The following is a 105,901-nucleotide window of genomic DNA, read 5'->3' on the forward strand; positions in this document are numbered from 1 at the left end:
GCTCTAAACTCCACTCGCCGTGTTTGGAGGAATAGAAGGATGAGTACAACCCCAAGAACACCATCCCAACCGTGAAGCATGGAGGTGGAAACATCATTCTTTGGGGATGCTTTTCTGCAAAGGGGACAGGACGACTGCACCGTATTGAAGGGAGGATGGATGGGGCCATGTATCGCGAGATCTTGACCAACAACCTCCTTCCCTCAGTAAGAGCATTGAAGATGGGTCGTGGCTGGGTCTTCCAGCATGACAACGACCCGAAACACACAGCCAGGGCAACTAAGGAGTGGCTCCGTAAGAAGCATCTCAAGGTCCTGGAGTGGCCTAGCCAGTCTCCAGACCTGAACCCAATAGAAAATCTTTGGAGGGAGCCGAAAGTCCGTATTGCCCAGCGACAGCCCCGAAACCTGAAGGATCTGGAGAAGGTCTGTATGGAGGAGTGGGCCAAAATCCCTGCTGCAGTGTGTGCAAACCTGGTCAAGAACTACAGGAAACGTATGATCTCTGTAATTGCAAACTAAGGTTTCTGTACCAAATATTCAGTTCTGCTTTTCTGATGTATCAAATACTTATGTCATGCAATAAAATGCAAATTAATTAATTAAAAATCATACAATGTGATTTTCTGGATTTTTGTTTTAGATTCCTTCTCTCACAGTTGAAGTGTACCTATGATAAAAATTACAGACCTCTACATGCTTTGTAAGTAGGAAAACCTGCAAAATTGTCAGTGTATCAAATACTTGTTCTCCCCACTGTATATATATTTTTTTAAATAAATCGGCATCTGCTTTTTTTGTCCTCCAATAATCGGTATCGGTATAGGCGTTGAAAAATCATAATCGGTCAACCTCTAGTTAAAACCCTTTACAATGAAGATCTGTGAAGTTATTTAGTTTAGAATTTAGTTTAGAATCACCTATGGCAGTGATTACAGCTGTGAGTCTTTCTGGGTAAGTCTCTAAGAGCTTTGCACATCTGGATTGTACAATATAAAAATGATTCAAACTCTGTGAAGTTGTTCACCATTGCTAGACAGCCATTTTCAAGTCTTACCATACATTTTCAAGACGATTTAAGTCAAAACTGTAACTAGGCCACTCAGGAACATTCAATGTAGTCTTGGTAAGCAATTCCAGTGTATATTTGGCCATGGGTTTTAGGTTATTGTCCTGCTGAAAGGTGAATTTGTCTCCTAGAGTCTGTTAGAAAGCAAACCAAACCAGGTGCCTGTGTTTAGCTCTATCCAGTTTATTTTTATTCTAAAAAACTCCCTAGTCATTGCCGAAGACATTATACAGCCACCACCATGCTTGAAAATATGAAGAGTGGTACTCAGTGGTGTTGGACTTGCCCAAACATGATGCTTTATTATTTAGACATACAGTTAATTTCTTTATTTGGAATGTGTCCAGGGTGTCTGGGATGATGATGTGAGCCATGACCAGCCTTTCAAATGGGGCGATAGTCATTTAGACAGGTTACCTTCACGTTCTTGGGAAATGGGACTATGGTGGTCTGCTTGAAATATGTAGATATTACAGACGGTATCAGGGAGAGGTTACAAATGTCAGTGAAGACACTTGCCAGTTGGTCAGTGCATGTGCAAAGTACGGGTCCTGGTAATCTGTCTGGCCCCGCGGCCTTGTGAATGTTAACCTGTTTAAAGGTCTTACTAACATCGGCTATGGAGAGCGAACTAACACAGTCATCCGGAACAGTTGGTGCTCTCATGGATGGTTCAGTGTTACTTGCCTTAAAGCGAGCATAGAAGGCATTAAGCTCGTCTGGTAAGCTTGTGTCACTGGGCAGTTCGCAGCCTGGTTTCCTTTGTAATCCATTATAGTTTGCAAGCCCTGGTTCATTTGCCGAGCATCAGAACCGGCATAGTAGGGTTCGATCTTAGTCCTGTATTGAAGGTTTGCCTGTTTGATGACTCGTCGGAGGTTGTAGCGGGATTTCTTATAAGTGTCCGGGTTAGCGTCCCGCTCCTTGAAACCGGCAACTCCAACCTTTATCTCAGTGAGGATGTTGCTTGTAATCCATGGCTTCTGGTTGGGATATGTACGCATGGTCACTGTGGGGGCTACGTTGATGCACTTGGTAATGAAGCCGGTGACTGATGTGGTAAACTCCTCATTGTTATCGGATTAATCCCAGAACATATTCCAGTGCTAGTGAAACAGTCCTGTAGCTTAGAAACCGCTTCATCGGACCACTTTCGTAATTGTTTCTTCCTGTTTGAGAAAGCAGGAATCAGGAGGATAGAGTTATGGTCAGATTTGCCAAAGGGACGGCGAGGGAGAGCCTTGCATGTGCTTCTGTTTGTGAAGTAAAGGTGATATAAATGTTGTTGCTTCTAGTTGCACAGGGTGACATCCTGGGGAAAAAATTGGGTAAATCGTATTTTAGTTTCTCTGCATTAAAATCACCGGCCACAACAAGCATTGACTCTGGGTGCGCATTTTCTTGTTTGCCTATGGCCCTATACAGCTCGTTGAGTTAGCGCCAGCATCTATGAAAATTATAGATGAAAACTCCCTTGGTAAATAGTATGGTCTGCAGCTTATCATGAGTTATTCTAACTCAGGTGAGCAAAAACTCGAGACCTCCTTAATATTAGAAATCGCACACCATCTGTTGTTAACAAAGACACACCCCTCCCCCCTCATTTTAACCAAGGCTGCCAAGAAGTCTTGACGATGCATGGAAAAGCCAGCAAGATTTATATTATCCATATCCTTGTTCAGCCACGACTCCGTGAAACATGGAATATTACAGTTCTTCAGGTCCTGTTGATAAGATAGTTTTGAACAGAGTTCGTCCAGTTTGTTCTCTAGTGGATGTATGTTTGCAAACTGAACGGAGGGTAGAGGCGGTTTATTTGCACACCATTGAGGTTTAGTCAGGATGCCTGCTCTTTTGCCTCTGCGCCGTCACTTCCTTTTTTGAGGATTAGGGCCTTGTAACGATCGTCCTGGGAAGAAGGTGACCAAAACGCAGAGTGGTAAGTGTTCATGTTAAAATGTAATCAAAACTGAACACTAAACAAAATAACAACGAGGAAGAACGAAAACGAAACAGTTCTGTCAGGTAACACACACAAAACAGAAAACAACTACCCACAAACACAGGTGGGAAAAGGCTACCTAAGTATGGTTCTCAATCAGAGACAACGATAGACAGCTGCCTCTGACTGAGAACCACACCCGGCCAAACACATAGAACTAGACAACATAGAACACAACATAGAATGCCCACCCCAACTCACGCCCTGACCAACCAAAATAGAGACATAAAAAGGATCTCTAAGGTCAGGGCGTGACAGGCCTGGTCCGTGCCGACTAGTTGAAGTAGAAATTGTCATCCAAATCGTGGTTAGTGATCGCTGTTTTGACCTCCAGAAGCTGGTTTTGGTCATAGGAAATGATAGTGGAGACATTATGTAAAACAAAATTGAAATCAGCATAAAAAAATAAATAAAACATCTGCTATCCCCTGCAATGCCATCTTAGATCAATTGAGTTTGATTTTACCACTAAACTACTGTCTGTTTGCCTGTTTAATGATGTGTGACAACATGTGCGCAATGATGTGTCCAATATGTGATTTAGTGCATTATTACTGGGTAAGCATAATAAGCCACCTCAATTGCCTATTTTCAGCCATAGGTGGTTTTTTAAACATTGTCATCTTAGTTACATTGATATGTCTTAGTTGTAGTGACATTCTAAATCCACCCTTCCAGTGGGATCAAGATAATCCAGATTTTCGGCATCAGAAAATGACATTTAATTATTATTAAAGGTCAGATTGGATTACCAAATCCGAATCCCTATCCAGAGGATCAGAATCAGTTCGCCACTAAGTGTGTTGTTGACGAAACCTGTTCTACTAGCCTGAGTTATTATACTCGACACTGCCATAAATGTTTCAAATCGTGAACTCTAATTATTTGTGTGATTGGTGTAGCCTTACCGTGGCCTTTTTTTGATAGCCGTGTGGTTCTCTCTTGGACAAGTTGTGGGTTACCTGTCAAGAGGAGACACACGGACGCCCGGCTGGCTTAGCTAGTCTAGCTAGCCTGGAGCCTCAAATGGAGGATGCTATCAAACATTTTCAACGCTGCAGGAGCTGTGTTTATTTTTGCTTTATTCCGGGACAATATTGACCGCCCGGACTTTCAATGTAACAACTGTTTGCTTGCAGAGGACTACAGGGGTGAAGTGGCAAACAAGTAGCGAACCTGGACAAGCTACTGGGGAAATCACGGACGCCTACTTTTTCTTTCACTTCTAGCCCAGTAGCCGGACGCCGCTCTGGTCTGGTGGAAGTGTCGCCGCTGTGTCGGCTCTCCACAGCCGACTGGCTGGTACTCTGCAGGGATCCCTCCCTAATGGGTCTCCCCCTTCCCTAGAGAATGGAGCTAGAAGGATAATCCTGGATGACTTGGTGGATGTTCCTGTTCTCGATCCTACCAACCAGCCATGGAGATATGTCACTCGACGTGGAAGTCAAAGACAGCGTCCTCTGGCAACGGCACCTCCTTGGAGATGTTAAGCTTGGACCGGACACAGACCAGAAACATTCCATTGATCAGGGACTGGGAGACTATTCAGGATCGAGGCAAAGATGAATGGAGCAAAGTATAGAGAGATCCTTGATGAAAACCTGTTCCAGAGTGCTCAGGACCTCAGACTGGGGCGAAGGTTCACCTTCCAACAGGACAACGACCCTAAGCACACAGCCAAGACAATGCAGGAGTGGCTTCCGGACTTGAACCAGATCGAACATCTCTGGAGAGACCTGCAAATAGCTGTGCAGCAACGCTCCCCATCCAACATGACAGAGCTTGAGAGGATCTGCTGAGAAGAATGGGAGATACTCCCCAGATAAAGGTGTCCCAAGCTTGTAGCATCATACCCAAGAAGACTTGAGGCTGTAATCCCTGCCAAAGGTGCTTCAACAAATTACTGAGTAAAAGGTCTGAATATTTATGTAAATGTGATATTTCAGTTTTTATTTGTAATAAATTAAGAAACATTTCTAAAAACCTGTTTTTGCTTTGTCAATATGAGGTATTGTGTGTAGATTGATGAGGAAAAAACAAATTAATCAATTTTAGAATACGGCTGTAACTTAACAAAATGTGGAAAAAGTCAAGGGGTCTGAATACTTTCCAAAGGCACTGTAATCCAAGTAGTATCAGGAATTCCACATGACAGCTGTCTAGGCCTCTTACTTTTTAAATCTTTACTAATGACATGCCACTAACTTTAAGTAAAGCCAGTGTGTCTATCTATGCGGATAACTCAACACTAAACACGTCAGCTACTACAGCGACTGAAATGACTGCAACACTTAACAAAGAGTTGCAGTTAGTTTCAGAGTGGGTGGCAAAGAATAAGTTAGTCCTACATATTTCAAAAACTAAAATAATTATATTTGGGACAAATCATTCACTAAACCCTAAACCTCAACTAAATATTTTAATGAATAATGTGGAAATTGAGCAAGTTGAGGTGACTAAACTGCTTGGAGTAACCCTGGATTGTAAACTGTCATGGTCAAAACATGTTGATACAACAGTAGCTAAGATTGGGAGAAGTCTGTCCATAATAAAGCTCTGCTCTGCCTTCTTAACATCACTATCAACAAGGCATGTCCTACAGGCCCTAGTTTTGTCACACTTGGACTGCTGTTCAGTCGTGTGGTCAGGTGCCACAAAGAGGGACTTAGGAAAATTACAATTGGCTCAGAACAGCACGGCTGGCCCTTAAATGTACATGGAGAGCTAACCAACATTCCTGAATAATATGCATGTCAATCTCTCATGGCTCAAAGTGGAGGAGAGATTGACTTCATCACTACTTGTTTTTGTAAGAAGTATTGACATGCTGAATGCACCGAGGTGTCTGTTTTAAACTACTAGCACACAGTGCAGACACCCCATGCATACCCTACAAGACATGCCACCAGAGGTCTCTTCACATTCCCTAAGTCCAGAACAGACTATGGGAGAGGCACAGTACTACATAGAGCCATGACTACATGGAACTCTATTCCACATCAGGTAACTGATACAAGCAGTAGAATCAGATTTAAAAAACAGATAAAAATACACCTTATGGAACAGGGGGGATTGTGAAGACACACATACACAGGTACAGACACAGGCATACACATGCTAGCACACGCACTCACACAGGCATACACACACGTACATTGAAATATTGTTGTATGGTAGTATTATACATTTTGTATTGTAGATATGTAGTGGTGTAATGTTATATGATGTACTGTTTTATCTTTTGTTTTATGTGTGATGTAAGTGCCATAATGTGTTTGGACCCCAGGAAGAGTAGCTCCTGCCTTAGCAGCAGCTAATGGGAATCCCTAATAAATACAAATAAATACAAATCGTAAATCAAACTTCATAAAAGTGCTAGGTGGATAGTAGTATTACAGAGAAACAACAACAAAACTACCAAAAAAATGTAATACGTTTTTCTTATTATATATATATATATATATTTTTTTTTAAACAGGACAAATCTGTGGGGGCACGTACCCGTCTGACCCCTATGGGGATGACACCTCTGGTGTCCTGAGCCAATGGATAACAACAGGGTGGTAAGGTTGGGCAGAACTGCACCCTGGTATCGAAGAAGTGGCCCAACTAGCCTGTCTGGCTAAAGAGTGGGAGGGGCTTTCACCTGCAGTGAAAAGGTGTACTCTAACCTGAGCAAGGACAGAGAGGAGCAAACATACTTAGGGCCAGCAGTGACAATCCAGATAGTCAGTGACAGAGGACAGAGAGGGAGAGAGACAGTCACCAAGATTGATCAAAGCTCAAGATTTGAAAAGCATCCAGCTCCAAGATGCCAGCTCTGTGGCGCTACACTTTCGTCCTGGTGATGGTACTGCTTGCCATTAGTAGGCCCAGCCTGGCATCTCAGGCCGCAGGAAATGGAACAGAACATACTATCACCACCCTGCCCATCGTTATTTGGAAGTGGGAGGAAATTCAGTTCCCATACCTGGTGGCACTCTGGATCCTGGTCAGCTGGCTCTGCAAACTCGGTGAGTTCCATACATGTACATCAGTGGAAGCTGGTGACTTGAAAAATTAAGGAGGATGGGAGACTCACGGTATATGCTCGGAACACACAGAGACGACAAATGAGGGTATGAGGCATGAGTTGGGGTGTTCAGAGGCTTGACGTCAGTGCAGGACAGGGGTTGAGGTGTTCATAGGCTTCAGTGCAGGACAGGCTCATCATGGATGGATGGTGTTGGAGAAGAGCTAAACTCTTCCACTAAGGGCAGGACAGGATTTGACAGGGAAGACAAAAAACAATAACCCAATAAACTACACAGTTACACAAAAGATCTGAGAATGAGTTAGTCCGAGCTAGTAAAATCATTGATGTGTAATAATGTGATTGTGTTTGTGTGTGTGATTGACTCTACATACAGTAATGAGAGAAAATTGATAGGGGTACTCACAGTGCTTGGAGAGGAAACATTCAATGTGCAAGTAGATGAGCAGGCACATGAGAAGTGGCATCAGTTCATGTCAGGAGAGAGTTGACAATAGTTGACAGGAGGCGACTTAGCTGTAAATACAAATAGCAGATACATTCTATTACAGCTGCGCCAGCGTAGGTTTGGGCAACGAGTTTCTCCACGAAGTTAAACTCAGACATATCAGAATTCACAAAGTCAAACACAGACTGCACATCTCGCCCACTTGACACATCAAAGTAGCCCAAGAAACGTTCCTGAATAAAGCCCTGATCATCCACATACCTGACAATAACTGACAACTGCAAGTGGACCGCTTGCACCATAGGTCCCAGCCTACGAAGGGATCCCTTTTTTCTAATCAGGTGACATGGTTAAAAAAAAACTCCTGAAAAAAACTCCTGGCCCTGGGGGGATGAAAATGAATTATATTTAGACTAGATTAAGAGAGGGATTTCCTCTACCCAGACGCAGAGATAGCAACTGATAGCGAATAAAACTCACAGGGCTGAGCTTGCTTCATGCATGTTTGCATCACCCAGGCCTATGCAACTGTAGACCTGTCATCACTAGTATGTTGATTAATTCCAGTTAATTATTTTGGATTGAAAACGTATAGGCAGCCTAGCCAAGTTGGAATATAAACCAAATTTGATGACATTCACATTTTCTCCTCACACAAATGGACTATAAATACATAACGTTACCAATTTGTTGACCATGAGCAGATGGACAGGGTGCATAGGCTGTATGCAGCTGCTCTTAATAGTAGTCAACAGTTGATCAGACTGAAAAATCGTCTCGTTTTCATCCCATACAGTATGTCAGATCTCTAATGCAGGGGATCTTAAACATTTTCAGCCTGGGACCCAAATTAGAAATTATGTGTTTTCCTGGGACCCAAGCTTAAGAAAATATGCAACTATACATAAATATCGGTACATTTCATTCCCCTTATGCCTAAAACAAATGCAATATAGACAAAAACAAATAACATTTAAATTAAATAGCCATATAAATATGTATTCATGTTTATTTCCCCCCATTAAAAACACTCTTACATATCTGTCTAGGTTGGAACTGTTGCTGCTAAAATACAATACATCATTTTCATTCTGAACTGGAATAAACCGATTGATCCCATCACACAGATGAAAAACAGAACACACACAAGCTTTTTGATTTTGCAACCCTAACTAACAGTACAGATGAAAAATGATCAGGCTTACTGTACATCTTACTGTAGAAATTATTGTTGAAAGAAAGTCTAGGTTGGAACTGCTGCTGTTAAAATACAATGCATATTTTTTTATTCTGAACTGGAATAATTGGTCACATCACACAGATGTAGACCATAAAACACACACACAGTCCTAATGAGAGCATATCTATTCTGGGTTCCATTTTTGACAGTGCAACACAGGTCGTGCTCAGCCTTGAAACTGTTTCTGTACTTGTTTATTAAGTATGTCAGAGTTGAGAACCCCGACTCGCATAGGTATGTGGTGCCAAACTGGACCAGAACATCTACTGCTTTCTCAGTCAGGCAGGAGACTGCTTCCTGCTGTAGATGAGCAACCCAGAACTGTACGAGTATGTTTGCCTCAAAAAGCATCTTGTTTCAATCAGTTTATTCCAGTTAAGAATACAACATTTTATTGCATTTTAACAGCAACAGTTCCAACCTAGACTAGTTTTCAACAATAATTTCTACAGTAAGATGTACAGTAGGCCTGATAATTGTTCATCTTCATCTGTACTGTTACTAGGGTAGCACTATCAGTAGCTAGCTGGCTTTGACGAATGTTAGCTATTAGCTGTGTACAAGGCCAAGGGATTGTTTGAAAGAGAAACACATCTAATGTTACTACTATGAGAGTTAGTTAGTAACGTTACTCCCTTGTTTCTGCTGATCATCACCTGTTATAAAATGACAACAATGTCTTGCTAGCTGACTTACTTTTCCACTGTCGAAGCACTGTTTCCTGAAGCATTCTGCCCTGTTCTGAAAGAACTCCCTGGGTTTACCGTCATGCTGTGGATGTTTGGTCTGGACGTGTCGTTTTATTAATGTGTTCGTTATGAGACTCATTACTAAGCACTTCCCCGCACAAAACACATTGTGGGCGCTCCTCGTTTTTTAATGAAAGAGAGAGAAACTCATCGCTGTATATGCGTTTCATGACAATTGAACTCAGTCAGAACTTGTGGCTAGCATGAGTCCATTCCATGAGTGGTGGCGAGTAGGAATAACATGTTAGTGGCTTGAACTACAGCGCTGCATCTTGTGTGTCGCGGAGTAATCTTCAAGAAAACTGCAGAAAAAGGATCCGGTAAACCACGAAGTACACTGTTCCCTCTCACTCGCGCAGCTGCCAAACTGAGCAGAGACTGCTGCTAAGCAGAAAGCGCACTCAACAGTTTGCGCAGATGCACTTGGCCAAATCAATTCCAGCAATTAATGAAATAATTATACATTTACTCTGACACGTCGTGACCCACACTTTAAGAAAGGTTGCTCTAATGTTTAGGTGTAGCCTAGGCTGCTGCAACATTTATGTAATGAGTGTTTGCTTGTCTGTCCGGAGTGATTGTGTTATCACCTTTGCTAAATAAATACAAAAGGAAAGTGGAAAGCCTACTTGAGCGGCACAAAAAAAGGGCTGCGTCGACCTCTCTTTAATCTCACTTTTAATGGATGATGTGATGGAAGCTATCAAATCATTCTGAATTGCTTTCGACATCCCAGAAAAGACAGTCGAAAGTTCCATATGTTCAGCAAGTAAAGCATCTTAACGTGCAATTACCTCTGCAAGCTCCATGTAGTTTCCCTCCTTGTAGTTGCCCTTGCATGCCCCAAAATGCAGTGGTGTCGACAAGGCGCTTGAGAACATCCCTGTTTCTTCTTACTTGCTCATTGTGTTGGTCAGTTTGAATACGCAGACCTTCGTCCATTACATGATCGATGCCGCTTTTTCAGAGAATCTTGAATCTGATGTGGGCATTTATATGCTCTCTTCTTTTGTTATGCTGTTTACCTTAATGATCGATGTTCTTCAGGTCACTGTACCCTCCTTTCACCCAAGGCTTTCCAAAAAGCAGGCAAGGCCAGCAATACAGGCAGCTTGATGGAAGGCTCCCTCTTAGCCAGCCATACTTTTGATACCAATTCGTATTGAACGCCCTCAGCTTTTCATCCTTCTTCATCAAACTGATCTCAGGCAGAGGTCGACCCTCGGTTTCCATGTACACCTGAGAATGAAAGGGGTACTTCAACAAAAAGTCCACAGCATTTTTGGTAGCATTTGCCATTCTGCCAACCTGGCGGCAAAAATTACATGCTCGCACTGGTAGCTAGCTACTGCTACCAGTGCTATGGCAAATGAAAATATAATTCACTATCTGGACACAAAAATAAAGTTAAAAAACCAAGAAAACATTTAATAATATACCTCCTCTGACTCCTGTAATTTGAAGAAACTAATTTGAATAATATCAAAAAAATGCTCAACTATCACTTTTCACTCTCAATCTCTAACCAATAATGTCAACGATTTACCAAGCTTCTCAACACATAGAACCCCCCCATAATGCTCTGCCGCACAACCCCAATACAACACACTAGGTTCATTCTCTGATCCTAATCTTATAATTGGATGGACAACATGTCAGTTCATACTGCAAAAGCTTTGATTGGTTGGAGGTCATCCTCCGGAAGTGGTCATATTTACCATGTAGGTCTATGGAAGGGGGTGAGGCCTACGAGCCTCCTAGGTTTTGTATTGAAGTTAATGTACCCAGAGGAAAATGGAAGCTAGCTGTCAACCGGCTACACCATAATACTACCCCAGAGAGTGCTGTTAAAATTACTATAGACCTTAATTGAAAAACAGTGTGTTTAAATAAATTATTTAGTGAAATATTAATATATTTAGTGTAGTTTTATCTATAAAGGATAACTTTTGTTTCACTATTTTTATTTTTATGAAATTTCATTGAGGAGGACAGTCCTACCCTTCCTTCTCTGAGGAGCCTCCACTGATTTACATCCCCTTCCCCAGGCTACTCATCTTTATAGTATTTCATCGTACCATAGATTGCCACCCTCTATTCACGCTCTGAGAGTTTGTTTGCTTACACTTTACTTTACCCTGAGTCATAAGAACCAACATTAAACTGTCATAATCAATACATAACAGATGTTATAAACTAAGCTGGTGTCAGCTTAAGACAATGACTTTACACTGTCATGACACAGCAAATTAACTGTGTGTTAGTGTAAAATTGTTCTTTGCAGATTTGGATGTCAGGTGACCATTTAATTGATGCCGGACTTATTTATGTGTTTCGACAGAAAATAGATAATGTAATTTGTGCTAATGTATATGCGTATGTACAGATATGAGTTATGGAGTGTCATCTTTTGAACGTTAATTGTTAAAGGTAATGGAGCGTCTACCGTGTTGTGTTATGTTTAGGTCTTGTTTGTTGTGGTGACATGGTGGTCAATAGCAATGTGAGTGTACACAACAGACACAATTGAGATGTGACATTGATTACACTTTTTGTGTGTTTGTGTAAATGTGCATACACTGTGCATAGATAGGTACAGTGCCTTCACAAAGTATTCACACCCCTTGAATTTTTACACATTTTGTTATTACAAAGTGGGATTAAAATGGATTTAATTGTATTTTTTTCCCAATGATCTACACAGAATACAACAAAAAAAGTGGAAGAAAAATCTAACATTAGTAAAAATAAATATATACAGTATATATGAAAAACACACTAATATACTGTATCCTGAAAAGATAAGTATTCAACTCCCTGAGTCAATACATGTTGGAATCACCTTTGTCAGCGATTAAAGCTGTGAGTCTTTCTTTCTTTTCTTTCTCTAAGAGTTTTGCGAACCTGTATTGTACAATAGTTGCACATTATTCTTTAAAAAAATCTTCAAACTCAGTCAATATAATTGTTGATCATTGCTAGACAGCCATTTTCAAGTCTTGCCATAGATTTTCAAGCCGATTTAAGTCAAAACTAGAGGTGTGCCGAGTACTCGTATTTTTTTGTAATTATCCGTGATGGGAAACATTATTTTCAGCAGCCAGCACGCATCTCTCTTTCACTCAAATAGTGTGAAGCGCTGTGTGCTCTAAACAACTATTTGCTAGTTTTCTGTCTGTAAAGAAATGGGCAGGGTATTGTTGTAGCCTGCTGCAACGATTGGTTTAGAACAAGTCGCTCTCCCTCTGCGCTCATTTCCCCAGAGACTCACGCGCGGCTTTAATTCACTCACTCATCTCAGGGCACACGTCTCCCCTTTTCCAAACATTGTGTATTAATCAGAATCCGTATCTAGTCATTGTTGTTCAATCTACTTATTTCTTGTCGACTTTGCTGAGGCCATATGGTTGTTTTTGTCTGTCTACTTGGTATTGTTTAGTAGGCCTACTTTGTCTGTCATTATAATTAGTCCATTGCTGACAACGTCTGTGTTATGTCGTGATCCAAGCCCATGCTTGCTTGCTATTATTATTTATTTGAATGCGCACAGGCATGTTCACCGAGAGACATATCATTAGAAAATAAAATGCCAAATGTATATGGTTCATTTTTATTCCACATTTTTAAAGGGGTAGATTGTTTATTTTTATAATACAAAAGTTTTGCTCCTCTCAAATGTGAAACAATATATGGGGTAAACAAATTAGCCTACCTTCATCTAAATCTGTGTCTAGAATAAATGCAGGCAGTAGTAGCCAGCCATGCATTAGGCTATTTATGTTCATTTTTATCTGTCAAGGTCGTTTAACAATGTGTGTGAATGAGTGAAAGAACAACGATGCGCTCTGAGATGCACTCTTGAGTGATAGCGCTGTAATGCACACTTGAGGTATAGGCTTTACCGGCATTTAAAGCTTTTGGGTTTTCCAATCACGAGTAAATCCGATTACGAGTATCAAGTGTGATAAAATGGATATGATTCTGAATACGAGTATGACGAATCAGTACACCCCTAGTCAAAACTGTAACTAGGACATTCAGGAACATTCAATGTTGTCTTGGTAAGCAACTCCAGTGGATATTTGGCCTTGTGTTTTAGGTTATTGTCCTACTGAAAGGTGAATGTGTCTCCCAGTGGCTGTTGGAAAGCAGACTGAACCATGTTTTCCTCTAGGAATTTGCCTGTGATTAGCTCTATTCTGTTTCTTTTCATCATAAAAACTCCCTAGTTATTGCCAATGACAAGCATACCCATAACATGATGCAGCCATCACCATGCTTAAAAATAAATATGAAGCGTGGTACTCAGTGATTGTTGTGTTGGATTTGCACCAAACATAACACTTCGTATTCAGGACATAAAGTACATTTCTTGCCAAATTTTTTGCAGTTTTACTTAATACCTTATTGCAAACAGGATACATGTTTTGGAATGTATTTATTCTGTACAGGCTTCCTTCTTTTCACTCTGTTAGGTTAGTATTGTGGAGTAACAATGTTGTTGCTCCATCCTCAGTTTTCTCCTATCACAGCCATTAAAATCTGTAACTGTTTTAAAGTCACCATTGGCCTCATGGTGAAATCCCTGAGTGGTTTCCTTCCTCTCCGGCAACTTAGCTAGGACGGACGCATGTATCTTTGTGGTGACTAGGTGTATTGATACACCACCCAAAGTGTAATTAATAACTTCACTGTGCTCAAAGGGATATTCACTGTCTGCTTCTTCTTTGCGAGGCATTGGAAAACCTCCCTGGTCTTTCTGGTTAAATCTGTGTTTGAAATTCACTGCTCGACTGAGGGACCTTAAAATTGTTGTATGTTTGGGGTACAGAGAAGAGATAGTCATTCAAAAATCATGTTAAACACTATTATTGCACACAGAGTGAGTGTGACTTGTTGTGACGTATGTGACTTGTTAAGCAAATTTTTACTCCTGAACTTATTTAGGCTTGCCATAACAAAGGGGTTGAATACTTATTTACTCAAGACATTTTAGCTTTTAATTTGTGATGAATTTGTAAACATTTTGAAAAACATAATTCCACTTTGGCATTATGTGTCACGCCCTGACCTTAGAGAGCCGTTTTATTTCTCTATTTGGTTAGGTCAGAGTGTGATGTGGGGTGGGCATTCTATGTTTTGTTTTCTATGTTTCTTTATTTCTATGTTTTGGCCGGGTATGGTTCTCAATCAGGGACAGCTGTCTATCGTTGTCTCTGATTGGGAATCATACTTAGGTAGCCCTTTTTCCCTCCTTTCAGGGTGGGTAATTATCTTTGTTAGTGGCACTATAGCCCTGTAAGCTTCACGGTTGGTTTTTCGTTTGTTGTTTTGTTGGCGACATTTTAAATAAAAAGAGAAATGTACGCTCACCACGCTGCACTTTGGTCCACTTCTTTCATCGGCCGTGACATTATGGGGTATTGTGTGTAGGCCAGTGACATTTTTTTTTCAATTGAATCCATTTTAAATTCAGGCTGTAACACACAAAATGTGGAAAAAGTAAAGGGGTATGAATAGTTTCTGAAGACGCTGTACATAAAGATACAGTACATGTGGGGAGTGTGTTTGCCAACGTAACCACAGTATTTACACTGGTGACTCTGAGGAGCACTTATCAAACAGCTTCAAGAATACAACACAAGCTCATACTTATTTGACGCCATTAACATTAGCATTGTTTTACAGAACTAATAGAAAAATGTAACTACATAAGCACAGTTGAGTATAACACCGTGAAGGTTATGAAATCAGTACCTTGCGTGTCCGCGGTTATAAAGGAATACACAGAATGCATTATGCTCCATACATAAATACGGTGTGTTACAGTAGAAATGACATAACACGATATACAGAAATATTATTATAATAAGATAATAAGGCACTTACATTGATAGAAATGCACACAGTAATTATTAGTAAGGAAAACAACAATGAAGGCAATGCGCCGGGGCTAAAAGTTCTGTCAGGTTCTGTTTTGACTGGAGATGCGCAAATGTCTGCATACTTGACCTGAGGAAACAATGGTAGAGTGCTTGGGCTTCATCAAAGAGAGGAGTTTGTCCGACTCATCTAGCTTATCCTTGCCCAACATTAGCATAGAATTCCTCCGCCACAGTGAAATGGGCTACTTTCTATGTGAAATAATGAGGAGGCGGAACACACCTACCTCACTGTTACAAAATCATGTAAAATTGACAAGTTGAAACATTTTCTATAGATAATTAGCAAGCAGCGTGCCTTGGTTTGAGGGCAGCTATGGTTAAATATTCTTTATTTGTCAAAAAGCAGTCAAGCATCGATCATCAAGTGACCAGAATCAGACCTTCAATATTTATTTGAAAGGAGCTTCAAGATCACTGTGCACTTTCACCACCCTGTGAAGTTCATCATAAGTTATTTCATCGGTAGCTTAATAAACTGCATGGTTTCCCAAGTGGGATGACCACACACCATATCATCGAGTGACTCCAAGTTTACTTCGACATGATGGTTTTTATATCAATATATTTGCACATAAATGCATTTCCACCGCCATTTCTACCATAATTAATTTTACCAGCACAAAAAGATCCCACCATGTCGAAGGAACCAATTATCTGTCAGCATTTATATTTTACTCGCATAAAAAACTGTAGACAGAAATGTGGTTAATGAGTGAATTCTGACATCACATGTATAAGAAAACTTACTCAGGGGGGACCGTTAGAGATATTTGGAACTCATGCGTGAAAAGGTTAATCTTTAATATCCATAATATTTATGATTATTTATTTGAATTGCGCGCGCTCCAGTTTCACCGGAAGTTGTCCCGCTAGCGGGATGCCTAGCCCTATTAACTGAGCTTCAGGCTGACAGAGGCAACACTTAAAACACCTAAGCAAAAGATATAGCCCTGAGTCCTCTGGTTGGATGACAAATCCAGAGGTTACTGTTCAGTTAGTGAAAATGTTCACCTTGAGATAGAAGCCAGCTGGCTTGGTAGGAATTGAGCCTGTGGACGAAGTTAAAGAAGGAGGGATAGCATGGAAACTTGCCTCTCTCCACTAATCCAGACTGAGTGAGTGATGAGAACATTTATAACGGCACTTTGCTGGTTAATCATACTCCAGGGACAGAAAAAATTACACTTTCTCAGTCTTCTGAAATATTTTTATCCTTTTGCTTTACCGTTTAGTTCCGGCTTTGAGTTTCAACACCTGCCTTTGTGTAAAGCCCAACAATGTTGCCAGGTAGAAACAGATGTCAATGTCAGACTCCCTAGTATCCTGTGGACATCTTGATCCCGTTATTGATCAACAATCAAAAAAGTGTAAGGAGGCCGCAGCCTGTAGGCCTATTCATAAAGTGTCTTAGAGTAGGAAAGCTGATCTATGATCAGGTCCTCCCAGTCCATGAGATATGCAGTAGGATCTTTAAGCCACAACAGAGCATATAGTAGATCAGCACTCCTACTCTAAGATTCTTTATGAATACAACTCCAGGGATCAAGAAGGTGTAAGGAGGCCTGACTAATTAGCTAACTACGCTAAAATGTTGCCATTATCTTGGCTGTGAAAAATGTATGTTTACTTCAAAGATTTATCAGGCAGTGAGCAGCATTTTTGAGACCACAGCCCAGATTCACAAAACCATCTTAAGAAGACATTTCTCCCTAAGTGCCATTTTTTTCCTTAACTTTATTCTTAAGAAGAAACTTACAAAAAGTTGCTATTACTCAATAAAGTTATTGAAAATGTTCTTAAGTTTCTTCCCATGTTTCTTCTTAAGGACGTAGTTAAGAAAACATTTTATTCTTAAAGTTAAACATTTGATTCAATAAAGTTATTGGATTTCTTAATGTTCTTAAGATAGCTAAACCCTTAGCTTATTCTCATGAACGTGAGAAAATAAGCTAATGAAAGAAATTGAACATGTTTAATTGAAAAAAATCAGTATTGATTGTTTGAAACACCCCCCTCCCCAAAAGAAATTGACCAGTAATATCAGTAAGAAATATGCAAGTTTGTAGGCTAACTCGGTTGCATAGCAACAATCATCTTAAGATAGTTAAGAAGTTCGTAAGAAAACTTTGAGAAGTTTTAAGAAAATCATAAATTCTTAAGAAATGTTTGCACCTAAACTTTCTTATGAACTTCTTTTTTTTTGTTTAAGAAGCTTCTTATGTTTTTGCATAAGAAGTGTTTTGTGAATCTGGGCCCGGGGCCTGGTTTTGCAAAAGCATTTTCAGGCTAAGTTGATTGTTAGAACCTTTGTAGGAGCATCATTAAATCTCTGAGCTGTTTCCCAAAACCATTGTTTCTAAAGTTTCTCTTGAAAAAGCTTGTTATTTAATGACTCAGACCACTCGTAGAACAGCTAAGGTTGTCGTTAGATGCTTTTGCGCCCTTCCGCGTCACTTTATACTCAGAAGATATCCCCTAAACATAAAATAAAGATATTTATCTGTCTTCCTGTGACCACCGATATCTTCAGAACAAATGTGACTACACATACAAAGTTACCAATTTCTTTGCATTGTTACTAACAAATGAAAAAGAAAAATTTGATTAAATGAAAACCGAGATGACTGTATTAGAAATATAAATACAGTGTAGGCTACATACTGTAGATCTGTTATTTCAATGACATTACAATCAATTTCATGCTCATTCAGTTGAGTTTAATTGAGCTATTTGTATGTTACTGTCTGTAATTTTTGCGTCAATATATTTCAGTATGTTTAACATGTGCACAATAATGTGCCAAGTCTTGATTTTGTGCATTATTATAGGGTAAGCATTATAATAAGCCGCCTCAATATTTGTAGCCATAGGTGATAATATCTCTCTAGGATCTGATCCCTTGTCAGTATTGTGGATTAATTATAATGTTCGGTAAGATATGAAAAGTAGAATGCTGATCCGAGAGCAGTGCTGCCTTTCTTTCAATCCACGACGCACTTAGTGAACGTTTTCTCTGCATGATGTTTTGGGAAATGCGTGTTACATCTTCGGCCATTGTAGGAAAGATGCATCATTAAAACATTCTTAAGCCTATGTACACTCGCTATGGGGAAACCGGGCTCAGGTCTGTTTGACTTGGCTCCACCTGAATCTACCAAATTATGAACTTTTGTCTTTCATTCACTCTGCGTATCTCTGAATTTGTCTCTTTTGTCCTTGTCTTGCTCTGTTCACCAACAGTATTTCAGCTGAACCCCTGGCTGACCAGAGTGATCCCGGAGAGCGGCCTCCTCATTTGCATCGGTTGGGTCCTGGGCGGCATCATCTATGGGGCAGACAAGGTGCAGACCTTCAGGCTGCAGCCCTTCACCTTCTTCTTCTACCTGCTGCCCCAGATCGTCCTGGACGCGGGCTACTCCATGCCCAACAAGCTGTTCTTCGGCAACTTGGGCGCCATCCTGGTTTACGCTGTTATTGGCACCTGCTGGAACGCTGCCACTTTGGGACTCGCCCTTTGGGGGTGCTGGTTGGGCGGGGCCATGGGTAAGGCAGGCACACCTATGCGTCCCGAATAGCACCCGATTTCCTATGCTAGTGCATTACTTTTGACCAGATGATCCTGGTCAATAGCAGTGCACTATATAGGGAATAGGGTGCCATTTGGGACAGGCCCAACCAAAGCCTGAACTGACCACCATAGAGCAGATCAACATAAAAGACAGGTTCTTCTATAGTTTTCCGATGACTGAAACTGGCATTTGTGAGGTCCTCAGAGTTAATGTGTAAGATAGATCAAAGGTCTGAGATCATAACACCTTTTACCCTGGGCCTCTGTAGGTAATATCGACACTGGTCTCCTGCAGTTGTTGTTGTTTGGGAGTCTGATTGCTGCTGTGGATCCCGTGGCTGTGATTGCTGTGTTTGAGGAGGTCCATGTCAACGAGGTCCTGTACATCCTGGTGTTTGGGGAGTCCCTTCTCAACGACGGCGTCACAGTGGTCAGTCTCACAAACTTGATCATCCTCATTCATCATTATTAGGTTGCGTCCCAAATTGCACACTTTTCCCTATATCAGCCATACTCAATAGGCGGTGTCAATGCGGACTGTGGGCCTCAAGCTGCAATGTCGTTATTTGGCAAGGCATCAGCAGTTTTACTTTTTTATTGTCAGTCATTGCTTACCTTAGAGAGCTATTTATTACAGTTAATCAACTAGCCCATGTCAGCAAAAAAATTTAGCTAGGTTTTTCAGCCCATTGATTTTGTTGTAATGTTCGAATTGCTCAGATATCACATGAACACACATAAGAAAACATGGAAAAATCTATTTAATTGCAGGATATTAGCTTTAAAACTGCACAAATGTATTTTTTTTCACTACGCCCATTATGACAATCCGATAATGACAATATCCATCTGGACCTTTCCCATCCTAGGAAATATGCGAGGTTTTACCTTCTGAAATAGTATTTGAATACCCCTGTCCTAAATAGTGCACTACTTTTGATCAGGGCCTATTTGCCATTTTGATTAGCTTCCTTTCAGTTGGTAGCCTACTGTTCGTATCGTTCCATTTTCTTCCTCTGAAAACGCTTTCACGTCCGTGTTGTTGTTGCTGAGGATCATTAGCCATAGTTGATCATACTTCATGTAAGAAATTTGACATGTAGGCTAATTAAATCATTATGGAGAGAAGACCAAGCTGTAACAGTTTGAACCTGACGCATGGCACAATAGTTGGGCCTGTCATCCCACTGGGCACACCACGTCATTTCAATGTGGACATTTAGGTAATATTTGCTTGAGATGTTGATCAATGAGATTTCAACCGTTATTCACCCACTCAAAAAGGCAGACAGAGTTTGTTGAATTCCCAATGTGTTATAACACTTCTTTCAACCATCTAAAAGCACAAGCACATACCAATGGATAAACAATGTCTTATTTTTGGTTTAGTTGTCATCTAAATGTGTTTCAACCAATTTAAATGCACAGAAAAGTTCAAGTGTCTTTATTTATACCACAACGTAATGTGTTATCACTGTGCTTCATCTAGAAACACAATCAAATTACCTGAATTGCAGTTGAGATTACATTAAAAGTACATAGTGCAAGTAATCAATGCTGTTCGAGATTCTGCGCAGATTTTTATAGCAATTGTGAAGAGCTCTAAAAAAAGACCTGCATCCTTTTCATGCTACAGTGTCTTCAGAAAGTATTCATACCTCTTGACTTATTCAACAAACAAAAAAAGTGTTACAGCCTGAGTTCAAAATTGATTAAATATGCACTACCATTCAAAAGTTTGGGGTCACTTAGAAATGTCCTTGTTTTTTAAAGAAAAGCTCATTTTTTGTCCATTAAAGTAACATACAATTGATCAGAAATACAGTTTAGACATTGTTAATGTTGTAAATGACTATTGTAGCTGGAGGCCCAGCTTACAGAGGCCCATTTTCAGCAACCATCACTCCTGTGTTCCAATGGCACGTCGTGTCTAGCTAATCCAAGTTTATCATTTTAAAAGGCTAATTGATCATTAGAAAACCGTTTTGCAATTATGTTAGCACAGCTGAAAACTGTTGTCCTGATTAAAGAAGCAATAAAACGGGCCTTCTTTAGAGTATCTGGAGCATCAGCATTTGTGGGTTCGATTACTTCTGAAACTCGTCAGTCTGTTCTTGTTCGGAGAAATGAAGGCTATTCCATGCGATAAATTGCCAAGAATCTGAAGATCTCGTACAACGGTGTGTACTACTCCCTTCACAGAACAGCGCAAACTGGCTCTAACTAGAATAGAAAGAGGAGTGGGAGGCCCCGGTGCACAACTGAGCAAGAGGACAAGTACATTAGCATGTATAGTTTGAGAAACAGACGCCTCACAAGTCTTCAACTGGCAGCTTCATTAAATAGTACCCACAAAACACCAGTCTCAACGTCAACAGTGAAGAGGCGACTCCGGGATGCTGACCTTCTAAGCAGAGCTCCTCTGTCCTGTGTCTGTGTTCTTTTGCCCATCTTAATCTTTTCTTTTTATTGGCCAGTCTGAGATATGGCTTTTTCTTTGCAACTGCCTAGAAGGACAACCATCTCTGCAGCACTCCACCAATCAGGCCTTTTTGGTGGAGTGCCCAGATGGAAGCCACTTCTCAGCAAAAGGCACCTAAAGGACTCTCAGACCATGAGAAACAAGATTGGAGAGAGATCCATGATGAAAACCCGCTCCATAGTGCTCTGGACCTCAGACTGGGGCGAAGGTTCACCTTCCCACAGGACAGCGACCCTAACCACAGAGCCAAGACAATGCAGGAGAGACTTTGGGACAAGTCACTGAATGTCGTTGAGTAGCCTAGCCAGAGCCAGGACTTGAACCAGATCGAACATCTCTGGAGAGACCTGAAAATATCTGTGCAGCGACGCTCCCCATCCAACATGACAGAGCTTAAGAGGATCTGCAGAGAAGAATGGGAGAAACCCTCCAAATACAGGTGTGCCAAGCTTGTAGCATCATACCCAAGAAGACTCGAGGCTGTAATCGATGCCAAAGGTGCTTTAACAAAGTACTGAGTAAAGGGTCTGACAACTTATGTAAATATTATATTTCAGTTTTGTATTTGTAATAAATGTGCAAACATTTCTAAAAACCTGTTTTTGCTATGTCATTATGGGGTATTGTGTGTAGATTGATGAGCATTTGTTTTATCAATTTAAAATAAGGCTGTAGGGTAACAGAAATGTGGAAAAAGTCAAGTGTTCTGAATGCTTACCAAATGCACTGTATAACTATCCAAGCAGAGCATACATCTCCTTCAAATCTTGATATTTGGTTGCGTCGACAAACAAAAACAATTTAATATCCATTTTGTCTTCAATTTAATAACTTGTATGTGGGATTCACATATCCATCTCAACCAAAAATCTAAGTCAAATCAAATCAAACTTGAAATATACTTAACTTAGATTTTTAGGGGGATTGAGATGAAGGCGTTTATAAAACATATTAAAACATACACTACATGACCAAAAGTTTGTGGACCCCTGCTCATCGAACATCTCATTCCAAAATCATGGGCATTAATATGGAGTTGTTCCCTCCTTTGCTGCTATAAACAGCCTCCACTGTACTGGGAAGGTATTCCACTAGATGTTGGAACATTGCTGCGGGGACTTGCTTCTATTCAGCCACAAGAGCATTCGTGAGGTTGGGCACTGATGTTGGGCGATTGATTAATTATTAACTTGTAGACTAAACTTGAAATCAACCAAAGCTTGAAAACCCAGGCATACAGTATATGTATTGTCAAATTTTTGTTGGATCCTGGGTTGAAACACACTATATATACAAAAGTATGTGGACACCCCTACAAATTCTGGATACGGCTTTTTCAGCAATACCCGTTGCTGACAGGTGTATAAAATCAAGCACACAGCCATGCAATCTCCAGTAAACAAACATTGGCAGTAGAAAAGCCTTACTGAAGAGCTCAGTGACTTTCAACGTGGTACCGTCATAGGACGCCACCTTTCCAAATATTTTATTTTTATTTTTTATTTCACCTTTATTTAACCAGGTAGGCTAGTTGAGAACAAGTTCTCATTTACAACTGCGACCTGGCCAAGATAAAGCATAGCAGTGTGAACAGACAACAACACAGAGTTACACATGGAGTAAATAATAAACAAGCCAATAACACAGTAGGGGGGAAAAATGAGTCTATATACATTGTGTGCAAAAGGCATGAGGAGGTAGGCAATAAATAGGCCATAGGAGCGAATAATTACAATTTAGCAGATTAACACTGGAGTGATAAATCATCAGATGATCATGTGCAAGTAGAGATACTGGTGTGCAAAAGAGCAGAAAAGTAAATAAATAAAAACAGTAAGGGGATGAGGTAGGTCAATTGGGTGGGCTGTTTACAGATGGACTATGTACAGCTGCAGCGATCGGTTAGCTGCTCAGATAGCAGATGTTTAAAGTTGGTGAGGGAAATAAAAGTCTCCAACTTCAGCGATTTTTGCAATTCGTTCCAGTCACAGGCAGCAGAGAACTGGAAGGAAAGGCAGCCAAATGAGGTGTTGGCTTTTGGGATGATCAGTGAGATATACCTGCTGGAGCGCGTGCTACGGGTGGGTGTTGTTATCGTGACCAGTGAACTGAGATAAGGCGGAGCTTTACCTAGCATGGACTTATAGATGACCTGGAGCCAGTGGGTCTGGCGACGAATATGTAGCGAGAGCCAGCCGACTAGAGCATACAGGTCGCAGTGGTGGGTGGTATAAGGTGTTTTAGTAACAAAACGAATGGCACTATGATAAACTGGATCTAGTTTGCTGAGTAGAGTATTGGAAGCTATTTTGTAGATGACATCGCCGAAGTCGAGGATCGGTAGGATAGTCAGTTTTACTAGGGTACGTTTGGCGGCGTGAGTGAAGGAGGCTTTGTTGCGAAATAGAAAGCCGATTCTTGATTTGATTTTGGATTGGAGATGTTTAATATGAGTCTGGAAGGAGAGTTTACAGTCTAGCCAGACACCTAGGTATTTATAGATGTCCACATATTCTAGGTCGGAACCGTCCAGGGTGGTGATGCTAGTCGGGCGGGCGGGTGCAGGCAGCGAACGGTTGAAAAGCATGCATTTGGTTTTACTAGCGTTTAAGAGCAGTTGGAGGCCACGGAAGGAGTGTTGTATGGCATTGAAGCTCGTTTGGAGGTTAGATAGCACAGTGTCCAAGGAAGGGCCAGAAGTATACAGAATGGTGTCGTTAGCGTAGAGGTGGATCAGGGAATCGCCCGCAGCAAGAGCAACATCATTGATACAGTGGGGAGAACAAGTATTTGATACACTGACAATTTTGCAGGTTTTCCTACTTACAAAGCATGTAGAGGTCTGTAATTTTTATCATAGGTACACTTCAACTGTGAGAGAAGGAATCTAAAACAAAAATCCAGAAAATCACATTGTATGATTTTTAATTAATTAATTTGCATTTTATTGCATGACATAAGTATTTGATACATCAGAAAAGCAGAACTGAATATTTGGTACAGAAACCTTAGTTTGCAATTACAGAGATCATACGTTTCCTGTAGTTCTTGACCAGGTTTGCACACACTGCAGCAGGGATTTTGGCCCACTCCTCCATACAGACCTTCTCCAGATCCTTCAGGTTTCGGGGCTCTCGCTGGGCAATACGGACTTTCGGCTCCCTCCAAAGATGTTCTATTGGGTTCAGGTCTGGAGACTGGCTAGGCCACTCCAGGACCTTGAGATGCTTCTTACGGAGCCACTCCTTAGTTGCCCTGGCTGTGTGTTTCGGGTCGTTGTCATGCTGGAAGACCCAGCCACGACCCATCTTCAATGCTCTTACTGAGGGAAGGAGGTTGTTGGTCAAGATCTCGCGATACATGGCCCCATCCATCCTCCCTTCAATACGGTGCAGTCGTCCTGTCCCCTTTGCAGAAAAGCATCCCCAAAGAATGATGTTTCCACCTCCATGCTTCACGGTTGGGATGGTGTTCTTGGGGTTGTACTCATCCTTCTATTCCTCCAAACACGGCGAGTGGAGTTTAGAGCAAAAAGCTCTATTTTTGTCTCATCAGACCACATGACCTTCTCCCATTCCTCCTCTGGATCATCCAGATGGTCATTGGCAAACTTCAGACGGGCCTGGACATGCGCTGGCTTGAGCAGGGGGACCTTGCGTGCGCTGCAGGATTTTAATCCATGACGGCGTAGTGTGTTACTAATGGTTTTCTTTGAGACTGTGGTCCCAGCTCTCTTCAGGTCATTGACCAGGTCCTGCCGTGTAGTTCTGGGCTGATCCCTCACATTCCTCATGATCATTGATGCCCCACGAGGTGAGATCTTGCATGGAGCCCCAGACCGAGGGTGATTGACCGTCATCTTGAACTTCTTCCATTTTCTAATAATTGTGCCAACAGTTGTTGCCTTCTCACCAAGCTGCTTGGCTATTGTCCTGTAGCCCATCCCAGCCTTGTACAGGTCTACAATTTATCCCTGATGTCCTTATACAGCTCTCTGGTCTTGGCCATTGTGGAGAGGTTGGAGTCTGTTTGATTGAGTGTGTGGACAGGTGTCTTTTATACAGGTAACGAGTTCAAACAGGTGCAGTTAATACAGGTAATGAGTGGAGAACAGGAGGGCTTCTTAAAGAAAAACTAACAGGTCTGTGAGAGCCGGAATTCTTACTGGTTGGTAGGTGATCAAATACTTATGTCATGCAATAAAATGCTAATTAATTACTTAAAAATCATACAATGTGATTTTCTGGATTTTTGTTTTAGATTCCGTCTCTCACAGTTGAAGTGTACCTATGATAAAAATGACAGACCTCTACATGCTTTGTAAGTAGGAAAACCTGCAAAATCGGCAGTGTATCAAATACTTGTTCTCCCCACTGTATATACAGAGAAAAGAGTCGGGCCCGAGAATTGAACCCTGTGGTACCCCCATAGAGACTGCCAGAGGACCGGACAACATGCCCTCCGATTTGACACACTGAACTCTGTCTGCAAAGTAGTTGGTGAACCAGGCAAGGCAGTCATCAGAAAAACCGAGGCTACTGAGTCTGCCGATAAGAATATGGTGATTGACAGAGTCGAAAGCCTTGGCCAGGTCGATGAAGACGGCTGCACAGTACTGTCTTTTATTGATGGCGGTTATGATATAATTTAGTACTTTGAGCGTGGCTGAGGTGCACCCGTGACCGGCTCGGAAACCGGATTGCACAGCGGAGAAGGTACGGTGGGATTCGAGATGGTCAGTGATCTGTTTATTAACTTGGCTTTCGAAGACCTTAGATAGGCAGGGCAGGATGGATATAGGTCTGTAACAGTTTGGGTCCAGGGTGTCTCCCCCTTTGAAGAGGGGGATGACCGCGGCAGCTTTCCAATCCTTGGGGATCTCAGACGATATGAAAGAGAGATTGAACAGGCTGGTAATAGGGGTTGCGACAATGGCGGCGGATAGTTTCAGAAATAGAGGGTCTAGATTGTCAAGCCCAGCTGATTTGTATGGGTCCAGGTTTTGCAGCTCTTTCAGAACATCAGCTATCTGGATTTGGGTAAAGGAGAAGCTGGGGACGCTTGGGCGAGTAGCTGCGGGGGGGGGCGGAGCTGTTGGCCGAGGTTGGAGTCAGTTCATCAAATTTCTGCCCTACTAGAGCTGCCCCTGGCAACTGGAAGTGATGTTATTGTGATGTGGAAACTGAAATTATATAAAAAAATGTAGATATGAACACACTAGTAATAGATCATTTGTTGTATCGCTGAGAAAAGGGGACACAGTCTTCCAGCCTTGGAAATCATCCACTGCTCTACACACATGAACTGAAATTAGGCTAACTATTACAAGTTTAGCAACCATAGCTGTAGATAGATCAACTTTCCAGTAGGAGGTGCTGCCTGGCATATACTTTTTTCTGATAGTGGATATAATGTTGAAGATCTGACTTTGTTTCAGGTACAAATTCGACATATTTTATACAAGGTTTATCTATGTTGAAAATGGGTTACCATGATGACATAATCCTGGGGTAGAAATGTCACCCTCAAAACAACAGTTGCTGACTTTTTACAAATCCAATGTATTTTCCACGTAGATTCCACATCACAATTTGTTGACAAATTACATTGAACATTAATTCAATCTTTTTTTGCCCAGTGGGATTGTATTTAAAACCTGTTTGGGCTGCAATCCCCACACAGGTACACCTATGACAACTGCCATTTCAAGTGCATGGCGCGAAATTCAAAATCTAGTTTGTTAAAATATTTAACTTTCACACATTAACAAGTCCAATACAGCATATGAAAGGTAGACATCTTGTGAATCAAGCCAACATGTCCGATTTTTTAAATGTTTTGTCAGCAAAAGAGAGCACTTTTCTAACTCCATCAGTTTTTTACTCCGTCACTAGCTATCACTAATTCGACCAAATAAAGATATACAGTGGGGAGAACAAGTATTTGATACACTGTCGATTTTGAAGGTTTTCCTACTTACAAAGCATGTAGAGGTCTGTAATTTTTATCATAGGTACACTTCAACTGTGAGAGACGGAATCTAAAACAAAAATCCAGAAAATCACATTGTATGATTTTTAAGTAATTAATTTGCATTTTATTGCGTGACATAAGTATTTGATAACCTACCAACCAGTAAGAATTCCGGCTCTCACAGACCTGTTAGTTTTTCTTTTAGAAGCCCTCCTGTTCTCCACTCATTACCTGTATTAACTGCACCTGTTTGAACTTGTTACCTGTATAAAAGACACCTGTACACACACTCAATCAAACAGACTCCAATCTCTCCACAATGGCCAAGACCAGAGAGCTGTGTAAGGACATCAGGGATAAAATTGTAGACCTGCACAAGGCTGGGATGGGCTACAGGACAATAGGCAAGCAGCTTGGTGAGAAGGCAACAACTGTTGGCGCAATTATTAGAAAATGGAAGATGTTCAAGATGACGGTCAATCACCCTCGGTCTGGGGCTCCATGCAAGATCTCACCTCGTGGGGCATCAATGATCATAAGGAAGGTGAGGGATCAGCCCAGAACTACACGGCAGGACCTGGTCAATGACATGAAGAGAGCTGGGACCACAGTCTCAAAGAAAACCATTAGTAACACACTACGCTGTCATGGATTGAAATCCTGCAGCGCACGCAAGGTCCCCCTACTCAAGCCAGCGCATGTCCAGGCCCGTCTGAAGTTTGCCAATGACCATCTGGATGATCCAGAGGAGGAATGGGAGAAGGTCATGTGGTCTGATGAGACAAAAATAGAGCTTTTTGGTCTAAACTCCACTCGCCGTGTTTGGAGGAAGAAGAAGGTTGAGTACAACCCCAAGAACACCCTCCCAACCGTGAAGCATGGAGGTGGAAACATCATTCTTTGGGGATGCTTTTCTGCAAAGGGGACAGGACGACTGCACCGTATTGAGGGGAGGATGGATGGGGCCATGTATCGCGAGATCTTGGCCAAAAACCTCCTTCCCTCAGTAAGAGCATTGAAGATGGGTCGTGGCTGGATCTTCCAGCATGACAACGACCCGAAACACACAGCCAGGGAAACTAAGGAGTGGCTCCGTAAGAAGCATCTCAAGGTCCTGGAGTGGCCTAGCCAGTCTCCAGACCTGAACCCAATAGAAAATCTTTGGAGGGAGCTGAACGTCCGTATTGCCCAGCGACAGCCCCGAAACCTGAAGGATCTGGAGAAGGTATGTATGGAGGAGTGGGCCAAAATCCCTGCTGCAGTGTGTGCAAACCTGGTCAATAACTACAGGAAACGTATGATCTTTGTAATTGCAAACAAAGGTTTCTGTACCAAATATTAAGTTCTGCTTTTCTGATGTATCAAATACTTATGTCACGCAATAAAATGCAAATGAATTACTTAAAAATCATACAATGTGATTTTCTGGATTTTTGTTTTAGATTCCGTCTCTCACAGTTGAAGTGTACCTATGATAAAAATTACAGACCTCTACATGCTTTGTAAGTAGGAAAACCTTCAAAATCGGCAGTGTATCAAATACTTGTTCTCCCCACTGTATATAGCCACTAACCAAGAAACAACTTCATAAGATGACAGTCTGATAACATATTTATTGTATAGCATATGTTTTTTTTGAAAAATGTGCATATTTATGGTATAAATCATAAATTACATTTCAGCTACAATCAGAAATTGCACCGAAAGCAGCCATAACATTTACAGACACCAACGTCAAATAACTAATTACTCATCATAAAACATATCTGAGAAATACATACATTGCAGCAATTGAAAGACAGGATTCTTGTGATTCCAGACAATATTTCCGATTATTTAAATGTTTTACAGCGAAAACAAAATGTAGCGCTATGTTAGCATAGCCACAATAGCCAGACACACTTGGGCGCGCACGACCAGTTGACATGCACGACAGATATATGAAATAACATTATAAATTGGGTCTTACTTTGGCTGATCTTTCATCAGAATGTTGATCAGGGTGTCCTTTGTCCAGATGAGTCGTTGTTTTGAGTCAGGATGGCAACTTTCCCTTCTCACTTAGCATTGGCACTGGTCGACTGGCACGGATTTGTCCAACGTTAAAAAAATCAGAGACCGAAACAGGGCAAAACTCCCGAAAAAAATTCAAATAATCTGATTAAACTATATTGAAAAAACATACATTACGATGATATGGTCTCATTTATCAAATAAAAACCCAGCCGGAGATTGTTCCCGTCCAAAACAGCAGCAAAACAGAACACAATATCACTCCCAAGACGCGCGCTTCTGACTTCCGGAAGTGGTCGGTCACGTCAAAGAAATAGCTCTTATTCAACCTCTGAACAAGATATTCACTAAATTTCTTCTCTCATACCCTCTTGACACCCAGAGCAAGGCGTACGGAGTATACGTAGGGTCTTACGTATAATGACCATGTATAGGCATAACGTTGAAGCGAGCATAGATTTCTGACATTCTACTTCTTGGTCAGGGAAAGTGCTGCCAAATGACTTCTGTACCACTCAGAGAAAAAATTAGAACGGTTTTAGAAACTAGAGATTGTTTTCTATCCAATATTAATATTAATATGCATATTGTAAGAGCAAAAATTGATTAAGAGGCCGTTTGAAAATTGGCACATATTTTCCAGTTTTTCCAATACGCCCCCTGCAGCCATAACAGGTTTTAAGTAAAAGTTTTACCCTCAATTCAATCTTTGCAACGCTGGTTGAAATTAGATCAACCAGTACTGTTTTCATAACTTTTGCAAATCTAAATGTGTTTTATGCTCATATTCCATATCACAATACGTTGATAAATTACATTGAAACAATATTGATTCAGACTTTTTTTAAATTTTGTGCGTAAGGCGCTCTAACCGTGTTTGTCCCATGATGCAGCCTAAGGTTGATAAAAAAATTATATATACATATATATATATATATATATATATATATTTCACTCTAAGTGTTTTTAAATCTACACATGGGTTTTGAAACAGAGATAAATATGCAGATGCATCTTTCATTCATCTCCATTCTGAACACCTTCTCCATAAGCTACATACTAATGTTGTGCCAAACAAATTCAGTATTTAAAGGGATTGCTTTAGATAAATGAACCGAAAAACTCCTTGATCAAATTGGTAGGCCACCCAGTGGGTGTGTTTTCTGGCATGTAATTAAATGTATTCAGTGCACAAGGGTGCCACACACACCAACCTCGTTACACACGTGCATAGGGTAAGTCTGAATACGCCCCTTGGTAAGGAATAGGGTGCCATTTGGGACACACTTAATGTCTATACTACAGTTTTTTGCAAAACACATTTACTTAACTTTTTGTAATGTGTTAAATAAAAAGTATGTGGACATCCAAGTGTAATGACATTCATCATTGGAAACATTAACCCAACAAATGAAGTACAAAGGCAATACACAAGACAAGGCATGTTGACTTAACTGCACCGGTCAGTCACACGCTTTACTTCAGAGAATGCTGTCTGTTTGTAGGCCTACATAACATAAATCATATACAAATGGTCCAAGAATACCATTTTAATCTAATGGATTATATTACACAATTGATTCAATTAATTGAAACACATTAAATCATGTAATGTTAAATTTATTTGGTTGCTTAACCTCCCCAACTCCTCAGTGACCGGTCATCTTTATTTCCATGCTCCCTCAGGTGCTGTTCAATGTGTTTGATGCATTTGTGTCGCTTGGAGGGGGACAAATCGACGCTGTAGAGATCATCAAAGGCATAAGTAAGTAAGAGCGCCACACCTTGGCTACGTCCAAAATTGCACCCTATTCCTTATATATTGCAATTATTTTACATAGTCATTTAGTCAAAATTAGTCATTTTAGGAGACACTCTTATCCAGAGCAACTTACAGTAGTGAGTGCATACATTTTTCCCAACTTCCTTATATAGTGCACTCATCTGTACTTTGTAAGGAATAAGGTGCCAGTGTTTGATTCTCAGGCCAACAAATAGAGCCCTGTCAGATAGTCAATAGGTACAGCGTATTGTGCCATCTTTAAGCAAACTGTAAGGGTAATGCAACAAGCAATAGAGTATGTAATCTGTCTAACCCAGGGGTAGGCAACCCTGGTCCTGGAGAGTGTTTTTTTATTTAACCGACCTGGAAGACCAGGTATGTTAAATTTAGGCAATCACTGAACTGATAAATTAGCTCAGTTGGTCAGGTGGGGTATCTAGTTGGGAAAAAGTCCTACATTACCTGCGGCTCTCCAGGAACAGAGTTGCATACCCCTGGTCTAACCAACGTTTTATGTATTCACGAAATAATTACTTACTTTGTTCCCTGTTTGCCCCTATATGTCCTTCTGACTGTCTTCTTCTTCCTCCTCCTCTCTCTTTTATCGCCTTCCTCTCTTCCTCCTCTGCTCTGTGTAGTCTCATTCTTCGTGGTGGCGGTTGGAGGCTCCCTGGTTGGTGTCGTCTTTGCTCTGCTGATCTCGCTCCTGACCAGATGCACCAAGAACATCCAGATTATCGAGCCAGGCTTCATCTTCGTCCTGGGCTACCTGTCTTACCTCACAGCCGAGATGCTCTCCCTATCCGCTATCCTGTCGTAAGTCTTTCTGACTCTTATGTTGATTTATTAGGCCATTTACTGTATACCCTTTCTGTTAGGTTTTCAGTGGAACACCCCTTAACATGATATTTCCACTTACCTTGGCTTAGGTTTTAGATAGGTATTTCAGTTGCTTAGTACACTCTTAGAAAAAAGGAGCTATTGTAGGGAAGTCGGCTGACTAAAACCAGGCCAATTCCAAATGCCTGGCAGTTGGCAGACCATACCCAATACACATCTACAACGGTAGAGATGAAAAGACGTGACACTACCCAGCCAATCTTTTCCCCCATTCCCAATGCACTCTGGATTAAGGCGTCTGCATGCTTCCCAGACGAAACAGTTTGGAAGAGTTTGTGCATATATTATGATAACATTTTGTGACGTTATTGTTTGTTTTGGACTTTTTGGCTATTCGGTCACACCAATTTTTGACCGAAGTCGGTAGCCATAGTCTATGCACCTTCGTTGGTGATTGGTCAAGAGTAGGGATTCTTCAATAAAGTCTTTGTTGTCATTCAACGAGAGATGACTCGTTTTCATGCACATTTTTTCATTGAGAAACACTGCACCAAACATCTTAGGTGTAAAATTGCGCAACTAAGATCTACTTGGCAAAAAGGTCAAAATGAATGACAGATTTCTTGAGATATCTTAGATTAATTCTGACTATTTTGAGGGTGGTTATGGCATCTCAAAATGGACAAACAGTGTTATTGTCAATTTTTTCTCGTTTTTCAAGCGAAGGTCTTTTAAGGGAGTATGCAAGCTCATGGTTCATGTGAAGCTGACTGAAGTATGCTGATGCCTTTACAAGATAACACTCCAGAGGGCCATTACATGGCAGAACATCCACTTCACACGTTCTATCCAAGATAGGGTGACACAGTAATAGCAGGGGCCCGCCAAATGGTTTGCCCTGCTCTAAAAGGACAGAATCCAGACCATTCAGGAATCCGGAAAACATTGCTTTTTGGGAGAAATCATTACATAAGGATCCAGGCTGGGAGGCAAGAAGTGTACTGATGCATGCTATGATCATTGTGCGCTGTAGAAATGCAAAATTATATTGTGTATTCTAAACTTTGTGAATAACTTCTATTTCAAAGAGAGCAGGAACATTATGCCCTGAACAATCACCCACCTTTCCCGGTTGTAAAAAGGATTTATCCATCAATAATGGAACAATATTAAATTCCCTAATGAAAGGAACTCTGCTCCCTGTGGCTGGGTGCACCTCCTGCTAAGCAGGACCACGGAATGTTTCAGCCAATCAGGCAAGGAGCCTCAGCACCTAGCCTCGCCCTCACTGTCCATTCGACCTGAACAATAAAAGCGTGGCTCGAATAATAGCCACAGCCGACCAAAACCCTTCTGCTGCCCGGACATCAGCGTAGTTGGTAACTGGAAAGCGCCCCTTGCTTATTGATCCCCCCGATCTCAATGAGTGGAGGCCAAACACCAATATTGGATTTTTAATGTCACAATGGCTCTCACAATAAAGATTGCAGATTACGCACCTGTTTTTAGGGTAATGTAATGTACTTTTGACTCAAATCCAATTGCCTTTTACTTCCCTTGAGGCGCCTTTGTAATGTAACATATGAGGATGACTCACCAGTATGTGGAATAGTAAGAAATGAAAGTTCCGGCCTTATAAACAAACTATTTCATGCAGAAAGCACACTAATCAACATTAAAAAATTAAACTTCAAACACTTCTTAATGCTATTCATTAAACTCTAACATCCAGTAATGTCTCCATTATCAAAATAATATATTATGCCCACATCTAGAGATGAACAACAATGCAAGAAGTTGTAACAGCCCATAGAATTTACAGAAGGGAGGGAGAGGGGAGGAAAGTCATGCATGGCGGCCTAAGGCATGAGAGAAAGAGTTCTCGTTAAAATGTTCTTGTTAACAAAAACATCACTGTACTCTGAGAAATGAACCAGACTTTAGCATCCTCACACGGGCTTCACCATAATGTAGCGGAGTGGCCTAACATTATTATAATGTCTAATTAATTGGGTAATTAATTATGGAATATAAAATATGTATTGAATAAAAAATATGATTTGAATGGATTGCCAAGAGTGTGCAAAGCTGTCATCAAGGCAAAGTGTGGCTACTTTGAAGAATCTCAAATATAAAATATATTTTGATTTGTTTAACACTTTTTTGGTTACTGGGTCAAAGACGTATAAGGTTTTCAAAGTAGCAAAAAAATAAAACAGCAATTACAATTCCCTAAAATACTTTTTTAAATATTAATTGGAGTGTCACCTATGCCCTTATTTGAGTTATATTCAACAATAAAGCCAATAATTAACTTTTATTGTGATTCATATGAATGTACCTGTCACGTTCTGACCTTTATTTCCTTTGTTTTTGTCTTTATTTCGTATGGTCAGGGCGTGAGTTGGGGTGGGCAGTCTATGTTTGTTTATCTATGTTTTTCTATTTCTGTGCTTGACCTGATATGGTTCTCAATCAGAGGCAGGTGTTAGTCATTGTCTCTGATTGGGAACCATATTTAGGTAGCCTGTTTTGTGTTGGGTTTTGTTGGTGATTATTTTCAGTCTTTGTGTGTCTGCACCAGACAGAACTGTTTCGTTTCGTGTTATTCTCGTTTATCGTTATTTTGTTTGTTTGTTTAACGTATTCTATTAAAATGGATACTTTTCATGCTGCGCCTTGGTCCTCCTCTCTTCCTCCATACGACGAACGTTACAGAACCACCCACTACAAAAATCGGACCAAGCAGCGTGAAAGAGAGGAACAGCGCGTTGTGGAAAAATGGACTTGGGAGGAGATTCTGAACGGTAAGGGACCATGGGCACAGGATGGTGAATATCGCCGCCCTAAAGCTGAGCTGGAGGCAGCGAAAGCGGAGAGGCGGCGGTATGAGGAGGCTGCACGTAAGCGCGGCTGGAAGCCAGAGAGGCAGCACCAAAAATTTCTTGGGGGGGGTACACGGGGAGTGGTGTTAAGCCAGGTAGGAGACCTGAGCCAACTCACCGTGCTTACCGTGGAGAGCGTCGTATCGGGCAGGCACCGTGTTATGCGGTGGAGCGCACGGTGTCCCCGGTGCGTGTGCATAGCCCGGTGAGGTACATTCCAGCACCTCGTATCGGCCGGGCTAGAGTGGGCATCGAGCCAGGTGCCATGAAACCGGCTCTACGCATCTGGTCACCAGTGCGTCTCCTTGGGCCGGGGTACATGGCACCAGCCCTACGCATGGTGTCCCCGGTTCGCCAGCACAGCCCAGTGCGGGCAATTCCACCTCGCCGCACTGGCCTGGCTAAGGGGAGCGTTCAGCCAGGTAGGGTTGGGCAGGCTCGGTGCTCGAGACCTGAAGTGCGTCTCCACGGTCCGGTTTATCCGGTGCCTTCTCCACGCACCAGTCTGCCTGTGACAGCTCCTCGCACCAGCCCAGTACCACCGGTGCCTACACCACGCACCAGGCTTCCTGTGCGTTTCCAGAGCCTTGTACGCCCTGTTTCTCCTCCCCGCACTCGCCCGGAGGTGCGTGTCCCCAGCCCGGTACCACCAGTTCCGGCACCACGCACCAGGCTTATAGTGCGCCTCCACAGCCCAGTACATCCTGTTCCTTCTCCCCACACTAGCCTTGAGGTGCGTATCCCCAGCCCGGTACCACCAGTTCCCGGCAGCACGCACCAGGCCTACTGTGCGCCTCCAGGGTCCAGTATGCCCTGTTCCTGCTCTCCGCACTAGCCTTGATGTGCGTGTCCCCAGCCCGGTACCACCAGTTCCGGCACCACGCACCAGGCCTACAGTGCGCCTCGGCAAGCCTGAGCTGCCCGTCTGTACAGCGCCGCCTGAGCTGCCCGTCTGTACAGCGCCGCCTGAGCTGCCCGTCTGTCCAGTGCCGCTTGAGCTGCCCGTCTGTCCAGCGCCGCCTGAGCTGCCCGTCTGTCCAGCGCCGCCTGAGCTGCCCGTCTGTCCAGCGCCGCCTGAGCCGCCTGTCTGTCCAGCGCCGCCTGAGCCGCCCGTCTGTCCAGCGCCGCCTGAGCCGCCCGTCTGTCCAGCGCCGTCAGAGCCGCCCGTCTGTCCTGAGCCGTCAGAGCCGCCCGTCTGTCCTGAGCCGTCAGAGCCGCCCGTCTGTCCTGAGCCGTCAGATCCGCCCGTCTGTCCTGAGCCGTCAGAGCCGCCCGTCTGTCCTGAGCCGTCAGAGCCGCCCGTCTGTCCTGAGCCGTCAGAGCCGCCCGTCTGTCCGGAGCTGCCCCTCAGTCCGGAGCTGCCCCTCAGTCCAGAGGCGCCCCTCAGTCCAGAGGCGCCCCTCAGTCCAGTGGGGCCATTTAGTAGGGTTGCCAATCCTAGGTCGGCGGCGAGGGTCGTCGTTCCTAGGAGGACACTAAAGCGGACAAAGACTATGGTGGAGTGGGGTCCACGTCCTGCGCCAGAGCCGCCACAGCGGACAGATGCCCACCCAGACCCTCCGCTATAGGTTCAGGTTTTGCTGTCACGTTCTGACCTTTATTTCCTTTGTTTTTGTCTTTATTTAGTATGGTCAGGGCGTGAGTTGGGGTGGGCAGTCTATGTTTGTTTATCTATGTTTTTCTATTTCTGTGCTTGGCCTGATATGGTTCTCAATCAGAGGCAGGTGTTAGTCATTGTCTCTGATTGGGAACCATATTTAGGTAGCCTGTTTTGTGTTGGGTTTTGTGTGTGGTTATTTTCAGTCTTTGTGTGTCTGCACCAGACAGAACTGTTTCGTTTCGTGTTATTCTCGTTTATCGTTATTTTGTTTGTTTGTTTAACGTATTCTATTAAAATGGATACTTTTCACGCTGCACCTTGGTCCTCCTCTCTTCCTCCATACGACGAACGTTACAGTACCCTAGTAAAATGTCATTCAGTATCCCACTAAGTGTTAATAAAAAATATAATAATTTTAGCCCCATTTTTCACAATCACAAGGTTATACCATGCTTAGACCGGCAGAAATATAACTACCCAGAAAGAAATGACATTTTATTTTGAATACCACATATTTGATGTGTCACAGGTACAACTCAATTTTTTTTACAAAAACTTCCTGCCTTACTGAAAGAAAATCTAAAATCTCTGAAAATATCTTTCACTTCATCCTTTGAGATTTGTTTTTGTCTCTTGAGTCAACAAAACAAAGTTATTGTATTTTAATATAAAATACTTGTGTTATACTGTATGACAATATTCTGTTACCCTGAATGACACATATCACTACGGCCCACAAATATTGATTAAATGTGATTCCTTCAGAAATAACAATAATGATCCTGTGGACTATTATTAGTAGCAGCAATAGTATATTTCAAGGACTCACTATGGTTGCTCCATCTCCGGAGGTGCAGGTTCATGTTGTACTTGTACAAGTTGTCCAGGGGGCTGCTCAAAAGAGTTTCCTTCAGTAGATACTGTAGTTAAGTTCATCACCAGATTCATTTGTTAGATTTTTTTTCACGGCGCCTCCTCTGATTTAATCTCCATTTCCCCTCTCTTTTTTCAGCATCAGATTGTGTCATTGTATGGATTGGTGGATGATCAGGATTGACATCCTTCTTTCTTCTCTGATAGCTAAAAAATGAACATTTTATAGTTTTGACACTGGCACAGAATAGGATTCACATCCATTAAATGTTAGTAGTCTATTAATAGTAGGCTATGCAATGATAACACTTAATCAAAATGTTAAAGTTAAATCAACTCCCTCTCCCTTTCTCCCTCAAACATGTTTTGTTACTATTTCATTGCTAATGTTAACAATAATCACTTACTATAATTTGAGCCTGCGGCAACACTTTACATTACATTAAGTTGCATTATTACACATTTATTACATGATGTAATTATACATTGTTACACCTTAACTGGTACATTTCTATTCAATGCAATTTCAAGATATCTACACAAAATAGCTACATAAAATGCCCATCAAACTTCAATTCAAACTTGAACAGTCTCGTTTTTTCATAAAGTGCTCCAAATGTGAAGCAGCTGTTAACTAATATAATTCATAATCCATTTTTAATCCGTAATTGTTTGTGTGTGTAATATTATATTAACTAATATAATCCATCAGTTATACCTTAACTGCAGTGCAATAAAACAATATCTAGTGTAATAGTGAAAATTTATGTTAACCACCCAGCTTTCTATCCTATTTTATCCTATTCTGTTGCTGACACTAGCATGAAACCATGAAAACAATACCATGCTTTTCTTCTGGCTAGTCTTTCCTCCCTAGCAACTGGATCTGCGTTAATCTTTTGTCTGTGCTGTGCAGCCCTCTTCTTATTAGACAATGGCATCTACAGTATAAAGATAATATGCCTTGAAATAACTTAAAATGCCATGAAATAGTTTAAAGTGATAATATTCAGTATTCATACAACAAGTAAATATGAATTGTGAACTATTGAAAACATGGGATAACAAAGCTACTATCATTCAGCAGAACGGCTGACATTGTGGTATAACATGAAACCTTTGTTGTGCTGAAGGACAAAAGCGTCATACTGAAGGACGGATTTCATACGTAAACATATTTAACAGGCAGTTCCTTGGCCACCTATATAAAGTAATGACCTTGACCTATAAAAATGATCCTTTTCATATTTAATACAGCTTTTTATAAAATAATAACATTAAAAGTATATTTTCTGTGTTGTTCTGAAGGACATGTGTTTTTGTTACAAAGGTTACTAGAGGGTGAAAAGATGAAATCATCAAATATTTCAGAGAGATTTACTCACCTCATCACATTGATAGAAGGTCTTCAATGGTTCTTCTTTGTGATGTCACACACTGTCACATGATTACCATTGTTATACTGAATGACATTGATGAAGTGCAAAAGTCTGGACAAAATTAATTAAAGTTTTAAAATATTTTTTAGATACAGTATGTCACCCATTATTCTATATATTGTTGCAAACGCTAACACAATTATGCCATGGGTGTTCATTTATATTTTTAGGATGAATTAAAAGAACACTTGTCATTAGAATTTTAACTTATACTTGGTACTCATCCCGGATCCGGGAGCACCCTCATCAGTAAAAAAGCTGACTAGCATAGCCTAGCATAGCGCCACAAGTAAATACTAGCATCTAAATATCATGAAATCACAAGTCCAAGACACCAGATGAAAGATACACATCTTGTGAATCCAGCCATCATTTCTGATTTTTAAAATGTTTTACAGGGAAGACACAATATGTATTTCTATTAGCTAACCACGATAGCAAAAGACCCAACTTTTTTTTCTCCACCATTTTTTTACTGCATAGGTAGCTATCACAAATTCGACCAAATAAAGATATAAATAGTCACTAACCAAGAAACAACTTCATCAGATGACAGTCTGATAACATATTTATTGTATAGCGTATGTTTTGTTCGAAAAATTTGCATATTTCAGGTATAAATCACAGTTTCACATTGCAGCCACCATCACAAAATCTCACCAAAGCAGCTAGAATAACTACAGTGACCAACGTGAATTACCTAAATACTCATCATAAAACATTTATGAAAAATACACAGCGTACAGCAAATGAAAGACAAATATCTTGTGAATCTAGCCAATATTTCTGATTTTTTTAAGTGTTTTACAGCGAAAACACAATATAGCATTATATTAGCTTACTACAATAGCCAACCACACAGCAGCATTGATTCATGCACGTTAGCGATAGCGAATAAACCAGCAAAAGATATTAAATTTTTCACTAACCTTCTCAAAACTTCATCAGATGACAGTCCTATAACATCATATTACACAATACATATATGGTTTGTTCGAAAATGTGCATATTTAGCGGCACAAATTGTGGTTATACAATGAGAATAGTAGCCAAACTGCAAACAAAATGTCGGGAGAAATCTTGGGAGAGGCACCTAATCTAATCAATAACTAATCATAAACTTGACTAAAAAATACAGGTTGGACAGCAAATGAAAGATACATTAGTTCTTAATGCAACCGCTGTGTTAGATTTTTAAAATTAACGTTAATACGACATACAGCGTGCGTTAAAGCGAGACCGCACCGAAATTAATGGCGGAATAATAGTTTAACTTTTTTGACAGAAATTACGAATTAACATCATAAATAGTTCTTACTTTTTGATGAGCTTCCATCAGAATCTTGTACAAGTTGTCATTTGTCCAGAATAATCGTTGCTCGGTTGTAGAAGGTCGTCTTCAACTGTGGAATTAGCAGCAAACGTTAGCCATGTGGTGCAAACGTGTCCAACTCAGCATAACGCAGAACAAAGAAAATCCCGAAAATCGCAATATACTGATATAAACTGATATAACTCGGTTTAAAATAACTACATTATGATGTTTTTAACATGTATATCGAATAAAATCAGAGCCGGATATATCTAGCGCCTATAACAACAGCTTTTCAGGACGCAATCCTGAGGTCTGTCTCGCGTCATAACGAACGTAGAAAAGACTGCACACCCGGTTCCAAGAGCTCTTGTTCGGCCTCAGATCTACCTAGACACCCCATTCCAATTCTCACTGCTTACTGACATCTAGGGGAAGGTGTATGCAGTGCATGTAGACCCATAGATTACATGCAAATTAATAAACTGACCCTGGAACAGAGCCCCCGATTTCAGATTTCTCACTTCCTGACAGGAAGTTTGCTGCAAAATGAGTTCTGTTTTACTGACAGATATAATTCAAACGGTTTTAGAAACTAGAGAGTGTTTTCTATCCAATAGTAATAATAATATGCATATTGTACGAGCAAGAATTGAGTACGAGGCAGTTTAATTTGGGAACAAATTTTTACAAAGTCAAAATGGCGCCCCCCTATTGAGAAAAGGGCAAACGCTAACACAATTATGCCATGGGTGTTCATTTATATTTTTAGGATGAATTAAAAAAACACTTGTCATTAGAATTTTAACCTGGACAGTTACACTGAAGGACATTTTGACGCTTTAGAGCTCAATAACTCCCTTCATTTAATAGTTTGCGACACAAATATTTCTGGGTTAAAAGAAGGGTAAGAGTTTAAGAGTGATTTAATATGATATTCATACGTATTTATCTTTTTATGTTAAATGAATGGCCTTCGGTCACCAAATTTACACGTCTCGTCTTTGACCCTACTACATGATTCTATATGTGTTATTTCATCATTTTGATGTCTTCACGATTATTCCACAATGTAGAAAATAACAAAAATAAAGGAAAAACCCTTGAATGAGTAGGTGTGTCCAAACTACAGTAAACGGGGCCACACCTATCATTTAAGTCAATGGGAAACTTTCTTAGCAAGTAGGGATAAACCACAGGTGTCAAAATTATAATCTGAAGGTTCTGTAGACTTCTTTTAATGACAAGTCGGATTCGAAATCTCAGAGACAGTGATATTTTTTGTTGATGATTTTTATTGATCATTATTATTGATCTACCTACAGTGAAGCCGCTCAACATTTACATTATATTCAGTTATCTAACAGACTCCCATCCAAAGCAAACCACAGGAGCAGCCAGGGTCAAGCATCCCGCCCAAGAGCATGTCGACAGATCTCCCGTCAAATCAAAATGGGGATCTGAACCAGCGCACTATTGGCCACCGGCCCAAGCTCCCAACCGCCAGGCCACCAACTATCCAAGATCCCCCAACAGTTACCCGAGAGCTGCCCCTCAACCATCCTTGACCATTGTAGCTCAATTCCATTGTAGTTCAATCTCTCGGGTCCCTGTTGAAACAGTTCCGGGTTGGCGCCTTCGTCCAACTGAGATCGAAGCGAAAGCAAATGACAATCTGGCTCCCTGTGGTGTAAAACCCTTTTGGTTCCCTTGGAAGTGAGTAGCAGTAAAGGAGCAACCTCCCAAATTCTATTGTCACACATTAACTTCTCTGGGATAGGTGGCAGTATTTTCACGTCCGGATGAAAAGCGTGTCCAAAGTAAACTGCTTGCTACTCAGGCCCAGAAGCTAAGATATGCATATTATTAGTAGATTTGGATAGAAAACACTCTGAAGTTTCTAAAACAGTTTGAATTATGTCTGTGAGTATAACAGAACTTATTTGGCAGGCGAAACCCCGAGGACAAACCATTCAGATTTGTTTTGAGGTCACTCTCTTTTCAATGACGATTCATTGGGAATCCAGATTTCTAAGGGACCTTCTTGCAGTTCCTATCGCTTTCACTGGATGTCAACAGTCTTTAGAAATTGGTTGAAGTTTTTCCTTTGAGAAATGAAGAAGTAGCACTGTTCAGAATGAGGCTCGAGGGAAGTGTACTCTTTGTTAGAGGCGAATGACCAGAAAGCTAGCTACACTTTGTTTTCCTCCAGTATTGAACACAGATCATCCCGTCTTCAATTTGATCGATTATTTATGTAAAAAAATACCTAAAGTTGAATTACAAAAGTAGTTTGGAATGTTTGGACAAAGCTTACAGGTAACTTATGAGATATTTTGTAGTCACGTTGCGCAAGTTGGAACCAGTGTTTTTCTGGATCAAACGGTCCAAATAAATTGACATTTTGGATATACAGTGGGGAGAACAAGTATTTGATACACTGCCAATTTTGCAGGTTTTCCTACTTACAAAGCATGTAGAGGTCTGTAATTCTTATCATAGGTACACTTCAACTGTGGAAGACGGAATCTAAAACAAAAATCCAGAAAATCACATTGTATGATTTTTAAGTAATTAATTTGCATTTTATTGCATGACATAAGTATTTGATCACCTACCAACCAGTAAGAATTCCGGCTCTCACAGACCTGTTAGTTTTTCTTTAAGAAGCCCTCCTGTTCTCCACTCATTACCTGTATTAACTGCACCTGTTTGAACTCGTTACCTGTATAAAAGACACCTGTCCACACACTCAATCAAACAGACTCCAACCTCTCCACAATGGCCAAGACCAGAGAGCTGTATAAGGACATCAGAGATAAAAGTGTAGACCTGCACAAGGCTGGGATGGGCTACAGGACAATAGGCAAGCAGCTTGGTGAAAAGGCAACAACTGTTGGCGCAATTATTAGAAAATGGAAGAAGTTCAAGATGACGGTCAATCACCCTCGGTCTGGGGCTCCATGCAAGATCTCACCTCGTGGGGCATCAATGTTCATGAGGAAGGTGAGGGATCAGCCCAGAACTACACGGCAGGACCTGGTCAATGACCTGAAGAGAACTGGGACCACAGTCTCAAAGAAAACCATTAGTAACACACTACGCCGTCATGGATTAAAATCCTGCAGCGCACGCAAGGTACCCCTGCTCAAGCCAGCGCATGTCCAGGCCCGTCTGAAGTTTGCCAATGACCATCTGGATGATCCAGAGGAGGAATGGGAGAAGGTCATGTGGTCTGATGAGACAAAAATAGAGCTTTTTGGTCTAAACTCCACTCGCCGTGTTTGGAGGATGAAGAAGGATGAGTACAACCCCAAGAACACCATCCCAACCGTGAAGCATGGAGGTGGAAACATCATTCTTTGGGGATGCTTTTCTGCAAAGGGGACAGGACGACTGCACCGTATTGAGGGGAGGATGGATGGGGCCATGTATCGCGAGATCTTGGCCAACAACCTCCTTCCCTCAGTAAGAGCATTGAAGATGGGTCGTGGCTGGGTCTTCCAGCATGACAACGACCCGAAACACACAGCCAGGGCAACTAAGGAGTGGCTCCGTAAGAAGCATCTCAAGGTCCTGGAGTGGCCTAGCCAGTCTCCAGACCTGAACCCAATAGAAAATCTTTGGAGGGAGCTGAAAGTCCGTATTGCCCAGCGACAGCCCCGAAACCTGAAGGATCCGGAGAAGGTCTGTATGGAGGAGTGGGCCAAAATCCCTGTTGCAGTGTGTGCAAACCTGGTCAAGAACTACAGGAAACGTATGATCTCTGTAATTGCAAACAAAGGTTTCTGTGCCAAATTTTAAGTTCTGCTTTTCTGATGTATCAAATACTTATGTCATGCAATAAAATGCAAATTAATTACTTAAAAATCATACAATGTGATTTTCAGGATTTTTGTTTTAGATTCCGTCTCTCACAGTTGAAGTATACCTATGATAAAAATGACAGACCTCTACATGCTTTGTAAGTAGGAAAACCTGCAAAATTGTCAGTGTATCAAATACTTGTTCTCCCCACTGTATATCGACGGAATTAATTGAACAAAAGGACCATTTGTGATGTTTATGGGACATATTGGAGTGCCAACAAAAGAATTTCGTCAAAGGTAAGGCATGATTTATATTTTATTTCTGCGTTTTGTGTCGTGCTTGCAGTGTTGAAATATGCTACTCTGTTTGTTTACTGTTGTGCTGTCATCAGATAATAGCATCTTATGCTTTCGCCGAAAAGCCTTTTTGAAATCTGACATGTTGGCTGGATTCACAACGAGTGTAGCTTTAATTTGGTGTATTGCATGTGTGATTTCATGAAAGTGTGATTTTTATATCATGTTATTTGAATATGGCGCGCTGTATTTTCCCTGGCTATTGGCCGGTGGGACGTTTGCGTGGGGCAGGTGGGACGTTTGCGTCCCACCTGCCCCAGAGAGGTTAATAAATAAACGAACATGGAACAAAACAAGAAACACGAGTAGCGTACAGACATGAAACACAGAAACAGAGTAAATAACACCTGAGGAAAGAACCAAGGGGAGTGACAGATATAGTGGAGGTAATCAGGAAGGTGATGGAGTCCAGGTGAGTGTCATTAGGGGCAGGTGCATGTAACGATGGTCGCAGGTGGCTGTAATAATAAGAACTGGCCACAACGAGCGCCAGAGAGGAGGAGCGGGAGTAGATGTGACATTACCCTCTCCCTGACGCACGGCTCCAGCTGCAGGATGCCAACAGAGGGACGGTTCCGAGGACCAGGAACGGGCCGATCGCTTCTGCTGAGGCGCGGGACCTTGCAGAGCCAGTTGAGGCACGGGAACCTGTAGAGCCAACTAAGGCGCGTGAACCAGTCGAATCGGCTGAGGCTTGGGAACCTGTCGAACCGGCTTTGGCATGGGATCCCGACGAGCCAGCCGAGGCTTGAGAACCTGTCGAGCCAGCTGAGGCATGGAACCCTGACGAGCTAGCTCAGCCATCCCTGGTAGCTTCGGTAATGGAAGCCTTACGAGCCAACCCAGGCTTGAGAACCTGTCAAGCCAGCTGAGGCATGGAAGCCTGATGAGCCAGCTGAGGCATCCCGGTTGCTTCGGCAGCCACTCTTGGACCCGACGTCACCAGTAAAAAAGCAAAAACAATCCCTGTTGCTTCCCTTTGGTGAGGCGTTATTCTGTAACGTGAACATTGGGAGTCATGAAGCAGGTACAAGGAGTGAATTTAAAAAATAAATGATCATGGAACAAAACAATAAACATGAGTAGTGTACAGACATGAAACACAGAAACAGAGTCAATAACAACTGAGGAAAGAACCAAGGGGAGTGACATATACAGGGGAGGTAATCATGAAGGCGATGGAGTCCAGGTGAGATTGAATAGCTGCTAGTTTGGCAAGACCTACTGAACAGGTTGGCCCCACTAATTGACTGAAGCCGAAATCAATTGTGGGCTCAAGTCAGAGATCCTGATATCATGACACCACATGACCTCCAGGGCGTACACTGTGATGTGGTTAAGGCAGCCAACACTGCTAACCACTCCGGCGATGCAGGTCTTTACATGGCAGAATAGCTATGGGAATCTGGTGGCACCCACTAGCAACACTCAAACCCATACAGATAGCCTAAGCTATCCTCGACGCCAGATCAGAACTGACCCACCACCAAATGCTTTGGGGAAAGAGAAACATTCCTCTGTGCTTTAGAACAACCTAAATCTAAGTTTTACTGCCCACGTGTTGTAAATGGGGTACAAATAGAGGGACAATTGACGTGATAATGACACTGTGGTCAGAGAAATCGTCTATCAGTAAATCACTGTATGATTCTTTATGATTCAATTCCTCTGGCACAAAACAACCACAGACTCCATCTTGCCATCACCCCATAAGCTGTTTCCACAGCAACAAGAGTGTGTGCCATAAAACTCAAACTTCACAAAAGGAGTTTAAACACTACATGCTTGTTGTGCCAAACCTGACCCACTCTGTTTACATTGGTGCAGACATACTAGTGCGATTAGGGGCCCAGCTAGACACAGTAAACAACGTTCTGTGCTCCCAAGCAGCTGTGGACAAGATTGCTCTTTTGATCTTCAGAGCATGCGCTCCAGTCTAACAATTCCTCAAGTCATGAAGTAATGGGAATCTGTCATTCATGCGAAAACACTGGGAGTCCCACTCACACCGAATCTAAAATTAGGTCAATCACTCAACGGTTCACAAGCCTTCTTTCAACCATCTCACAAGTTCTATGACTTAGGTATAACAGTATGCGGATATCCCTTGCTTGAAATAAACAACTGTGTTATGTACCTTCTGGTACAAAACCTCCAAGAGACAAACATCTGCATATCCTTGCGAACTGCTTTGATTATCAGCTCTTTCCATGACTTTGAGCTGATAATTCCATTAATAGGGGAACTCCCTCCCTCCCACCTTTTGATTTAATTTATTAGGATCCCCATTAGCTGACGCCAATGGCGACAGCTAGTCTTACTGGGGTCCGACTCATAATGAAAAAGACACTGCAGACAAAAAAATACATGAACCTCTAATTCCTCCCAAACCCGGATCCGGGAGCACCCCCATCAGTAAAAAAGCTGACTAGCATAGCCTAGCATAGCGTCACAAGTAAATACTAGCATCTAAATATCATTAAATCACAAGTCCAAGACACCAGATGAAAGATACACATCTTGTGAATCCAGCCATCATTTCTGATTTTTTAAATGTTTTACAGGGAAGACACAATATGTAAATCTATTAGCTAACCACGTTAGCAAAAGACACCACTTTTTTTACTCCACCAGTTTTTTCCTCCATCAGTAGCTATCACAAATTCGACCAAATAAAGATATAAATAGCCACTAACCAAGAAACAACTTCATCAAATGACAGTCTGATAACATATTTATTGTATAGCATATGTTTTGTTAGAAACATTTGCATATTTCAGGTATAAATCACAGTTCTACATTGCAGCTGCAATCTGAAATAGCGTCGATGCAGCCAGAATAATTACAGAGACCAACGTCAAATACCTAATTACTCATCATAAATCATTTCTGAAAAATACACAGCGTACAGCAAATGAAAGCCCAACATCTTGTGAATCCAGCCAATATGTCAGATTTTTTAAGTGTTTTACAGCGAAAACACAATTTAGCATTATATTAGTTTACCACAATAGCCAGAAACACAACCGCATTTACCAGCAGCAAATGTTAGCGATCGTAACAATCCAGCAAAAGATATACAGTGGGGAGAACAAGTATTTGATACACTGACAATTTTGCAAGTTTTCCTACTTACAAAGCATGTAGAGGTCTGTAATTTTTAAATCCAGAAAAATCCAGAAAATCACATTGTATGATTTTTAATTAATTAATTTGCATTTTATTGCATGACATAAGTATTTGATACATCAGAAAAGCAGAACTGAATATTTGGTACAGAAACCTTAGTTTGCAATTACAGAGATCATACGTTTCCTGTAGTTCTTGACCAGGTTTGCACACACTGCAGCAGGGATTTTGGCCCACTCCTCCATACAGACCTTCTCCAGATCCTTCAGGTTTCGGGGCTGTCGCTGGGCAATACGGACTTTCGGCTCCCTCCAAAGATGTTCTATTGGGTTCAGGTCTGGAGACTGGCTAGGCCACTCCAGGACCTTGAGATGCTTCTTACGGAGCCACTCCTTAGTTGCCCTGGCTGTGTGTTTCGGGTCGTTGTCATGCTGGAAGACCCAGCCACGACCCATCTTCAATGCTCTTACTGAGGGAAGGAGGTTGTTGGTCAAGATCTCGCGATACATGGCCCCATCCATCCTCCCTTCAATACGGTGCAGTCGTCCTGTCCCCTTTGCAGAAAAGCATCCCCAAAGAATGATGTTTCCACCTCCATGCTTCACGGTTGGGATGGTGTTCTTGGGGTTGTACTCATCCTTCTATTCCTCCAAACACGGCGAGTGGAGTTTAGAGCAAAAAGCTCTATTTTTGTCTCATCAGACCACATGACCTTCTCCCATTCCTCCTCTGGATCATCCAGATGGTCATTGGCAAACTTCAGACGGGCCTGGACATGCGCTGGCTTGAGCAGGGGGACCTTGCGTGCGCTGCAGGATTTTAATCCATGACGGCGTAGTGTGTTACTAATGGTTTTCTTTGAGACTGTGGTCCCAGCTCTCTTCAGGTCATTGACCAGGTCCTGCCGTGTAGTTCTGGGCTGATCCCTCACATTCCTCATGATCATTGATGCCCCACGAGGTGAGATCTTGCATGGAGCCCCAGACCGAGGGTGATTGACCGTCATCTTGAACTTCTTCCATTTTCTAATAATTGTGCCAACAGTTGTTGCCTTCTCACCAAGCTGCTTGGCTATTGTCCTGTAGCCCATCCCAGCCTTGTACAGGTCTACAATTTATCCCTGATGTCCTTATACAGCTCTCTGGTCTTGGCCATTGTGGAGAGGTTGGAGTCTGTTTGATTGAGTGTGTGGACAGGTGTCTTTTATACAGGTAACGAGTTCAAACAGGTGCAGTTAATACAGGTAATGAGTGGAGAACAGGAGGGCTTCTTAAAGAAAAACTAACAGGTCTGTGAGAGCCGGAATTCTTACTGGTTGGTAGGTGATCAAATACTTATGTCATGCAATAAAATGCAAATGAATTACTTAAAAATCATACAATGTGATTTTCTGGATTTTTGTTTTAGATTCCGTCTCTCACAGTTGAAGTGTACCTATGATAAAAATGACAGACCTCTACATGCTTTGTAAGTAGGAAAACCTGCAAAATCGGCAGTGTATCAAATACTTGTTCTCCCCACTGTATAATTGGACTAACCTTGATAAACTTCATCAGATGACAGTCCTGTAACATCATATTACACAATGCATATAGGTTTTGTTCGAAAATGTGCATATTTAGCGGCACAAATCGTGGTTATACAATGTGAACAGTAGCAGCATTTCATGCATTCTGGCCGGCGCCATCTTGGAGAGGCACCTAATCTAATCGATAAATAATCGTAAACTTGACTAAAAAATACAGGTTGGACAGCAATTGAAAGATGCATTAGTTATTAATGCAACCGCTGTGTTAGATTTTTTAAATTAACGTTACTAGACATACAGTGTGCGTTACAGCCAGACCAGTGCCGCAATAATGGCGGACAAATCCTTTTACATTTTTCCACATAAATACGGAATAACATCATAAATAGCTCTTACTTTTGGACGAGCTTCCATCAGAATCTTGGGCAAGTGGTCCTTTGTCCAGAATCATCGTTGCTCGGTTGTAGATTGCCGTCTTCAACTTAGGAATTAGCAGCAAACATTAGCCATATGGCGAAGACGTGCCCAAATGTTCAAAACGCAATACTAAGGAAATTCCGAAAATTGCAATATACTCGCATAAACTGATATAACTCGGTTTAAAATAACTTCGTTATCATGTTTCTAACACCTATATCGAATTAAATTACAGACGGATATATCTAAGGCCGATAACTGAGCGTTTCAAAATGCCATCCTGAGGTCTTGCTTTGCGTCATGACGAACGTCAAAAAGAGAGCTCCCTCCGTTCCTTGCGGCTTTATAAGGTCTGAGATCTACGTAGAAACTCCATTCCAATTCTCATTGGTTACTGACATCCAGGGGAAGGCGGGTGCAGTTCATGTCGACCCATAGGATACATAGAGAGCTTTAAACTGATCTGAGAACAGAGCCTCGTTTTCAGACCTTCGCAGTTCCTGTCATGAATTTCGCTGCAGAAAGAGTTCTGTTTCACCCACAGACATAATTCAAACGGTTTTAGAAACTAGAGATTGTTTTCTATCCAATAGTAATAATAATATGCATATTGTACAAGCAAGAATTGAGTACGAGGCAGTTTAATTTGGGAACGATAAATGTCCAAGTTGAAACAGCACCCCCTATAGTGACAAGAGGTTTTAACATGTATTGTGTGTGCGTGTGTGTGTGTCTGTGTGCATCTATCAGTTACACATGCAGTACATACACTCAACAAGTAGGTCGCATTGGAGAGAGGCGTTGTGCCGTGAGATGTTGCTTTATTTGATTTTTGAAACCAGGTTTGCTGTTCACTTATGCTGTATAAGATGGAAGGGAGTTCCATGCAGTCATGGCTCTGTATAATACTGTACGTTTCCTTGAATTTGTTGTGGACCTGGGGATTGTTAAAAGACCCCTGGTGGCATGTCTGGTGGGGTAAGTGTGTGTGTCAGTGCTGGGTATAATTTGACTATGCAAACAATTTGGAATTTCCAACACGCAGTCAGTCTTTCCTCAACTCTCAGCCAAGAGATACTGGCATACATAGTATTAATATTAGCACTCTAATTACAACGAAGAGCAAGACGTGCCGCTCTGTTCTGGGCAAGTTGCAGCTTAACTAGATCTTTCTTTTCTGCACTTGACCATATGACGGAACAATAATCAGGATAAGATCAAACTAGAGCCTGCAGGACTTGCTTTGTGGAGTGTGGTGTCAAAAAAGCAGAGCATCTCTTTATTACGGACAGACCTCTCCCCATCTTTACAACCATTGAATCTATATGTTTTGACCATGACAGTTTACAATCTAAGGTTACACCAAGTAATTTCGTTTCCTCAGCTTGTTCAACAGCCACACCATTCATTACCAGATTCAGCTGAGGTCTAGAACTTAGGGAATGTTTTAGTTTTAAAGATGTTCAGGACCCGTTTGTTACTGGTCACCCATTCCAAAACAGACTGCAACTCTTTGTTAAAGGTTTCAGTGACTTCATTAGCTGTGGTTGCTGATGCGTAAATGGTTGAATTCTCAGCATACATGGACCAACATGCTTTGTTTAATGCCAGTGACAGGTCATTGGTGAAAATAGTAGAGTGCCTAGAGTGCTGCCCTGCAGTACACCACACTACATGTTTGACATTGGAGAAGCTTCCATTAAAGAAATCCCTCTAAGTTCTATTAGATACGTAGATAGTTTTGAATTCAGGTTATGGCAGAGGTTGAAAAGCCATAACACATACAGTAAGTTCTCTCAACAACAGGCTATGGTCAATAATATCAAAGGCTGCATTGAAATCTAACAGTACAGCTCCCACAATCTTCTTATTTTCAATTCCTTTCAACCAATCATGCGTCATTTGTGACAGTGCAGTACATGTTGGGTGCCCTGCTCTATAAGCATGCTGAAAGTCTGTTGTTAATTTGTTTACAGAGAAATAGCATTGACCAAATACAAACACATTTTTCTCCAACAATTTGCTAAGAGCTGGTAGAAAGCTGATAAGTCTGCTGTTAGAACCAGTAAAGGCCGCTTTACCACTCTTGGGTAGCTTCCCACCAGGCCTGAGGACAAAGACTTTCCTCTAGGCTCAGATTAAAGATATGACAGATAGGAGTGGCTATATAAATGATCAATGCTAGGAGGTTTGTCATTATTGATTGATAACAATCATTTTACCACCTCTCCCCTAGTAATTTTACAATTTCTTTAAAATTTTTTATGCATGAGTACGATGGCTCACTGTTCGTTGTTGGCATTTCCTGCCTAAGTTTTCCCACTTTCCCAATGAAGTAATCATTAAAATAATTGGAAACATCAAATGGTTTTGTAATGAATATGCCATCTGATTCGATGAAAGTTAGAGTTGAATTTGTCTTTCTGCCCATAATTTCATTTAAAGTACTAATTTAAAGTATTTTTTCCATAATTCTTTATATCATTGAGCTTGGCTTCATAATACAGTTTCTTCTTCTTTTTGTTGAGTTTAGTCACATAATTTCTCAATTTGCATTAAGTCAGCCAGTCAGATGTGCAGCCAGACTTATTAGCCACTCCTTTTGCCCCATCTCTTACAACCATACAGTTTTTCAAATCCTCATCAATCCATGGAGCCTTAACAGTTCTAACAGTCAGTTTCAGGTGCATGTTTACCATTAATTGGAAGAAGCAATTTCGTAAATGTATCAAGTACAACCTCTGGATCCTCCTTATTAATCACATCAGACTGACAAATATTTTTAACATCATCCACATAAGAGTCACAGCTAAATATTTTGGATGATCTCATGCACCATTTTAGGCGCTGCTTTTGGAACTTTGGCTTTCCTGGATATAGACACTATATTGTGATCACTGCATCCAATGGGTATGGATACAGCTTTAGAACAAAGTTCTACAGTATTAGTAAAAATGTGATCAATACATGTGGATTATCTTGTTCCTGTAGTGTTTGTAAACACCCTGCTAGGTTAATTAATAACCTGAATCAGATTACAGGCACTGGTTACAGTGAGAAGCTTCATCTTGAGGGGACAGCTTTATGAAAACCAGACAATATTCAGGTCCCCAAGAAAGTAGACCTCTATGTTTACATCACATACACTATCTGTCACGTCTGCTCCCGCTCTTCCCCCCCTGGCGCTTGAGGGTGCCAGATTACCCTGCATCACGCACTCCTGCCATCCATCATGCACACCTGCCTTCCCTCGTCACGCGCATCAGCGTTATTGGACTCACTTATCTCCTGTTTATTTCCTCCCCTATATTTGTCAGTTCCCCAGCTCTGTTCCCCGCTGCAGCATTGATTGTTTTTTGTCTTAGTTTCTGTTTTGCTGATGCTGTGCCTGTCTCGTTAGATACCGACTTTTAGCACATGGTATCATATAGCAACACCCCAAAAGAAAAGGCTTTAGATGTGCCAGGTGAACCTGCAACCACAACACAACAATAACATTTGAAATAAGATCTTCTCTAAGCATTACAGGGATATGGCACTGAATATATACAGTTGAAGTCGGAAGTTTACATACACTTAGGTTGGAGGCGTTAAAACTTGTTTTTCAACCACTCCACACATTTCTTGTTAAAAACTATAGTTTTGGCAAGTCAGTTAGGACTACTTTGTGCATGACACAAGTCATTTTTCCAACAATTGTTTACAGACAGATTATTTCACTTATAACTCACTGTATCACAATTCCAGTGGGTCAGAAGTTTACATACACTAAGGTGACTGTGCCTTTAAACAGCTTGGAAAATTCCAGAAAATGATGTCATGACTTTAGAAGCTTCTGATAGGCTAATTGACATCATTTGAGTCAATTGGAGGTGTACTTTTGGACGTATTTCAAGGCCTACCTTCAAGCTCAGTGCCTCTTTGCTTGACATCATGGGAAAATCAAAAGAAATCAGCCAAGACCTACACAAGTCTGGTTCATCTTTGGGAGCAATTTCCAAACGCCTGAAGGTACCACGTTCATCTGTACAAACAATAGCACGCAAGTATAAACACCATGGGACCACGCAGCCGCCATACCGCTCAGGAAGGAGACACGTTCTGTCTCCTAGAGATGAACGTACTTTGGTGCGAAAAGTGCAAATTAATCCCAGAACAAGAGCAAAGGACCTTGTGAAGATGCTGGAGGAAACAGGTACAAAAGCATCTATATCCACAGTAAAACTAGTCCTATATCGACATAACCTGAAAGGCCGCTCAGCGAGGAAGAAGACACTGCTCCAAAACCACCATAAAAAAGCCAGACTACGGTTTGCAACTGCACACGGGGACAAATATCGTACTTTTTGGAGAAATGTCCTCTGGTCTGATGAAACAAATATAGAACTGTTTGGCCATAATGACCATCGTTATATCTGGAGGAAAAAGGGGTAGGCTTGCAAGGAGAAGAACACCATCCCAACCGTGAAGCACGGGGGTGGCAGCATCATGCTGTGGGGGTGCTTTGCTGCAGGAGGGGCTGGTGCACTTTACAAACGAAGGAAAATTATGTGGATGTATTAAAAAAACATCTCAAGACATCAGTCAGGAAGTTAAAGCTTGGTCGCAAATGGGTCTTCCAAATGGACAATGACCCCAAGCATACTTCCAAAGTTGTGGCAAAATGGCTTAAGGACAACAAAGTCAAGGTATTGGAGTGGCCATCACAAAGCCCTGACCCCAATCCTATAGAAAATTAGTGGGCAGAACTGAAAAAGCGTGTGCGAGCAAGTAGGCCTACAAACCTGACTCAGTTACACCAGCTCTGTCAGTAGGAATGGGTCAAAATTCACCCAACTTATTGTGGGAAGCTTGTGGAAGGCTACCCGCAATGTTTGACCCAAGTTAAACAATTTAAAGGCAATGCTACTAAATACTAATTGAGTGTATGTAAACTTCTGACCCACTGGGAATGTGATGAAAGAAATACAAGCTGAAATAAATCATTCTCTCTACTATTATTCTGACATTTCACATTCTTAAAAGAAAATGGTGATCCTAACTGACTGACTAGGGACTTTTTACTAGGATTAAATGTCAGGAATTGTGAAAATCTGAGTTTAAATGTAGCTAAGGTGTATGTAAACTTCCAATTTCAACTGTATACAGCAATACATCCCCAATAAGCATTCTTGTCTCTTCAATAGATGTTATATCCTTATATTGCTACTGATATCAAATTAATTATCTAAGTGAGTCTCAGAAATACAGTTGAAGTCAGAAGTTTACATACACCTTAGCCAGGAAGCCCTAAGAAGTTTTATTTTAATAACAAACTTGTATGCCATCTGTAAATACAAATAAAATTGTTAAATTACGAGCCTAGTTGATTTAGCCACAGAAAAAGTCAGGAACCTTCCCGCTAGCCATGATTGCCTAATTAAATAACGGTTAAATAAAAATAAATAAATACAATTTTGATGAGATAATGGGTGGACTGGACATGCCGAGAGATGAGTTTTGGATTGTTCTGCCATGTAGCAGGCTTCTGTCTATAACATGAGCTGGTCAGTATGTGCAGGTAATCCTTTCTAATGTGGCTTTTTTTTTTAAGATATCACGTACTGTAATAGAACTGCAAAGGTGTTGCAAAAGGGTTGCTCTCCACTTTCTGGAGGACCGAGTTTTGATATCTGTGGAATGCACGGTGGAAATAGAGTATGATAGCTCAATTTGTAAGTCGCTCTGGATAAGAGCGTCTGCTAAATGACTTAAATGTAAATGTAAATAGCTAAGGAGATGGAGGAAATTCTGGCGTTTGATTGCAAATATGCAGACGTAGTCGAAAAGAGAACATACAAAAGGCAGCTGTATAAAACACCTGTCTCCAGATTACATGGCAACCATCGCATCTGTGAAAGAGAGGGAGAAGCGTCCATCTGAATTTAAATTTTCAGATATTACACGTTGCTAATTTTGTCAGAAAGTTATTTTCATTTCAAGTTAAAGTTTACTGTTACTTAGCTAGCTAAAGTTAGCTGGCTGGCTTGCTAGCTAACGTTACATGTATGATCTGTGTAGTAATATTATTCGTATCTTAGAGCCATTTGCATTGCTGTTTATAGCCTAACGTTAGCTAGCTAGCTAACATTGAACCTGGTTGGTTAGCTACCTGCAGATTCATGCAAGGTAGTAACGTTATGAGTTGGGATTATGGTTCATTGTTTAGCTAGCTATCTACATGTCTAAACAGGTTTGCAATGAATGACTATGCAAGTAACCATTTCAATAGAATGTTCATAATGTCACTACGACAACTGTCGATAGACGTAGCTGGTAAATTTGCTCTGGCTATCTACTCCAATTTCAGAGCACTCGTCTGAGTGTGCCAAAGCTCATAACAACTGATGAATTTATGAACGCTCAACACCCGCTGAATATGGCCGGTGTCAGTAAACGGTGGCAAAATAGCGTAATTAAATTGTTGGCAGCAGCACAGTTGCAGTCACCAATGCTATGGGTATCATAAAAACAGCCTAACCAGCTCTGCTAGGGCGAGTAAAATGGTCAGAGTGAGCTGGTCCCTCATTTGTGTCTGAAAGTTTCTAGCAAGCTAGACAACGTTAGCCAGTTAGCTTGGGTGTTTGACTGCTGTTGTTAGGTCAAAATGCTCAGATCAACCCTACTCCTTGTTCAGTGTTCAATGTGCGCTCTGAGCGCTTCGAGAGCGAAACACTCAGAATTTACAATCAGAGCTCACTCTGGCACTACAGATTGAATTTACGAACACACCGTAGTATAAACAAGCCTTTAGTCTTGAAATCTTTGGTTGTTTGGTACATGGCCTCACATGTGAATCCTTAAAGAGCTGGGTTGGGCTAAAACTTAAGAGGGGGTGAACGAACGATGCAGAATGGGTGTAGGCAAAGAAGAGCTCTCCAGTAGGTGTACCAAAACATTCAAGGGACATTTTCTCAAAAGTGAGGTACAAGATTATCAACTTTCAAACTGCTTTCAAAGCAGTTCTTCAACTGTAGTGTATGATATACAATTTTCTAGCTCGAGTCTCTACTTTTATCCAATGTAAAAACCATTTCATATTTTGCTACATAAGACCGAATTGAGCTGGTCGGTCACATATATGAATGTTATCTGATGTTAGCAAGTTATTGATTTCACAAACCTTATTTCTAAGGCTACATATATTAATATGGGCTATTTCAGCCCTTCCTGAGTAGCTTTTCAAAGATAGACATAATGTGGAAAAGAGCAAACAAAGCAAAATAAAAAATAGAAATGTCCTTGTTTTTTAAAGAAAAGTACATTTTTTGTCCATTAAAATACCACCACATTGATCAGAAACATAGTGTAGACATTGTTAATGTTGTAAATGACTACTGTAGCTAGAAACTGCATATTTTTATAGGATATCTACATAGGCGTACAGAGGCCCATTATCAGCAACCATCACTCCAGTGTTCCAATGGCATGTTGTGTTAGCTAATCCAAGTTTATAATTTTAAAAGGCTAATTGATCATTAGACAATAATTTTGCAATTATGTTAGCACAGCTGAAAACTGTCGTCCTGATTAAAGAAGCAATAAAACTGGCCTTCTTTAGACTAGTTGAGTATCTGGAGCATCATCATTTGTGGGTTCGATTACAGGCTCAAAATGGCCAGAAACAAAGCCCTTTCTTCTGAAGCTCGTCAGTCTATTCTTGTTCTGAGAAATGAAGGCTATTCCATGAAAGAAATTGCCAAGAAACTGAAGATCTCATACAACTCTGTGTACAACTCTGTGTACTACTCCCTTCACAGAACAGCGCAAACTGTCTCTAACCAGAATAGAAAGAGGAGTGGGAGGTGCACAACTGAACAAGAGCACAAGTACATTGGAGTGTCTAGTTTGAGAAACAGATGCCTCACAAGTCCTCAACTGGCAGCTTCATTAAATAGTACCTGCAAAACACCAGTTTCAACGTCAACAGTGAAGAGGTGACTCCGGGATGCTGGCCTTTAGGTAAAGTTGCAAAGAAAAAGCCATATCTCAGACTGGCCAATAAAAATAAAATATGAAGATGTGCAAAAGAACACAGACACTGGACAGAGGAACTCTGCCATCCACAACAATGTTGCTCTGTCTTGATTGTCCCTCGAGATAATCTGATTTCTCTGTCGTTGTTGTCATGGATTCACAAACAGAACTGATGTCCTCTCTCAATGACTTACAAATTGCTGTCATCTTGCAGTTCTCTTGTTTAAACTCACCGAGCTGACCCTGGGAGAACTGCAAACTGTTATTCAGGTCCTGGACCTCTATGGTCAGGTCGTCTATTATTTTATTTGTTGACTCCACCAGTATTTGGACACAAAACTTAAAGATATTATCTTGTTGTAACAACTGCTTTTAGAACTATTTTTGTTAGTTTAAAATATCGTTTACCTGTGATAGAGAGATGTCGCGACTTGACCTCGTATCATATCATCATTCTGAACAGTCGTAACCTTGCATCTGCAAAAACCCGAGCCTTACTTATGATTCAGTACTACACAAATTGGTTTAATTATTTATGTACTAGCTATCTAAATGGTAACACAGGATAAAAATACACACGTAATATGTTAAAAACAGTTCCCTATTGGACTGACAACAATATGGCTGCTTGTTACAAAAGACATGGAGAGAGCGAGAGGGACAGAGACACTTAATGTTGGTCCATTTAGAAACTACTCTCACTCTTATACTTTGCACATGAACTGCCGCCTGCTTGGAGTAAGAAATCATGAGTGTATTTACGTGAAATTCCTTGGTTCGCCGTGTATCTCTCGGAACCGTGCTTTGGAAAGAGGGTTGAGCCTTTCCGCGTCACGCTTGTAAGGCTCTGATTGTCCGAAATGGTTCCGACAAGTCTGCTACTGTTGTTCTCCTTTGTAATTGTCCGGTATCCGGTGACTTGTCGTGTAGTCCTGAACAGAACTACAGAGTTTATTCTACTTCCATTCGCTCTGGAAGACGCTTCTTTGAAGGATAGCCAGACGTTCCCAGTGGGGTGATGAGAGTAGCGTAATACAATGGTTTCAGCAGAGTAATAGAATGGTCCCACTTAAATTCGCTTTTCTAGTTACTTTACTTAGGAAAGCTAATCATCCGTACCAGTGACTGGTCAGGAGGTGAGTTTATCGTCTCTACCTCGTGTTGAGATTTAGGGTTAGGGTTAGGGTTAGGGTTGAGAGTTAAAACCACTTTAAACGTGAGCTGCAGGTCTACGTCACTCTGGTCTGATATGTTCATTCTTAACCCATCATGTTATACAGTTTGTTAGAAAGGGGTGGTTCCGTCAGGCTGACACGCTCTCTGACCTCACTCAAGGGGGTGGTGACTACTTTCTGTGCAAAGTTATAGAAACAATTTCTTCTTATAGTTTCTCAAATCACATCCCTCTCTTAACAAAAACACTCCAATAATTTTTCATATTTCATTCATAACGCATAGAATGGAAACTTTGTACATGTAGTGGGTATACTTTCCAAGTTACAGTATTTCCTTTAAAAAAAAAAATTATGACATCACAAAATAGCAACCAAAACAACATTCCCCACGTTCTATGCTAGAAAAATTGTTACACTATTCGCTTTTGAACATGTTAGAGTTTCGGCAGGAAAAGTATCTTGAAACAAAGGCACATTCCTTGGGTGAATTTGGAGAGGGAGAATTGAATCTTCTCGGTTTGATTTACAACAGGACGTGAGTTGTTAACCCCCACCAGCCCCCACCCCCCTGCGGGTGAGAGAGGGTCTGGTTGAAGTCATTCATTGCAATCCTGATCTGACCTATTTGGATCCTCACAGGACAGTCATGACAGAGACAATCAGGAACAGGATCATGCCCTATTTCATGGTTCAAACAAAAACATTGCGGTGGTACCTAGACACACAGACTGCTTAAATTGGCAGCTCATTTTCCAAGCCAAGTTCCCAAACAGACAAGGATGGAAACTTCAATGGGGAGATTTCATCACTTACTGTACAGTATGATACACATAATGCATCTTTCCAGCTGGTGAAAAAGGTGGCTGTGCTTAAGGATGCTAGGCTAACACTAAGCGTTATTGAATAAAGAAATATATTTATGTGGGTTGTAAGCAGCTGCTCACCTAGGTACTGGGGTGGTCCTGTATGCCTGGCATCTGATTAGGACCAGTGTCCTGACTTTTGGTTAGGAGATTTGTCTTTTCCTATGCCGATGTGGGTTGTTCGACTGTTCAGCACTGTGATGTTTCTTAACAGAGATAAATCCATCATGCCACACCTCATTGGCGAGGTTTCTTAGTTCATGGGGTGACATTGTATCATCATACTCGCGTATGATCACGAATGATCTGAGGGATCTCTGCATGTTATCTAGGAATAAGGTTTTTAAATGATCCTCTTCCTATGCACTGGGTGTATACGCCCTTGGAAAGAGGGCCCATTTCATCCTATCATAGTAAGTTCTAGGGTCCTCGTGGTATCCTGGTTTTCCCTGAATGCTTTCAAGAAAGATTCTGTGAAGTCATATTTAAAACTTCTTCAGGATTGGTGGATCCCCTGCGGGACGGTTGAGCTAACGTAGGCTAATGCAATTAGCATGAGGTTGTAAGTAACAAGAACATTTCCCAGGACATAGACATATCTGATATTGGCAGAAAGCTTAAATTCGTGTTAATCTAACTGCACTGTCCAATTTACAGTAGCTATTACTGTGAAATAATACCATGCTATTGTTTGAGGAGAGTGCACAGTTTTGAACATGAAAAGTTATTAATAAACAAATTAGGCTCATTTGGGCAGTCTTGATACAACATTTTGAACAGAAATGCAATGATTCATTGGATCAGACTAAAACTTTGCACATACACTGCTGCCATCTAGTGGCCAGTATCTAAATTGCACCTGGGCTGGAATAATACATTATGGCCTTTCTCTTGCATTTCAAAGATGGGTGGTACAAAAAAAATACAAAAGATTTTTTTTTGTGTTATCTTTTACCAGATGTAATGTGTTGTATTCTCCTACATTCCTTTCACATCTCCACAAACTTCAAAGTGTTTCCTTTCAAATGGTACCAAGAAAATGCATATCCTTGCTTCAGGGCCTGAGCTACAGGCAGTTAGATTTGGGTATGTCATTTTAGCCGATCTTTAACCGTAATATTAAGTTAAGTTCCACACCCATCCTATGGTTGATTACCCAGAGAGTAATCCTGACCTGTATCTGACCCCAAATCTAATCATGTGTCCCTGTAAACCCTTAATCCGAGATAATGCAGATTGTCTGTGAGGCCTTAAGCTGTTTTCTGAGGATGAACGATGTCAAGCTGCGGTGTCCGCTAAGGATGACATAACAGCCACGCAGGTTGAGATAGCTGGCAATTTGTGGTTCGTCAGTACCCCGGCCAGCCACGTCATTGTCACATATGATCGTCATGACACTGTCCCTAAGCTGCCCCTCCCAAATCATACTAGAAGGAGATATAGTACACCTAGGTGATGTCGCATTGTACTACTTAGACTCAGATAGACATGATACCGCCATTGAAATTCCTGATGCTTTTGCGGGACACCCTCTTGACCTAGGTATACCCATTCAAAATTAGATTCTCTATGAAGGTACTAAACTCCTTGACTTTAAGCTGACTACTCAGGGACTGCACATCGCCCCAGTTAAACCTAAATCCCTTAGGACATCCCTCACCCATTCGTAGAGTCCATCAGACACCATCCTATGTGTTTCCATCTTGATAGGTAGGATCATCACAGGATGTCTGGCCTGTGTACTCTACCTGCGCTTAGGAGTAGTATGACTGCCAACCATAGTCTCATGAACCGAGAAACCTTCCAACTGAAGCCTTGTTCTCCTCAACGCCTACCGGGATCCCGACAGGCCAAGGAGAGAAGGATGACCCAGAACACTCCAGAGGACCATTAAATAGCAGAACATCCACTTCAAACGTTCTATCCAGGGCTGGACTGCACCCAGACTTAGTGACCCTAACCCCAACCCTGATTTAAATCCGTTTTATAGTAAAGACATGCAATTTAACTGTAAACGTTTTTATTTTATAATGTGCCATGAACACAACGAGTCTTGATGTTTCCATCTGATTGTCAAACAATTCACTTCAAAAAGTTGGTTACCTTCACATGTTCATCCAAAATAATTCCAGCATCTCAACAGTGCACTGTGCACCAGCCAACTTTCCTTCAATTCACAAGTGGCTAAAACAATCTCACTGGAGAAAGCATCAGAGCGAGCTAAACACCCCTTCTGTCTTACTATATGTAGCCCATGTATCTGATGCTGTCTGGCCAACAAGAGTATGACATGCCATATTATTTTTGGCCATACAGCATCAGATACATGGACTACACATTAGAGGTCTTCATGTTTCCAAAAAGTTGGACCTGTTCCGAAATGGACCTCGTGCTTTCCTACCCAGACCTAATATGCATAGATAAAAAAAATTGAATATAGAGACCGGTTCCGAACGGACCCAAGGACAACTACACCCGTTCCAAATAGACCTGATCGGATTCAGACCCAGTCCGATTCGAGTGAGGGAAGCAGCAGAAAAGTATATTTTTAAGCTTTAACTTTATTAACCTGAAGTGATAAAGTGCGAGGGAGAGAAGGGAGAGAGGTGTTTACCTTTTACCTTTGCAATGCACAATGCACTGAACCGTTAAAGGCAGCAATACGCAACAAAATGTTTAGTCTACTGGAAAACCACACGAAGAAGAAGAAAAAGGAGAGTAAGTTGCCACTCATAGGCTGGACAATAGAATGAGTCAAAATTCACCCAATGCTGAAAATGGCAAAAGAATGTTGGCTAAGCTGGAACACTTGCGCAAGCCCATAGCAAATGAATGGAATGGAACGTTCACAGAGGCTGTTTTGACTGGAGTGATGCTTAGAATTCCATTTCGCCTAAATGGCATCAAAAAAATGTATCCCTTTTTATTTTACCACTACAATCTGTTCTTAGGACGAAACTGAAAATTAACAACTTGTGTAGAAAGTTAACATCCGCACCTCGATGGTGCCAAGTGTGCTTATGTCTGCATAACGAGGAAGTTGCAACTTCCTCGTTAAAAAAATTGCAACTTCTGACTGTTTCTGGTCTAGCGTTTGATGACAACGAGATACACTGCCCAGCCTTACATAATTCAAGAGAGGAGATTCTCATTATTAAAATGGTGTCTGAATTGAAAAAATCTAAATATACGCATTGCAAGATATTTGGCGAAATATACCAACATGCTTCTCCATAGGAAAACAATGGGGAGAGCTCAGCTTTCCAAGGGCAAAAGGTATTTCGGGGCTAGCGTTTGATGACAATGAGAAACACTGCCCAGCCTTACATAATTAGAAAGAGGAGATTCTCATGATTAAAATGGTGTACAATTTTAAATTATCTAAATATACACATTGCGAGATATTTGCCGAAATAGACAGACATACCTATATTTCCCAATAGTAAACAATGAGACGACATCAGAGTTCCATGAGTAATTTTTTGTTGTTTACATTTGAACTATAAACAATGTGAGCAGGTCTCCATTTCCAACAATAGCAAAGCAGGAATTGTGACATAGTACAATAATCTTGGATTAGAACGTTCGGAAGGCGAGTTGGTGCCACAGTGTTCAATAGAACTAATAGGAGCTGGCAGGGTGAAAATGTCTGGCAGACATATCAGTGTGGATGACGGATCACCACCTCAAGCTGAACCTCGGCAAGACGGAGCTGCTCTTCCTCCCGGGGAAGGACTGCCCGTTCCATGATCTCGCCATCACGGTTGACAACTCCATTGTGTCCTCCTCCCAGAGTGCTAAGAACCTTGGCGTGATCCTGGACAACACCCTGTCGTTCTCAACTAACATCAAGGCGGTGACCCGTTCCTGTAGGTTCATGCTCTACAACATTCGCAGAGTACGACCCTGCCTCACGCAGGAAGCGGCGCAGGTCCTAATCCAGGCACTTGTCATCTCCCGTCTGGATTACTGCAACTCGCTGTTGGCTGGGCTCCCTGCCTGTGCCATTAAACCCCTACAACTCATCCAGAACGCCGCAGCCCGTCTGGTGTTCAACTTTCCCAAGTTCTCTCACGTCACCCCGCTCCTCCGCTCTCTCCACTGGCTTCCAGTTGAAGCTCGCATCCGCTACAAGACCATGGTGCTTGCCTACGGAGCTGTGAGGGGAACGGCACCTCCGTACCTTCAGGCTCTGATCAGGCCCTACACCCAAACAAGGGCACTGCGTTCATCCACCTCTGGCCTGCTCGCCTCCCTACCTCTGAGGAAGTACAGTTCCCGCTCAGCCCAGTCAAAACTGTTCGCTGCTCTGGCACCCCAATGGTGGAACAAACTCCCTCACGACGCCAGGTCAGCGGAGTCAATCACCACCTTCCGGAGACACCTGAAACCCCACCTCTTTAAGGAATACCTAGGATAGGATAAAGTAATCCTTCTAACCCCCCCCCCCTTAAAAGAGTTAGATGCACTATTGTAAAGTGGTTGTTCCACTGGATATCATAAGGTGAATGCACCAATTTGTAAGTCGCTCTGGATAAGAGCGTCTGCTAAATGACTTAAATGTAAATGTAAATGAAAAATGCCCTAAAATAAGGCCTGTTTTTTCGTGATTACTTCAAAACTACGTCAGGCAGCTGGGATATATGGTAATATTATGAAACTAAACTCCACCGCGGATGCAATGAACTAGTTTTTATTAGAAAAAAGCATTGTTAAAAATGTATTGTGTCCAGCCGACCACTCAGCAGGCGGGGGAGGGGCTGTGCTACTGCTGTGAACGAGTAACACAGGGAGCAGGGAGGGAGGAGGGAGAGATGATAAACAGCTACCAACCAAGCCGACTCGCGCTATAGTTGAATAATAGCTGCCATAGGTAGGTTATTTATCATCCAATAGGAGTATGTAGTACCTGTCTTGACTGCATCAAATTGGGAGATGCTAGTTAAGCTAGCTAGATAGGAAGGCTAATTGAAACTGCATGTGCTTTCTTGTCCTACAGTTACAAATAACAACTCATTCAGAATATTACATAGCAGCCTACCTGTTGGCTCTTGGTCGTTGTAGCCTATCCTTCTCCTTTAACTTTTAATTCCGTAATTTTAATTAAATATTTTATTGATTAGATATCTCCTAACTTTTGCCACACACTGAGGCTCCATGACTGTAGCCTATTGCCACTTTGATGACTTGTGATTGGCCAACAAGAAGCTACACGCGCCACTCTCGTGAAAAGACAAAGGGAACTCTGTCAGGGGGGAATAGTAAATTATTATGAACCAGTCCACTTGTTTCTAATATGGGTTGGATTATATTAATATTGATATGAAATATATGTGTATGTCGTTAGGGGGGGACCTCGAGGGTCCTCAAGAGGATAATAAAAAATATTACTATTATTTTTTATTTTTTTATTATTCCCAGCTCCTTGATAACGTGAGGCCTGAGGCAATTATAACTCCACCAGTAACAGCACCGTAACAGCAGGGGCACGCCAAATGGTTTGCCCTGCTTTTAATGGACAGAATCCAGACCGTTCATATGGAATCAGGAGAACATCCTTGCTTTTTTACATAAGGATCTAGGCTGGGAGGCAAGAAGGAAACTGATACTCTGAACAATGACTCACCTTTCCTGGTGGGCAAAGGATGTATCCATCAATAATGGAACAATATTCAATTCCCTAAGGAATTCCCTAAGGGATTCTTCTCCCTGGGGCTGGGTGCACCTCCTGCTACCACGTAACATGCTACCACAGAACATTTCAGCCAATCAAGCAAGGAGCCTCAGCACTTAGCCCCGACCTCACTTACCTCACTGCCCATTCGAACTGAACTATCAAAGCGAGGTGCGAATAATAGCCATGGCCGACTGAAATCCTTCTGCTGCTCAGACATCAGCGTAGTTGGTAACTGGAAAGTTGCCCTTGCTTATTGATCCCCCCCGATCTCAATGAGTGGGGGCCAAACACCAATATTGGAATTTTAACGATTGTCCTCTGCTCCCGCTACGATCTCAGTTGGACGAAGACACCAACCTGGAACTGTTTGAACAGGAACCTTTCGCACTGAAAGGATGTTTGTGAATCCGAGAGATTGAGCTATTACGGAATTGCACGTTCGCACATTCAATGCAGCCTTTTCCCACTCCTTTAATCCCTATTGGTATGAGCGTGTAACTTTCTTTCACTTAAATTCCCTGATTGTCTCGTTTAGAATCATCGTGACTTTAGTTTTTCTATCCTTGTGAGTTAAAAGAAACCATCCTCGTATCCCTACTTGCTAAGAAAGTTTCCTCAGGACTTAAATGATAAGTGGTGCCCCATTTACTGTAGAATATGGATACATTCATATTTTATATTCCATAATTAATTACCAAATTAATTAGACATTATCATAAGAACCTAAAAAGGTTATTCGGTTGTCCCTATAGGATAACCCTTTGATGAACACTTTTTGGTCCCAGTGTGGTGGCATTTTTCTGCTTTACCAAATGAGGAGAGTTACAAACTACACACCAGTCAGAGTTATACTTAAATTACATCTTTAATAATAATAAGAGCTTTGCAATGACTTTCAATGATGCACTATCTCTAATGAACCATTGAAAAGTATCAACAGAAAAGTACAAAGATCTTTTATAGCCAAGATACACCCCTCTCAACTTACATGACGGATCACAGATCTTAGGAACAGTTCACAAAGGTTACGATTTGTATGAAAGATATCTATAAAACATAGCAGACAGTTACTGCTGTGTCAACAGTTCTCATTGTAAAGACCAGTGTCTGGCCCCCTCACTCCAAAAGGGAACCGTCTCTCCCTGATACGGCATAGAACAGAACCATTAGCTCATGTTATCTGGAATGCTCTTTAGGCTTTATTACCCAAAGACATCGTAAATCTCCTGTCAGTGCTATCTCATAGAGGTCCATCATCAGTGGAACACACACACAATACTCTATTCTGTCGAATGTAACAACTATTATAATGTAATACAAACATTATAACATAATCTTACAATTTTCCACGACACCAGGTAGAACCCTTTTTGTTCCAGGTAGAACCATTTTGGGTTCCATGTAGGACCCTTTCCACAGAGGGTTCTACATGGAACCCAAAAGGGTTCTCCCTGAAACCAAAAATGGTTCTCCTATGGGGACAGCCGAAGAACCCTTTTGGAACCCTTTTTTCTGAGAGTGTATGTGTGAGCCATTTATGACCCTTGAGGTCAACTATGTCAGAGCTCTCTATTTACCATCATATACAGTACCTACTGCATTTTAGTATATGTTCTAAGTGACATGACCCTTTTCTTGCTGTTCCATAGGTGTACATTCTGTGGGGTCTGCTGTCAGAAGTATATCAATGCCAACATGGACGAGAGGTCGGTCAGCACGGTACGATACACAATGAAGGTGTTCGCAAATGGCTCAGAGACCATCATCTTTGTCTTCCTCGGCATCTCGGCCATAGATCCGTCTTTATGGGTGTGGAACACAGCCTTTATCCTCCTCACACTCCTCTTCATCTTTGTGTTCAGGTTCATAGGTGAGTTTGGGTCATAATCTTTAGTATGATTTTGTGAGAGGGGGAATCAATGGAGATTCTATTTCGCTCAATCTCTATAGGATGAACAATGTTGTAGTTTGGAAGTTTAGGCAATTGCCAACTTGCAATCCCTGTGTGTGTAGTTCAATATTATACACAAGCATTGTCATTGAAGGCTTCACATTACCAGCACTGACACGATGTGTGTGTATGCAGAGATTGGAAAAAGATGTATCTAAAAATAGCTTGTTTCAAATACGAAATACCCGACAGACCAATGCATCAGAATAAAATAAAAGAATAGTTTTGTATAGTATTGTATCTAGATTAAGGCATTACAGGCATTTTAATATATATATATATATATATTCTCCCCAATTTCGATCTGGTCTCATCACTGCAACTCCCCAACTGGCTCGGGAGAGGCGAAGTCATATATTTTCCAAAACATGACCCACCTAACCGCACTCCTTATCACCCGCCAGCTTAACCTGGAAGCCAGCCGCACCAATGTGTCAGAGGAAACACAAGTTCACCTGGTGACCGGGGTCAGCCTGCAGGCACACGTCCTGCCACAAGGAATCACTACAGCGCGATGAGCCAAGTAAAGCCTCCCCAGCAAAACCCTCTCCTACCCCGGGCCGGCGCTGGGCCAATTGTGCACCATCCTATGGGACTACCGGTTGCAGCACAGCCTGGGAATGAACCCGGGTCTTTCGGAACGCCTCTAGCACTGCGATGCTTTAGACCACTGCGTCACTCGGGAGGCCCCAAATACAGTCATTTAGGTATTTTTGTATTTTCAAAATACAAAATAAAACTACAACAATTTTCTCAGTAACGATAATCATTTTACTTGCTATGACTTTGATGTGTGTTGTTTTTTTACAACTTTATTTGATGAAGACTGTTAGTTGCTATGGATAAGAGAGTCTGCTAAATGACCAAAATATTCATAAAAACATTTACAATAGTAAAGCACACTGGATATTATTATTGGTCTCATTTCGGGGCAGTAGTTAAATAGAATAATAACGAGCATGCTTTGCGAGTGTTCATTTGAACATTTACATTTTGGTAATTTAGCTGATGCTCTCATCACACCAGTGCAATCAGACTTCTAATACCAATGCACGGTAAAAGGGATCACAAAATTGTGAAGGGGACAACAAAATTGTGAACTGCTATAAAAAAAATGGTATGGAAAAGTATTTAGAATTTTTTAAATGCAAATTACAGCTCTCGAAAGTATCTTGTTACAAAGTTATTCAAAATTAATAGAATACATATTTGAAATACTGTCGCTAGTGAAAGTCTACACACCCCACATGAAATTACTATACTATACTATTATTCACTGTAGTGTTTTCACATTAGTATAGTAAGTACTACACTTGAGCAAGGGATACTACATTGTGGAGTATAGTATTCTACAGTATACTATACGATCCTATAGTAAGCACTACACAATCGAGGGATACTACAGTGTAGAGTATAGTCGTCTAGAGTATATTACTGTTAGTACAGAATTCTATAGTAAGTACTATAATATTCTGTAGTAAACTGTAGTATTCTCCTTTAACTTTACTCCTTTCATATTTTATTTGATCCTGACAAACTCCCAAGTCCCTGCCAGTGTCAATCATGGCCATAACATGATGCTGCCATCACAATATTTGAAAATGATCAACAACATTACATTCACTCCACATTACTTGCCTGTGTAAAATAATCCACTCCAAATCATCCATTCTGTTTGCAACAAGGTCGTTAAGTAATGCTGCAAGACAACACAGCAAAGAAAATGTATAGTAACTTTTTAAAAACGGATTAAAAACTGCGGGTTTGGGTCCAATACTACACATGGATAAAGGCGGGATACCTAGTCAGTTGTACAACTGAATGCATTCAACTGAAATGTGTCTGTTGCATTTAACCCAACCCCTCTGAATCAGAGAGGTGCGGAGGGCTGCCTTAATCGACGTCCACATCTTCAGCATCTGGGGAACAGTGAGTTAACTGCCTTGCTCAGGGGCAGAATGAAAGAGTTTTACCTTGTCAGCTCGGGAATGCAATCCAGCAACTAGGCTACCATAGTGAAATTCTAGGTTATTTACATAATAACAGAGAACTGGGGTTATAAGTGAAATATTTCACAATAGGATTTTGTTTCGGAATTCCCATAACTTGAAGAACCAAATCACAAATGTATGGTGGAAACAGACCGGGAGAACATCAAAAAGGGTGTGCCTTCACCCTGCATAAAAGAGCTCTCCCACTCACTGAAAATATCAGAAAACCAGGATTATGTAAATAACTTTGAGTTCTATATTTCAAATACTCGTTCAGTATTTCACAATGGGATATATATGTCGTGTCTTTGGCATCATTAAGCTGAAGATTAATCTTTATCAAATAACTCTCTGTAATTATTATTACGCGATTAAACTGATTAATCATGTAACTGTAATTAACTAGGAAGTCTGGGCACCAAGGAAAATATTCAGATTATAAAGTTATAATTTTCCTAATATAACTTTCAGATATTTGAATATCTGATCACTTAGTCTTCGAATTAATGAATTATTATTTACCTCATATTAGTCTCATTCCAAACATCGTCAATTGTTGGTTATCTGCACAAACCCAGTCTTCACTATGAGTCATCCATACATCAATTGTCTTAAATCATTTATTTACTAACTAAGTAATTCACAGAAATGCATAAACAAACAGTAGATAGTTACAAGGAAATGATAACGGAGTTTCCCTAGTGGGATAAACCGGTATCGCTACTTGGTGGACACAAACGGAAGGGGTCGTCAACTGAGATGAGACACTACAAAGTTGATAATTATAACAATTGAAATGCTAATCCTTTGCACATGAACGCTCACTCATTCGGGAATAATTGCAATCAATATATATATATTTACGCTCAGTGTGTCGTCGGGATCTCTGTTGAAAAGTTTGTTTCTGTTGGAGAGTTTGTCCGCCCTCTCTCTGTCGTGGTTAGAATGGATAGTTCAGAGTGACATTCATTCATGTCGTTATAGAATAGATGTTTCGCCGGTTGTCGGTCTTCGCGTTCAATGATACCAAATTCCTAGCTGCAGACTAGTAATTAATATCAAAGACTTATTCTTATTCTGTCGGTATCGATAGTCTAAGAGTTCAACCACGTGGTATGGTTAAAAGATTCAGCCATCTACTCGAACCTTAGCTTATACTCAGGTTTATGGTCTCCTCTCAAACCTTGGCCCTCTCGTTATCGAGGTAAGCTGGTCTGGTGATAGAAAGCCCGGGTGGGGGTTTTATTTGGAAGAGCAGAAAAGGGCCTGTCCCAGGACGCAAGACCATAACTGTGCTCATGGGCGGTCCTCTGATTTAGTTAAACTCCAAAGGGAATTGGAGTTTCCTTCATTAAACAGTCCAAAATCACATTACACAATTTCACAAACAGTATCATCCTCACTCATTCATCTTATACAACAATTAGATGTAATATATTACAATTAGATGTAATATATTATATAAACAGCTTTAAGGAAATGTGGCCGTATTGTCTCCCATGAGTTTCACAAAATTTAACCAACGGACCAGTTCGTAGCTGGATTCTTCACCGATCTTTTATACCTTCTCCAGAACATAAATGTTGTTCGGACCTCAATTAGCCTTGAAATCCCTAGTTTGAAAGCTTCAGTTTTTCTGGAAGCTTTGCTGTGCCATTTTCCTTAGATTTTCCCCCACGTGGGGGGGGAGTTCAAGTTCAACGAATGAGCTTTAGCCCTTCGCCAGTAACTCTTGCTAGCTGTCACTGAGTGACAGCTAGCAATAGTCACATCACAGCAGAGTGAGTGAAAGAGAAATGATGTGGTGCACATATCTGGACATATGTGGCGCAGTCCGCGATTTTTGGGGATAACTTTTGGCTTGTGAGTGCTACTTTCAGAACTACTGGCTGAAAAGTAAACAAAAGTACCAGAGAATCTCTTTAACATTGACAATATGGTCAGAGTAGCTACATTATCCCTATTGATAAGGTTGTCATTGTCAAAAAATGTATGTTATCTTTTAGTTGAAAAGGTCAAACATCACAACTCGGCAAACCTGGTAACAACATTTTCTATTGAGTTTACCACTTGTAATTCCAATTGGGAGGGTCCTTCATTTCCCACTGGGAACTAGGAGCTTCCGATAACTCTGATAGCATGTGAACGTGGCATAACTCTGAGGTGTGAAGACATACGCAATCAAGACGTCTTGATTTTTTATTATTTTTTATTTAGAAAAAATACGTATCATTTTATTTAACTTTGAAAATGTGAAGTAGGTTGTATAGATCTGTATGAAAAACTATAATTTAATCCCTTTTTAGATGTAATTTTATGGCAGCAAAATGTGAAGACTCTGCAAGGGGGGGGAGTGTAGACTTTCACTAGGCACTGTACATGTAACAGAAATACTGACTATCTCTGTGTGTATTTATATCACAGGGGTCTTTTTACTGACCTGGATTCTGAACCAGTACCGACTGGTTCCCTTGGACTTTATTGATCAACTAGTGATGGGCTACGGTGGCCTACGAGGGGCCGTAGCCTATGGCCTTGTGCTCCTGCTGGACGAGAATAAGTACAAGGAGAAGACACTGATGGTCAGCACCACCCTCATAGTGGTGTACTTCACTGTCATGTTGCAGGTAAAATAGCTCATTTAAATGCCAAACTTCAGTCCATACATATTTTACCATTTGTAGTTTTCTTTCATAAACTATATGTCTTGACGTGAACAGACTGGTATGTGTTAATTTGCTACCGGTTTACTATATTTTCTCCTTATTTGTTGCAGGGAATAACCATGAAACCACTGGTCACCTGGCTGAAAGTGAAGAGAGCAGCACAGACAGAACGCACACTAGCTGAAAAAATACAGAATAGGGTAACTATCTGATCAGAAGTCTTTGTTGTTCATCAATCCCAAAGAATCAGACAACAAACCTTATATCTCTCTAATAAATCCCCAAAGTAATGTTTCTACTTTTTGTAAACTGTACTACAAACTTTTTCAATCACAGGTCTGTCAAATGAATGACATAAACAGAGTTCCGAAGTTCCAAGGTTTATTAAGAGGAGAACACAAATAAATTAGTAGCAGGGCAAGATTAATGTGGACTTTAAATAAAGCACACTCGTGATGATATATCCTTGTAAGCTAGTACACTCGTGATGAAACAGTGTGAGATAGCGCACTCATGGTATAATACTGTTATAGGATAACAAGCTGGTGGTAATTGGCATGAGAATGCATACTCTGCTTTCGAATCAAATAGCTCCCTCCTAAGAACAGCTAGCCAAAGAGGTCTCTAGGAAAGAGTGGTGACACATCATACAACAAATATATATATATAAACAAAGAAAATGTAATTAGTCCAACCTTCTAATGCAACCCCAAGTATTTTACCTGGATACCAGCTCATTTGCGTCAGGGTCCTGACACAAAGCCTGCTTCAGGCTGTCTGTTGGTCCATCCCCCACTCAAAGAGAGTATTGACTGCCATTTGGATATCAGAAAAAACTACTTTGTCTGGCTTTGTCATGACGCCTGCCTGGCTGACTCTGCGCCCGAGGAAGGTAACCTCTTTCTGCATGAAAATTCACTCAGCCCAGCTCTTTGGATTCAGCCCAGAACTTCCTTAACGTTTTCCAACACGGTCTCGAACCTTGTCCCACGCACCAGTAGGTCATTGAAATACACCAAACATTGTTCCGAGCACACCTTTGAGAACCTACTCCATTAACAATGTCTTTGGTTTGTCTTCGGGTGCCAGAGGTACCTGCCAGTATCCGCTCCGTAAATCCAGGGAGGAGAACCAAGCTGAGCCATCGACATAATCAAGGCATCTGTCTCTCCGAGGTAGTGGATAGGTGTCTTTCACCATCTTGTCACTAAGTTGCCGATAGTCAGCAGAGAACCTATAGGTTCCATCCTTTTTGGAGACCATGACTACGAGGAGGCTTATCAAGGTTCGTTGGTGTCAGTAGATGCTATCTGTTCTATGAGCTCATCCGCTGTGGCTTTACAGGCATATGGCATCCATCTGGCGCATTGGCAGATGGGGGGTGTGTTGCCTGTGTCAATGGTGTGCTGAACCAAGTGGGTTCGATCTACATCATTAAGGGTGACAGGAAAGCTGTGCCGGAATGTGTAAAGTAGGTCCCAGACTTGTTGTCGCTCCCACATGGCTTTGACAGTGGCGACTGCTGCTGATTCTGCGTCTGTGGTGACACTTGCCGTCTGTAGAACTGGTGTAGGCGGGGACTGTAGTTCCTCATGGGGCTCCATGGTGGTGGCTATCATTGGATAGGGGAAACATGCACTCTGCAAAGGGGGCTTCCCACTGAAGGCTAGGGCTTGTCGGTTGGCACGGTTGGTTTGCTCGTACTGGGAAAGGCAGACTCACTGAAAAGGGGGATGGGTTTATCATGTTGGAACATAATGATATTTGTCTGGAAGTCAAGCTTTGCCTCAGCCTCAGTCACCCACCTGTATCAAGACTTCACAGCGTCGCAGTATAGGAGCTCTTTCTCCAGTTACCGTGATCAAGGTTAAGCCCCAGTTCGTTAAGGGTCACTGTGGAACCTGTGTCCAGTAATGCACATGTCAAAAATAACTTGACAGCAGTTAGTGGCAAGAGGGATAGGTGTACAGAGGCGGAAGGTTCTGGAAGATGAAGGTTGTTCATCAAGGGCTGAGTGTCAGTAGCTAAACCCTTCTTTTATAAAGCATCAACCAGTTCATCTAAAAGTGTTGAAATTGGTAAATTGAAATATAATCTTTACAAAATAAATACTTTTTCAGACCTTTGACCACATGCTTGTCGCCATAGAGGACATTTCTGGACAAATAGGAGATAACTACATGAGAGACAAGTATGTGGACACTAACATCATATTATCAACTTCAATAAGTTATTATTATCATATAAGTATTATTTAAATAAATGTATTACATACCATACCTTCAAAGACTAAAGTTAGCACGAAATAGTTTTTTTACTCTCTTCTCGTATCCTTCTAAGGTGGAATAACTTTGAGGAGAGGTGGTTGTACTGGCTCTTGATGACACCCATTGCCAGGAAGTCTTGTGACCCCATATTCAACATTTTCCACAAGCTCAACATCAAGGATGCCACAAGCTATGTGAACGAGGTAAGAACGACTCACAAGGTCAGGGAAAGCCATGACAACTTAATACTGTAGTTACAATGCTGCACAATAGATTAACCTCCAGGATCACTGATTTACTGTAACATTACAACAAATAGAACAATTGGATGGCAGACCATGAAAGATGTGTATAGCAGATGTTGCAGCGGGTGCAGTGAAATGGTTGTGTTATTAGATCTATCAGGAGCTAATAACACAAGCATTTCACTGCATGCGCTGCTACATCTGCTATACTGTGTACGTGACCAATAAACTTTGATTTGACGAAGAATTTGTATCCCATTATCATAGGGAGAACGCAGAGGCTCATTGGCGTTCGTACGTAATGAAAGCAAGGCCGATGTGGATTTCAATAAGAAGTTTGGTGACGATTTGTCAGAGATGAGGCCTTACATCATGACAGAAAATATGGGACCAGATCATGTTCCAGTCTCCTCCATTTTGTAAGCAACATTTCCTGACATAGTCTGCATCCCAATAGCACCATATTCCATAGTGCGAGGTGAAAAGTAATGCACTATAGGGAATAGGGGGCCATTTGGGATGCTACCTTATGCATGTCTAAAACACATGCATCATTAACTTGGGATGGCGGAAATGTAAACTTAAACCCTGTTGGGGGTCTCCACTCCAGCAAAAAAAAAAATTGTTATCTCAGAGTGTTCTGGCAATTTTAACGTAGAAAGTATATTGGATGGAAGGACGTTTGACATGGCCAACAGCTCTAAAAAGAGGCTATAGCAAGCACTGCTACCTTTAGGCACAAACACAGGTTTAGTTTAAAGCAACCTTGGACAACCCTGAGGCAAAGTACAGGCACTGAAACTGATAGTGTGTGCAGCTTACTCACCCGTTTTGCAGATGTAATGGCTAAGTGAAGCAATATTAAATAGAGAACTAATTTCCATGCTTTCCAATGGCGCAAACTATCTGCTTGGTCACTGGTTGTAGGCGATGTACGCCCACCTGCAGCTAAATGCTGCTATACGTGATGCCAGAAAGACTGGCAGGGCTGGGAACGGGACCATAGGAATGGAGATTTAGGCGTGTATAACGCAATCCCTCCTTAGAACAACCTTTCATAGCGGGGGGGGGGGTGCTTGGTGTCATTGTCCATTCGGAAGACCCACTTGCGACCAAGGTTTAACTTCCTGACTGATGACTTGAGATGTTGCTTCACTGTATCCACATCATTTTCCTTCCCCATGATGCCATCTATTTTTTGAAGTGCACCAGTCCCTCCTGCTGCAAAGCACCCCCACAACATGATGCTGCCACCCCCGTGCACAAGCCTCCCCCTTTTTCCTCCAAACATAACAATGGTCATTATGATCAAACAGTTCTATTTTTGTTTCATCAGACCAGAGAACATTTCTCCAAAAAGTACAATCTTTGTCCCCATGTACAGTTGCAAACCGTAGTCTGGCTTTTATATGGCGGTTTTGGAGCAGTGTCTTCTTCCTTGCTGAGTGGCCTTTCAGGTAATGTCGGTATAGGACTCGTTTTACTGTGGATATAGACACTTTTGTACCTATTTCTTCTAGCATCTTCACAAGGTCCTTTGCTGTTGTTCTGGGATTAATTTGCACTTTTCGCACCAAAGTACGTTCATCTCTAGGAGACAGAACGCATCTCCTTCCTGAGCGGTATGACGGCTGCGTGGTCCCATGGTGTTTGTACTTGCGTATTATTGTTTGTACAGATGAACGTGGTACCTTCAGGCGTTTGGAAATTGCTCCCAAAGATAAACCCGACTTGTGGAGGTCGACAAATTCTTTGGATTTTCCCATGATGTCAAGCAAAGAGGCACTGAGTTTGAAAGTAGGCCTTGAAATACATCCACAGGTACACCTCCAGTTGACTCAAATGATGTCAATTAGCCTATCAGAAGCTTCTAAAGCCTTGACATAATTTTCTGGAATTTTCCAAGCTGTTTAAAGGCACAGTCAAGTATGTCAACTTCTGACCCACTGGAATTGTGATACAGTGAATTATAAGTGAAATAATATGTCTGTAAACAATTGTTGCATGGATAAAGTAAGTCCTAAGTGACTTACCAAAATTATAGTTTGTTACTGATGAAAACCGATGAAAACCGAGATGAAAACCTTTCCTATGAGTATTATTATATTATTTATTGACTGATTATGGCTTTCCAAATCACCCAACACTGCTATTTGTAAGGTTAATTTTAAGTGCATGTTGTGATTTTTTAACCATTCCTGAACCTGTGACCAGAATAAAGCTACATAGGGGGCAATGCCAAAATAAATGATCTATTGATTCTGTCTCTTCGCAGCAAAATCTACAGAGCTGAGATTGTTGTATGCCCCATATACAGTGGGGCAAAAAAGTATTTAGTCAGCCACCAATTGTGCAAGTTCTCCCACTTAAAAAGATGAGAGAGGCCTGCAATTTTCATCATAGGTACACTTCAACTATGACAGACAAAATGAGAAAAAAAATCCAGAAAATCACATTGTAGGATTTTTAATGAATTTATTTGCAAATTATGGTGGAAAATAAGTATTTGGTCACCTACAAACAAGCAAGATTTCTGGCTCTCACAGACCTGTAACTTCTTCTTTAAGAGGCTCCTCTGTCCTCCACTCGTTACCTGTATTAATGGCACCTGTTTGAACTTGTTATCAGTATAAAAGACACCTGTCCACAACCTCAAACAGTCACACTCCAAACTCCACTATGGCCAAGACCAAAGAGCTGTCAAAGGACACCAGAAACAAAATTGTAGACCTGCACCAGGCTGGGAAGACTGAATCTGCAATAGGTAAGCAGCTTGGTTTGAAGAAATCAGCTGTGGGAGTAATTATTAGGAAATGGAAGACATACAAGACCACTGATAATCTCGATCTGGGGCTCCACGCAAGATCTCACCCCGTGGGGTCAAAATGATCACAAGAACGGTGAGCAAAAATCCCAGAACCACACGGGGGGACCTAGTAAATGACCTGCAGAGAGCTGGGACCAAAGTAACAAAGCCTACCATCAGTAACACATTACGCCACCAGGGACTCAAATCCTGCAGTGCCAGACGTGTCCCCCTGCTTAAGCCAGTACATGTCCAGGCCTGTCTGAAGTTTGCTAGAGAGCATTTGGATGATCCAGAAGAAGATTGGGAGAATGTCATATGGTCAGATGAAACCAAAATATAACTTTTTGGTAAAAACTCAACTCGTCGTGTTTGGAGGACAAAGAATGCTGAGTTGCATCCAAAGAACACCATACCTACTGTGAAGCATGTGGGTGGAAACATCATGCTTTGGGGCTGTTTTTCTGCAAAGGGACCAGGACGACTGATCCGTGTAAAGGAAAGAATGAATGGGGCCATGTATCGTGAGATTTTGAGTGAAAACCTCCTTCCATCAGCAAGGCCATTGAAGATGAAATGTGGCTGGGTCTTTCAGCATGACAATGATCCCAAACACACCGCCCGGGCAACGAAGGAGTGGCTTCGTAAGAAGCATTTCAAGGTCCTGGAGTGGCCTAGCCAGTCTCCAGATCTCAACCCCATAGAAAATCTTTGGAGGGAGTTGAAAGTCCGTGTTGCCCAGCAACAGCCCCAAAACATCACTGCTCTAGAGGAGATCTGCATGGAGGAATGGGCCAAAATACCAGCAACAGTGTGTGAAAACCTTGTGAAGACTTACAGAAAACGTTTGACCTCTGTCGTTGCCAACAAAGGGTATATAACAAAGTATTGAGATAAACTTTTGTTATTGACCAAATACTTATTTTCCACCATAATTTGCAAATAAATTCATTAAAAATCCTACAATGTGATTTTCTGGATTTTTTCCCCCCATTTTGTCTGTCATAGTTGAGGTGTACCTATGATGTAAATTACAGGCCTCTCTCATCTTTTTAAGTGGGAGAACTTGCACAATTGGTGGCTGACTAAATACTTTTTTTGCCCCACTGTATATAGCATTCTGTTGGTAGCAAGAATTTTATATCATAAATTAAATTGAAAAACTCTAAGTGTTGAATCAAGTGCAGTTTTTTGTACCAGTTCATAAACCAAATGTCATGGAATTGGTACATCGAAAATCTCTTCCCATTTATTTTGCAACCTGTATGGCGCAGCTGTCAACATTTTTGTCCCCAAATGAAAGTCTATTTTTCTATTTTTGCCAGTTCCTTTCAGCGAATTTGTATCTTTAATATATGGCAGGCAAACAAGTTCCCTACCTTCTCCCTTTTCCACTTTCCTCCTCCATTTGTCTGGTAGTGATGCAATCAGTTGGTTGAAAATTCAGATTGAGCAGATACTCCCATATATTTTTGATAACTGCATATGTGACATAACTCTTCCGTTTCTATTCATAACATCACTAATAAATATAACATTTTAAAAAATTGCTTTTTTTCCATAAAGATTTTTTATTTTTATGAATCAGTATATTTGAGTTTAACCATAACATTTGTTGTAATATTTGTTCTATCTTTTCTGGAGGATAAAACTGAAATTGGAACCAGCTTTGTATGGCTTGTTTAAGAAAGTGCGATATTTAAACAAAATTTCATTTTCAATTAGTCGGAAATGAGAAGTTGTAATCTGTATGAAGGCAAAAAAGGCATTTTTTTTTAACCTTTCTTAATGATCTACTAGAGAACCATTTTGTGTTTTAGTATAACTTATGTATGAGTGAAGCTTTAATATTTAATCATTTTAGCCCCCCAAACTCACATTCATTATATCAATAGGCATGTTTAATTTGGTCTGGCTTAGCATTCCAAATAAAATGAAATATTTTTTGCTCATATGATTTTTAAAAACGAGTCATCTGGAGTAGGCAGTGCCATTAGTAAGTTAGTAAACTGTGATAGGAACAAAGAGTTAATCAATGTGATTTTTTTTCCATAAATAGACAAGTATTTACCTCTCCATGGTTGCAGAATCGTATCTATTTTTGCTTATAATTGTGGTAAATTCATTTAATGTTTTTATATATTTTTTGAGATGTGAATACCAAGTATGTCTACTTCAACATCCGCCCATTTTATTGGTAAACTACAAGGTAGTGTAAACACTGTATTTTGTAACGATCCAATACGTAATATGGTACACTTGTCGGAATTAGGTTTTAATCCAGAGAGCTTAGAAAAGTGATCAAGATCTTCAATGAAACTGTGCAGGGATATAGAAAAAAGCTAGAGTCATCGGCATACATTGACACTTTTGTTTTTATCCCCTGGATTTCTAACCACTTGATGTTTTTGTTGGATCTCATTTTAATAGCTAGCATTTCAATGGCCATAATAAATAATTATGGAGACAAAAGACAGCCTTGTTTTACTCCTCTTAAAAGCTCAATACTTTCTGAGAAGTAACCATTATTTACTATTTTACATCTGGGGTTGCTGTACATACCTTTAACCCATTGTATAAGAGATTCACCAAAATTAAAGTAATCCAGGCATTTACATGTAAATTGTAGTCGTACTTTATCAAACGCCTTTTCAAAATTGCTATGAAGACCAGGCCTGCTATCTTCGGTGTTTCATAATGTTCAATTGTTTCAAGTAATTGTCATATATTATCTCCAATAAAGTGCAACTTTATTAAACAATGCTTTTTGGAAACAGCTTGGAGATATAACGATGCTCCTACGAGGGTTCAAATGATGAATTTAGACTTAAGATGCTTTTTCTTCCCTTCCAGACGGGACAGTGTGCCCTCTGTCTGCCTGGACATGCATGAGCAGGACCTGAAGATGAGGGAGTCAGAGGACTTTGACGCACACCATCTACTGCAGCAGCACTTGTACAAAGGCAGGAAACAGGTATTGCTTAGTCAAAGACAATTAGATCCTAAAAAATCCCAGGGGCGCTAAAAAACACTATTTTTTACCCTCTTCTCTTGCTCTCCTTCCATCATCTAACAGCACAGACACAAGTACAGTCGGAAGCAGCTCGAAGTCAACGAGGACGAGCATGAGGTGCAAGAGATCTTCCAGAGAACCATGAGGAGCCGTCTAGAGTCATTCAAGTCAGCCAAAATGGGTGTCGCTCCACCCAAGAAGATAAGCAAGCATTTAAAGAAAGACCAGCCACAAAAGGTCAGGGAAGACTGCACTTTTTCCTCCTTCCCCCTTGTCTTCATAACCATCCTCTTGGAGGCAATGTGATAATATGTATGTTGTGTATTTGACTCTGTCATTTTTAGATGCCAAATGGAAAATCCACGGATAACAGTAAAAGCCATGCTTATGGGGATGAAGGTACTTCTTTGCTCTTTGCTTTTCACTTCTCTTTTGCATTATATGAGAAGGTTGAGGTCAAGGGTCGTTCTTAAACTATGGTGGTGTTTTTCTAGATTTTTGGGGGGGTACCTATTCTAAATCAACTAATACGGCAGCTTAATGCCTTTTAATAATTTGTACCATTATGATAACATTTTGCCACCAGTAGGAGTAGTAACACCAATGACACGTTTTAGGTATTTGAGGGTTTTCATAAATGGATGGTACATATTCTCAAGTAATAATTTACTAAAATGAAATGGATAACAATTTTGCAAACAATGTAATTTCCCTTATTTTAAATTGAGTAACACCAATGACACTTTGTATTTATGTAAAATGATTGCTTCCGTCCCTCGATTGCCCCAACCTGGGCTCGAGCCAAGCAAGGAAAACAACTACTTTGTCTCGAGTAACGTCACCAGTTGAAACGCCACTAGCTAACTAGCTAGACATTTCACAATGGTTAAATGTATCAATGGAATCCTCAATTTTATAACATATTAAATGGGTGTGATTAGCTAATACTTTTCTTTAATATAAGCCCCTCCCCTGATAACAGTTTGCCACTGGAGGGAATGCTCAAGGTCCTTGTATACAGTATCTTTGGAGTGATTTTCAAGCCAGTAACACCAATGACATAAAAATGTATGACACAAAAGAAGAGGACAAGGCTGCTTACATTTGCTTTCTGCCATTTTGGTTTAGATACCTGTGCATAAGTAAACAACATCATGTAATTGTTTTCTGATTGACTGTTTCTCTCTGCCTACAGATTTTGAGTTTTCTGAAGGAGACAGTGCCTCTGGTTGCGAGGCTGCTGGCGGTTCATTCCCTATGAGAGCCTATAGAGGAGGTAAGAGAGTCTTCTTCACATCAACTCAAAATGAATTAAATCAACCAAGTTAAACATGTCTAAATCAGACACTAAAACACTTCAGTCACGAAACAACAATAATTAATTTCCAATTAATTTAAATCTCTCTCCTGGTCTAGCTGGAATCGTCAACCCAGCTTTCATGGCGGAGATGGACACCATGGACCCCATGCCACCAATGCAGCAGATTCCTTCATGGCTGGCTGAAGCCGAGGTGGACAGCAGCACCGTGGTCCCTTCTCAGAGGGCTCAGCTGAGACTGCCCTGGACACCGAGCAACCTCCGGCGCCTGGCTCCGCTGCGCCTCAGTACCCATTCCAATGACTCCTTCCTGCTGGCTGACTCCCCTGCCACACAGGAGGGCATCTCTGAGCTCCCACCACCACCTCCCCCACAAGACGGACAGGATCAGGGAACCCACAAGTAGCCCTTCCACAAACTGACCTCTTGACCCCTAACCCTGGGTCCAGGTTCTGACCCCAGTTGCCAAAGATCAAACTGCAGACATCAGACTTGTTTTTTGTTCTGTTCAGTTGTTTAATCATAGTCCTGTATACCCAGACAAAACAATCCAGGTTGTCACCCTTGTGCTCTCCAAATAAGGCTTTGGGAATTGCACAATTTACTGAATTCTTCTGTATGTGTTTAATTGTAGGTTAGGTTTTTTAAAGGGGACTGCACTGTATGCAACTCCATCTAAAGACAGGGAGATCATGAGACCAACACCAAATAAGAATAATTGGACATGTGACCTTGCCGTCCAAATCCATGGACTCAGTTTACCTGACAAAACCAATCCCTTAAACAACTCACTTAGATCCAATGTTGACCGACAGTAACAGAAAGTGTAACCACACTCACCGTATTTAAGTCCATTGAATGACACCAAACAAGCAAGTTTATGCATGGATTCAGACTGTCCTTTTTGTGGCCACACCACCTCAGCCCTTAATGTGAGAAAATCATCTAAATGTATATTGCAGATTTAGAAATGTTAGGCCTTTTTAGGCCTATTGCAATTTTATTGATTAAAATTATGTCTTAATTGCTTTGTGTGCGTTTTTTTTCAGTTTGTTTGAGAGACTTGTAGCCACTATTTATTCACCAATAAAGTGTATTGGCCACCTGTATCTTGTATCAGTTTGTTCACCTTTTGTATTACACTAATCTAAGCAGAATAATGTTCAGGTGAGACATTCACAGATGGTGAGGGGCTGCAACAATCATTCACTTACAATGGTGTCATTCATAATAGCCAGGTGTTCCACAATGACTAGCTTTGTGTCTCTGTTACTGTAAATATATTTTTTTCGTAAGGGTGTTGATTTCTTTTTGAATAATATCAACAGTAGGGCATTTCCATGTGAAAAGCCCCATGAACACTAATGTGAAGTTCAAAGGATCAAATAAAAGCTAAGAGTCTATATTTTGGAAAGATTAAGACATTCGGAGAGTATTCAGACCCCTTCACTTTTTCCACATTTTGTTACGTTACAGCCTTAATCTAAAATTGATTAAATAGTGTTTAACCCTCATCAATCGACGCACAATATCCTATAATGACATAGCAAAAACTGATTTTTAGAATGTTACAACATTTATTAAAAATAAAAAACAAATCACATTTACGTAAGTATTCAGACCCTTTACTCAGTACTTTGTTGAAGCTACAATATGATGCTACAAGCTTGGCATACCTGTATTTGTGGAGTTTCTCCCATTTTTCTCTGCATATCCTCTCAAGCTCTGTCAGGTTGGGGAGCGTCGCCACACAGCTATTTTCAGGTCTCTCCAGATGTTCGATCGGATTCAAGTCCGGGCTCTGGCTGGGCCATTCAAGGACATTCAGAGACTTGTCCCAAAACCATTCCTGCATTGTCTTGGCTATGTGCTTGACGTCGTTGACCTGTTGGAATGTGAACCTTTGCCCCAGTCTGAGGTCCTGAGCACTCTGGAACAGTTTTTCTTTAAGAATCTATCCCTCGATCCTGACTAGTCTCCCAGTCCCTGCCGCTGAAAAACATCCCCACAGCATGATGCTGCCACCTACATGCTTTACCGTCGGGATGGTATTGGCCAGATGATGAGTGGTGCCTGGTTTCTTCCAGACGTGACGCTTGGCATTCAGGCAAAATAGTTCAATCTGGGTTTCATCAGACCAGAGAATCTTTTTCTCATGGTCTGAGAGTCATTTAGGTGCCTTTTGGCAAACTCCAAGCGGGCTGTCATGTGCCTTTTACTGAGGAGTGGCTTCCGTCTGGCCACTCTACCATCAAGGCCTGATTGGTGGAGTGCTGCAGAGATGGTAGTCCTTCTGGAAGGTTCTCCCATCTCCACAGAGCAACTCTGGAGCACTGTCAGAGCTCCCTGACCAAGGCCCTTCTCCTCCGATTGCTCAGTTTGGCCGGGCGCCCAGCTCTAGGACGGTCTTGGTGGCTCCAAACTTCTTCCATTTAAGAATTATGGAGGGGAGACCTTCAATGCTGCAGCAATGTTTTGGTACATTTCCCCAGATCTGACCCTGTCTCAGAGCTCTACAGACAATTCCTTCGACCTCATTGCTTGGTTTTTGCTCTGACATGCACTGTCAACTGTGGGACCTTATATAGACAGAACCAATACGCAGTCAGTCAGGAAAGCAAAGGCTAGCTTTTTCAAACAGAAATTTGCATCCTGTAGCTCTAACTCCAAAAAGTTTTGAGACACTGTAAAGTCCATGGAGAACAAGAGCACCTCCTCCCAGCTGCCCACTGCTCTGAGGCTAGGTAACAGTCACCACCGATAAATCCATGATAATTGAAAATTCCCATAAGCTTTTCTCTACGGCTGGCCATGCTTTCCTCCTGGCTACCCCAACCCGGCCAACAGCTCTGTCCCCCCCCCCCGCAGCTACTTGCCCGAGCCTCCCCAGCTTCTCCTTCAACCAAATCCAGATTGCAGATGTTCCTAAAGGGTTGCAAAACCTGGACCCGTACAAATCAGCTGGGCTAGACAATCTGGACCCTCTATTTCTAAAACTATCCGGCACCATTTTTGCAACCCCTATTACCAGTCTGTTCAACCTCTCTTTCGTATTGTCCGAGATCCCTAAAGATTGGAAAGCTGCTGCGGTCATCCCTCTCTTCAAAGGAGGTGATACTCTATACCCAAACTGTTATAGACCTATATCCATCCTGCCCTGCCTCTCAAGTCTTCGAAAGCCAAGTTAATAAACAGATCACTGACCATTTTGAATCGCACCGTACCTTCTCCGCTGTGCAATCCGTTTCCGAGCTGGTCACGGGTGCACCTCCACCACGTTCAAGGTACTAAACTATATCATAACCGCCATCGATAAAAGACAGTACTGTGCAGCCGTCTTCATCGACCTGGCAAAGGCTTTCGACAATCACCGTATTCTAATCGGCATACTCAATAGCAGATCGATTTGACCCACTGAACTCTGAGGGTTCCACCGAAGTCGTTTCCTCTCCTTGTTCGGGCGGTGTTCGGGGATCGGCGTCACCGGTCTTCTAGCCATCGTCGATCCACTTTTCATTTTCCTTTTGTTTTGTCTTGTTTTCCTACATACCTGGTTTCCATTTCCCGCATTTATTGTTGTGTATTTAACCCTGTGTTCCCCCCATGTCTTTGTTTTGGAATTGTTTGTTGTAAGTGCACATGTTTACAGGTGCGCGTCGAGTTTTTTTACCCATATTCTGTTGTATTTTTATGCCGTTGGCCTTTGTATTAAACTGCTCCGGCTACTACCTAGTTCTGCTCTCCTGTGTCTGACTTCCCTGCCACCAGTTACGCATCCCTTTACAGAGGGCCTGTTGTCCAGACCTCTGGCAGTCTCTATGGGGGTACCACAGGGTTTAATTCTCGGGCTGACTCTTTTCTCTGTATATCAATGATGTCGCTCTTGCTGCGGGTGATTACCTGATCCACCTCTCCGCAGACGACACCATTCTGTATATATCTGGCCCTTCTTTGGACACTGTGTTAAATTCTCTAGGGTAGGGGACAGTATTTTGACATCCGGATGAAAAGCGTGCCCAAAGTAAACGGCATGTTACTCAGGCCCAGAAACTAGGATATGCATATAATTGGTAGATTTGGATAGAAAACACTCTAAAGTTTCCTAAACTGTCTGTGAGTATAACAGAACTGATATGGTAGGCAAAAACCTGAGAAAAATCCATCCAGGAAGTGGGATTTTTTTATGTTTGTAGTTTTCCATTGACTGCCTATACAGTATCCAATGACTTAGGACTCAGATTGCACTTCCTATGGCTTACACTAGATGTCAACAGTCTTTAGAAATTGTTTCAGACTTGTATTCTGAAAATGAGGGAGTAAGACCACTCTGATTGAGTGGACCCTGGGAAGGCCCAGAGCTGTTTTCTGCGCGCGACCGAGAGTGCACCTTTCTTGTGTGTCTTTTATATTGACGAAGCTATTGTCCGGTTAAAATATTATTGATTATTATGACTAAAAACAACCTGAGGATTGATTATAAACATCGTTTGACATGTTTCTACGAACTTTACTGATACCATTTGGATTTTTTCGTCTTCCTGTTGTGACTGCCTTTGAGCCAATGTATTACTGAACAAAACGCGCCAACTAAATGGAGGTTTTTGGATATAAAAAGAGGGACTTTATCAAACAAAACAAACATTTATTGTGTAACTGGGAGTCTTGTGAGTGCAACCATATAAAGATCATCAGAAGGTAAGTGAATCATTTTATCGCTATTTCTGACTTCTGTTACTCCTCTACTTGGCTGGTAACTGTTTGTAATGTTTTGTGTGCTGGGCGCTGTCCTCAGATAAACCTATGGTATGCTTTCGCCGTAAAGCCTTTTTGAAATGTGACACAACGGTTGGATTAACAAGAAGTTCATCTTTAAGCTGATGTATTACACTTGTATGTTTTATGTATTTTTATTATTTCTGTTTTTGAATTTTGCGCCCTGCAATTTCACCGGATGTTGGCCAGGTGGGACGTTAGCGTCCCACATACCCTAGGGAGGTTAACTAACCTCCAAACGAGCTTCAATGCCAAACACTCCTTCCGTGGCCTCCAACTGCTCTTAAATGCTAGTAAAACCAAATGCATAATTTTCAAACGTTCGCTGCTCGCACCCACCCGCCCAACTAGCATCACTACCCTGGACGGTTCTGACCTAGAATATGTGGACAACTACAAATACCTAGGTGTCTGGCTAGACTGTAAACTCTCCTTACAGACTCATATTAAACATCTCCAATCCAAAATCAAATCTAGAATCAGCTTTCTATTTCGCAACAAAGCCTCCTTCACTCACTCCGCCAAACTTACCCTAGTAAAACTGACTTCGGCGATGTCATCTACAAAATATCTTCCAATACTCTACTCAGCAAACTGCATCCAGTTATCACAGTACCATCCGTTTGTTACCAAAGCCCCTTATACCACCCATCACTGCGTCCTGTATGCTCTAGTCGGCTGGCCCTCGTTACATATTCGCCGCCAGACACACTGGCTCCAGGTCATCTATAAGTCTATGCTAGGTAAAGCTCCGCCTTATCTCAGCTCACTGGTCACGATAACACCCACCAGTAGCTCGCGCTCCAGCAGGTATATCTCACTGATCATCCCCAAAGCCAACACCTGCTTTGGCCGCCTTTCCTTCCAGTTCTCTGCTGCCAGTGACTGGAACGGATTGCAAAAATCGCTGAAGCTGGAGACTTACATTTTCCTCACTAACGTTAAACATCAGCTATCTGAGCAGCTAACCGATCGCTGCAGCTGTACATAGTCCATCTGTAAATAGCCCACCCAATCTACCTACCTCATCCCCATATTGTTTTTATTTACTTTTCTGCTCTTTTGCACACCAGTATCTCTACTTGCACATCATCATCTGCTGATTTATCACTCCAGTGTTAATCTGCTAAATTGTAATGGCCTATTTATTGCCTTACCTCATGCCATTTGCACACACTGTAAATATACTTTATTTTTTTATTGTGTTATTGACTGTACGCTTGTTTATTCCATGTGTAACTCTGTGTTGTTTGTGTCGCACTGCTTTGCTTTATCTTGGCCAGGTCGCAGTTGAAAATGAGAACTTGTTCTCAACTAGTTTACCTAGTTAAATAAAGGTTAAATAAAAAAGTCAGACGGGAAGTTCCCTAATTCCCATCACCCGCACAGCCTTTTTTGTGCTTGTGTTGTGGGGAGACCAGTCGAGAGTCTTAGATTGCTCATTGACTCTGGGGCTGATGAGAATTTTATGAATGCCACCATTGCTTCGGAGCTTGGTATTCCCACTCAGCCTCTCTCTGTGCCCATGGATACTAGGGCACTGAACGGCCTCTCTATAGGGGAAGTCACTCATAGTACTGTGCCCATTCAATTATGGGTTTCTGGTAACCACAGTGAGACTATACAGTTCCTCCTCATTGCATCTCCCCATGTTCCAGTCGTTTTGGGATTTTCCTGACTACAAAGCACAATCCGGTGATTGACTGGACCACAAGCTCAATCCAGGGTTGGAGCCCATTTTACCATTCCCACTGCCTTCAAACAGCGCAGCCTTCCCCAAGTCATCTTCCTCAGGATGTTAGCAAGACTGTGGATGTCTCAGCTATTCCCAATGAATACCATGATCTCCTGGAAGTGTTCAGTAAGGCACGTGCTACTTCCCTTCTCCAGCACCGTCCTTATGACTGTGCCATTTATCTTCTCCCAGGCACTACACCACCTCTGGGTCGGTTGTATTCTCTGTCTGGACCAGAAACCAAAACTATGGAGGAGTATATAGCCACTGGGTCTCTGGCCACTGGGGCCGTCCGTCCGTCTGCATCTCCTGCCGGCGCAGGGTTTTTCTTTGTGGAAAAGAAGGACAAGACTGCGTCCGTACATTGACTGCCGGGGACTGAACGACATTACGGTAAAAAATCGTTATCCTCTCCTCGGCGTTTGAATCTCTCCAGGGAGCCACCATATTTTCCAAGTTGGACCTTCGGAATGCCAACACCTGGTTCGGATACAAGAGGGGGATGAGTGGAAGACGGCCTTCAACACAGCCAGTGGACATTATGAGTACCAGATCATGCCATTTGGACTCACCAACGCCCTTGCTGTTTTCCAGGCTTTGGTCAACGATGTGCTCTGGGACATGCTAAACCATTTTGTGTTCGTTTACCTTGAAGACATCCTGTTTTTTTTGTACTTCATGTCAGACAGGTTCTTCAGCGCCTCTTGGAGAACCAATTGTTTGTGAGAGCCGAGAAGTGAGTTCCACCGCTTTACTATCACCTTTCTGGTATATGTCATTGCTGAGGGAAATGTTCAGATGGATGCTGGAAAGGTGAAAGCAGTGGTGGATTGGCATCAACCAACATCCAGGGTGCAGTTTTTTATTTTTTATTTTTTATTTCACCTTTATTTAACCAGGTAGGCTAGTTGAGAACAAGTTCTCATTTGCAACTGCGACCTGGCCAAGATAAAGCATAGCAGTGTGAACAGACAACACAGAGTTACACATGGAGTAAACAATAAACAAGTCAATAACATGGTAGAAAAAAAGAGAATCTATATACAATGTGTGCAAAAGGCATGAGGTAGGCAATAAATCGAATAATTACAATTTAGCAGATTAACACTGGAGTGATAAATCATCAGATGAACATGTGCAAGAAGAGATACTGGTGTGCAAAAGAGCAGAAAAGTAAATAAATAAAAGCAGTATGGGGGGTGAGGTAGGTAAATTGGGTGGGTAGTTTACAGTTGCAACGTTTACTTGGTTTTGATAACTTCTACTGCGGTTTCATTCGGGATTACAACACCCTGGCGGCCCCCCTCTCAGCATTCATTTCAAAGTACCATTCAAATGGTCTCCAGCTGTCGACAAAGCCTTTGTGGACCTGAAGCATTGGTTCACAACAGCACCCATCCTCATCCATCCGGACCCCTCGCGTCAATTTGTGGTGGAAGTGGATGCTTCGGATGTTGGCATGGGGGCCATCCTGTCCCAGCAATCTGCCCAGGACCAAAAGCTTCATCCCTGTGCCTTCCTGTCCCATCGTTTCAATCCTGCAGAGAGGAACTACGATGTAGGCAATCGAACTCCTGGCGGTTAAGATGGTGTTGGAAGAGTGGAGGCACTGGCTGGAAGGAGCAGAACAGCCATTCTTGGTCTGGACTGACCATAAAAACTTGGAATATCTCCATACAGCCAAGCACCTCAACTCCAGGCAGGCCCGGTGGGCCCTCTTGTTTACTAGATTTAACTTCACCATTTCCTACCGCCCAGGGTCAACAAAATGTGAAGCCTGACGCTCTCTCCCGCCTATACAGTTCCTCTGACACACCCTCGACTCCCGAAATTCTCCCTACCTCATGCCTTGCTGCCACTGTGGATTGGGGTATTGATAACCTGGTTTGCGAGGCACAACGCTCCCAGCCTGGACCTGAAGGGGGCCCGGCTAACCGGCTGTTTGTCCCTAACCCAGTCCGGTCCCAGGTCCTGGAATGGGCTCATTCCTCCAGGCTGACCTGTCATCCAGTGTCCCGTCGTACACTAGCCTTCCATCAACAACGTTTCTGGTGGCCCACAATGGTCCCTGATGTCTCTGCCTTCATCGCCGCATGCACAGTGTGTTCTCAGAACAAGACTCCACGGCAAGCTTCTTCTGGCCTCCTTCAGCCACTACCGGTCCCTCATCGTCCTTGGTCTCATGTCTCTGGACTTTGTCACTGGGCTCCCTCCATCTGATGGCAAAACTGTCATCCTGATGGTAGTCGATCGGTTCTCCATTTCACCCCTCTCCCCAAACTACCTTCTGCCAAGGAGACGGCCCAGCTTATGGTGCACCATGTCTTCCGGATCCATGGACACCCGGTAGACATGGTCTCGGATCGGGGTTCTCGTCTCATTTCTGGAAGGCATTCTGCACCCTTATTGGGTCATCGGCCAGCCTGTCATCTGGATTCCATCCCCAAACCAACGGTCAGTCGATGCGAGCCAACCAAGATCTGGAAACCACCTTGAGATGCCTTGTCTCAACCAACCCCACTACCCGGAGCCGTCAACTGGCCTGGGTGGAGTATGCCCGGAACACTCTTCCCAGTTCTGCCACAGGACTCTCCCCTTTCGAGTGCTCCATGGGGTATCAGCCTCCACTCTTCCCTGAACAAGAGCAGGAGGTCAGCTTACCCTCGGCCCAGATGTTTGTCTGCCGCTGTCGACATACATGGAGAAGAGTGCACATTGTAAATGTATTAATAAACCATTTGGGCACATTTGGGCAGTCTTGATACAACATTTTGAACAGAAAAGCAATGGTTCATTTAATTCAGTCTAAAACTTTGCACATACACTGCTGCCATCTAGTGGCCAAAATCTAAATTCCCGCCTGGGCTGGAATAATACATTATGGCCTTTCTCTTGCATTTCAAAGATGATGGTACAAAAAAAATACAAAAAAACTAATGTTTTTTCTTTGTATTATCTTTTACCAGAGCTAATGTTTTATATTCTCCTACATTAATTTAACATTTCCACAAACTTCAAAGTGTTTCCTTTCAAATGGTATCAAGAATATGCATATCCTTGCTCATGTCCTGAGCTACCCAAATCTAACTTACTGTATGTCATTTTAGGCAAAATTGAAAAAAAGTGGCGGCTCCTTAAGATGAACTAAACTTAAGGCTACAATTTATTGTACTCCCAATGGAGTTTTCATTGATATCCCAAATGATGACGTTCTAAACCAATTCGTGAGTAGGCAAAATGGAGACTCCATCTGTTTCCCTGCTGTCTTAGGTGCCAGACTTATTATGGATGGAGAGTGCCATCTACTGGGGACTGAGACAGTACCAACCAAGTTAATACATATTATTCCCTCCAAAGCATTACACATGAACCTGAAAATAATAGACATTTAATAAATATTGAAGAATATCCAACAGAGATTGGTAATAAAAATATAGAGTAACTTTTTGAAGGTATACTAAAATGAAAACATTGCCTTCCAATAGGGAGAACGTTATTATGTATGTTTTTGTTTTGTTTTAGACCTTGTAATAGGGGGAAAAACATGTTGTTTGAGAGTGATCCGTGGGTATTAGTAGTAGATTGAGAAGGTCTTCTATTGGGAAGAAGGGAGTTCTAGTTGGAGGAAATGTATATGGAGACTAGTGAAAGTAACAAAGTGAATGGTAATTGGCTTTCAGATAGCAATCCAATAATGCAATATTTTAGTAATTTAAGAAGTAAGACAGAGCGATTGAGCATTGTGACTTAAATTAGAGGTCGCTCACTCTTCAAGGCCTGGTCCACTGCTCTCGTGTTTAAGTCATCTGTTTGGGTATGAAATAACCTTCCTGTGGAACAATAGATAGCCGCCAGTACACTCTGAACTCAAACAGAATATAAGAGACACAGTGGGAAAATTTTAGGACAGAGGTGAATAATTGACTAAGACATGTTATTTACAATGCATCTTAATTCTATAGTTTGGGTAGCACCAGGGATTTAAGTAAGGTAATGTCATCTAAAACAATGATCTGTTTCCATTACGTGGAACTGTGTTTAGAATGAAGTAGATCCAAGTACATGTTTTTAGTACCGAATATTGACTTGATAAGCCAGCACCAACTTTTTGAAACTCCTATTGGATTTGTTAAACAATAGGTTTCATATTATGACAAGTTTATGTTCCTGGGACAGTTTGTAAATAATTGTATTTCAATGCAACAGGTCAAAAATATTAAGATTACAAGAGAGGGGCTCTTGGATTGTTTACTTTAGAAGGTACCTAATTCAGCTTTACGGGACACTGTATCATCTGATGTGTCTGAGGTATAAATGTGTCTGAAGTATAATTCTGTATACTCATGGGTTTATTACTTATGTTCATCAATGATTCTGTATCTCTCCCCTTTCCTGATCCAGCTGTTAAGGGACCCCCCAAATTAAGCAAGGCCTGGCCATTTTGTTTGTGTTTACCCACGAGGACAGAGAAAGAGTGCTGCCCCTGAATGAGGGACACCTGTCTCTAGTCTATTTTACCAAAACCTTTGGGATACAATTATTTCCTTATGGAGTTATCAAGAGTGATAATTCTAATTTGATTTGTTATTCTAATTTGTTGATTGTTTTATTTAACAGGCAGTGTTTTGGGGGTTTTTTCCCAGGGGGAATTACCAGTCCCCTGGGGCCCTTTGGTAAATATGCAACTGGTTTCAGCTGTCTGTTATTCTCTTTGACATTTGTTTTAGAAATCTGTATTAAGAATATTGGTAGTAGTAACAATTTGTCATTCAGTAAATAGTTTGTCTAGATTTCCTGAATCAGAAATGCCCTTAACCTAACTGTTCTTCTGGTCTGTCCTGTCTCGGTTATGGCGAGGCAGACCACAGATGGTATCTAGATGCATGGACGGGATAATTTGACCAAGAACAGTGTGAACCTCAACCCCCACTAACCAGCTGAAGTAATGGCGAAAATGGCGTTCAGTATGGTCCTTCACAACTTCTACCATGAGACCTGAGTCTGAGCCAGCAACCTATATACAGCATCTAGTCGAAGCTATCAACTGCCTTTTCTCTCATTCCTTTTTTCTCAGGAGTGCGACATGAGTCCACGGTGTGTGAGCATGGAGAGAGATCCCGTCCAAAGTTCTCTAATGCTGCTGGTGTACTGGTAGGAAAATGGACAAGGCATAATGTACTGTAAAGGACAGTGGTCGATCGGGTGAGAGACATTATCAAGGGCCATCCACTTTGAACATGTGCCTTTAAAAAACTATCTGAAGAAGAACATGAAGAAACGCCAGAAGGATGAGTGCCGGGACAGAGGGGGGTGGTCAACTGTGCCCGTAATTGATTTAGGCTTATCACCCAAAATTATTTGGGGTATCAGGTCAATTGTGAAGGTCTGCACACTGCAAAATGTATACTAATTAAGACTAAGAATGCATTGAGATACCAATCTGTCATTACCACAAACGGGGCCATGATGAGAAAAATTAATGCTAGAAAAACAAGTTCAATGTAAATGTACATTCTGCCAGTGTCGGTGTGTGCTAAGTTGAGGGTCTTACATTTGAGTGATAAAACCAACGTGAAGCACAAAGCACTGTCATTCTAAATATGGGTTGGACAAAATGTGAGGGCCACTCGATTTTCCCTTGGCCTAACCTAGCCCAATCTCATTCTGATCAAGGTTGGTGTGAAACTGTTATAACATGTTCTCTCTCTCTCTCTTCCCTGTGAAATGTTATTAACATGCTGTAAGGCGATCTATGCCTCTGGCTGATAATATTTCAGCAGCTATCATGTTTTCTTCTCCTGTAGAGGATGGTGAAACTAATGAGCTGCCAACTCTGGGTGAGATCCCATTTCCCCCAGTAGATACAGGTAAGGAGTAATATATTTTGACTAAGTTGATGTCCCAGGGACAGTTAGTGAAAAACAGGTCAATCCAACACGATTGTGGTAAGATATGGAAAGAATGGTTAACATTGAGAGATTTATTCACCTCTGAATCTACAGATCCCTTGTGTATTTGTGTGTATTTTTGATACTCACTCCCATTAATAGAAGTATAACCTTTATTATGATTATAGTATTACCATAATAATTGGATTGTACAACCCAGAATGAAGGGTTTGAAATTATGAAGTGTCTTTTTTCTGTGTTTCTTTCCCTTACTTTAATAAGAATTTAGACTATGTTGATATTGAAGCTAAAATCTAAACGCTTACATTAAGATATAATGATTATTAATCACACAACTAATAAGAGAATGGAATGTGAACGGATATTTTATACATGTGATTTTGTTATAACCAATTTCTGTGTTCATGCAAGTGACTGATTGAATGAATTCTCACTTATCAGTATCTGCAATTTGACAGTACGCACAAACCTTGTTTTGAGAACAAGGTCTCAGCTTAGAGAGAAGAAGCTTTGTGATGTATTGGTCGGTTACATCAATGAAAACGGTAATGATGAAATAATTATGCTTAATCATGCAAATGTAAATTATCTGTGTATAGCCATATATAAGACAACTGCTGGGACTGCTCCAGCAGAGCTCCTGACAAACATTCACTATGATGCATTAAGTTTGTTGGAACCTCTCCAGCGTGCTGACAATAAACAATGATTCATTTAAAATGGACTTTGAGTGTCCCTGTGTAAGAATTTCCACAACAATATCATCATAGCTTATATACTGTGTATATATAGCCAACCATGCTATTATGTGTATTACCTTACGAGGACTGTGGGCTCTCGTTTTCAATGGCCGACGTAAGACATTTAAGCATGTTAACCCTTACAAGGCTGCCAGCCCAGACGGCATCCCTAACCGAATCCTCAGAGCATGTGCAGACCAGCTGGCTGGAGTGTTTACAGACATATTCAATCTCTCTCTATCCCAGTCTGCTGCCCTGTCACGAGAATTTTCAATCCCAATGATAATAACCAGCAATCAATAAGCTTTGACCAATCCCCGAGGTTTGTAAGACCCTGGGTTTAATAATAATTAGGCAAAGACTCAGCTTATGCAAAAGGTTCGTTGTAGTTTATTCATGAGAGCTCTAAAAATCATATAATGCGCATAGCCTTTTAAATAACTCCTACACGCGCCTACAAGTCTACAAGAGCATCTGTTCCTCCCTGGGTGGAGGAACTTTATCTCCTGTCCTTGGCCTCACAGTACCAAAACATGTCTGTTGTCAGTTCCTCTTTATCACACACAAACACAATGTTCTCACTGTCTCACAATATTCTAGTATTATGTCTAAACACATCGTCAAAGCTTCTGTAACTATTAGGGTGAAATACTTTAGTCATTACTCTTAATGTCATTCAGATTCTCTTATTACTTTAAACATATAAATTCCCTTATCATGCCCCCACTTGCTTCAAGATGTCCACCATTGTTCCTGTACCCAAGAAAGCAAAAGTAACTGAACTAAATGACTATCACCCCATAGCATGAATAGCATTCCAGGTGAAGCTGGTTGAGAGAATGCCAAGAGTGTGCAAAGCTGTCAAGGCAAAGGGTGGCTACTTTGAAGAATCAAACATTTCCAAAAATATTTTGATTTAACATTTTCTTTTTTGGTTACTACATGATTCCATATGTGTTATTTCATAGTTTTGATGTCTTCACTATTAATCTACAATGTACAAAATAGTAAAAATAAAGACATGAGTAGGTGTGTCCAAACTTTTGACTGGTGTTGTATGTAAGAATGATGTTTATTGACTACAGCTCAGCATTCAACACCATAGTACCCTCCAAGCTCATCATTAAGCTTGGGGCCCTGTGTCTGAACCCCGCCCTGTGCAACTGGGTCCTGGACTTCCTGACGGGCCGCCCCCAGGTGGTGAAGGTAGGACAGTCGTAGGCCTGATTACCAACAATGACGGGACAGCCTACAGGGAGGAGGTGAGGGCCCTGGCAGAGTGGTGCCAGGAAAATAACCTCTCCCTTAACGTCATCAAAACAAAGGAACTGATCATGGACTTCAAGAGACAGCACAGGGAGCACTCCCCCATCCACATCAGTACATCCACATGTACTTCCGCCGACGACAGAGATGGCCGCCTCGCTTCGCGTTCCTAGGAAACTATGCAGTATTTTGTTTTTTTACGTGTTATTTCTTACGTGTTATTTCTTACATTGGTACCCCAGGTAATCTTAGGTTTCATTACATACAGTCGGGAGGAACTACTGAATATAAGAGCAACATCAACTCACTATCATTACGACCAGGAATATGACTCTCCCGAAGCGGATCCTGTGTTTTGCCTTCCACCCAGTACAATGGATCTGATCCCAGCCGGCGACCCTAAACAACGACGCCGTAAAAGTGGCAAACGAAGCGGTCTTCTGGTCAGGCTTCGGAGACGGGCACATCGCGCTCCACTCCCTAGCATACTACTCGCCAATGTCCAGTCTCTTGACAACAAGGTTGATGAAATCCGAGCAAGGGTAGCATTCCAGAGAGACATCAGAGACTGTAACGTTCTTTGCTTCACGGAAACATGGCTCACTCGAGAGACGCTAACGGAGTCGGTGCAGCCAGCTGGTTTCTTCACGCATCGCGCCAACAGAAACAAACATCTTTCTGGTAAGAAGAGGGGCGGGGGGGTATGCCTTATGATCAACGAGACGTGGTGTGATCATAACAACATACAGGAACTCAAGTCATTCTGTTCACCTGACTTAGAATTCCTCACAATCAAATGTCGACCGCATTATCTACCAAGGGAATTCTCTTCGATTATAATCACAGCCGTATATATTCCCCCCCAAGCAGACACATCGATGGCCCTGAACGAACTTTATCTGACTCTATGTAAACTGGAAACCACACACCCTGAGGCTGCATCCATCGTAGCTGGGGATTTTAACAAGGCTAATCTGAAAACAAAACTCCCTCAATTCTATCAGCATATCGATTGTGCTACCAGGGCTGGTAAAACCCTGGATCATTGTTATTCTAAATTCCGCGACGCATTTAAGGCCCTCCGACCTGTTAAACGTGTTAACCCTCGCAAGGCTGCAGGCCCAGACGGCATTCCCAGCCGCGTCCTCAGAGCATGCGCAGACCAGCTGGCTGGTGTGTTTACGGACATATTCAATCAATCCTTATCCCAGTCTGCTGTTCCCACATGCTTCAAGAGGGCCACCATTGTTCCTGTTCCCAAGAAAGGTAAGGTAACTGAGCTAAACGACTATCGCCCCGTAGCACTCACTTCCGTCATCATGAAGTGCTTGGAGAGACTAGTCAAGGACCATATCACCTCCACCCTACTTGACACCCTAGACCCACTCCAATTTGCTTACCGACTCAATAGGTCCACAGACGACGCAATCGCAACCACACTGCACACTGCCCTAACCCATCTGGACAAGAGGAATTCCTATGTGAGAATGCTGTTCATCGACTACAGATCAGCATTTAACACTATAGTACCATCCAAACTTGTCATCAAGCTCGAGACCCTGGGTCTCGACCCCGCCCTGTGCAACTGGGTACTGGACATCCTGACAGGCCGCCCCCAGGTGGTGAGGGTAGGTAACAACATCTCCACCCCGCTGATCCTCAACATTGGGGCCCCAGAAGGGTGCGTTCTGAGCCCTCTCCTGTACTCCCTGTTCACCCACGACTGCGTGGCCATGCACGCCTCCAACTCAATCATCAAGTTTGCGGACGACACTACAGTGGTAGGCTTGATTACCAACAACGACGAGACGGCCTACAGGGAGGAGGTGAGGGCCCTCGGAGTGTGGTGTCAGGAAAATAACCTCACACTCAATGTCAACAAAACAAATGAGATGATTGTGGACTTCAGGAAAAAGCAGAGGGAGCACCCCCCTATCCACATCGACGGGACAGTAGTGGAGAGGGTAGTAAGTTTTAACTTGTTATGGCTGCGTATTGAAAAACTGGAAAATATGTGCAAATTTTCAAACGGCCTCTTAATCAATTTTTGCTCTTACAATATGCATATTATTATTACTATTGGATAGAAAACAGTCTCTAGTTTCTAAAACTGTTTTAATTATTTCTCTAAGTGGAACAGAACTATTTTTACAGTCCATTTCCTATCCGGAAGTGAGATTTCCAAAATCGATGTCGCTCTTCGAGCCCTTGTCTATAAAAGGGCATGTCACTTAGGACTGTAGAAACACGTCATACGCCTTCCTCTGGGTGTCATGCGGAAGTGAGAGAAGAAATCAGTTGATTATCTCGTCCTGTATTTGAACACAGCCTCTTTGAGTGAGTATTGCACAGTTTATTTTTCTTTCTGGGCGCGAAGTAGCACCTGGACTCGGCTCCTGGAAAACACTCTGTAAAGGTGAATATGATCTCTGGCTTAGATTTTATTTGATACATGTCACAATATCATCCTAAAGTATGTTATTTCAATATAGTTTAATTATATTATTGAAATGTTTTCTGGACTTTAGACGTGATGCAACGCAGACAGACAGCGTTGTGAAGAAGGCGCAGCAGCGCCTCTTCAACCTCAGGAGGCTGAAGAAATTCGGCTTGTCACCAAAAGCACTCACAAACTTCTACAGATGCACAATCGAGAGCATCCGGTCGGGCTGTATCACCGCCTGGTACGGCAACTGCTCCACCCACAACCGTAAGGTTCTCCAGAGGGTAGTGAGGTCTGCACAAGGCATCACCGGGGGCAAAATACCTGCCCTCCAGGACACCTACACCACCCGATGTCACAGGAAGGCCATAAAGATCATCAAGGACAACAACCACCCGAGCCACTGCCTGTTCACCCCGCTATCATCCAGAAGGCGAGGTCAGTACAGGTGCATCAAAGCAGGGACCGAGAGACTGAAAAACAGCTTCTATCTCAAGGCCATCAGACTGTTAAACAGCCACCACTAACATTTAGTGGCCGCTGCCAACATACTGACTCAACTCCAGTCACTTTAATAATGGGAATTGATGGAAATTATGTAAAAATGTATCACTAGCCACTTTAAACAATGCCACTTAATATAATGTTTACATACCCTACATTACTCATCTCATATGTATATGTATATACTGTACTCTATATCATCTACTGCATCTTGCCATCTTTATGTAATACATGTATCACTAGCCACTTTAAACTATGCCACTTTGTTTATATACCCTACATTACTCATCTCATATGTATATACTGTACTCTATACCATCTACTGCATCTGGCCTATGCCGTTCTGTACCATCACTCATTCATATATCTTTATGTACATATTCTTTATCCCTTTACACTTGTGTGTATAAGGTAGTAGTTGTGGAATTGTTAGGTTAGATTACTCGTTGGTTACTACTGCATTGTCGGAACTAGAAGCACAAGCATTTCGCTACTCTCGCATTAACATCTGCTAACCATGTGTATGTGACAAATAAAATTTGATTTGATCAATGAGACCGCAGTGGAGAAGGTGAAAAGTTTCTCAAGTTCTACATCATACACATCACTGACAATCTGAAATGGTCCACCTATACAGACAGTGTGGTGAAGAAGGCGTATCCTCATGAGGCTGAAGAAATTTGGCTTGGCCCCTAAGACCCTCACAAACTTTTACAGATGCACCATTGAGAGCATCCTGTTGGGCTGTATCACCACCTGGTATGGCAACTGCACCTCCTGCAACCTTAGGGCTCTCCAGAGGGTGGTGCGGTCTGCCCAACGCCAATGCTTAATTTGTAAAATCGGGAGGTGCCGGAACAAAAGGTGAGCGCGAGAGTGGGGTGACCTGGGGAGTTCTTCAGTAGCAGAACGCATGAGAGAAGAAAAAAAATCACCTTTATAATAAAGCATTGTATGCATATCATCGCATTTGCATAGTGGCTGTCATGTCTTGGACTATCATTAATATGAAGACGGTTATATTATTGAATCAATTCTCTATGTGTAATTATTACATGATTAAACTAATCACGGAGCGGTGCCGGATCAAATTAATCATTTCCCAAAGCACACTTCCTGCCCTCCATACACCTATAGTACAGCGGACAAGAGGAGAAGTACATTAGAGTGTCTAGTTTGAGAAACAGATGCCTCAAGTCCTCAACTGGCAGCGTCATTAAATAGTACCCACAAAGCACATGCTGGCCTTCTAGGAAGAGTTCCTCTGTCGAGTGTCTGTGTTCTTTTTCCCATCATAATATTTTATTTTTATTGGCCCGTCTGAGATATGTATTTTTCTTTGCAACTCTGCCTAGAAGGCCAGCATACCGGAGTCGCCTCTTCACTGTTGATGTTGAGACTGGTGTTTTGCGGGTACTAAACTCAGCAAAAAAAGAAACGTCCTCTCACTGTCAACTGTGTTTATTTTCAGCAAACTTAACATGTGTAAATATTTGTATGAACATAATAGGATTCAACAACTGAGACATACACTGAACAAGTTCCACAGACATGTGACTAACAGAAATTGAATAATGTGTCCCTGAACAAAGGGGGGGGGGGTCAAAATCAAAAGTAACAGTCAGTATCTGGTGTGGCCACCAGCTGCATTAAGTACTGCACTGCATCTCCTCCTCATGGACTGCACCAGATTTGCCAGTTCTTGCTGTGAGATGTTACCCCATTCCTGAACCAAGGCACCTGCAAATTCCCGGACATTTCTGGGGGAATGGCCCTTGCCCTCACCCTCCGATCCAACAGGTCCCAGAGGTGCTCAATGGGATTAGGGCTCTTCGCTGGCCATGGCAGAACACTGACATTCCTGTCTTGCAGGAAATCACTCACAGAACAAGCAGTATGGCTGGTGGCATTGTCATGCTGGAGGGTCATGTCAGGATGAGCTTGCAGGAAGGGTACCACATGAGGGAGGAGGATGTCTTCCCAGTAACGCACAGCGTTGAGATTGCCTGCAATGACAACAAGCTCAGTCCGATGATGCTGTGACATCGCTCCAGACCATGACGGACCCTCCACCTCCAAATCGATCCCACTCCAGAGTACAGGCCTCAGTGTAACGCTAATTCCTTCGACTATAAACGCGAATCCGACCATCACCCCATGTAAGACAAAACCGCGACTTGTCAGTGAAGAGCACTTTTTGCCAGTCCTGTCTGGTCCAGCGACGGTGGGTTTGTGTCCATAGGCAACGTTGTTGCCAGTGACGTCTGCAGTCCTCATGCCTCCTTGCAGCATGACTAAGGCACGTTCACGCAGATGAGCAGGTACGCTGGGCATCTTTCTTTTGGTGTTTTTCAGAGTCAGTAGAAAGGCCTCTTTAGTGTCCTAAGTTTTCATAACTGTGACCTGAATTGCCTACCATCTGTAAGCTGTTAGTGTCTTAACGACCGTTCAACAGGTGCATGTTCATTAATTGTTTATGATTCATTGAACAAGCATGGGAAACAGTGTTTAAACCCTTGACAATGAAGATCTGTGAAGTTATTTGGATTTTTACGAATTATCTTTGAAAGACAGGGTCCTGAAAAAGTTTACTTAATGAAGCTGCCAGTTGAGGACTTGTAAGGCGTCTGTTTCTCACACACAACATAACTATTATTAATGCGTTAAGCTATACATAATTATATTTGGAAAAAACAAAGTTTGATGACATGACAATTCCCACTCTCTCTTCGCCTGACTCTATACCTTCGGGATCCTTTCCTGCTGCGTTCCACAAAAATGAAGGTCCTAAAAAAACTCATGCTTTTACCCAGTCTTCCCCTTCTGGCCATAGGTTACAAGAGATGTTCTCAAGCCATGTAATTTTCACTTCGCTCTCCATCTCCTTCCTCCTCCATGGCCTCCCGATATTCACGTGCGGTGGCCCTAATCAACTTTACCTACTCGTGGTAACTCAGCACTGTTTATACATTTCAACATCAATGCCCTCAGAAGATGCTTCAAAATATTCCTCATTTGCGCTATAGTCCAGTTCCGTGCTGTTACTATAGCATCCTTCAGTTACTGTCCCTACAGCGACTGCTGTGAGAATAGCTATTGCATTGATTGTCTCCTGCTCCCGATCTCCTATTGCCTTTGTTGTTCCCCGATAGATTTAGGACTGAATCTTTCAGATACTCCCTACCTCCGAAACTTTTACATATGCACAATTGAGAGCATCCTGTCGGGCTGTATCACCGCCTGGTACGGCAACTGCACCACACGCAACCGCAGGGATCTCCAAAGGGTGGTGTGGTCTGCCCAACGCATCACCGGCGGCACACTGCCTGCCCTCCCGGACACCTACAGCACCAGTGTAAACTTTGGGTCTCAGCGGTTTATAAGCAGCCCCCTTCTGACACTTTCCTGTCACCGTCACTCGGTCCCAATCTTCTGGGAGATATGTCAAGTGTTTGCTGGCTGTTAGAAATGGGGGAGATATTAGTGGCGTTGGAAGAGTATCCAACCTCACAAAACTCTGAGTCACATGTTTCTTAATTACACTCTGCAGGAACTTCTCTTCCTTAATTTATGAGCCACATAAATCTCCGCTCCAGTCATTTCCCAATTCCCCGTAACGCTAACGCCTTGGTTTTTGGGACTCCACAGAATACACTGATGTCGGTCCTCCAGCCTTTGCAATTAACACCCTTATGCAGACATTCTGTCTCAAACACATGCCCCATATGTACCTTGCCTCCGGACACAAATACATTTGCACATAAATCATTCTAACCCATAACACATTAGTCACTACTGCTAATCCACTTCTATAATTATAAACATACTAAAACATTCTCAAATCAATTACTCAATTTCCAACAATCCCTCCTCTGGAACAATGATCACGTGTGTTCCACGACACCTAGAAAACATATTAATTTGAACAGGGAAGAGAGAAAATACATGATTAATAATTTCACACTACCCTTGATGCGAATGAGACTGGCACAAGAACCGTCCATCCGTTCAATTCTATGCCAATGGGATGCTAGTCTCCATGCCAGTCTCCTTCATCCTCATCCTTGGGTGTCAAAGCAAGACACAGACTATGAACCTTGTACGTAATTGTACTGTATCATCCAGCAATCCATATGTATTGCTGCGCTTTAACATTAGGATCACTAGCAACCCGTCATTCAGGGCAGGGTTTTGAGGCCCACATTTGTTTTGCTAAAAATGTGGGGCTAAAAACCCTGCCCTTGAATGACAGATCACTACTGATCCTAATGTTAAAGCTTCCCTGTTCAATGAGAGTGATCATTATGAGAGTGATCATTGTCCAGAGGAAGGATTGTTGGAAATACACTACCGTTCAAAAGTTTGGGGTCACTTAGAAATGTCCTTGTTTTTGAAAGAAAAGCAAAAAAAAGTGTCCATTAAAATAACATCAAATTGATCAGAAATACAGTGTAGACATTGTTAATGTTGTAAATGACTATTGTAGCTGGAAACGGATGATTTTTTATGGAATATCTATATAGGCATACAGAGGCCCATTATCAGCATGTTCCAATGGCACGTTGTGTTATCTAATCCAAGTTAAGCATTTTAAAAGACTTATTGATCATTAGAAAACCCTTTTGCAATAATGTTAGCACGGCTGAAAACTGTTGTTCTGATTAAAGAAGCAATAAAACTGGCCTTCTTTAGACTAGTTGAGTATCTGGAACGTCAGCATTTGTGGGTTTGATTACAGGCTCAAAATGGCCATAAACAAAGACCTTTCTTCTGAAACTCGTCAGTCTATTCTTGTTCTGAGAAATTAAGGCTATTCCATGCGAGAAATTGCCAAGAAACTGGCGATCTAGTACAACTCTGTGTACTACTCCCTTCACAGAACAGAGCAAACTGGCTCCAACAAGAATAGAAAGAGGAGTGGGAGGCCCCGGGGCACAACTGAGCAAGAGGACAAGTACATTAGAGTGACTAGTTTGAGAAACAGACGCCTCACAAGTCCTCAACTGGCAGCTTCATTAAATAGTACCCGCAAAACACCAGTCTCAACGTCAACAGTGAAGAGGCGACACCGGGATGCTGGTCTTCTAGGCAGAGTTGCAAAGTAAAATGAGTCATTTGGAACGAATCAGTGGCTAACTGCATGCAGTGCAATGCAACCAGTAGCCTGCTATTCAATTGAGTGACTGTTTTTTTTTCGGAATTCCCACCATTAATCCAGAGAATGCCAAACTTTGATGACAAAGTCTGATGACAAAACCGCTGAGCCACCTTCATGTTTAAGTGGGCACATTACAAGCCAAGGTGAGCCCAAAAATGTATTGTATGCTGCTGCATAAATTATATAACATGCAAGGGCGATAGTATTACATACTTTCTTAGCTGCAGTATGCCTAAGTATGTTATGTAGTAAGCTGTTAGTAGCCCATGTGCCTCACCCTTATAATTTGGTCTATTTTCACCTCACGTTACTGTTCTGACTCGGCGATGCTGCACATGTAGCGTGTAACCTGTTTTTGAGAAATGTCATCATCTAATATTGTAAGAGGTTTCATTGTCTGCTTATATGCCCCCTTTATTTATTCTACGGTTCTGACTTACTGTAAGAGCAGTCCATGTTCTGCATTCTGTTGCTGTACATTTCAAAAGTGCTGAACACATAGTTATATCGACTACATCCATCGTCGCTCGCTCATTAGTCTTAATCTAAATTACAGAATGTCCTTAGTGCTTCGCTTTGAGTTGATCATGAAAGAAGATTGGACGGGCTCACTTCACGTGGACTCATGCCACACTCCTGAGAGAATAGGCATTAGAGAAAAAGTCAGTTGACAGCTTTGAATGGATGCCGTGTACTGGTTGCTGGCTCGGACTTAGGTCTAAGTAGAAGTGGTGAAAGACAAGGTCGTAGTGAACGCCTTTGTCACTACTTCTTCAGCCGGTTGGGGGGGTAAAGCTCACACTGTTCTCGTCGATTTATTCCTTCCATGCATCAAGATACCATCTGCAGTCACTATCAAAAATGCTTGGCTCTCCTCCAGAATGTATATGCAACCTTTTATCACCATGGACATTCTCTACAACCTACCTAAGCATGACAATTTATCCATACACAGACTCTACAGCCTCACGGCCACCACGGCTGGGCTTTCACCCCCCTTTCAGGTCTAGTAGGGAACCAACCCAACTCGGGATTTACCCCCTAGGATGTACCCTTTGCAGGTACCAGCTTGCTCGGGTTTACCTTCCGGGACTTACCATATACCATTAATCTACAACCGGTCATAATACAATGGGATTACTGAATAAATGTAGGTTTTCCAGGTCCGTATCCTATAATTGGTTCAGCCTACGACTCATCTCCCCAAGATTTCAGATTGAGTGGTAAATGTGCCTAGCTTGATTTTGTGCCGGCTCCCGTTTCACTGTTTTGGACTCTCTAGTTCGACTGTAAATTGTGGTGAACCCTATTAGGTTCTAAATAAACAGAGCAAAACTCACAGATTACTAGTAATGTCATGTTTCCATCAGCAAAAGTGTTTATACCCCCCCTCCCCCTTTTAGGCAGAGTCTCCTCCTTTTCTCTAAACACTACATCTTTGTTGCTAGGCAGGACGTTAAGTGATGTGGGTAATAAACTGTTCCTTCTCTCTTCATGTGACCTGACCTCGGCACCCATTCCTCACTAATCCACAGCTATCCATCCTCATCAGTGACCATGTGATTGCCTTTTACCTTACTTAGCAACTCTCCAAGCCCTGGTTCATATCCATCCTCCATTGACCAGACCATATACATTCCTCCAACATATAACCATTAACTTATGGTGTAGCTAGTATTTCAAATTACAACCCAACAGCATGCTTGATAAAGTGCTTAAACGACTTCCTGAACAGGTCCCCGTTGATGTAGCCACTGTTTGACCGTCCATACAAGGCTTGGGGGGGCCGCCCAGTGTATAGTTGCCGTTGGGGAAACACTTGGGGTAGATGATAAATAGGGGGTGGTCCCTCCCAGCTGTGTTGAAGCACTGTGATATGCTCCTTGACCCCC

The 105,901-nt window shown here is 41.8% G+C and overlaps 1 protein-coding gene and 1 long non-coding RNA gene across 3 annotated transcripts; one reads left to right on the top strand and one right to left on the bottom strand.

Annotated features, from left to right (window-relative positions):
* Nucleotides 1-6,746: 6,746 nt before the first annotated feature.
* LOC139558832 (sodium/hydrogen exchanger 3-like) lies at nt 6,747-82,590 on the top strand. The gene is made up of 16 exons (XM_071374332.1): nt 6,747-7,083; nt 18,726-19,028; nt 19,323-19,483; nt 31,208-31,286; nt 31,943-32,120; nt 66,874-67,094; nt 71,591-71,793; nt 71,943-72,032; nt 73,953-74,023; nt 74,173-74,302; nt 74,612-74,763; nt 80,004-80,124; nt 80,227-80,400; nt 80,508-80,562; nt 81,359-81,439; nt 81,580-82,590. Exons 1-16 carry the CDS (start codon nt 6,882-6,884, stop codon nt 81,885-81,887), a joined length of 2,529 nt encoding a protein of 842 aa, XP_071230433.1. The 5' UTR covers nt 6,747-6,881; the 3' UTR covers nt 81,888-82,590.
* LOC139558833 (uncharacterized) lies at nt 7,152-9,765 on the bottom strand. 2 transcript variants are annotated; one of them, XR_011671649.1, is made up of 3 exons: nt 9,488-9,765; nt 7,510-7,619; nt 7,152-7,319 (listed from the first exon to the last, which is right to left on the bottom strand). It is a non-coding gene; the product is annotated as an uncharacterized lncRNA (long non-coding RNA). The 2 variants fall into 2 exon arrangements; XR_011671650.1 differs by lacking the exon at nt 9,488-9,765 and adding an exon at nt 7,813-7,933 and having other exon boundaries at nt 7,192-7,319.
* Nucleotides 82,591-105,901: the final 23,311 nt, after the last annotated feature.

This window comes from Salvelinus alpinus, chromosome 29, assembly GCF_045679555.1.
Source record: "Salvelinus alpinus chromosome 29, SLU_Salpinus.1, whole genome shotgun sequence".
Taxonomy (NCBI): Eukaryota; Metazoa; Chordata; class Actinopteri; order Salmoniformes; family Salmonidae; genus Salvelinus; species Salvelinus alpinus.

Coding starts and splice junctions, on each gene's coding strand:
- LOC139558832 (XM_071374332.1), top strand. CDS start 6,882: ATGCCAGCTCTGTGGCGCTACACTTTCGTCCTGGTGATGGTACTGCTT. Junction 31,287..31,942: donor AGAGATCATCAAAGGCATAA/GTAAGTAAGAGC, acceptor TGCTCTGTGTAG/TCTCATTCTTCGTGGTGGCG. Junction 81,440..81,579: donor TATGAGAGCCTATAGAGGAG/GTAAGAGAGTCT, acceptor CTCCTGGTCTAG/CTGGAATCGTCAACCCAGCT.